Genomic DNA, 141,703 nt, shown 5'->3' with positions numbered 1-141,703 from the left:
ACAGAGGGGGGCCCCAAGGCCAGGCTGGTGTCTCTTGTTCCAATCTTGTTCTCTCCCCCTGGCATGGGGGGGCCAGGGGCGGTGGCTGGAAGCTGTTGTCTAGGCTAGGCAGACAGGCTCGCCGCTTGACATGGCCCCTTCCATTCCACGTGGACTTCCTAGGAATGACTGGGGGCCTCTGTGCAGTTCCTGTTCCCAGCGGCTCTCAGTCGCCAGGCCCAGGGAGACAAAATGTCCCTGAACGTGGTGGGGCAGGGAGGGAACATTATGGGGCGGGTGGAGGAGGGCCACAGGAAGCACGGCAGGGACAGCCAGGGAGCTGGCTGCGGGGCTGGGGGTGACTCAGGAACTTGTGACTTGATAAGGTAAGATGATTCCAAAGGCACACAGCCAGAGTCCAGGGGCTGGTGAATGGCTGACCGGACGGGATTTCTGGCACCTGTTCAGACATTAGTTCTTGACTCCTTGCATATCTCCACACAGCAGAGGACCTTTAAACCCCCACCAGCCAGACGAGTTCTAGTCATTGACCGTGTCACGTAGGTACTATGGCCCCAACTTCACAGAAGAAGAAACCGAGGTTCAGGGAGGTGGGCTAATGTGCCCCCAGGTGACGCAGGAATGGCAGGGGAGCTAGAGGACGCACAGACAGCTCGACTCCAGAGCTTGTGCACAAACCAGGCTTCCCGACAGCACTGCACCCAGGAACCAGGCACGCATGGATCCAGGTCTTCACGTCCTTGCCCACAAAGCCAGTACTCCCAACGCACCCTGAAAAGATCCCCAGCCAGTAGGGCCACTTTGCCATGAGAACACAGAGCTTAAGAAAATGCTTGCAACTAGGAAGAAGAACACTTCTTGGCCCCCCAGTACAGTAAGAACACTGCAAATGAAATGAATAAACACAGTAAAAAATCGTATTCATTCTAGGATCTGTGGGCTCAATGTGCCACATTTTGAGTGGGGCGGGAGCCCCAAAGTAAGAGTGCCCAGGGCTGAGAAAAGGCTGACAAAGGCGCTGCCAAGCAGGGGTCCTCCTGCCTGCGTGTGAACACCCCCAGAGTGGTGGTGGGGGGTGGCTGGGGGAGCTGGCAGCTCCGACCCTCGGGGCAGCCCCGTCACCTTGCTCAGGCTCCGTTTTATTCCTAGCAAAATGGGACCATGATAGTTGCTAGCTCACTCCAGGGTGATGGGAGGGTTAAATCCGATCCTGTGCGCAGAGCGCCTGGCTCTGCTATTGTTCTTGCCTCCTCAGGCCCTGCCCAATTTCAGGAAGTCTTTTTTGGCTGGAAACTTCTTAGGATGAAAGAATGTTGGAGAGAGAAGGCCATTAGAGATAAGGCAGAGCCAGCCTCTCACGTGGGAGGGTGACTTCAGGAACTCGGAAGGCTGGAGTCTTCAGCCCTGTTCCCACCCTCGCTCTGGACCTAAACTCTGCCCTTCCAGCTTCTCCTATCCAGCCTCAGGCTTTGATTAGGTTACAGCCCCCCCCCCCCATGAGGGTTCTAGAAGCGGAGTCCAGGTCAGACTGATCTCTGTGTTTCTTTCTCTCGTGTTTAAAAACAACTCTGTTGAGATGTGGTTGACATACAATAAATTGCACGTACTTAACAGTGTACAACGTGATAAGTTTTGACATATGTTTACACTCATGAAACCATCACCGTAATCAAGAAAACGAACATGTCCGTCACTGCCAAAAGTTTCCTCATGCCACTTTGCAAATCCTTTCCTCTCTCCTTCTCTCCCCACCCCCACCTCAGTCGCCAGGCAACCTCCGAGCTGCTTTAGGTCAATATACATTGATTTCCATTTTCAAGGATTTTATATAAATGGACTCAGACAGTATATATACTCTTGTGTGTGAGGTTCCTTGCACTCAGCGCAATTATTTTGAGACTCATCCATAGCCTGTATACAGCAACCTTTCATTCCCTTTTATTGCGTAGTCGTATGCCATTGAATGCATATCCCATAATTTGTTTATCCATTCACCTGTTAATGGCCATTTGGGATGTTTCCAGTTTCTTACTATTGTCAATAAAGCAGCTATAAAAATTCACGTATGGTCTTTGTCTGAACATAAAGCTTTCATTACTCTTGGGTGAATACCTAGCAAGGAATGGGACACTGAGTCACATGGAAGATGTATGTTTAACTTTTTATAAGAAACTGCCAAACTGTTATCTGACATGGTTGGACCTTTTCATTCCAACCATCAGCACGAGAAAATTCTAGTTGTTCCATATATCAATTCGATATAACTAGTCTTTCTGGTTTTAGACATCTTAATAGGTAATAGGTATGTAATGATATCTTACTGTGGTTTTAGTTTACATTTCCATAATGACTAATGATATTGATTTTTATTGATAAATGATTTTTTCATTTGCTTATTGGCCATCTGTATGTCTTCTTTGGTGAAGTGTCTGTTCTAATCATTTGCCCATTTTAAAATGGGTTATTTATTTTCTTATTACCAGGTTTTGAGAGTTCTATATATGTTCTGGGTACAAGTCCTTTATCAAATATCTGATTTGCAAGTGTTTTCTCCTAGTCTGTGCCTTATCTTCTTATTCTCTGCCTTTCAAAGGGCAGATGTTCTTACGTTGATTGATCAAGTCCATTTTGTCATTTTTTCCCTTGTATCAGTTGTGTTTGGTGTTTATCTAAGAAATCTTTGCTGGGCACCTGGGTGGCTCAGTCAGTTAAGCACCTGCCTTTGGCTCAGGTCATGATCCCAGGGTCCTGGGATCTAGTCCCGCATCAGGCTCCCTGCTCAGCATGGAGTCTGCTTGTCCCTCTCCCTCTGTCCCTCCCCCCGCTGGAGCTCTCTCTCTCAAATAAATAAATAAAATCTTAAAAAAAAGAAAAAGAGATCTTTGCCTAATCTGAGGTCACGAAGATTTTCTCCTGTGTTTTCTTCATAGTATTAGGTTTTACATTTAAGTCTATGATCCTTTTTGAGTTAATTTTTATATTTGGTGCAAAGTATGGATGAAAGATTTTTGTTGTTTTGTTTGGCGTATAGATATCCAATAGTCCCAGCACAATTTGTTGAAAAGACTCTTGTTTCTCCACTCAGTTATCTTGGAACATTTGTCAAAAATCAATTGACCATTTATATGTGGGTCTATTTCTGGACTCTTTCCATTTCCCTGATCTATTTGGCTATCTCGAGGGTGACGCCACACCGTCCTTCTTACTGTAGCCTTATAGTAAGTCTTGAGGGCACGGAGTGTGAGTCCTCCAGCTTTTTTTTTTTTTTTCAAAATTATTCTGGCTATTTTAGATCTTTTGCACTTCCCTATAGATTTTAGAATCAACTTGTCGATTTCAACCAAAAATTGCCTGCTGAGGTTTTAGTTGGGATTGCATGTGAATTTGGAGAGAACTGACATCTTAGCAAAATTGAGTCTTCTGATACATGAAGATGGTGTATCTTTCCATTTATTTATCTATGCTTTCATTTCCTCTTCGCCCTATTTTGTCATTTTCACTAGACAGCTCTTGCATATCTTTTGTTAGCTTTATCTCTATTTTTTAAAATTAGCTTCATGCCCAGTGTGGAGCCCAATGTGGGGCTTAAACTCACAACCCTGAGATCAAGACCTGAGCTGAGATCAAGTGTTGAATACTTCCTAGTTCTTATGTTCCATAGATGAGAGTAATCACATGATAATTGTCTTTCTCTGCTTGACTTATTTCACTTAGCATTATCTGCTCCAGTGCCGTCCATGTTGCCCCAAACGTTGAGAATTCGTTCTTTCTGATAGCTGAGTAATATTCCATAGGAAGATCAGTAGGGGAAAAAAGGGATAAAGAAAGGGGGGGTAATCAGAAGGGGGAATGAAGCATGAGAGACTATGGACTCTGAGAAACAAACTGAGGGCTTCAGAGGGGAGGGGGGTGGGGGAATGGGATAGTCTGGTGATGGGTAGTAAGGAGGGCACGTATTGCATGGTGCACTGGGTGTTATACGCAACTAATGAATCATCGAACTTTGCATCGGAATCCGGGGATGTACTGTATGGTGACTAACATAATATAATAAAAAAACATTAAAAAAAAAAAGAGTTGAATGCTTAGGGGTGCCTGGGTGGGGCAGTCGTTAAGCATCTGCCTTTGGCTAAGGGCATGATCCCGGCATTATGGGATCTAGCCCTACATCAGGTTCCTCCACTGGGAGCCTGCTTCTTCCTCTCCCACTCCCCCTGCTTGTGTTCCCTCTCTCGCTGGCTGTCTCTGTCAAATAAATAAATAAAATCTTTAAAAAAAAAAAAAGAGTTGAACGCTTAACCAACTGAGCCACCCAGGCGCCCAGATTTATCTGTATTGAATATTTTTAAATGCTATTTTAAATAGTAGCATTCTTTGTTTTAAATTTCAATGTCTGATTATTTACACTTTTGCTTTCAGGTAGCAGGAACTGGATTTGTCTTGCCCCCTGAAAATAAGGGGAAAATCAGACAAAATATAAGAAACAATGTCTGTCAAGATGTTGGATATCAGGCAATATAGGACAGTGATGGAAAACAAATGAGATGAGCTATGATTGCCCCAGATTACTGCCTGGAGAGCATTTCTACGCCACAGCAAAGGGACAGTGACCCAGGTAGAGCTCAGCAGTCACCCTGAGTTGAGAAGGTGGATCTGGGAGTCTAAGGAAGCCAGGACAGCTGGAGTTCACAGGAAGGGTGCTGGAGAGGAGGGAGCCACATGGGAAAGGTCAGAGTTCCCTCTAGTAACCAGCTGCAGACTGATCCATACATGTGTGAGAAAGTTACCTATGGCCAGGAGAGAACTCCTAAAAACTAGAAAGAACAGTACCTGGAGCTCTACAGGGCTCAGAATGGTGCCTGTGCCCAAAACATCATAACTCATGGGGCATAGAGTACTATGAAAGCTCTCATCTCAGCAGTGGGGAGACTTACCCCACACCAGATGCTACTCTTGCCTTGCCTAATGAGGCTTAAAATCAAGATCTAAAAGGATAGAACTCTTTCCAAGTAACTTAAATTAAAAAGTTTTTTTTTTAAGATTTTATTTTTTTATTTGAGATAGAGTGCCAGAGAAAGAGCACAAGCTGTGGGGGAGGGGCTGAGGGAGAGGAAGAAGCAGGCCCCCGCTGAGCAGGGAGCCCAATGTGGGGCTGGATACCAGGACCCTGGGATCATGACCCCAGCCGAAGGCAGACATTCAACCAACTGAGCCACCCAGGTGCCCCCTAACCCATGCTATTAAGCTGGCATTACTCTCACAGCAAAACCAACAACATTACAAGGCAAGTATAAACCAATATCCTTTGTAAACATAGATGTTAAAGTTAATAGCAATATTTTAGCAAATTGAATTTAGTAATATATGAAAAAGATAATATTTCAAGTGGGGTTTATCACAGGAATCCAAGGTTGGTATACTATTAAAAAAAAATCAATGTAATTCACCATATTGACACCCTAAAAGTGAAAAACAATATGGTCATTTCAGTAAGTGCAGAAAAAGCATTTGACAAAATCCAACATTCATTCCTAATGAACTCTCAATAAACTAGGAATAGAAGGGAACTTCTCAACCTGATTAAGAGCTATAAAAATCCACACCTAACATCTTCATGATAAAAGATGGAATGCTTTCCCCCCATGATCAGGGACAGGACAGGGCTGTCCACTCTAGTCAACATTTCTATTCAACATTGTACTAGAGTTTGTAGCTAGTGTAGGCAGGCCAGAAAAAGAAACAAAACATCCAGACCAGAAGGGAAGAGTCTGGTGGGCTGCAGCGGACCACAGGTTTTCCTGGACCTCTCAGGAGAATGACAGTATGTGCGCATGTGTGCACGCATGTACATACACGTGCACGCGGTTGTGTTGGTGTATGTGGCACCTTGCTCCTCTGAAAAATCCCTCAACTTTGGGGAATGGAAAAATGTACCTCCAAGATTTGGCAGACAGGACCCATGCAACCCTTCCAGTTTCTCTTCAGTCTCAGGCTTTTTCTGAAAATTTCAGATGGGTTTTGCACTTCACTTCATTATACTTGTGCAATTAATAAAGAAGGAATATTTTAGGTAGCTAATGCCCAGCTAAACATTACAGCGGCGGCAAGGAGGATCGCGTTGATCTGAATTCCAGGACCTGGCCACCTGGATGGCGCAAGTATCTCATCGCGAGACGCAAGGTTGCCAGGGAATGAGCGGACGATTCAGAGCGTGCGCGCGTGGGCGGCATGCAGGACTCTGGGCACGTGACCTCACTCCTCCAAGCCTCGCTCTCCTGCCCTTTGCAATGGGGAGAATAAGCTCTTCACGGCCACCAGCTCAGGGTTGGTGAGCTATTGATAAGAGATGAAAACGCTCTGAGGGGCCACTTTCTTCTTGCCAAGTGGTCAACTGCGAGTCTTTGGCCGGTCCTTCTGTGTTCTCTTCCTTGCAGGTGGCGAGGGGCTGCTCCGAGGGAGGCCCCTGCCTCAGCCCTGGAGGCCTCCATGGTACCGGGGCCCAGGCTGTCCCACTGCCAGGTCTTTGGAGATGCTCCAGTGATCTCCTGGATATTTTGGATGGGGAGGTTTGAGGAACCATCTGAGAAACACCTGTGTGGTTGGCAGAACCAAGCCACCCCTCTCCTCGCACGTCTTCCCCAAAGGTCGACGTCCTAATCCCCAGAACCTGTGAATTGTTGGTTTACATGGAGATGGAGAATTCAGGTTGCAGGTGGAATTAAGGTTACTATCAGCTGATCTTAAGATGGGAAGATTACTTTCAATTATCTGGATGGGCCCAAGGTGATCCCAAGAGTCCTGAAGCACGGAAGACAGAGGCAGCAGGGAGGAGAGAGGTCTGAGTCAGGGAGCAGAGTCGGAGCGGCGCACTGTAAGAAGGACTTGATCTGCTGCTGTTGGCTTTGAAGGTGGAGGAAGAGGTCCTGGACCAGGGAGTGAGGGAGACTGCTGGGAGCTCGGAAAGGCAAGGAAATGAATTTTCCCCTCGCGGGCCCAGGAGGAGCACAGCCTTGCCGACATGTTGAATTTTGAGACCCGGGGCAGACTTCTGACCTCCGGAACTGAAGGTAAGACATTTGTGTTAGGAAGTCTGGGGCCGTTTTTTATAGCAGCCATGGGAAGTGAATATATTCCAGAAGCTGCTGCCTGCCATCTCTCAGCCGGTGCTGGAAACCCCAGCGGATTCAGGGCACGGCCTCCATCTTTGGGCTTCACGTGCACCGATGCTCCAAGAGTGGCCCTGAGGCCCAGCAGGCCTGTGTGTAGGCAGGAAGAGGTGCTGGCCAGCCGGTGAGGAGGCCAGAGCTCCAGCCGGGCCCCAGACCCACCCAGAGTCCCCATGGAGAGCAGCCTTGCCAGCTGCCGGGGGGAAAATGAGCCCTGATTGGAGGGCCCGAATCTAAATCCTGGGCTTGCCCTTTATTAGGCCTATGACTGTGGGCCTGTGTCCCGGTTTCCTTACCTGTGAAATGGGGACAGCAGGACACACCTCACAGGATCGTTAGAAAGGGTAAGTGAGTTCATGTAGAGAGCTTGGAACAATGCCTGACACGTGATGCTCACAAAACGGGTTAGTGGTATTTGTATTAAGACGACGTGACATAGTTGCTGTCTTTAGGTGGTGAATGGTCTAGTGGGGAGACACGTGTGTGTGGGGTGGGATGGGGAACACGAAACGGGAGGGAGGCATCCTTTTTCTCTTGGGGTCCGGCTCAGGCGACGATAGAGGTCCACTGAAGCTTGAGCTGAGCTTCCCCATCGCACACGCATATCCCTGTTCCTTTAGTCATTCAACAAACCTTTACTGAGTCCGTACTTTGTACTGGGCACTGCACTGAGAGCATGGTTATGCGACCGTGAACAAGAGAAAGTCTTGGGGACAGGTGGGTGAAAGGGTTGGGGTAACTGGGTGACAGGCATTGAGGAGGACACGTGATGGAATGAGCACTGGGTGTTACATGCAACGGATAAATCACTAAATTCTACCCTAAAACTAATAATACTATGTATGTTAACTAAATTGAATTTAAATAAAGAATTAAAAAAAAAAGAGAAAGCCCTGCCCGGCACGGGCATGGAGCTCACAATGTGATGGACAACTCTGACAATAGAGACCAACAAAGAAATGCAAAAGATCAGGGGGCACAAATGTTCTGGTGGAAAATTACAGGAGGTAAGAGGGGCGAGGTGTGTATGGGGGACACTCTACACTGGATGATGAAGGGAGCAGCCAGCCATTCAAATGGGATCAGAGTAATCCTAGAGTTTCAAATCCCGGCTCTGCCACTGCCACGAGGCTTTGAACAAGTCCCTTTTCTCTATGCCTCAGTTTGCTCATCTGCACAATGGGGATAATAATAGTATCTACCTATAGGGTTGTGGAGAGGAGGATATGAATTAATATAGGTGAAGTGTTTAGACAGTGCCTTGCACATTAGTAAGTGCTAGAAGGTTCTGCTTATTTGACTTCAACTTTTCTAGCAAAGGGAACAGCAAGGGTGAAGACCATGAGGTGGAAAAGGGCTTAGAACGTGGTAGGAGGAAGAGAAAGTTCAGGAGTAAGCAAGGGGAGTGTGTCGAGGAGTGAAGTGAGGAAGGCAAGGGGTACGGGTAGCTACCCCTCCTTGGCCAGTCATTGTCCAGGTTCAGCTTGGCCTCCTTCTCAGAAGCTTGCCATGGCTCCCCAATGCCTACCCGAGAAATTTCCGCCTCCTGGTGTGGTTTTCAAGGATCTCTACGTTTCACCTTCTTCTCTCCCCTCCAGTCTGATTTGCCTGCCTCCCACCCCACCCTCTGCTCTACTCAGTTGGAGGCTCTTATCTTCTTCCAGAAGTACTTGGTGTCTGCTCATCCAGGCTCTTCCTTTCATAGGGAGACTGGAGCCCAGAAAGGGATGTGACTAAGCCAGGGCCACACAGCAGATTAGGGGCCAGGTCTGGAGCCCAGGTTTTCATGACTGAACCGCAGTTTCTAGTTTCCTAGGTGGGTCATTCTAACAGTTGTTGTGTATATCACAGTGTGACTTGAGGAAAGGGTGAGAGGCAGGGAACGAGGAAGGTGGAATCCGCTAATGGAAATTACTTGTCCTGCAAAAACATTTGTGTCTGGGCCCCGTTAATGCTAAGCATACTGTCCCTGAGAAACAGAAGCCATTTGCGAGGCTGGGACACTGAGGGAGGAGACAGCCTCCGACTGCCTTTGCTTGTGTCTACCTACTGCTTCCCTGGGAGAGCTGGAGAGCCCCACCGGCTAACTGGCTGTTGTTCAGGTCCCAGGGTTATGCGAGGGGGGCCTGAGGGAGGAGTAAGATTTAGAAAGGGGAGACCCCTCAGGAAAAAATGCCATTCACCACTTGAAAACCTGTATTAGTCTGTTGGGGCTGCCATAACACAATACCAGATGATATGACCAGACTTAAATGATAGAAATTAACTTTCTCACAGTTCTGGAGGCTGAAAGTCTAAGTCAAGGTTTCCTCCGTGGCATCTTTCTGTGGTTTAGAGATAGCCTCTTTCTTGCTGCCTCTCAGATGGTCTTTTCTCTGTGAGCACACATACCCTGTCTCTCTGTGTGTCCAAATTTCCTCTTTTATAAGGATACCAATCATATTGGATTAGGGACCCCAGTGACAGCCTCATTTTAAGTGGAGGCTTATTTAAAAGCCCTCTTTTCAAATAGAGTGACATTCTGAGGTGTGGGGCAGGGATTTGGTTTCAGCGTACAAATTTTGGCCGGGGGTGGGATGGCAGGGGGTACAATTTAGCCCATAACAAAATCAAATACCAACCAACGCTTATCTCTGGGCAGGACAGCAAAGACTGAGAGGACTCCCAGGAGGGAGGCATCAAGGATTGGACATTCTGGGAAAGTTTTGGTCAAAAGAAAGAAGGTATTAACGAGGGCCTGGAAATACATGCAGGATGTGTTCTGGGTCGGGGGAGAGGGGGTGCCTGGGTGGCTCAGTCAGATAAGGGTCTGACTCTTCATTTTGGCTCAGGTCGTGGTCTCTGGGTCCTGAGATTGAACCCCATGTCAGGCTCCATGTTCAGCGCTGAGTCTGCTTGTCCCTCTCCCTCTGCTCCTTTCCTCGCTCGCTCACTCTCTCTCTCTCTCTTAAAAAAAAAAATGTGTTCTGGGAACAAGTTGAGTTGTCTCGGAGAGTCCTGGGGCTGGTGGTGGTTCTAGGAGGTGAGTGCAGCGGGGAGGTGAGCTGTGAAAGGCCTGGGATCACAGGAGAAGGGCTTGGGCTTGGTTCTATGGCAGTAGGGAGTCACTGGTGATATTCTGAGCACAAGAAAGATCGTGGCTGTGATTTAAGCCAGAATCAGGGAAATAACAGATTAATGGTTTTCAAATTTGAGCATGCCGCAGAAGCACCTGGAGGGCTGGTTATACCAGATTGCTGGACCCAATCTCCAGAGTTCCTAATTCAGTGGGTCTGGGGTAGGACTTGAGAATTTGCTTTTCTGACAAGTTCTCAGGGGATCCTGCTAATGCCGTCTGTGTATCACAACGTGAAAACCACTGGAAGCTTTGCTAGAGGACAAGAGTGGCGGTGAGGAGTGGGCAGGGAGGGGTCTGTTTCGTCTCCCAACGCCTCTGAGGCACAAGCAGTGGAAAGTCACGCCCCCACAAACTGCCACACTTTACAGACACGGAAACTGAAGCCCACGGCTTTAGTAGGGGGTATTTCCAGGCCCTGAGCCTAGAACTTTGGGCCTGGTTGGCCCTGCCATCTGGCGCTTCATGCAGGGAGGGTACTAGGGGACCCCCTCCTGGGTCCACCGGGCTAGGCCCTTGCGAGGGCACTGCCATTTTGGGTTGGAAAACAGGCCCCAAAGAGCTGGGTCTCCCAGAACGTGCGACTGACAAGCCCGGTAGCGAGCCCCGGTGGCCCTAGCAGGGGGCGGAACTTTCCTGCCGCCCTGTGGGCTCTGCTGCCTCTGCCCGCGTCGGCCCCGCCCCGCCCCAGACCCCACCCCCAGCGTAGCCCCCGCCCCCTCTGGGTAGCGTTCTTTAACCCGGTGCCGGGAGTGCGGTCGCCTGCCTGGCTCCACTGGTCTGGCTGAGTCAGGCTCTGCTGCCAGCATAGTGACCCTGGGAAAGCTGAGCATGGAGACTGGCGACAAACAGGAGAGAGAGGAAGGGGTGTGGCCAGGTTGGGGAAGGAGTGCTGGACCAGGAGCCGGCCAACCAGGCTTCCGTGGGAGCCTCATCTTGAAGGACTGTGTGACCTAAAATAACTTGCTGACCCTCTCTGGGCTGCATTCATTCAACGAAAACTTACAGTAGAGTTGGTGCGCGCCAGGTGCCGGGGATATGGTAGTGAACAGGACCCACGTGGCGAACAAGCCCTGGTTAAGGGCCTGCCACTGAATCCCGGATTTACACCCTGCTGACTGGGTGACCTTGGGCAAGATAATCAATTTCTCTGTACTTCATTATCCTCATGGGTAATTCGGGGTAACACCTACCTCACAGCGCTGCGAGGATTGAATATATGTATACATGTGAAATCCTTGGAGCAGTGCCTGTTAAACACTATTATTAAGTGCATAAGAATCTTCATTATTAGCTGTTGCTCTCTCTACCCTCCTGGAGCTTGTATTCACTGACTTTAATTTTAAAATTTCTTTTTCATTATGAACTGACATATAAAAAAGAACATTAACTCTGTGTTCCCATCATCCTATTTAAGAAATAAGGCATTATAAATACATTCTTTTTGCTCTAACTTTAGTAAAGCCTTGATATTTTCTGCTCCTGAAGCCTCTAAAATCTCCTGCCTCCAACCCATTCTCTACAGTGATCACGGTCGGTGAGAGATCCAGATAAAACACAAATTGGACCTGGTCATAACTCTGCTTGAAAACTTCCACCTCTAGGATAAAGTCAAACACACCCCGTTGACATTCAGACCCTTCCCTTCTGATCCTTAATGGCTCTTCCTGTTTGGTCTCTGCCACCCACTTTGGTAAGCTCCTCTTACCATTTCTTAAACATCCCTGTTCTTCGTATATGTTGGCCCCTCTGCCTGGGGTCCTGTGCATTCCTTCTTTCTCTCTCTCTCATTCCAGGAGAAGCACCATCCTTTGTTTCCGCCCAGGCTCCTGAGCACCTTCCCACTGGTGTGAGTGTGTGTCTGTCCTCCCCTAGACTGTCAGCTCCTGGCAGCAGGCCCCTCGCTGACTCATTTTCATCTGCTCTTGGAAAGGCATGTGCCGTACTCCACAGTTGTGCTTGACTGTGTCTGGGGCACCATGGTAAGGGTGGTCATGCAGTGGTTCCAGCGCCATCCTTTTCATGGGGAATTAGTCCCTCAACAGTAGAAACCCTGGGGAAGAATACAGAGGTCATTAAATGGGGTCCCCATTTTAAAGCCACTCCGGCACAGTGCCACTTTCCTGCTGTGCCCAGTTCCTCCTCCCATGCCTGCTCCTGCGTCTCCTCGCTTCTTGCTCCATCCCCGTGTCCTCTCTCTGAGGACACCGGGTTCCTCATGATTAGATCTTCCCCAGGGACTAGGATGTAGGCCATGCAGTGACTGTGTCATGGATCCAAGAGGCTTGTGGTTTTGGGGAAACCAAGTGGATGCCAAGCCTGGCCCCAGATAGCCTAGGTTCTAGGAGCAGAGAAGAGATGTTTCCAGAACAGGGGCTCTTAGTCTGTTTCCATCCTGTCAGATGTATTTGCAAAGCAGGGTCTCTTCACAGAAAGAGGGGAGTCTAAGTCCCCATTTAAGTAAATTGGGAATAAACTGGTAAGCGCCCTCAAACTCTAGGGAGGGAACCGGGTGGAGGAGGGAGAGAGCAGGAAGGGGAAGGAGAAAAGGGACACTTCTATGCCTCTATGGATATTTTGAATTTTGTACTGTATTCACAACTGACCTATTTTTTAAGAGATGAAATCATATATTGGATGGTAATCAGAAGAGCTAGGTTCCCGTATTGCAAATACCAATTACCAGTCTGCTCACCTTGGTCTCTCTGAGCCTTGCTTTAATAACCACCCAGTTCCCAGCTCAAAGAGTAGGCACAAGGGAGACCTTTGTAAACTTGGCGGGGCTGGGTGCGCTTAATTATTATTTACTCTTCATTCAGTTCCTCTCTGTAGACAATAACCGAGCCCTTCTCTATGGCCGCAGTGTATGGGGCTCTCTGTACAAGTGTGGGTGTGTATGTCCGGGTGTGTGCACATGTCGGGGTGGCGTGTGGGATGACTATGACGGGGTCCCTGCCTGAAGGAGGGACTGCAGGACAGGTGATCAAGTAAACAACTTCCACTAACACCCTTGAATTCCGTTAAAGGCCAAGTAAAGGGAAGAAAAATGTGGGTGCACAGAAGAGGGAACATAAATTCAAGCAGGGGCCGTTGTACTGGCTGTTGGCCCTGCTTGGAATGCTCTTCCCCCAGGATCCTCAAGGCCCAGCCCCTTGCCTCCTTGGACTCTTGGAGCAGATGTCACCTTCTCAGGGAGGCCAACTTGACCGCCCTATTTAAAGAGCAACTCCGCCCTGTACTCCCCAAGCTCATCTCTTTTATTTTTAGCCAAAGCCCTCGTTTTCAATGACAGTAAAGTTACCTATATTAAAAGTAACTTAAAATACTATGTATTTTACTCATTTTAATGGTCTGTGTGCCTCATGTCCTTCATTAGAATGCAAGCTGCATGAGGGAAGGGACCATGTCTGTTTTGTTCACTGCTGTGTACCAGCCCACTCTACCCGGGCCTAGGACAGTACCTGGCATTGAGTAGGACACTCGGTACCTATTTGGGAATATGGTGGTGAGAGGGTGGTGCTCAGAGGTGGGTGGCAGAGCAGCCATGGCCATGCCTGGGGAGGTAGCCAGAGGCCCAAGGCTACAGATGGGGACTAAAGGAGTGCCCTGTGATGTGGCATCTGATGGAGATTTGGATGGTGGGGGCGAGAATGCTCCAGTGGACAGAGAAAGGAAAACATGGCCTGGAAAAATGCCTGAGACACTGTGGGGACCATTCTGTATCCTCCAGATTCTAGCTTTGTGCCCATGCTTTCCCTCTGCTACCCTGAAAAACCAAGCCTGTTGCTATGGGGGAGGGGAGACTCAGGGGCCCCACTGGTTTGTGGGGCAAGGTGATGGTGGACCCATTTATGAAAACCAGAGGCCACTGGCAGGTCCCTTGCCTATGCTAGAGTACCTGTGGGGGGCGGCGGTGTTTAGAAGGGAAGAGGCAGCAGGAGGCTCCGTGCTAGTGATGGTGGTGGCTGGACTGTAGACTCAGAGCAAAGAGGTTTCTGAGAATGTCAAGAACAAAGAGCAGGGCCCAGGTAGAGGGCACTCTTGGGACCAGAGGCCAGAGAAGTAATGAAGCAGACGTTGAGGCCAGGTTGGGAAGGGCCTCTAAGGCCAGGCCAAGGAGTTGGGAGAGAACCCAGGAGGTCGAAGGAACACACGAGCATCTGGAGCTGAGAGTAGGAGGTGGCAAAGGAAGGAAGCTACATTCGGGAAGAATTGCCACTCAGGGGTCTTTACCAATCTTTTCAGAAGGGAAGGAGGAGACGTCTCTCTAGGGCTTGGAGGCAGAGAAGTGGGCAGAGCGGCCATTTCACTTGGGTGGCCCGTTCATTTACTTTATCAGGCACTTAATGTGTCTGGACTCTATGCTGGGGTCTGGGGGTGCCATGAAGAATCAGTCCTAAACTTTGACCCCATGGGACCCCAGGAGAGATGTGGCAGCTTCAGAGAGGCTGTGGTTATGCCAGCTCAGAGATCAGGGAGGGCTTCCTGGTGAGGAGGCATCTGAGCTGGGCACCAAATGGTGGTCAGGGGTTTGAAAGTCAGCTGATCCGTAAGAGAGGACATTTGACTCAGGAGCTCCAAACCAGGGGTTTGGATGTGCACTAACTATTACCCTGAATTCCCCTAGCAACTCTCAGAAGAGGGGAGGGGACTTATCTTATGGATAAGGAAATAAAGGTCTTGGAATCAAATCCAGAAAGGGCCAGTGCCCAGCCCTAGGTCACTAGCCTGAAAATAGCAGTTGGTTGGAACCCAGGGGCCGTTGGACTCGCAGCCAAGTGCTCACCCTGCGAGTCCACAGCCGCCTCTGGCTATTTGGAGTTCGATTCACTGCAGCTTTCCAAAGTGCTATGGAGAAGCTGTCAGCTAGTCTTCAACCCCCAGGATCTTGATCTGCCTCTGCCTGACCCTAGAGAGGATCCAGGACACAGACCAGTGACCCAGTCTTGGCTCCTCAGCGGTTGGCCAAGGGCAGGCAGAGGCCAGGATGGAAAAAGCTCGTCAGCCTTTGAGTCTGAGGGCTTGTGGCTGGCTCCGGCCGTGCCGTGTCCTGCCTGTACAGCCTTCAAAGCACGTCACGTCCCTGGGCCCTTCAAGTCTGTTTCACCGTCAAATGGGGACGCCGTTCACCCCAGCATTCCCCACCTTTGGTGAGGCGAGAAACTGAGGACATGGTGGGCATGACTGTCCCAGAGAAGAGTTAGCCATTATTCCTTTGAGGGACTGGGGGTCGCCTGCAGCACTCGAATGATGAGGAGAATGCACTCTGCCTCCCGCAAGCTGACTTTCTCTGAGACCTTACCGGGCCAGAGCTAAGTGCTTTCCGCACAGTAGTTCACTGACTGGAGCGTGGATTGGAAAACACTGGAAGGAGCACTGTCGTGGGTATGTACAGCCTGTGAAGATGTCGGTGAGGACAAAGTGCCTCCCAAGGCGCTTCTGAACGGATTCCGAAGTCTTGGAGAGCAGCGGGGAGCTTCGCGATGGCGTGCGGCCCCGTGGCACACCTCTGGTCCTTCGCTTCCTTCAGCTAAGTGACTGACATCCTCCCTGCACAGGCAGCCGGCTCCCTACCCTCAGCCCCCAACCCCTGGATGCGGTATTTAGGCCCTGAGCCAGGCCAGCTCTAGGATTCCTATTCCCGGGCAGCCCGGCTGCGGCCCCAGGAGGACAGCCAACAAGGGGCCCAGCAGCTTATCGCTCTGTGGAGAGTCTCCAGCGGGCAGACTGTCTCCGCTGCTGCTGAGCCAAGCTGATAATGAGGACAGACCCTTGTGTTTACTGTGGCTGGGAGAGTGGGGCCTCCTGGGGGCGGCCCCGGCTCCTCTGGGAACAGACTGTCTGTTTGCTGAGATACCATCGCATTCCTGCAGCCTCGGCCACCCCAGGATGGTTGGGGGGGGGGATAGTGTGTGAGGGGAGGGGAGGAGGAAATAGGACAGCTGCTGGCCCTCTGTTCCCCTGGGGCCCACACTGAGCAAGCCACCGCCCTGGGTCCTGCAGGGGTCTATGGTTTTCTGGCCTGCTTGTTGAGTACTTCGTAAAGGTCATTAAGAGCCAACGTGGGTACTCCACTCTACAGTTTACAGAGCGTTTTCTCAACAGTGATCTATTTTGCTCTTCCAGATAACCTTCCGTGTAGGTAGTCTGGGGTGATGAACTTTCCCAGAAGAGAGCTGCCTAGCCAGGCAGGAGCAGAGGCCAACGGCGTGGGTGGACGTAGGGGTGGGAGCCCTTGAATGAGCCCCAGCTGACCAGGCCCACACGCAATGGCAGCTAACACTTGGAGGGCTTACTGTGCGGCCAGGACTGTCAAAAGCACGTTAGATACACTAGCTTGTTTGTTCTTCACCAACAGCCCTTAGGAGGTAGGTGCTATCCATAGATCCATTTACAGATGGGGAAACTGAGGCAGACCCAGGCAGAAAGTACGAGGGCTGGGATTTGAACCCTAGCAGCTTGGCTCCAGAATCTCCCATTTAACCACTGGACTACATACACCTCCAGCTTAAAGCCAGCTAGTGATAGGTCAGTTTCTAAGTGGCTTACGGAGGCCGTGGGCAATTCCCACGGCAGAGGTGGCCTAGCAAAGCAAGAATGGGCTTTGGGATTAGGCCTGGGTTCCATTCCCAGCGCTGACACCAATGAACCCTAAGGCTGACCCTCCCCTGAGTCTCCGTTTCCTCCTCTGGAAAGTGGAAATCATACCTGCCTTTGCAGTGGGTGTGAGAAATGATGGATGAGAAGTTTCTGGCACGTGGCAGATTTTCGTTAAGTAATTACTGTTTTGACTTTGAGAACTGAGCTGGGGAGGTGACCTGCCCCAAACTGAGACTTCAGAAGAGTATCTCTTAGAGGCCCAATCTTCCTTGGCTATGGGTGCACAGAGGAGGAGTGACGTCTAGTTGAAGATTCTGGTGGTTTCAGAGGACGCAGCATGAGTGCATGGTTGGGACTCTGGCTTCAGAGCTCGACAGACTCGAGTTCAAGTTCCAGTATCCAGCATGCACTCTCTGGGTGGCCTTGGGGAGTTGCTTAACTTCTTTGAGTCTGTAAAATGAGAACACTGATAGAACCTTCCTTGTAGGGGTGTGAGAATGGGTGGGATCATTCAGGGAAAGGAACCCTGGGCACACTGGTGGGCACACAGCATGTGCTCCACAAAATGATGCTGCCATCAGCATTCCTGGGAGAGGGTGGTAGGGAGAGGAATGGCCCCCAGCAGAGGCGTCCATGGGCTAGTACCTGGAACCTGCGAATGTGTTAGGTTACATGGAAAGGGGAATTGTGCTTGCTGGTGGACTTGAGGTTGCTAATCAGCTGACCTTGAGATGGGGAGATTATTCTGGCTTGTCAGCAGGGACCCACTTAATCATAAAGGTCCTTATGAGTGGAAGGAGAGAGAGAGAGAACTCGTGTCAGAGTGATGTGAAGGCAAAGACTCCACCAGCCCTTCTTGGTGCCGAAGATGGGTGAAGTGGACTTGAGCCAAGCAATGGGGACTGCTTCTAGAAGCTGGAAAAGCTCCCTCGAGCCCCTAGAAAGGTTTACAGTCCTGCCAGGGCTCTGTTATTAGCCCAGTGACACCCATGCTGGACTCTAGACTTCTTCAATTATAAGGTAGTACAATCTGAGTTGCTTAAAGCCACTAAGTCTGTGGCAGCAAAAGGAAACTAATTCAGGGTATAAGTTGGTCCTTGAAGACTGGCAGGATGACAACAGGCAGAGGCAGGGCTTGGATGTATGAGAAGAAGAAACTGCACCCAATGGCCTTTAGGCTAGAAAGCACAAAGCATGTTTGAGGACTGGTGAGGAAGCCTGTTTGCTTCTTTGCACAAAGGGACACGATTCTCCATCCTTGCCATATCCCCCTTGCAATGTGACCAGGCAGCTCTCCTCAGCAAGAGACGGAGGCTGTCTCCCCCATGCCTTGACTCTGCACTTGGCCCTGTGGCTTGCTTTGGCCAGACTTACACACGTTCTGAGCCTGGGCCACAGGAGGTCTTATGCACTTCTGCACTCACTCCTGTGGTTTTTGAAACCCTGCCACTAGTCTGTGACCAAGCTCAGGTGTGACAGGCAGCCTCTAAAATGGCTCCCAATAATCCCCAACTCCTGAGATGAATGGCCTATGTAATCTGCTCCCATCGAGTGCTGGCTGGACCTAGCGCCTCCCTTCTAGTAAACAAAACGCAGCAAAAGAGATGAGTTGGCGCTTCTGAGATTGGCTTACAAAAAGACTGCATGACTTCCATCTTGCTTTCCCTTTCTTGCTCTCTTGCTGGCTTGCTTTGAGGGAATCCAGCTGCTGTGCTGTACGTGCCTATGGAGGACCCCATCTGGCAAGGAAATGGTGCCTTTGGCCAATAGCTGGCCAGGACCTGAGACCCACCCAAATCCACATCAGTGAGTGAAAAGGAGGTCCACCCCTGGAGTCTTGAGATGACGGAAGTCCTAGTTGATAGCCTGACCGTAGCCCTGTGACAGTCCTTGAGCCAAAGATACCCAGCTAGGTGGCGCTAGGCTTCCTGACCCCCAGGGACTGTGAGAAAAATACCAGTTTGTTGTTTTTATCTGTGTAATTTGTTATGCAGCTGTAGATAACCAGTACACCACCACACTGGTTTGCTGGGTGATGAGTGACATATGGCCCAGTCACTTCCTTTCACCCAGACAACCACTAGACATGAGAGTGAGGCCGTCCTAGACCAGCTAGCCCTTAGCCAACCTGTTAGTGGCTCGCAGACGTGTGAGTGGGCCAAGCCAGGATCAGGGGTGCCTGGCCCAGAGCAGCGGAAGTTCTGGCTGACCTTGGACTTGGTAGCAATAATGTACTTTGTTGTTTAAAGCTACTAAGCCTTGGGGTGACTTTGTACCCAGCAGTAGCTGCCTGATGTGTAGCCAGGGGGTCATGCATGCAATAGGAAATGGGGCTGGGAAGCTGTGTAGGGGCCTAAGTGCGTCAGGCTTTGTGGCCAGGTGAAGGCACTTGGAGTTTAATTAGCAGGCAGTAGGGGTGGGTTTGGAGCAGGAGAATACGGTTATGACCAGAGCTGTGGATGAGGACGTTTCTTGTGGCAGCAGCCTGCATTGGAGGTAGGGGGATCACTTAGGAGGCTGCTGTCATGAGGCAGGTGAGTGGTGATGGAGGCCTGGAATTGGGAAAAGGTGAAGAATGGGAGACCAGTAGAGGTGGGATCAATGAAGACTGTTCTGGATTGGGTTGGGGGCAGGGCAACGGGAGAGTGGAAGTCAACACCCAGGTTTTGTTCCTGGGAGCCTGAATGGTTGGTGGTGCTGTTGACAAAGATGGGGAAGTCGTCATGCGGGATAGGGAGATGCCAGCTACCGGGATGGAATGAGGGTTCAGTGCTGAAGAAACCCTGGGAAGAGGCTCAGGAGACAGTGAGTCAAGGCTTCAAAGGGAGCTTTACCCCTGCTAGTGTACTGTTCGGTCTCAGGGAGAGCAGAGAATGCACCTTCAGTCTGGCAACTGAGACAGGTGGACAAAGGCCTAATTACAAGGGGGTGTGAGGGGTTTGGGCATTGCACAGGGGTGGTGAATGAGCCTGGGGTACTGGGTGGGGCAGCTGTTATCACCCCCTAGGATGGAGAAGTCCTTGAGGACAGGAACCAGAACCAAGAGAGAGCGTGGCTTTTGGTAGAAGATGCAGATGACCTGTGGCCACCCAGCAAGGAGAACCCAGGAATGAGCACCCTGACCGCTCCTTCTTCCTGCTGTCCCCCATTGACCGAGTCCAACCTGAAGGCTGAGGGCAAGGTTGCGTGTTGATGTGGTCCCTGTGCACCAGCCTCTCAGGACACAGGGGAGCCGAGTGGGAGAGGGGTGAGCAGAAGGTACCTAGCCGCCTAATTGATGAGACTCCTGCAGCTTCATCTGTGACCCCTGATCCGGCAAAGAAGACTCGGGGGGTGTCTGCCAGGAGTTTCTGGGCAAAGGGTCTTGACTTTTAGGAAGGAGACTGCAGGAGAGCTGCTCTTCATTGTTTCTGCTGTGATGGCTGGAACTACAACAGCTATCCTGCCACAATGGGGGAGCCGGCTGCAGTCAAGACCAACCCACTGAGGATGAAAAGCAAAGAGATGGAAAGGATTGGGTCCTTGATGACCTCGTGGGACTGCTCTAAGAACTTGAGGTTCTTTTTTTTTTTCATGAAATAATAAAAGTTCTTATCATTAGAACCACTTTGAGTTGGATTTCCTGTTAATTGCAGCTCAAAGCTTCCTAAAGGACAGAGCTGCCCCCCACCATCTCCAGGCCCCTGTGCAAGCCCTCTGGCCACCCACGGCCTGCAGGCCAAGCCCTCCTGTTTCCCTCTGCTGAGCCCGGGCTTGCACCCACCCGCTGCAGCAGATTCAGTGCAGAAATGCAAATGGTTTTTTGGTCTGTGACGCAAGAGTCAGAAGTGGGCAGTGGGCTCCTCTCTGCGGTGCTGCCCTGTAGGTACAGATGGCACCTGCAGCACACAGACGTCCACAGAGGCAGGTGGGGGAGGGTGGCAGGGCGCGGGGGGGGGCTTCCAGTCTGAGTCTACTGCTTTCTAACTGTGTGACTTTGGGCAAGTTAGTTAATGTCTCTGAGCCTTGGTTTTCTCCCTGGAGTTGGTTAAGTGCTGAATTAGATAGCAGAAGAAAAAAACAATCAACGCTGACATGAATCCTAGACCTGAGAGGCCGCCCTCTAAAGACTTCCTCCCCCTCTCTCCCTGTTCCTTTCCACTGCTGGGTTGGATGTGAGGGAGGTTGGGAAGGGTCCAAAGGGATATTGGCAAGAGAAACAACAACCACACAAAAGGCCCCCCTCCACGTGTTTGATGTATGAATGTATGAATGAATGAAAGAATAAATGGAAAAAAAAAAGAATGAGAGGGCTAGAGAGACAGGGAAATTTCACCCACAAGGAGAAAGACTCATGGAGGGCTTTGTAAAATTCCCCAAGATAAAATTTGTCCTGCTGAAAATAAATCCTCCTTCTGCTGTTAAAGGGAAAGAGGGAGAAATGAGGTTGCCATAGGCACCTACGAGTCTCTGTCGGGGGTTTGCAGTCCTGATTGTGTGGACCAGAATAGCAAATGCTTTGCTCACACTGAGCTCTCCAATTTGCCACAGACCCCACCACTCCCTAATGCCCTACCCCCCGTGTCAGTTGCTATTTATCATTGGGCTCGTGCTGGCTTTCTCTTTCTTAGTGGAAGTAATAGGAAAAAGAAATAATTCCTATGTCTCTGTTAAAAATCAAAAGAGTAAAAGATATACCAACAGAGACATGTGTTTCAAGGAAAATGAGAGCGGAAGTATATTTCTTTGGGGAACAGAAAAATATTCGTAGCTGTGTATCACACAAGGTATATTGGAAAAAAGGCATCTGAACGCACTATTAAGAAGCAGCTGACTTGCTTTTACTCACCACTCTGACCTGGTAGGCATTTTACTCATTGTGCAGCTAACTGGGAAGACAGTGGGCCCCAGATCTCCCCAGTTCTGCACAATTCACCCCTCTCCCAGAGAGGAAAACAGCCCCATTTTGTCCAAATCCTCTTACCCCTCATTTGGAATGATGTCGCCCTTCTTTGTATTCGGGGCTTATTTTGAGCAAGTTCAAAACCGTCTTGCAAAGTTCAAGACCATTGTGGCAGGCAAAAATGCAGTGAAATAGCACACCACTGTCAGTTAATTACTAAAAATCCTTTAATAGCTGACATTATTATAAATTATATACCCATTATGACAGGGACAATTGGGCTCTCTGTTTTTCTTGCCCTGCATTGGAACCCCAAACAATGCCGTCTTGTTGGGGAGAATGACCTGGGTGCACTTGGAGGCAAGTTGGGAGTTTACATGGGCTACCTATGCTGACCACAGCAGCCTGTGGGCCTGGGTGAGGCCGCTGCCTCCCAAGGCCCCAGAACCAACCCTGTCTCCATTCCTACCTGCTGCCCCTGCTGCTATGGCAAAAGTTCCTTCCCCATGGGCCTCCCAACTCCCTCTGCGCTGTTCCCTGCTCCTCTCATGTCTAGGCTTAGCTCAAAGAGCTCCTCCTCCAGGCAGCTTCCCCTGATTCCTCTTCCAAAGCTCCAGACACATGGTAGGCTGGTTCTTTTTTGTTTTTTATTTATTTATTTATTTATGATTTTATTTATTTATTAGCAAGTGGGGGGGGGATGCTGGGGCAGAGAGAGAGAGAGAGAGAGAATCTCAAGCAGACTCTGCCCCGTGGGGAGTTTGACACGGGGCTCCATCTCAGGACCCCTGAGATTATGACCTGAACCAAAAACCAAGAGTTGGACACTTAACCAACCGAGCCACCCAGGCACCCCAGTTTTTGTTTTATTTTTGTCAGCTCACCTTAAACGTCAACCTTGATGATTTTTTACAGATGTGTACACAGTGGGACCCCCTCCTAAATCAAGATGTAAAACTAACTCAGAAATGTTCCTGTGGGTGGGTACCCCCTCCCGAGCTTGTAAAAAATGCAGCTTCTGACCTAACCCAAAGATTCTGATTCAGGGGCCCAGGAGGGCGGGGTGACTGCCCCAGACCTTCAGGTGGAGGGGGCCCACAGCCCACCCTTGGGGAAACCCACTCAGTGCTTGCTGGGAAAGTCCTTGGTTCTTAGCTATTCCCCTCCTGTTAGGCGGGAGGCATGCTCTGGTCTTTTTCTGTCAGTGTGTTTGTCCAGCAAGGTTCCGGGCCGGGAGCGGCACCCACTGGGGGTGGGGTGGGAATCTTGGCTGGCTGTAGTCTGAAGATGCTCAAGATGGGGGGGGGGCGTCTTTAAGAAAAGTGACGTTTGCCCCACTGCCTCCAGCAGCCACTGAGCGTTGGTGATCTTGGATGTTGTGGGGGTGAGAAGTCATCTACTGGATAAGACAGAACATTCCCCAGCTCACTCCTTCCATCGCAGGCATTGCCACGGATGCTCAGCCCTGCCCCCTGTTAGCATCCCCTGGGAAGCTTGAAAGAGAAAACAAGCTCTGGCCCCACATCAGAGATTCTGATTTAATGGCTCTGGGGTGGGGACCAGGCTTCCGTAGTGTCTAAAGCTTCCAGGTGATTCTAATGCGTGGTCAGTGCCGAGAACCCCTAAGCAGAGAGGCCTGACTTAGAATTTTAAGCTGTCTTTATCTGGCTGTGGGCAGCGTCCTTGATGCCCACCTGCACAGGTCTCCCTCCATCCTGGGGACGAATCAACCGATAATATCGGGGTATTATCAAGCACCTAATTGTCATGGCGGCACTGCATGTTAGCAGGGGGGGCACTGAACCCAGGAAACCTTAGTGATTGCCTTCAGAGCCCCAGTGGGTGAGGCGGGAGTAGGGCTAAGGCCCATGTGGCTTTCCCTGGCCAGGCTGCCTCTGGAAGCAGTGCTTGCTTATTGACCACCAGCCATGCCCAGGGCACTGGCCCAGGGCCAAATTTATCCTTTACGCACAGCAGACACAGGGCCTAGGGCCCCACGATAATTTCAGGGGACTGATGAAATGTTTTCATTTTGATTTTTGTATGAAATCAGAAAGAAAAAAAAGACTAATAATAAATATATCACAAGGAATCTAGCCTGGATTACATATGTCTTTATACCAGTACACTTCTAAAATATACTTTTTTTTTTTTAATGGAAAAAAAGGGCCCAGGAAGATGGAAGTGTCCAGGGCCCATGGAAGTCACAGTGCAGCCCTGTGCATGGTCCTGGGCTCTGGAAGCCAGGCATTGGCCAAGGTGTCCCTCAGCCCCTTCCCCAACAGAGCATGGCTGGTGCTAGTGGGGATGGAGGCCAGAAATGTTTCTCACTCACCTGCTGGGTGCCTAGCCCTGGGGAGGAAGCGAGAGCATCAGGCGTGTCCTGGTTGGGCTAAGAAGAGATGTACATACGGGAAACCAAGGGCAAGATAAGACAGGACTCACTCTCCAACGGTGTTCAAGTCTTACCTGTATCTCTTCTTGTGTTTGTCATTTAGTCTGTCACTGGGTCAGGCCCTCTTTGGTTATAGAATTGTTTCATGTATTTAATCCTTCAACCAATGATTCTTTTGTTGATTTATTCCTTTCTTCAGCCAATGTTTACTATATTCATAATTCAGGTTTTTAAAAAAGATTATTTGAGAGCGAGAGAGAGCGAGAGAGAGCGAGCAGGCACCTCAGACCTGGGGGTGGGGCAGGGGAAGGAGCAGAGGGAGAGGGAGAGAGAAACTCAGGCAGACTCTGAGCTGAATGTGGAGCCCAACTCTGGGCTCAGTCTCACCACCCTAAGATCACGACCTAAGCCAAAACCAAGAGTCAGACACTTAACTGACTGTGCAACCCAGGTGCCCCAATTCAGTTTTTTTTTTTTTTAATAAAAAATTGGATTTAGGGGCACCTGGGTGGCTCAGACGATTGGGCATCTGCCTTTGGGTCAGGTCATGATCCCAGGGTCCTGAGATCAAGTACTGCCTTGGGCTCCCTGCTCCCTCTGTCTCTCCCCGCTCCCTCTGTCTCTCCCCCTGCTATTGCTGGATTTCTCTCTCTCTCTCTCTCTGTCAAATAAATAAAATCTTTAAAAAATATTGGATTTAATTATTTTTGAGTAGGTAATTCTGCCCACGGTGCAAAGATTCAGTAGGTACCAAAGAGGGCAAACCAAGAGGACTGGAGGCAGGAGAGAGGGAGGCTTCTTTTGGACTGAACTTTGGTCTTGTTTGGATTTTGTACCACGCATAAGTAATACCCATTTAATAGAATGACTTAAAACAAGCAAGCAAACAAAACAACCAAACATTTATGGGTTGAAAAATAATCTCTGTCTTACCTGGCTTCCTCCCCAGCCCCCCTCTCCCACAGACAGCCACATTGATCAGCTTATCCTGCGTCTTCCCAAAGACTTTGTATGTGTCTGCACTTGATACTTTAAACAAAATTTACACAAATTGTAGCATCCTGCCCGCACTGTTGCCAGTCCCTTGGTGTCTTGATCTCCTCACCCCGAAGGCTGCCTCTTTTTAACCGTTGGATGATATTCCATCATTTATTTAACTAGCTCCTCCACCAATGAGGCTAAGGGTGTTCACGATCGCTTTCTTATAAAGTGACGTGGTAGAGCGTAACTCCCCGCTCTTAAAGGGACGCAGACGAAACTGTGTGCACACAGCGTTTCTGTCATGAGCAAGCACATCTGTATGCTGTCTGTAGAAAGTGGAACCCTGGCGTCAACAGCTGTGGCATTGCTACAGGGAGGGGAAGTCGGGACAGCTTCTATGGGGAGGCCAATTTGGCCTATCTATCAAAAATGAAATCCCCATTCCCCCGTTTCTAGCAGCTCCTGGTGTTAGGCAAGGGGTAGAGAGGTAGAGAGCACTCAGGCTGAGCTCTTGAGGGGCTCTCAGATGCAGACAGATCCTTCCCAGCCCCGGGAAGGAGGGATGGAAAAATGCCAGAACAGTGCAAGGAAAATAGCTTAGGGCCTCTTACTGGGGAAAAATAGAGGAAACATTTGTTCAGAGGAAAAGAAGGAAGGGCATTCCAGGCAGAAGGATCAGCATGTGTGAAGACTGGATGTCACAGAGCAGGACACAGGGGAACTGTGGGTCCATGTGGTGGGAGGGGAACGTGAGTTGGGACCTGTGTGGCTCTCCCTGGCCGTGGTGGTATAGAGCAATGGCTGAACGCAGACGTGTCTTTGAATAGATTCCCAGTCCCTGAGGGGCATTATAGAACTGTATGTATCGTCACGAAATGCCTTTGGCCTTTGTCCAGTAGAAACCTGTTGAAGTATAAATGAGCCATATCCCTGGGTGTTGGCTCTTCAGTGAGGGTCCCTGTATTCCCCTGAAGGCTGAGGGAGGGAGCCTCGGACAGGAGGCCCCGGGTCAGGCCTTGTGGGGTACTCTGATGCTGATAATGGTGCCATTCTTTGAAAGTCTCCCTTCTCTGTCAAAAGCTCACGGGAATCTTGCATTCTATTCCTTGATAGATCTGGGTTAGCTTTAATATTAAACGTGGAATACATTACAATATAAGAATAAATTTCTCCTAACATTTTTTAAAAGATTCTATGTATTTATTTGTCAGAGAGAGTGCACAAGCAGGGGAGCAGCAGGTAGAGGGAGAAGCAGGCTGCCTGCTGAGCAAGGAGCCCAACACAGGACTTGATCCTGGGATAGTGAACTGAAGGCAGATGCTCAACCGACCGAGCCATCTACGCGTCCCTACCCAGCGCTGAGCCCAACATGGGGCTTGAGTTCACAACTCTGAGATCAAGGCCTGAGTTGAGATCGAGAGCCAGACGCTAAATGACCCACCAGATGCCCCTTATCCAACATCTTTGAGTCAAATGAACTCTTTGACTTCAAGAAGCACTCCCAGGTGCCCAGCCTGAGAAGGACGTGGGTTACCTATGGGTGCGGTAATGCAGCCGCCCTGTGGTAAATCCACAGTCCTCACCCTGACCTCTGCACAACTGCCTCCAGCCCTCATAACAATCATGAGACTTGCAGCACTTCACTCAGTCATGCCTGCCTTCATTCATTCGTTCGTTCGTTCGTTCGTTCGTTCATTCATTCATTCATTCATTCATTCATTCATTCATTCTGTATTTCTGAAAGCTGATAATGTGCAAGGCGCTGCCCTCTCTCCTGTGTCATCCACACAGAGCCTAATGAGAGTAGCAGCTCTAAATGCTTTGCATAATACTCTCAGTCAATACTCACAATGGCCCGTATGAGGTAGGTGTGATTATTACGGAGGGGGTGCTGAAATTCAGCGAGCATAGGCAAAGTGACCAAGGCCACTCTGTAAGGGGCAGAACCAGAATTAGAACCCACACAGTCTGACCCCGGAGCCTGCCCTCCTACTTCCTGCACCACATCTGCTGTGCACTTGGGTTGAGATGCCGTAAGCACTAGGAAGAGAGGCAAGGAACCCTGGGAGTCAGAAAAACCTTGGCTGGATTCCTGGGTCCCTGCAATTGTGATCTTGGGTAAGTAACCATCCTCACCTGGTACTAGGTAATCTCCCCAGGCACCCCCAGCCCTGCCCCCTCTGCTTAGAAAGTAGAGAATTAGGTGCAGCCCAAGGGGTGTGATCCGTAGCACTGGAAAGGGACGATTCTCTGCGTTCCCTTACACAGCTGACCTTCCTTCTCCAGCTCACTTCTCACGGTGGGCTGCTGAGTCCTACTGTGTGGCAGGACTGAACTCCTCTCACTCCCACCTCGGGCAGGTAGGTCCACTTTATAGATGAGGAAGCTGAGTCTCCCAGAGGCTAGTTTTAACAACCCTGTTTACCCGGGTTTACCCTGGTAGAGACTGACTCCATGCTCATTTCACTAATCACAGCTATTATCATTTACTGAGCACTTATTAGGTACTAGACACCGTGCTGGGCATTTTAATCTTTAAAACAGTCTCCCAATATTTTTATTTCTGATTACGTCTCAGGCTCCCCATCTGGAATCTATCACCTGGGCCTGAGCAGAGCACCTGGTTGTAGGGGTAGGGGTTATCCTAGGAGGCGAAGGAAGCTGCCCAAGGCTGCACAGCTCAGAGGTGGCTGAACAGGATTTGAACCCAGGTCTGCTGGGCTTAACAAAGTAATGGTGAAGAGCCACCACTCTGTACTGCTCGAGCAGAGGTTGCCTGGAGTGACCAGAGTAAAACCAGCATTCAATGCATCGGGGCTATGGTAATGGGTCCCCTGATTATAGACAAGACCTAATTATAGACAGGAGGAAAAAATCATCCTTTCTGCAAGAAAGTAGTAAAAATGCAAGCAAATAAACAAGCAAAAAAGCCTGAAAGTGGGTGAGATTAGCAATCGGTTAAAGCAGTGTCCCCAGCATTGCACATATCCGTGTGGTCCCAGGGCTAATTTTAGGGGATGTGCAAAGTATTTTATGTATTTACTTTAAAGCGATAAATATAACTAGCACATTTGTGACTCCATGGATATTATTCCGTATGACAAGGCCGAGTAAGAGTGAATTGATTTTAAAAATTAAGCAAATAAGTGTCAATAACGTGTTCACTGTAGAGATGTTCTTTCACACTCAGATCTGTAACAGCAAATCATGCTGGTTCTATCTTCACATGTGTCCAGGATCCAACCGTCTGTCCCCAAGCCAGCGTGGTCTCTCCTGGACCACTGCGACAACCTCCCACCAGGTCCCTGCTCCCAGCTCTGTTCCCTGCAGTCTAGTCTCCACATGGCCACTAGAGGGAGCCAGCTAAAATAAGGCAGAACATGTCCCTCCCCTTCTCAGAACCTCCAGGGGTGCTTCCTTTGCTCAGAGGACCAGACAAAGACCCCACAACGGCCTGTGGGACCCTTAGATTTGTCCCCCAGCATTTCTCACCTATTATCACCTCTCTGATGGTCTGGAACATGCCAGGCACATTCCTACCTCCGGAACCTTCTACTTGCTGTTTTCTGTGCCTGGAACATTGTCTTGCCAGTAGTGTCATAGTGGTTCCCCCGCCACCATCAGGGCTTTGTTCAAATGTCACCTTCCCAGGGAAGCGTTTCCTGACCACTTTCTCTGAACCACACCTACCCTCTCCTTACATTCCTCTCTCCTCTTTTCTGCCTTGTTTTTAATCTTGGCAACTTTACCTTCCCAAACACCATAGACCTGATTGTTTTGTTTATGGTCTGTCCTTGCACTAGATTCCTTGAGCTTAGGAATTTTGTGTTTTGTTTATTGCAGGATCCCTAACACTCTAAGCAGTCACCCCTAGAGCTTGCTTCTTCCTACCACCAAGAAGTAAGTGCTTCCTTGTATGATTTCTGCTGTTTCATGCCCTGTGTCTTCCTAGCTAACGTGGAAACTTCCCAAGGGCAAAGGACCACGTTTTTCTTCTCCAGGACCAGGTGTTCAGAAGAGGAACACTCACCTCAAGCAGCCCTGGGTTCAAGTCCTGACTCTGCCACCTGTGGGCTGTGTGACCAGAGACAAATTACTTAAGCTCTTTGTTTCCTTCTCTACAAAACAGGTCTAAGTAAGAATGATAGCTTCCTCACTGTGTCAGTTTTTGGGGGGCGGGGATTTGATGAGATAGTGCACAGAAATGTTTGGTACGGGATGATGATGAGTAAGAAGCTTGGCGAGGTGAGAGATCTGAATTCAACCACCTCACAGATTCTCACGGAGTGCCTACTATGTGACACATGTTGGGTTAGGGACTGGAGAGGAGGAATGGGGCAGGCGCTGTCTTGTGTGAATGACCTTCTTTGATGGCACAGGGTGGTGTCAAATGGCCTGTGTCTGACTCCACTCCTTCAGTGCTGCTGCGGGTGGCCAGTGCCTCATAGCGTCACCATCTCTCCCCATGTGGGGTTTACGTTCCAGAAGCAGAGGAGAATGGACACGGGATTGTGTGGTTATGAATTGTGAGAAGCACTGTAAAGAGAAAGCACAGGGTGATTTGGGAAAATACTGGAATAATGGGGAGGGGTCAGATTTGAATCTTGGGGTTAGGATTTGTTCTTTGTGGGTTACTTTATGAGAAATGTGGCTGCAGAGACCTGAGAAGCAGCAGCTGGGACCCCACTTTCCGCCTCTCCTACATCCCCAGGGAATTGGAGCTTGTTTTCCAGAGGGCGGTCCAGGAGGGTGCCCTTAGGCCCTCATTTATAGGCCCTGCCCTGCTGGGCCCTCACACACCCTCTAGTGGTCACAGCACAGGCCGGTGCTAGGCTGGATGGGCCCTGGGAATCCAAGGACAGTGGAACTGTCACTGCCCTTCCCTTCCTGATGCTGTCTCCACTAAGAGGCATCTTCCTGTAATGAGGGATGACTCTAAGTCCTCATGTCACTAAATTTTGGTGACAGCCTCAAACAGGATTCCTATTCCCATTTTACAGATGAGGACCCAGAGGCTCATAAAGCCGAGGGAGGTTTAGGAAGGTCAGTACTGAGCTCAGGCCTACCAGACTCTGGTTTCAGTACTCCTCACGTGGAATCCAGCAGGAGCCTGATGGCACTCCACCCCTAATGTCACAGCTCTGCATGAGCAAGAGCAGAAGCCAAACTTTGAGTTAATGCCCAGAGAAGAAGGTAGCCCTCCCTAGGAAGGTAGCCCCTCTCCAGTCTCCTGCCCCATTACCTTTCTTTCCCACATACCTGCAATTCCCCCCCAAATTGGTTGGGTTCAAATCCCCCTCTGCAACTATCTAAAAGTTTGTGCAAGTTAAAGCCTCTGCGCCTCAGTGTCTTTATCTGTAAAGTAGTGGTAACAACCATATCCACCCCCAAAGTATAAAGTGGCCTTTGGGCCCTCACCCCTTCATACTTTGATTCTGCAGGTCCAGTGGACCACATTTTGAAAGTCACTGCCCTGGAAGGGTGTGCTCGGGCAACACAGACCCACACCACTTTCTAGCTGTTGAGGGTGAGCATACATACTGATGTATGCTCGTGTGGTTTTGGCATTTTAGCAAGCTCAGCACTATCTTCATGTCAGTGGCAAATTAAATGGCAAGTTCCTGCGCCTCAGTTTCCTCATCTGTAAAGTGGAAATAGTAATAGAACTTATCAGGGTTGTTGCGGGAATTCAGTGACTGAAACAGTGCCTCGCCCGTAGTAAGGAGTCCTTAAGCACCAACTGTTGTTACTGCAATCCACAGCCAAACCAGCAACTACCCTGATAAAAGAAAATACATTGCATTTTCTTTGTATTCTCCCCCCAGGGACGAAAACTGACCGAAAAGGACCACGAAAGGGGCTTCTGGGTGCTGGTTACACAGTGTTGTATTCACTTGAGAAAATTCACCTTGCTGGTTACTTGGATTTGTGCGCTTCCAGTGCACTCTCCCCTAGGATCTTCACGGTCCTGTGAAGAACGCAGGGCAAGCAACGTCATTCCCATTTTTCAAACAAGAAGCTGACAGCTATTTTGATTTTGGCTAAAGCAGAAGGGGATGGGGGTGAGGAAGCTCCTCTGCCCGGTCTTCCTTTGGAAAGAACAACCACTTCTCCCGGAGAGCGCAGCGCGAACAGTACCTGGCTCCAGGTAAAAGCCCAGTAAATGGTTCTGAGTCCTTCCTGAATATACCGCCCTTCCCCCAGCGCTCACGCAGAGTCGGGGCCCTGAGGGGTACCCGCAAGGCCGCACACTCAAAGGGCCAGCCCCACACGTGAGCACCCCCGGGGGAGACCCGCGCGCTGGCGCCCCCGCGGCCGCCGCGGGGGAATGGCGCCCAGCCCCGGGCCAATGAGAGTAGCGGAATTTCTTTCATTCAGTGCGGGGCCGAGCTCCTGCCCGGAAAGGGGCGGGGCGTCGCGCCGGGGGCGGGGCCGCCGCGCGCCGGGGAGAGGGTGGTGCCCGCCCCACGGCCGGACCAATCGGCGCCGCGACCGGGGGGGGAGGGGGGGACCAGGCCTTTTTTCCCTCCGCGCGGGACCAATCCCGACTTTACAAGCTTGAACTTTTGCCACCCTCGGACGAGCGAGCGCGCCCGAGGAGGTACCCCGCCGCGCCGGCTCCAGGGGCTGGAGCGGCGTTAACCCTTCCCGCGCCGGGCTGCCCGCGGCTACCGCCGCGCCCCCCAGGCAGCCCGGGGCCGGGTGGGGCGGGATCCTGCCCCCAGCCCACCCCCATTTCCTTGGGGTAACGTCGCGGGGGAAAGCACGACCCCTACCCACATGCCTCTCGGTGATGCAGAGAATCAACTGGGGAAAGAGGAGGAGGAAGCGCCCGGCCTCGAGGGGGCCCGGGACGGCTGGCGGTCCGCCTAGCTCCTAGGGAGGGCCGTGGCGACCGTGAAGAGCCGGAGAGGAGACACTCCCCGCCTCTACGCCACCCCCTGCAACTCCCTACCTCGGGCAAGCTTGGAGCCCCCTTGCGCCAAGCGTCCCACGTCCCCCCTTTGGCCCAGCAGAGAGACCCCTGACTGCGGCAGGGGGTGCGGAGATCTTGTGCCATCACTGAAGATCCCGCTACCCCAACAAATCAGCCTCCCCCTGCTCCCAAGGGACTCAAGCCGGGAAGGCACACATGCACACCCATTTTTATTAGCCTTCCCTGGGATAGGGGTTTGGACCAACTCTAAAGTGCAGTGTGCGTTTGCAAGTTTGTGCACAAGTCAGGGAGAGGCAAAGCGCCCCGTTTGCATCCAAGTCTCAGTGGGTCCACAGAGTCCTCGCGTGGCTCACCCGTGATTTGCGTAACTTGCGTGTGTGTGTGTGTGCGCTCGCGGGCGTGTGCGTGTGCTCGCTTGTATCCGTGCCCGCGGCGCAACGCGGGCCAGAAAGCGGGCCGTGGGCGCTGTCAGGCTCGGGGCGGGGGGTGCCTGGGTGAGCGTGGGGCGGGAGCCCGGACTCGGCCCGCCCCGGGAGCCGGCCCCTCGGAGCCTCAGGCCCTGCAATGGGACGTGTTCTCCTTTAAGAGTTAAGAAACTTGAAACCTTGTTTGCGCAACAATCAGCGCCGCGGAGCCGCCAAAGTGTCTAGACTGGCATATGATGGGAGGCAGCCAATGACTCCGCGGCGCTCCTCCGGGGGCCCTCAGTGTGCGTTTGAGGAGAACAAAAAAGAGAGAGAGCCGAGCGGGGGAGCGAGCGAGGGAGCCGAAACGAGAGAAAGAGCCGCCGGGCGCTGCCTCGCCAGACCTCGCAGGGACCGCGGGGCCACCGGGAGGCACTTTTTGTGGAGGGGGGAGGGGGACGACCTCTGCAGCCGCGGCGCCCCGGGCGTCCGAGCGCAGCGTGGGGCGGGCTGCGACCTCTGCCTCGGTGGATTGCATTTTTAATTAAGGATTCCCAACAGCTCTTTGGGATTTTTACAGTTTCCACTCATGTGTTGACACCCGCGTTCAGGAGAAACTTGCTCCAAGTGCATCTAGCGCCTGGGACCTGAGACGGAGTTGGCTTTTCGTATGCAATTCCAGGATTTTGGTTTTGTTTGGGGTTTCCTTTTCTTTCTTTCCTTTTTTTTTTTTTTCTTTCTCCTTTCTTTTTGCAGGGAGTAAGAAGGAAGCTGAGGGTATCAACAAGCCTGCCTTTCGGATCCTGCAGGAAAGGCGCATGTAGTTAAGCGCTTGGGTTTTAAAGGCAGGGCTGCCCCGACACATCTGGGGGGTTCGGCGCGAGCGCTTTGTGCTCATGGACCAGCCGCGCAACTTTTGAAGGCTCGCCGGCCCATGCGGGGTCTTTCTGGCGGGGCGCCGCCTGCAGTCCCCCTCCAGCGCTGGGGCTGGAGTTGCTGAGTAGCCCGGCCGCCGGGGTCCATGTAGCCGCTGGCCCCGCGCGGACTGCGGCTCGGCGCGCGCGTGTTCCCCGCCGTCCCGGCCCGGCGAGCTCCCTCATGTTGCAGCCCTGCGGCGCCCCTTCGACGACAGGCTGTGCGCGATCTGCACGGCGCCCGGCGGCGGAGCTTCATGTGGGGCTGCGGCCCGCGCAGCCGGCGCCTCGCTGAGGGAACGGACCCCCGGTAACCGGAGACCGCCTCCCTCCCACCCCCGGCGCCAAAGGATATCGTATGTTCAGGTCCAAACGCTCGGGGCTGGTGCGGCGACTTTGGCGAAGTCGTGTGGTCCCCGACCGGGAGGAAGGCGGCGGCGGCGGCGGCGGCGAAGACGAGGATGGGAGCTTGGGCAGCCGAGCTGAACCGGCCCCGCGGGCACGAGAAGGCGGAGGCTGCGGCCGCTCCGAAGTCCGCCCGGTAGCCCCGCGGCGGCCCCGGGACGCGGTGGGACAGCGAGGCGCCCAGGGCGCGGGGAGGCGCCGGCGCACAGGGGGCCCCCCGAGGCCCATGTCGGAGCCGGGGGCCGGCGCTGGGGGCTCCCCGCTGGACGTGACGGAGCCGAGGCCCGGGCTGGCTGCCCGAAAGTGACTGCGAGACGGTGACTTGCTGTCTCTTCTCAGAGCGGGACGCGGCGGGTGCGCCACGGGACGCCGGCGACCCCCTGGCCGGGGCGGCCCTGGAGGCGGCGGGCGGCGGGCGGAGTCGCGAAGCCCCGCTCGCGGCTGCTGCTCCTCGAGCAGGAACTCAAGACGGTCACGTACTCGCTGCTGAAGCGGCTCAAGGAGCGCTCGCTGGACACGCTGCTGGAGGCGGTGGAGTCCCGCGGCGGCGTGCCGGGCGGCTGCGTGCTGGTGCCGCGCGCCGATCTCCGCCTGGGCGGCCAGCCCGCGCCGCCGCAGCTGCTGCTCGGCCGCCTCTTCCGCTGGCCCGACCTGCAGCACGCCGTGGAGCTGAAGCCCCTCTGCGGCTGCCACAGCTTCGCCGCCGCCGCCGACGGTCCCACTGTGTGCTGCAACCCCTACCACTTCAGCCGGCTCTGCGGGCCAGGTGAGCGCGCGCGCCGGCGGGGGCTGGGGTTCCCCTCCCCGCCCCTTTCCGTGGCCTTTCGGTCCGCGACACCGCGGGCGGGCGGAGCTGCGGCTGCACCCGCGGGTGCCCCTGGAGCGTGGGAGTCCCCGGTGGAGGCGCCTCACCCTGGCAGGACACCCCGGGAAGTGGGTATCAGGGCACACGTGTCAAATGGCACCTTCTTCGGAAGACTCTGGCAAACCTGAGAAAGGGTACGCACTGGAGTTTCCTCTAGCGTCAGGGACCTAACGTAGGCTGCGGCTCCATAGCCAGTGCAAGAGGAGGGCAGGCCTAGGGGAAGCCGAACACCAGGGGCTGTCCAGCCCCCTCTCCCCCTTTTTTACCCCCAGTCTGTGCCCAGGTCTGCAGCCTTTGTGTACATATGCTTATCTGTATACTATACTTGCTTATATCCAGGTAGATACAAGTTGTGAAATGGGGCATAGACAGTTCATGTCTAGAGTCAGAAGTGTTCATAAATTGTCATACTGGTTCCTTTGTATAGTTTGGAGCAAAGCTCTCTCCAAGTGGAGACCACCTTCTTGCCCTGATTGCTCGCAGCATCCCTTGGATGTCAAATATCAGGGCCCCCACCATCCTTATCATTGTCAGTTCTGTGTCCAGTTTTTCTAGAGTTGAGGGTCCTGGGAGAGGTGTCCAGAGGTGGAGGAGGCGAGGAAGCCAGATATTTTATTTACCTCTGAGAACTGCCTCCCTTCTTTGTTCTCTTCCTGGGATTTCCCCGCACACACCCCAACCCCAGCCCTGCTTACCTGAGGAGGCCCCGGGTTCTGGAGCAGAGGTGGGACAGGTAGAGACTTCTGGCAGGCCAGAAGCTTGCAGTTCCCCTGCTCTGATCTCTGCACTGCAGGGCTCACACGTTTCAGCCCATAGCATCTTAAGGGTGTATGCATCTTAGGTGGCATTGGGGGTCCTGTGGGGGTTGGACTGCTGGAAGATTAAAGGCTGGTGGGCCTGGGAGGGTTCTGAGCTCCTCCAGTCTCTGTTCCTTCTGGAGAGGCAGCATCCAGCGTGGGGGCACATAGAGGGTCAGATCACGTATCTCTGGACTCCCAGTGTGGAAGTGGACGGTGGGCCCAGGATTTGTCCCAGGTGTCTTGTTCACATGTCTGGTAGTGGCTGGAGGGGAAAGGCAGGTGGTTTGGTGGTTCCTGAAGAGAGAGCACTGATGGGGTGGAGGTGGGGAGAAGCAGCATTGATCTGGGTGCCCTGGTCCCCACATGGTGACTCCAGGCCTGATTCAAGGGCTTTTGGCAGAACCTGACCTGTGGCCCATGGTAGGCTTTCTGTGCCCCGTGTTCCTCTTCCAGACAGCTTCTCCTGGAAGTGGCTTCCACCTCTCTGCCACCCTGTCTCCTCCCTAACTCTGGGGAGGGGGGCCCTGTTCGTGGTTACCCTGTCCCCAGTCATTTTTGTTGTGTGGGTGATAATTGGTAGGGCCCGCTGTGTGCTTTTAGCAGCCCTGGCAGCTACTTTCTCTCTTACCAGGTCAGTCTGCCCAGAGATGTTTGTTGAGCACTTACTCTGTGCCAGGCATGGTGCTGGATGCTGTAGCAGGGAGAGTGGAAATATGAGTAGGATCCATGCCCTTAAGAAACACAATCTTCCCTGGGGGAGATGGGGCAGAGATGGGGGAAGAAGGGCCAGGTCATTGGGTCTGAACTGTTGGAGGGCTGTGGGCTGTGTAGGTAACAGGATCCCCTCCAGGAGCTCCGTAGTTCTATCCCCAGACAGCCTTGGAGGATCGGTTGGGGAGGTGGGCATAGAGGAGGAGGAGGAGGAGGAGGAGGAGGAGGAGAGGGTGAGCTGAGAGTCCAGGTGCCAGGCAGGCTCAGGTGTGTGAGCCAGAAGGGATGCACAGCCTCCCTCCCCAGATTAGAAGTCCGTTTAGGTGGTGGTTTGAGTTTGGCAGACTGGGTGGGTACAGGTTGAGGGGCAAGGTGTGGAGGAGCAGTTCTTTCCCACAGCCCTGGGCCCAGGGTCTCTAGTAAGCTTGGTCTTGGATGAGTAACCAGTCTCCCCTCACAGTCTCCCTACTGGTTAGTGGGTGTCTCTAGGAACATTCACCACATCTAATTCTAGACTGAGCTTTGGTACTTGACTCCCTTCCTCCTCCCAAAAGGAGGCACTGTTGCAGGGGCTGTGTGTCTGTTCCCTGCCTCTTTTCCAGCCCTCTCCCCACTGCCCTCCCCATTCAGGCCACCCTGGGGGCAGTTGGGAGGACTGATGGTCTGGGAAGAGTTTTCAGTAGGCGCCAGGTTGACCTTCTTGCTTCATCCCCTGCCTGACGGCTTGGGCCGCTGGGACTGAGAACCGGGGAGCCCTCTGCTGCCCACCCCACCCCTGCTGCCTGGCCGCCAGCCTGGCTCCTAGAGCCGGGCGGGTGCATAGCTGGAGCTCAACCGTGCGCATCCTGATAAGGAGACTGCTCCTTCCAGGGCTCTGGGGGAAAAGGGCTGGGGCAGTGGCAGGCAGGCAGACAGATGGACAGACACACTCAGGGAGAGCAGGCACATAGCTGGAGAGTGTACTGGAATATCCAGCAGGCCAACTGACGGGCAGCCACCAGTCACCCCAGTGCCCACCTGACCCCCACAGGGAGCCCAGGTGGCCAGGAGGCCCCTTTCTGGGCAGTGCTGACCCCTGCTGCTCAGAGCAAACCCTGCTCCCGTCCATCAGCTTGCTTGGGGACATTGGGGCCAGTTTTCCTGTTTGGGCCTCTTTTTCCATGTGTAAAGTGAGGCGGTGGACTGAATCCCTGGGATCTAATGGGCAGATTCCAGGTGACCCAGGCCTGCCTCCCCTGCCCTCTCCCCCATGCTTGTCTCAGAAAGTGGGGGGGGTCCTCCATCTGTGCCCGGCTCTGTCCCGCACCTCCACCCCAATGGGAGTCAGGCCCCAGTTCCCCTTCCCCCTGGTGTGTCTTTTTGTCCCGGGAAAAGCCAGTTCGCTGAGCTTGGTGCCTATGTGGACGGAAATGTGGAGAAATACTTTAATCACAGTTCCAACCTGTGTTTATACAGCTCCTTTCTCCTGAAAGTATCCATTAACTTTGGAATAAATCTCCTGCTCTTTGCTCCACCACTTTTTTTTTTCTGTAATTATATTCAGTAAATTACTATTATCCAAATTGCACCAGGGAAAGAGACAGAGCGAGAGCGAACTTCTAAACGACTGGAGGAGGCCGCCTAGGAAAACACAGGGTTCCCAGGCCAGGACTATAGGAATTAGAATGGGCTAAAAAGTTTTCCTTTTATTTGGCCTGGCATTATCCCTTTGAAATGAGATCAATTTCAAGTTGGGCTTCCAAGCCCCTGCCCCGCCCCTCTGGCGGCCCCTCAGCCTGCCCGGCCTGCTCCTCGGAGCTCCTCCTTGGAGGTGAGGAAGGGGTGATAATGTGCAGTTTGCCTCTTGCTGGCGCCAGCCGGCTGTGCTGTTTATCTGGCTGCCGGGGGAATCTGGGCAATTAGGCTCAGCCGGCCTTAAAGCGCCAGGAGCTCCTTTTCTGAGGCTCCCATCCGGGGCTGGAGGTTGAGCCCTCAGGTTCTGGGGGTGGAGAAGAAGGGTGCTTGGGAGGCCCCCTCCCCCACTCACAGCCACCCCTGGGAGGGTGGCGACTGGGAGGCCCAGGGGGGCACGTGGGTCCTTTCCTAAGGGAGATGCTGGGCTGCAGAGATGGGGGTGGAAGGCATTGTCCCAAACCGAAACGTTACCAGGCACTGGGAGAGGCTGAGAACTCTTCTGGCTTTAGAATTAGGGTCTAGATCTCAAAAGGCTAAGTACCCCCTGGGGGCTCACCAGAGGCCTGTCTGGGCTGAGCTGAGCTGAGCACTAACCTTCTGGTACACTCGGCCCCTGGCTGACTGCTCTTACTTCTGAAGGAAGTTGGAGGAGATTCCTGAAGTTGATGCCTGAGGCTGGAGTGTCTGATGTCTCTCTCTCTCGTGTCCATTTCTTTGAGAGGGGCCTGCAGGGTTCTAGAAGCTCTCCCCTTCGAGTTTAGAGCATCTAAGTTATTACTGAGAAATCGATACGACTTCTGTAAGCGCTAAGGTAGCCCCTCAGAGGGGACTGGATAGAGGACAGAGGCAGCCTGCACTTACTCTAATGAACTTCTGTCTCCCACCTGAGCTAATGACCTGGGGCTCCCCTGGCCCAGATCCGTGGGGCCTGGAAGTGTGGGAGTGAAGTGGAGATGCCGGTTCAAGGTCACCCAGGACTGTCCATACCAGCATTATGATTACTCCTAATAGTCAAAAAATGGAAAAAGTCCAAATGTCCATTAGCTGAGGAACGGCTAATGAGATGTCATGTATCCATACAGCGGAATACCATTCAGCCATAAAAAAGTTCCCTAGACGCTGCCGTACTGGCGAGCCTTGATAGCACTAGGCCGAGGCAAAGAAGCCAGACATGGACGGCCACACACGATGGGAACCTGTGTGTGTGAAATGTCCAGCTTATGCAGATCCATAGGGACCGAAAGTAGGTCTGTGGTTGCCTAGGGTTCGGGGGCTGAGGGAATAGGACTGACTGCTAACGGGACAGGAAACTGGCCAGTAATTACATGGTGGTGTTGGTCTCAACTCTCAATATACTAAAAACCACTGAATTATACACTTTAAAAGAGTGAACCTGAGGGTATGTGAATGAGAATTCAGTTATTTGAAAACAGGTAACTCGGTATTGGTCCCCACCTGGCCTCCCGCTTTGTTTCACAGAAGTAAATCTACATCTCCTGCCTTCTTATATGGCTTTGGACGGGTCCTTTACCTGGCTGGACCTCAGGTGCCCCAACCAGTTAAAAGGAGTAGTTGAGCTGGGTGAGCATGTGACATTATAAATCCCTGTGTCTTGGGGTGGAGTCCATAGGCCTTCATACTTTTTTAACTTGCCCAGGATGGAATTTAGCGTTCAGCTTCTAGCCTCTAAAGTTGTTCAACAGTTCCTTGCGAACAATTTTGCTGGAGCAAATGGGGGCTGGTCAAGTCCCTTCTAAGAGCTTTGCAGTTGCTCACGAGCTGGCATGAGGGACATTTCAAATTTATAGATTTGCTTTCTGCTTCATTCACATTAGGACACACCCAGGCCGGGAGTGGCCGTGGGTGGTGGGAGTCTCTGGGGGCTCTTTCAAGAAGGGACTTCGATAGCCCTTCTTCCCCTCCACGTTTTGGCTCCCAGATAAACAACCCCTGGGGGAAATGCTGGGGTTGATGACAGTGGCTTGACTTGAGCCCCCACTGCCCATTGCTGCCAAGTTTCACTTTTGGGGGACAGATCTGGGAGGACAGTTGTCCAGAGCGCCCCACCATGTGTGGCCTGAGCCTCAGCCAATCAGCTTTTTGCAAAAGGAACCCTAACACAGGAATTACAGGCCTTCTGATAAGTGAGCAGGGGGTGGACAGGGCATGAGGCTGGGGGTCAGGAGACCTGGCTTCTGGCTGTGGCTCCGGCTGTATGACCAGTTTGCTGTGTGGCCCTGGGGGAGTCACCTCCCCCTGCCAGGCCTCAGTGGTCATTGTGCGGTGGGAGCGCCCGCCCCAGTTCTCTTTCCCTGGGAGCGGTAGCCCTACTAGCATTTTGCCTCTTGTCCTGAGAGGCTGGTCCTCACTCAAGTCTGGTCTCTAGCCCCTCCAAGGCCTTGAGGACTAGTGGGCCAAGTGGCTCCTACTGAAGGCAAGGAGTTCCCTTCCTGGGGTCTTGTTGGGGGTCTCCTTTGGGTCACCCCTTTCAGCCTCTAGGTCCTTGTTCTCCACACCTTTGTCCGCAGAGGCCCCCACCTCTCCATTATCCTGGTCACCATTGTCTTTGTCCACACACGTTGACTGAGCACTTTCTGTGCATGTGGTGGACTGGGGTGAAGGGGTGTAATACAGGGTGCCTCTTGTTGCGTGTGTCCTTGGGATGTAGAGCAGAGTCAGGCCTGGGCCCAGATTCCAGTCCCACCATGATTGGCTGGGGGACACCGGGCAAGTCAGTCTTCTCATCTGTAAAATGGGAATAATAATGGCCATCTTATTTATTTTTGAGAAAGAACGAAATAAGAATAGGTGCCCAGAAGCGTGATGAACCACGCTGTACCTAAGATCCAAAAGAATGCAATGATTTGCAATAAATGAAGTTGAAAGTGCCCGGCATGGAGAAAGGCACGGGGTAGGCTTTCAGCAAATGTTTGCTTCTCTCCCCGTGCCTGTTCCATGATTCACTTTTCCTTCTCCCAAACTCCTGTCCACAAAAGATTCCCTGTTTCTAGACCTCAGAGCTTTGACTTTGTTGAAGTAATTTCAGGCTGGAAAAGCTGGGTGGGGAAGAAGTGAAGCTGCATTGGCCGTACAGAGCAAAACAAATGCTTCTGCAACTAATTGTGCCTTATTATAATTGTGAAAAACACTTATTACCCCTTGTGTCATTACTGATACCTGCCTAATAATAGTTATTACCGCTTTACTACCACTGAGAGTTTGTTTTAGTTTGCGATTTGATGGTGTTTAGTTTCATTTAGGGAAAATGAAGGGTCATTTCATTCATGCAAATTGTTACTTAGTTTAGCAAATTGTTACTTCCCCTAAAGCAAGAGGCTAAGGAATTCTTCTGAAGGCAAAATATATGTTTTTAAGGAGGAGTATTTTAGGCAAATGAAAGGAAACCAAAAGAAAAACACCATAGACAATAAGGAATCACAGAGGGTCTAAGCTGGGAGGTCATGGAGAGCTTGGGGTCTGCCCCTTCTCTACAAAGGGGGAGACTGAGGCTGAGAGCTAGCTGGAAGTGACTGGCTTAAGGTCTCCCATCTCGGAAGCTGGGTTGCCTTCCTGGGTTCTAGCCTGTCTTGCCCTCCTCCCTGCCCCTGAAGAATGTCATTTGTAATGCAGCTTATTTGGAAAGGAGCTTCTGTACCTCTCACACTCAGTTCTGATTAGAGTTGCCAAATTTAGCCAATAAAAGGACAGAATGCCTAGTTGAATTTGAATTTCCGATAAACACAGCACATAATTTTTTAGTATACGTAGTTGCCAGATAGTGCGAGGGATATACGTATACTAAAAATTATGCCACACATATCCAAACCTCAAATTTAACAGAGCAGCCTGCGTTTTATCAGGCAGCCCTAGCTCTGCCTTTCCTTGCTCCCATGTTTCATTTGTTACAATGACAACAGTTAGTGTTTGTACAGGTCCTTTTCCAGAGTACCGAGAGCTGTTTTACATATATTATCTCCGTTTGCCCTCCTGGCGAACCTGGCAGGTCTTTATGGTTATTATCCCTGTTTTAGAGCTGAGGAGATAGGCTCAGAGAGGGGAAGTAACTTGCCTGAGGTCACACAGCCAAAGGGGGCAGATGAGGGCTTGAGTCTGGGTCTGTACCCCGAGCCTGCAGCCTTACCTGTTGGATAAGAGAGGTGGTGGGAGAAGAGAGTTTCCTGGGGGCCGGGCTTATCATTTGAGGACACCAATAATCAAAAGCAGGTCGAACCCCCAGGTGTGACCTCCCCTGCCCCAGCCGTGACGTGTTGTGTCTCCTGTCTTCCAGAATCACCACCACCCCCCTATTCTCGGCTGTCTCCTCGCGACGAGTACAAGCCACTGGGTAAGTGTGTCCTCCTTCCCACCCAGCTCCCTTTCAGTCCGGGGCCCAGCCTCAGTGCTGAAGGCCTGGAGGGGAGGGGTGGGGAAAGCAGGCCTGGCTGCCTTTGCAATGGGGCGAAGTTTTACAAACACACCTATAGTTGGGCCAAAGCAGACCCAGGCTCTGAGCGGGCTATTTACATCTCGAAATTCCTCGCTCATCATTAACCTCTCTGTGACCTTTAAACATGGGCCTGTGGGAGATGAATGGGTTTTGGCTTAAGCACCTCATTGGAGATGGGGTGGTGTTTCTCTCCCTTTTCCCCTCTCCCTCCCCCAGCCCTCGGCTGCTCTCCTTTTAGCCTGCTCTGCTCTCCTTTTAGCCTGCAGTAATTAGCACTATGACAAACAGGTAGGGCTTGAAGTCTCTGGAGAGGAGGGGTGTGGCCCCCCCCCATGCTAAGCCAAGACGTTCACCTGGGCAGAAACAACGGCTGGACCGTTGAGACAGCCCGTGTATCGGTGTAGAAAGCCCCTGGCATGGTCCGTCCCCTCGGTGCGCTCAGTGGACATAGTCATTGTTTCAGGCAGGTCCCATTCGGAGGCAGAACGTGTTTTCTGGAAAACCTTGGGGCTAGACGAGCAGCTCATATTCGGAGTAGAGGCCTGTGGTTTTGAGCTTGTTTTCTGGCCCTGCTGTACCTTCCAGTGGATGGCCCCAGGGGTGGGGCCAGTTAGTTTGGCTTTACTAGTACTAGGAGAGCAACTTTGTGACCCAGGAAGTTCCTGTGGGATTCAGGCTCTCGAAGTTAGCTGGCACGGCAGTGATGCTAATACATTCCACCAAGTGACCACAAGAAGTGGGTTTTGTTTTGTTTTTTGGTGAAGGCCTCTTCCCAGTAGCCTGTGTCAGCATCGTCTGGGAGGTCACTTCTAAGTGTCACAGACTCTCAGGCATCCAGGCCAGTTTTCTTTCCAGCGCCCCCTGTGGCGTCAGACGTGCCCACCGGCCTGCTCAGGAGTTTGACCTCTTCAGTCGAGGGGGGCAGAGGCTGTCCCATGATGGCGTGTGAGTCAGTGGCTTAATGATGGCCATTTCCTCATTGTTTCTCCCCATGTCTGGTCATCCCGTGGATGGAGGAGCTTTATTTAGTTCTCCGGGGAACCCCAGAGGTCATCTGGTGGGACCCTGTCACTTCACAGATGAGGAAGCTGGCTGAGGGATGGAGAGGGCCCCCTAGCTAATGAGCAGCAGGGCTGAGGCGGAAACCCACGAGCATCCCCTCTATTCAGCTCAGCCATTCCCCATCCCTCCCTCACGGGCTTGTCTCAGCATTTCCCAAGTCAACATAATTGCACTAGTCACTTAGGAGATCCCTAGTTCCATTAGAGGGGAAAAAAAAAATCCGAGCGTTCTTAGTAAACGTAGCCCCTCCGTTTGAATGTCAAGGATCATTGCCCCGAGGAATCGTGGGTCAGCCTGTGATAAAGCAGCAAAAACCAAGACCGCGCCTGGCCCTGCAGAGTGACCATTTGGAAGTCAACAGGTGTCTCGGTTATTTTACAAATGGGACGACTGAGGTCTAGAAAGAGGAAGTGACACTCGCTGGTGGTCACACAGCTCAGGAGTCTGCAAACTGCAGCCCACCAGCTGTTTTCGTACAGCTTGTGAGCTGAGGATGGTTTGTACTGTTGTAGATGGTTAAAAAAAATCAAAAGAACACTATTTCCTGACGTGTGAAGATTATATGAAATTCCAAGTCTAGCACCCATACAGAAAGTCCTGCTGGAACCTGGCCCCATGCCCCGGTTCCCACTTCGTCTCTGCTGCTTCTGCATTGCAGTGATTCACTTGAGTCGCTGTAACAGAGATCGTGTGGCTCACGAGGCTGAAAGCTTTATTTACAGTGGGGCCCTTTGCAGAAAAAGTTGGTGAGCCCTGATTTTTATGACTGATGGCAGAGGTGGGACGCAAACCTGGGGCCCCAGCTTCCAGACAGGGTCTCTCCGTGGGGCTTGAGCAATGATCGAGGTCGGGAGTGTTCTTTTTCTCCACCAGCCACCTGCTTCCGATATCAGGGGTCACTAGAAGCAGTAAATGGTAGGCTTTGGAAGAATGCACGATAGGGCCTCATGAGCCATGAAAGATGGAAACCGTTCCCCCTCCTGGGACCCTGACTCACGAAGCTGTCCACTGGGGCTCTCTAGAGGCTCCCGTAGAAATAAGGTTCAGCCTGCAGTGTTGCTACTTGAGACAAGAAGTGGCAGCAAGACTCGGGGCACTGAACACTTCGGGACTGTTAGATGTGAAAAGCAAAACTCTCTTAAGAAGTTCCCACTTGGGCATTGTGGGTATTATTTTTATCTTAAAGAGATTTTCCATCTGTCCTTATTTCCCTCCTAACACATTTTACCAGCAGATAACTTTTTCGTGCCCTGATAAATAGTCCGAGCTATTTTTTGTATTATTTTCTTTTCCTTGCATTGTTGCTTTTTCATAAACAAAGAGTCAGTTCACTTCTAAGCCTCTGTGATCACATGAGACCAAAAAAAAAAAAAAACCAAAATAAAACCCAGAACACCCAGTCAGCATCTGGCAAGTGGGAAACAACAAAACAAAACAAAACAAAAACCCCAAATTGGTTAATGTTTCATCTTCCTGTTCCCCAAACCTTGTGGTAAAAGGGGAAAAAAAAAATCCTGCAGGACCGAATGGAATTCTAACTAGCCAGGGCCTTGGCTAACGGTTTCTGTCCCAGGAATCCCCAGCTCGGAGTGGCTGTCCTGAGCCAGGTGGGACCAGCTGAGCCAGACCTGGGTTGAGCTGGGTAAGAAGGTGACGAGCTGTCAGCCTCACAGGACATGCCTTGTGACTCCTTCACACGGACAACACCTCGTGGCTGGGAGCAGAGGAAAAATTTTGCGAGTCTGCCTGCCCAAAAAGGCATTGGCTTGTCTGGGTGGCAGCTCAGCGTTCAAAAGAAAACGTGCAAAAGATTTTCCTTTCCCCATCGCACTGCACTGCAGACAGGGGAAAACAAATAACGCGCGTCATATGAAGCACTTAAAATTACTTTTAAAAAAATGAACGTCTTAAAAAAAACCAGTCCAGGCGTTGAAAGTTGTTCCGTGAGCAGGTTTGGATGTTAAGGAGTAGAGGAGGGAAGAGGGAAAAAAAGTTAATCTGGGAGCAAATGCTTGAGCCCTTAATTAGAGGGGTGCAAGTGGGACAGAGTGAGGGTGGCTGGTAACTTGTTTAAACAGAGCTTCCCCAGCTCCAGCAGGAGGAAGGAAGGAAGGAAGGGAGGAAGGAAGCAAGAAGGAACAACTTGAAGAATGTTAATGGTGGTAATTAAGCACGGCAACTATGAGTTGTTTAGGGGCTTAATTTAACCTTACCCACGGAGGCTCCAAGTTGCTACTTGCTCAGTCCCCTGAACTTGGGTTATTTCTGTGGTCAGAGTAGTTGAGACTTTTTCAGGTGCCAAGGCTGCAGGAGTCAGCATTTTCCAGAGGAGTTCCAGGGCTGGCTGGCCTGGTCTCGTGTGATCATGCGACGAGGTTACAGAGTGGCATCAGAAAGCTGGGAGGGACACGGTGCCCTTTGTAAGCACTTGTGTGCACGTACACATGCACACGGGCACACACACACACACAGATGCGCGAGAGAGAAGAGAGGCACGCCCCACAGCCAACTAAGTTGTCTTTCTCTTTCCTCCATAGACCTATCTGATTCCACATTGTCTTACACTGAAACGGAGGCCACCAACTCCCTCATCACCGCCCCGGGTGAATTCTCAGGTTGGCATTTCTGTCCTTGTATGGTGCTGTTGTGTTGAACTTCACAGAAGGGGACAGGTGGGAGGGAGGGAGGGCTTGATGGAGGCCTTTTTGATTCCTTCCCTCCTTTTCTTTTCCCTTTTCCTCCTTCCTCTTAGGGAGGAAGACTCACTGTCTCTGTCACCGGCATCCTTGGGGTTAAGAACAATCGGTATGAATGAGATCTAAAGATGGTCACTTTGAAAGTGGCTGTTGGCCACATGCTCACCAGTTGTCTCCACCTTGTCTCTCGTGGAAGTGGTGAAAGCCCAGCACAGCCCTCCACCCCTCAGTTTAGCAGGGGAGCCTCTTCTCCCAGCTGCCGAGAGGCCACAAAACGCATGTGTTTGTATACATTTATCTTTGTGGCTTTCTCCTCCTGTCCGCACTCTGGGAAGAGATGGACGTGGAGGGACAGAAGACGGGAAATAGAGTGGGTAGAATGAGCTTGGGGGAGGGTCTGGCAAGCGAGGAGTTTGCCAAAGGCTGGTGGTTTCCATGTCTCTTGATGAGCAGTGGATGCTGGGCTAGGAAGCAGAGAGAACCCCAGTTTGGAGTTCCCCAACCCCCTGCGATGAAGAGTTGGCCACAGGGATCCTCCCATTCCCGGGAATACCTAAGCCAAGCTTTCCTTAAGAAATGAGAGGTTGGTGGTGACCTGGGGGTATCGGGGGCCAGGACGGACTCTGGTGCCGAGGTCCATGGGACCATTTGGGAGCATGGCGGATGGGTGTGCTAGGAAGACAGCTGGGGCTTGGGGCCCGTGTCTGTGCTGTGTGGCGGGATAGCCACAGGCTGGAGCTGCTTCCCAAGTGGGCATGGCTGGCTCTCTGGGTGAGGGCTTCTGTGTACATCTGAGCTGTCCTTCCCCTGCCCCATGCCCATGGCGTAATGGCAACAGCAGTGACCATAGCTGTTTATGGAGTGCTTCCTTTTGGCCACGTCCTCTGCTCGGGCCCTGTACGTGCATCCTCTCAGAACAGCAGTAAAGTACTCGCCCCGGGTCACATAGTAGCAGAGCTGTTTCCCACCATGCTGCTGTGCTCCTGACTGCTGTCCCATCCCCCTTTTCTGCAAGGGCGGAATGTACCTCCAGTGCCTCCATTCCCCTATGTGAAGTTCTGGCTGTCATTCTTGCCGTTCCCTCCCCATGACTGTAAGGGGGACATGATGCTGGCTGCTTATGGCTGCCTGGCCATTACCCAGGTCCAGGCCCTTCCCCATTCTTTCTGTATTCCATCACAACTGTGGGAGGTCACACTAGTACACCTGTTTCAAAGATAGGAAAATGAGAAGCTGGAGCAGGAAGTGACTTGCCCAGGCTCCCATAGTGTGGGGCTCATGACACAGCTGGTACTCGCATCCTGGTCTTCTGGGTCCCCCTTGCCTTCTGGTCTCTGGTGGCCCCTCTGATTGGGGTTTTCTTCTGTACCTTTTGGCCCCTACTTGGTTACAGTGTCTTTCCCTGAAAGACCTTATCAGATGAACACAGGAAGTTAATATTTTAATCCATTCTTTTTCTTCTGTGCCTGTGTGGATGGAAGCCACATATGATTTTGAAGCAAGAGGCTTAACAGTATTTCTGAATGCATTATTCTGTGCCCCTGCCAACCCTCAGAATGTATTTAATTTAGGTGGATTGCATTGGCATGGGTCGTCTAGATGGATGGGTAATTTTTTGACATTCTCTGCTCCCCCCACCCCTTAATGGTGGAAACTCCCATTTGCGGAGATGCTTGAGGATTCCACCGTCTGGGTCTATTTGCAGTTATGGTCTCTTTGGATCTCTGTCCTCCCAGAGCTGGCTGGGGGTGTGTGGCTCAGGCAGAAAGAAGCAGACCCCAGAGGACAAACAAGAATCAGGAGAGAGCGCCCTCTAGAGGGACACGTCCAGAGACCCCAGGGCTGTTAGGTTTGGCTGCCTTTGGGACCCTGGGCCTGGCTGGGTGTCTCGGATTACCACCCAGTCATCCCAGAGTGGTGTGTGGTACTGGCCGGTGAACAGAGCCCTGCTGCTGTTTACTGTGGATGAGGCCCACATGGTTCACATGAGAAAATTTGGCGCCCAGTGGCTTGGAATTCTGAGGGGCTAAAGGAACTGAGGAGGAAGTTTGGGGTGTCCGGTGTGGGGGTGGGGGATCAAATGGGGTCTGCTGGGCTTTGGTCTGAGTTCAAGGTTGTCTCAAGAGGTGAGTGGAACGTTCCCTATGTGGTCACACCTTCCGGGGATGTCATGCGTCTCATCCCATTCTGGGGGCTCGCTGGTCAACTTTTCCAGCTTCCTCGCGCTGTGGGACTCGGAGGGCCACTGTGCTGGCACTGCCCTCACCTCCTGGGAGCTCCTAGGCTTGGGGCTGTGGTAGCTGTCACCCTGGAGGACAGGCTCAGGTATGGAGGCTCTGCAGGGTGAGGAGAAGGCCTAGAGGGGTGACAGTCTCCACGGGTGAAGGCAGGAGTTGCTGGGTGAAGGCAGGAGTCGCCTGGGCTAGGCTGGAATGCGGGGCTTGCCTAAGGGCAGGGCGGGAGGTGAGGTCAGAAAGCTGCCAGGGTGTTTGATGTTCAAGGACAGATAGCAAGGCCGCTGCTCACAACAGTTGACAGGACACTCACTACTTAGCGCTTTGCTGAGAGCTAGTCATTCTGCATCTCATTGACTCCTTACTGCAACCCAGTGAGACAGATATGATTCCCCCTATTTTATAGGTGGGGAAACTGAGGCTTACTGCTGGGCCAGCTGCCCAAATTCCTGAATTGTAAGTGGCAGGCTCCAGCTGGGAGCCCAAGTGAGCCGTGTGACTGCCCAGCCTTCGTGCCCTGAGGGTCCTGTCTGGCATTCCACAGCTAGGGTTTCCATCCCCTTCCCGGAGACACACCCTGGTGGGGGATAGGGGCAAGGGAGCATGATCAAAAGAGCCTGGGGAAAGCCTGGCCCTGCGTAAGAACTGGGGATGGGGTGCAAGGGTGGGCACAGGTCTAGAGCTCTGTGCTCATCCTTGTCACCATCGAGCAAGGTGGTACAGACCGCCTGGAGACCACACCGGCCAGCTGCCCCAGCCCCTTCTGTCTCCGTGAGTCCCGAGGGGCTGCCGTTCCTGAGAGCCTGGCCCCTCTCTTGAGCAGCACGTCTGCAGCCCCGGGACGGAGCCCACTCTTGTTTGCATTGCACTGTCTATTTTTATCCAGTTCCAAGGTCTCTACTTCACTTTCCTGTCCTGTTGTTGAGGCCACTTTAGGAAGGTGGGCATTTTGAGGTGCAGTCGTCGCCGGGGCAGGCAAGGACACGTGGGTGGCAGGGTCGGGGGGTGGCAGGACAGGAGAGGGTCTCACTGTAGCTCTCTGCTGAATGGTTGACGGGACACTCCTCTGATCTGGTGAGCAGCTCCTAGGTGCATGACCCCTGCTAAACAGAAGACAAGCTCAGAGGGGATGGATGACTCCACTAAGATTGCTCGGTGAGGGGCAGAACGGAGAGCTTCCACTAGAGCCAAAGACTCTGACGCCCTTTCGGGGAGCCTTCAGAAGCTTGACACTCTGGAATCCTGGCCTAGCTCAGGGCCTGGGGTGCTGCCCTTGACTATCTAAAGCCCCCTCAGGCTGTCTCCACCCCCTCCATGGCAATACCTCTCCCTTTCTCCTGTTCCTTTGATTTCAGTCTAGTTTGGGGAGGACAACAAGGTTAGCTAGTCAACTTCATACTAAGGTGTGAGTGGCTGGCAGACAACCCTTCCTGCTGGTGTGAAGGTAGAATATGCCGTAATTTAGAGAATTATGGGACGAAGGGCCATGTAGGCATGGCTGCTCTGAGGAGGGTTGAGGGAGGAGGACAGGGTTCTCTTCTATTAGAAGAACAGAATGCACATGACAGGAGGAACATTATGGCCTGGGTGAGAAGGAGCAGCCAGATCAGGCCCCGTGCTGGGTGCTGAGTGAGCGTCAGGCCGTTTAATGAGAGCCTGAAGCGCTGTGTTGCTTTAGAAGCCGGGCCTGCTTCACTCCCATGCCGTGGGGTCGGGGTGGTGGGGGGGTGCAGCCCTGGGCCGGCTTCTTCAGGAACCAGTGACTCCCCATGGTATCCTATTCTCGTGCCTATTGGATAACTGTTTGAGTGCTTTATTAAGCACCCACTGTGTGCAAGGTGCGGCGTAAGCTGCCAGTAGGGGACTGAGCTGTCCCTTTGGCTGACCTTGGATGTGTGTCCTGGTATCTCATTCGTCAGAGCATGCTGTTTCCTTAGAGCTGTGCCGGTGAGGGTGAGCCCCTCATTTTTAGAGGGAAAGGTGCAGCGAAGGAAGGGAGCTGGTAGGATTATGTGGGGGGCCAGGAGCTCAGCTGCATGTGGGTGTCTGTCCTCTCCCAACCAGACCGTATGCTTCTCGAGGGCACAGTCCATTCTCTAGGATTCTTGCATTCTGTACATGGACAGAGTTTGGGAACAGAGGCTCAGAGAGGTTAGGAGAGGGGCTGAGGGCCACACAGCAGGCATAAGCAAGTAGAGCCAGGTCACAACCTTGGTGGGTTCACATGCCCAAACACCTGCCTCGTTTCATCTCCGTGGTCTCTGAAGAGGTACCCTTTGGGGTTGCTGCTGTTTGGTGTTCATTGTCCGTGCCTACAGAAGCTGGGAGAGGAGCGGTGGTGCACAGTACTGTTTCCAGCCGCTCCCTCCATCTAGGGCCCAAGATGCTCTCCTCAGGCACTCCCGTCTAACAGACCCTAGAGCTCTTTGTTCTCCATGGTGCTTGCTTCAGTTTAGTCAGTGTGTGCTGGGTTTCTGTAGCGAAATCGGCTGAAGAGCATGGGCTGTGCACCTCGAGGCCCTGGGTTCAGGTCCCAGCTGTGCCCTTTCCTAGTTGTGGGACTTTGGGGCAGGCACTTAACCACTATGAGATGATGCCTGTGAATCAGCCACGGCTTGGCACACAGCATATGGTAGATGTGGCCACGACAGCGTGGCAGCCGCTGGGCTGGCAGCCGGGAGCAGAGATACAAATTACATTCTCTCTATCTTCATGGAACTCACAGACAGGTGAAGACACGGTGATAATGAGAAGTAGTAGAAGAGGCTGTCCTAGAGGAAGAAGAGGTTAGTGACTGACACTAGGTATGGTAGGGAGGCAGCCCAGGAAGACTTCCTGGAAGAGGTGATATCCAAGTTGGGTTTAATGGGATAAATAGGAGCCTACAAAAGAGACAAGGTTTCGGGGTGGGTCAATGTGTTCCAGGTAGAAGAAATAGCAGGTGCCAAGGTCTGGAGGTGTGAAAACAGCCTGAGGCTGAAAAAGCAAAGGAATTTAGAAGGGTTAGGAAACAAAGCACCAGGTGCTGGAGGGAGATGAGGCAGGGGGAGGCCAGGGCCTGGGTAATATTTTTTAAAAACTTTTTATTATAATATAGAGTGTACAGGTAAGTGTCCAGCTCAGTTTTTACAGACTGATCGCACCTGGGTGACTGACAGGCAGAGCCTGGATAACATCGCTGTCACATGACAGCGCTCACTGCCTGTAGGTCTGGGGTGCTGCATGCCCGGTGAGTGGTTTAGGAGGGAGCACGGGAGGGAGCGCGGGGGAGTTTTAGCTGCAAAGAGGGTTTCACTTGGCTTTGGAGAGCAGGAAGGAAGTCTTACCTGGGGTTCAAGGCTGATGGTACCCAGACACAATTAGACTTGAATCCAGATCGTCCCCACAGATTAAAAGATGGCTTTTGCGTGTGGCCCCCACTTGCTCTGCCTACCCCCAGGTCAGGCTGTAGCTTGGAAGTGGTGGGCCCGGACTGACGCTGGGCTCCCGGGTCAGGACCAGCTTGCCATCTCCAATTCAGAAATGGCCCCAGACGCCTTGCCCTTTCTCAGGGTGTGGCCAACCTGGTTTGCAGGAAGCAGTGTAGGATGGCGATCAACATGCTCGAGTGGCTTCCAGGCTTGGCTTGGAGCTTTACCCTGTGGTGTGACCTCGGGCAAGCACCTCACATCCCGTGTCTCAGTTTGTTCAGCTGTATATTGGGCCACTGATCTCAGGGACTCCTTGGCAATGCAGTGTTTTGGGCAGAGGGTGCCAGCTCCTGGGCCTTGGGGTTGTGCATGGAGCTGGGGCTTCTGGCCTGCAGTACCTGAGCTTCCCATCATTGTCCCAAAGTAAAACTGCGCCTGGGACAAGGCCATGCAGAGGGAAGGGCTCAGTGTCCTGCACCCCCCTACCCCGAGAGCACTAAAGCTTGGGGCCTGGAGTAAGGGTACACTTGACTAATGAAGAATCCAAGGCCCAGAGAGGGCAACTGACACGCCTGAGATCACACAGCCTTATACCCTCTGGGGTCCCTGACAGAGGAACCCAGGGCTGGTGTGTTTCCTGATGGTAGGCTTTGGGATGACAAGTCAACGTATTGATCATTTATTAAGAACCTACTGCATGCCAGTGGCAGGTGATATAAAGTGAAGAAAGCCTGGACCTCCTGCTTTAGGAGCTAATGGTCTAGAAGGAAAGGTAGGCAGCAAGCCAAGACTGGTGAATGATTCTTGTGCTAAGTGCTGTGGAGATACGGGTAAGGCTTAGTACCGGCACAGAAGCAGGAGCAGGGGACGCTGTTGGGGTGGGAATGGGCTGTTTAGGTAGGGCAAGCATCAAGGAGAAAGCGATTCTGGGTCGGGTTTTATGGGATGGCTAGGAGTTCACCAAGGAGCTAGAGACAGCCTGTGGGATAGAAGGCACAGCTCGTGCAGAAGCAGGGAAGTGTGCAGTGGCTGTGTGTTCTGAATTTGTTTGTGGCTGGAAGGTGAGTATGTGAGAGATGGGGGAATAGGGGAAGAGGAGAAATCCAGAGAGATTGTCCTCAATCTGGAGGAATGGACTGGAACAGAGGGACTGTGGTCATTGGGGCCAGAGGAACTCCAGGATAAACTTGGCTCCGGACCTTGTCTGGCATTCAGCATGGGGCCTAGCCCATAGCCAGAGGTCACTGTAGAATAAATGAATGAAGGGATAAATGATTTTTTTTTTTTTTTTTTTTTTGCCTGGGACAAAGGGATCCAGAGTGAGAGAGAACACATAAGATCATCACGCATATTTGAGAAGCACAGTTAACGCAGAGCTCCGTGCCAGGCTCCCTCTAAGTGCCATGCCTGTATTCATTCATGGAATCCTCCCAACAGCTCTGTGAGGTCGCTACTTTTAGTAGCCCAATTAAAGGAGAAATAACTGAGGCTCAGAGATGTTGAGTAATGTACCCAAGGTCATTCCGCTAGGAGACAGTAGAAGTGGGATCAGAACTCAGGCCGTTGGGCCCCTGTGGGGTTTCCCATGTCTGGCCCAGTGCCCCCTCCGCCCCCTGGAAGGTACAGGACCGACATGGTTCTGGTTCCTCTTGGTGCTTCTTTGCCCCCGGGGACCCGAGTTCTGGCAGGAACAACTCTCACCAGGTCCCGGAGCAGCTCTGCTCATTGGATGTCTGCTGGCTGGATACATGAATGACCAACGGCATGGCGGGGGGGGGCAGGTCTCCGAGAGGGAGCTGGGGGGCCAAGGGGGGGGTCCTGTTCCTGTCCAGGGTGGTTTGGCTCGAGCTGGAGGCAGCCAGTGCCTACCCCTCACTACACCTCAGGCAGCCTACATCTCCGGGAGAACCAGCAGGTTTTCTGAGGAGACCTGAAATTCCAGAAAATGCACTTGGTTGCATCCAGCTTAATCACAACCATCTGTCTGCCGGGCTCTGTGGCTCGCCCTCCTCCTGTCCCCGCTGGCACGCTTTCCCTGGGCGTCTGTAACAATCGGGAGCCGCACTCGAAAGTTTCCTTGTCGGGGTGGAGTGGCTGTTGCCAAGAGCTCCTTCTTTGATGCAGAAAATATATCCTGAAGGTACTTTGTCAGATGTTTTTATATGAAACATTCTCCCTCCATGGCCCTTGGCTGCCAAGGGAAGTGGAGATGCATCACTTTCCCAGTTGCCCTTTGTGGAAAGAATTCCTGGTGTTTATGGGCCCTTTCCCCACACCACCCCTGTCAGGGCCTGGCACCCTCAGCCGGAGAGGGGAAGGCCTTGCGGGTGGCATCCCTGCAAAGCCGGGGCTGCCGTGGCCCGAGGGAGGGATGCTACCCTCACCCTGTGGTAGAAGCTTCTGGGTTTGGAAAAACAGAGGTCTCATGTCTGGAGCAGACATCAAAGCCACTGCCCCAGACTGCAAGGTGAATCATTGCTGGGACTTTAATTGATCTTTAAAAAGAGAGGTAGGCGCTCAGAGATAGGAGCCTGGAAACCATTTTCATCTCTCTGAGTTGTCCAGGGTTGTGCCAACACAGGACAGAGCTGGGAGCCTCAGGGCTGTTGGGCCTTCCGTGCCAGGTGGGGGAGAAGGTGGGCTCCAGCACACGGCCTGGCATCGGGGGTGGGGGTGGACAGCTGTGGGCGGCAGGGAGTGTCAGGAGGGGGGTGGGGGCCAAGTACACCTGTTCTCACTCTGGTTCTGGCTTCTTGGGCTGAACGGGCTGAAATGGGGCACCCAGAGGCGCACCTCTGTAGACAGGCTGTCCGTATCAGCCCATCAGGATGTGTGTACCCCAGGAAGTCCCAGACTTGTCTCTCCCCGCCCCTCCATCTGTCTCTGCTCACCTTCTCGTCCGCTGCCTTATGTCTGGCACTGAGGAGATACGCTCCCCAGCTGCCGTGTGGGGTCCCAGCCTTACACTCGGTGGCTGTACGGTCTTCTGTAAAGTGCATGTCTGCTCTGGACCTCAGGTTCTGCCCTGCTAGGCTGAGGGATGTGGAGGGTCGCTCCAACCTACCCCCAGGGTGGCAAGAGGAGAGGGGACACTTTACAAAGTAAGGACTCCAGGCTGCTCTCGGGGCAGATGTTGGGAGTGGGGTTTGGGGGGCTTGACTGTGTTGGGGGGGCAGGGCCTGAGTCTTCCCCACCTAGTGCCCAGCTCAGGGCTTGGTGTGTGGTAGGTATTGGGATTGTATCTGTGATTCACAGAACGGTCCCCCGGGAGGGTTTAAAACAAAGCACAACAGATTTCACGGGGATACCATGGCTTCTCCGCACCCCTCCATTCTCTCAGCTCATGTTGTCTGTCTCCGGTTCAAGGAAACCGTGACTTGGGTTGGAGGAACCCTGCGTCTGGGATCCCCAGTGCTGTTTGACCTGAGAGAGGAGCTGAGGATGGCAGAGAGGGCCCATCGCCTCCTACCTGGCTGCCCAGCTGTGTCTTAGCTGCCTGTCCTCTTCCTCACAGGGCAAAGGCCAGAGAGAGCCCCAGAAGCTTCCTTCTGAGTTTAATGATAGTGCTGTTCCTGGCCTGGGGGCCAGGAGACCCAGCTCCCAGTCCTGGCTCTGTCTCACATCTCTTAATGGTCTCAAACTGCTTCTGTTTGGCTTCTCCATCTGTAAAATGGGTCAGTCGGTCTAGCTCATTGGTTCTCCGCCCTCTTTGCACGTTAGAGTTCCCTGAAGAGTTTTTAAAAAGCTCAGACCCTATCCTGGAGTGGCTGGGGAGGGACAGGCCATCAGGATTTTAAAAAATTCCCCAGGTGATTCTCATATGCCACTAGGGCTAAGAACCCAGATCTAGAGGGACCTGGAGCATCCAGGCCATCTTCCCCTCAAGGCAGGAGCCTTTTCTGTAGCTGGACCTCCAGCCTACACTTGATCACTTCTGGGAATGGGTGCACAAGACATCTTGAAACAGGTGTTGTAACTGGCAGTGTAATAACTTAGCCTCCCTTTTGCAGCCTTATTCCACTTCTCACAAGTGGGCCTGGCCACACCTCACGGCCACCGTGGAGGCCCCACATGTATGATGCCTGGTGCGCATTTGATTTTCTGTAAGTGGTAACGAGGTGACTTGGTAACCAAGCATCAGCCTGTGGGACAGGATCGCATGAAGGCCAAGGTACCCAAGGTGGGGCCTTCTCAGGAAACCTACAATCTAACTGGAAAGATTGGGGGGAAAAATCACTTCCTAGAGAGGCAGGGTAAATGCTGTTTCCTCAGGAAACAGTGTAGGCTGGGAGACAGAGGCTGCCCAGGCAGCTGCAGGGAATGCTGGGAGTGGAGCTGGGGCGAAGGTCAGACAGAGGGTTTCACCAGGCCACAGGGAAAAGGGCGCCCCAGGTCTCGGGGCCTGCTGGGCAAAGGCAAGGCCATGGGAAGATGCTCTTCTGGGAATGGGAGTGACCCTGGCAGGGCAGTAAGAAGTGGGGCCCACGCAGGGCATTGAATGCCACTTTGGGGGCAGCGGACTTTTCTCTGTGGTGGGCTGTGGCTGGGTGCCCCAGAAATACTATTGATTGATGGGTGCATTGACTGTATCCTTAGTGGATGGGTTTCCGTATAGAATTTTGTTTGTTTAATGTACACTTTTTATTGATATGTATAATATGTGTGCAGAAAACCACACATGTCACAGGTGAACAGTTTTTCCAAACTGGGCATATTTGTGTTACTATTGCCCAGATCAAGAAACATAATGTGACCTCAGAAGCCCCCTTTCATGTTCCACCCCACCGCCCCCTCCGCATGGGAACTGAGCTCTGTTCTGACTTGGAATACCGTAGGCTCATTTTCCTGTTTCTGACGCTGGTGCAAATGGAAACCTGTGCTCTGGGCTCTTCTTGTTTCCTTTGTTTAATTGGGTTGTAATTGACAGGTGCCATTGTGTTCATTTTAGGCGTACAGCATGGCTTGGTGTGTGTGTATATTACGAAACAATTACCACATACATTTAAACGTTCATAACCACCTCCTGACAATTTTTTTTCTTGTGATGAGAACTTCTAAGGCCTACTCCCTTAGCGACTTTGAAATATACAGTCCAGTACTGTTAACAATGTTGTACATTATATTCCCAGGTCTATTTATCTTATGACTGGAGTCTTGTACCTTTTAACCGCCGTCCTCCACCCCCGTGCTTCTGGCAGTCACCAGCCCAGAGAGCCTGTGGGCTCTTTAATGCACCAGAGTGTTCATGAGTCTCATCCATATTGTCATGAATACCTGTGGGCGCTCATTCCTTGCTGGATAGGCACACACCATGGTTCTCCTAGGCTGACGTATCCATCTGACTACTGATAGGCACCTGGGCAGTTCCCAGTTTGGGGCTCCTACCCATGACGCGACGATACGTATTCTTGGATGGGCCTGTCTGGGGCTAAGGACATCTAGCCAGGAGTGGACTCGCTGGGCTGTGCATTGAATGTGTGGTCAGCTTTATTCCGTGCCCTGCCAGGCTGTTGTACCCTTCTAGGATGAACACTCGGTTCGTCCCACCCATTGTACAGATGTGACTGGAGAGGGGCGGAGCCTCACCTTGGCCCCACAGCTCCCCGTGGATTCACATCCCACACCCCACCCCCCGGCTTCACCCCTAGGGTAGGATTTTTAGCTCCGTGCCCTTTCCAAAGGGCTTGGGTGGTGCACTCTGGGAAAAACAAAAAGGAGAAAAGAGTGAAAGGAAACCAAACATTGGAAAAGAAGTGTGTTTCCAATAAACTGGGCCTTTCACCGGTAGCCAAACTATTACATTCCTGTGCCCCGGGAGCCGCCGGCCGGGTTTGCCGCTCTGGGCTGTAAATCTTGCTGGGCATTGATCTGGGACTCTTGCACTGTCCCCGGGACACACAGACAGGCAGTGTCCTTCGGGGCCTTGGATCCTGGGGCGTCGGGGTGACCTGTCGTTGTTTGGGCGGGCTGGCTGTGCCCCAGAGCGGCCTCTGACAACAGGGCAGCCGAGCCCTCCTGAGGGAGCAGTGTGTGACTTACCGTAAGAGATTTTCTCTGCCCGCCCACACCCTCCCTTTCTTGGGTGCTTTGATGGGTTTGAGGTGTTTATAGGCTTGATTCATGACCGAGTTACCAGGGTTTTCCACGGAAATAACTTATTAAAGGGGCCGTGCACACAGCGACATTGAAGTCTGCAGAGGGGTGCGCATCAAAGGCGGCCCTCCCGAGCCAAGCAGTTTCACTGGCCACTGCTTAGCCACGGCCCAGGAGGGGCAGGAGGGGGCAGGCCTTGGCTGCAGGAAAAACACTTGGGCTTAAGAAAACACTCCCCAGACAAACCCAAATTCAGGTCCACGGAAAAAAAAAAAAAAAGAGGGGAAAGTGAAAGCCCAGCATTCCGGGCCAGCCCTCCGTCGGACCCTCCTGCCCAGATGTGGGGACACATGTGGGTACCCGGCTGACGCATGGTGCCTGGACCTTCTGCTGTCATGCCTGCACCTCCCCTTGGCCCAAGGCTGTTGCTTGGAAGGCAGTGCCAAGGCTGCGGGCTGCCTGCTGCTTTTTGCCAGGGTTTGGGTGGGGGAGACGTGAGGGCTGGAGGGATCTTTTGGTTCTCCCCTTCCTGAGAGCTCCTTTGCTTTGATTTAATGACATCTGATCTGCCCTTTGAAGCAGACTAAAAGCCTTCCTTTTCCAGGAAGCCTTCAGGGATTGGGTAGCCCACAGCGGCTTCTCTTTTTTTTTTTTTTCTCAACGTTCAGTGGTTTTCACCTCCATACTGTTCCCTTGACAGGAGTTGATTTGGCTTTGAGTTTATCCCCCGTCCCCGACCAGACTGTGTGAATGCCTTCTGGACAGGACCTGGGTCTGCCTCTGTCCCTTTGGGGTGTGACTAGGAAACTGGTAGCCCTGGTCCCTGGCATAGCCCACCTCATGCAGGAAGACATGGTTTGGAGCCATTCCCTGAAACTCAGTCCTGGCTCTTTCACAGAAATAACAATTGTCATAGAAATAGTAATAATGCCAAAATTTGGGGGTGAAACATGTGGCAGACATAGTATGTGTTTCTTGTTCCTTATGCCCTTTCAGTAAGGTCGGTTGTGTTACTATGTATCCCATTTTATAGATGAGCAAACTGAGGCTTACAGGGGAGAAGTCATTTGCCCAGGGGCAACGAGCTAATTAGTGGCAGAGGTGGGGTTTGAACCCAGATTTCAGAGCTTGTGTCCTTGGATAAGTTGCTACCCTTCTCCAGGTGGAACCACCCCCTCATTCTGTCCATGAGTTCACAGGCTGGTTGGAGAAACAAGACAGGTCCTCATGGGGCTGCATAGGGTCTAGTGTTTGTTTTGGTTTATGAAGATATAATCTGTATACAGTAAAACTTCTTGAAAGTGTACTGTTCCAGGAATTTTGACAGTTAATGTAACCGCTGCCACACACCAATGTTCTAAGATATAGAACATTTCCATCACCCTGAAAAGTTCCTTGGTGTCCCTTTGTGGTCAGCCCTTACCCCAACCCCCAGCTGCTGGAAACCCCTGATCTGATTTCTGTCTCTGTAGTTTTGCCTTTTCCAGACTATCCTGTGAATTTGATCATATAGCAAGTAGCCTTTTGTACTTTTTCCCCTTAACCCAGAAAAATGCTTTGATATTCAGCCATGTTGTTTCGTGGATGGACATTTGGGTTATTGCCAGTATTTTTGTCTATAAACGTGTGTTCAGGTTTCTATGGGAATGTAAGTTTTCACTTCACTTGGGTAAATACCTAGGAGTGGGGTTGCTGGGTATATGGTTAAAGGAATATTTAACTTTATAAAAAACTGCTCCACTGTTTTCCCAAGGGTTGTACCATTTTGCAACCTCACCAGCAGCATGGGAGAGTTCCAGTTACTCCATGTCCTCACCAGTTCTTGACAGGGTCCATCGATTTTTATTTGAGTTATTCTAATGGATGTGTGGTGGTAGGTCATTGCGGTATCAGTTCACATTTTGCTAATGACTAATGATGTTGAACATCTTTTCATATACTCATATGCAATCTGTATATCGTTGGTGAAGTGTCAGTTTTGATCTTTGCACATTTTTTCCTATTGGGTTGATTGCTTTCTTATTGAATTTTGAGAGTTCTTTATATATTCTGGTTCTCTGTCCTCTCAAAAGATATGTGTTTTGTAAATACTTTCTCCTAGTCTGTGGCTTGTCTTTTCATTTTCATAATGGAATGTTTTGAAGAACAAAAGTTTTTAATTGTGCTAAAGTCCAATTTATTAATTGTTTCTTTTCATGCTTTTTGTGTTGTCTAAACACATGAACCGTGGATTCATGGTCATAAAGATTTTCTCCTATGTTTTCTTCCAAAAGTTTTGTAGTTTTAGGTTTTGTATTTAGGTTTATAATCCATGAGAAGTTAATTTTTGTATAAGGTGTGAGATAAGGTCTTAAGTTCTGTGTGCACGTGTGTGTGTGTGTGTGTGTGTGTGTGTGTATGGAAGTCCAATTGTTCTAGTACCATTTTTTTAAAAGACTACCCTTTCTCTTTTAAGTCATGTTGGCCCCTTCATCAAAAATCCATTGATCTTCTGTGTGTTCTCTTTCTGGCTCCTGTTGTGTTTCATTTTCTACCTGTCGTTCCTTTTACCAATACCCCACTGTCTTGATTAATGTGGCCTCTGGTAATAGTAAGTTTTCAAAGCGGTTAACATGAATCCTCTGACTTCATTCTTTTTCAGAGTTGTTTTGGCTATTTTAAGCATTTGCATTTTTTCTGTTAATTGTACCATCAGTTGTTGACTTCTACAAAAAGGCCTGCTGGGATTTTGATTAGGATTGTATGGACTCTATACGTCAGTTTGGGCAGAATTGACATCTTGACAAAACTGAGTCTTCCCATCAATGAATATGGTATACCTCTACATATATTTAGGTCTTGCGTTTCTCTCATCAGAGAATACAGATCTTGCACATCATTGTTACATTTTTACCAATGTAGTTCATATTTCTTGGTATTTTTGTAAATTGTAAATCATTTTCCAATTATTACTAATATATGAAAACACAAGTAGTTTTTAAATATTGACTTTGTAAGCACAGGATTTCAATGGCTTGAGTGGTTGGTATTGGGTGCCATGTTTTGGAGGAAGAGTTCCAAAATGGAGATTTATTTTTTTCTTCTGGACTCTCAGGAATATCACCTCTGCCCCATGACATTTCCTAAGATGGTCAAGTGTGAATTTGTCTTCCTAAGACATGTGGCATCTTGGGTGAGTTGCCACAGCCTCAGTCTGTGAAATGGAAAGCAGTGCAGAGAACTGGATCAGATGACCTGGTGAAATCCCTTCCAGCTCTGAGCTTGACGTTCACACAAACTACAGGGTGGGAGCTTTGGAAGGGAGCCGAGTCCTGATACGAGGAAACCCTCTCCTTATTGCAGAGGAATGAGAGGGGAGGGTACTTGCCTGGGGTCACACAGGGGCTGACCCTGACGAGAGGATGGGTCTCCTGTTCCCAAATCCAGTCCTTCACCCTTGATTCAGATGGGGAAAGACAGCTCAGTGGGAGGTGACTCCACAGCCGGGAGGGAGGGAGAGGCTGGGGAGGCGGCCATCAGTGCTGGCAGCCACGAGGCTGCCAGGCGCTGTGACCCTCAGAAGTGGCCAGTTCACGTTTGGCTGTTTTCAAAGTATAAAAGCACCGTGCTTGGAAATGCGGGTTTTGGCTGACCTCACCCCAAGTGTGGAGTTTAAAGGCCTTTGTAACTCTTTGGTTTGGAACCGGGTCTGGGCTGGCTGAGGAAAACACTGGAACCCATTAGTGCTCGTTCCAGTTGCTCTGCCTAGAGGAGAGGGAGGCCGCCTCCTCTCCCTTTAGCACTGCAGACAGCCCAGGAACCTGAAGGGTACAAGCAGGGGGGAGAGGGGAAGGGAGACAAGGCAAGTCCTCAGCCATTGAGGACCCAGCCTGGCCTTGGATGGGGCCAGGAGCAGCTCGGCTTTTAATGCCTATTTGCTCTGATTCTCCTGGCACCTCTCTGAGTCATCCCATTTTACAGATGAAGAAACCAAGACTCAGAGAGGTTTCACTTCTCTACCAGAGGCACACACGGAGCAAGTGAGGAGCTGTGACTCGGACCCACGTTTACTCTGAACTCAAAAGCTCATGGGACGGGGAGGAGTTGCTGATGGGCACAGGCTTTTTGTTGGGGTGAGAAAAATGGCCTGGGACTCGATAGTGGTGATGGCTGCATAACGTGGTGAGTGTACTCATTGCTGCTGAACTGTATATTTAAAAATGGTTAAATGGTGGTTAATTTCATATTATGTGTATTTTACCACCATTAAAAAAAAAAAAAGAAGCTGGTGTGCCCTTTCACCTGTCCATGCTGCCTTCCTCCACAGCAGCCTCCTGGGGCTGGGTGAGCGTGGGCCATCGTACCTGGGCCTCCTGGTTGGTGGGACTGCCTGAGCTTCAGGCAGAAGGGCGGGCAGCTTTGGGCAGTGGAGAGCTGCGACTGGGTTGGCTGTTGCACACCGACCTCCTCTTTAAGGATAGAGAGAAACTTAGACCCTGGCAACATCCCCAAGAGGATGCTGGGACACTGTCCCAGAGCTCTTGATCCACACAAAAGAGGTAGGACCTGGGGTGACCATGGCTTGCTGGCCACCAAAGCCGTGCCATAGTCCAGGGCTGGGCTGGAGCCAGAGCGGCTGCCCTGGTGCCCGCCTGGTTGGCCTCTGGTCTCTGTCCCTTGGCACTGCTGGCAGTTAAGGCTCTTTCCCCCACAAGAGCCTTCCCCTTTGGGAGGGTAATCAGGGAAGGAAGTCAAAACCTGCCTGCCCCTATTTTTTACAGATGCATAATGAAGGACGTAGGGGAAATGATATGAGGTACTTCAGCCAAAACAAACAAGCAAATAACTAAATAAAAGGGGCTAAATGAAGCCATCTTGATAATTGTTGAATGAGTGGGAGTTCGCTTAGGTTGGGTTCTTAGAAGCAGAACCCGCGAGGGGGACGTGGACAGATGTGGCTTATTGGGGGACATGTGCTCAGGAGAAGGGGTGAGGGAGGCAGGATAGGGCAGCAAGGATTGTGGCCTCAGCTGGAGGCCAGCCTCAACCTCACCCATCGGGAGCTCTGGAGCTGGAAGTGCACCACCCCGCCCCACCACGCTGGGGGACTATAAACGCCTGACCAGGACAATCTTCCCCAGAAGGGGCATCTGGGAGCCATTAGCGGCCCCGACCTCCCAGGAGCCGGGGGTAACGGAGACCCGGGTGGGACACGCAACGGCACCCACTACGTGGATATAGATGGGACTTTCTTGTTACTTTCAAAATGGGGGAAAAAAATCTCTGCTCAAACAAGCTTCTGAGAAGCAAGGAAGAAAAAGGGAACTCCCACCCATTGCATGCTGGCTGCGTGCCAAGCACCTCACCTGGCGACTTCCTTGTTCCGAACGGGGTGGTCAAGACTCACAGATGTGAAGTAACCCTAGGTCTAGGGGTTGCCCGATCGAGCAATAAAAATGCAGGGTACCCAGTTATAGTTGAATTTCAGATCAACAGCAGCAACCAGTTTTAGTGGAAGCGTGTCCCACGTTGTATTTGGGGCAGAAGTTATTTGTTGTGTACCTGAAATTCAAATTCTAACGGGCATGTTTCATTTCACCTGACCGTGCTGTCCAGGTCATGTATCCTATAAGGCGGGGAGTTAAGATTTACACTCGAGTGGGGCTGACACTAAACGCTTACGTTTTTCAACCCCTATGGGTACAGCACTCACAAAAGGGGTTTGGAGGCAGCATCTTGCCAGGGCCTCGTAAGGATGCTGCCGATAGCAGAGCCCATTAGAATCATGTGGTCAGCTCTGGAAAATTCTGATGCCTGGGTCCCCGCTCCAGACCAATGCTGTCCGAGTCTCTGTCGGACCCCTCCACCCCTGGTATTTTTAAAAACACCCCAGGTGAATGGAAGATGCAACGAGGGCCAAGGCTCATTGGCCTGGGCCCGCAGCTTTCCACGTGCATGGATGTGGAAAGGAGTACACCAGAGACCAAGAGGGGTCTCTACCTACCCCAGAGCCCCTGCCCTGTGCTGAGCCCAGGAATGTGTTTGGGACAGGCAGGGAGCCCGGCCCTGTTCGTTACCTTCCCCAATTTGGCATCCTCCCACGGCTCCCTGCCACCCGCTGGCGGAAGTTCGGCCTGGCACGCAAGCCCTGCCCCAGGCTGCCTGCACGCCAGGCTCTTTCATGGTCCCCTCGCTTTGCCGTTCCCTCTTCTTGGAATGCCCCGCCGGTCTGTTTTTGTCCTCCTGGCCAACTCCTCCTGTTCCTTCCCAAGATCCAGCTCACATGCACCTCCTCTCTGGAGCCTGCTCTGGCCCCCTCAGCAGAGCCGGTCACCCCATCCTCCATCACCTCCTGGCAAGGACTCAGGGATAGCAGTTCATTTCTGCGCAGGAACGAGCGAGGGGTCTGCTTGCTCCTCTCACCGCTAGCTTGGTACTTGTCCATGTCCGATGGTGGTGCTTAGCACAGCGAGGCACTTGGTAAATGGGTATTCAGTTGGAGGAGAAGGAAGGATTTTGTTGTGGGAGTGGGGTCCCATCTTTCCTCTTTACTCTATCGTCCTCAGGAGGCTCCCCTCTTTTCCTGCTGCTTCTCTCCTTGGCTGACACTTAAGATGGTTTGCCTGAGCCTAGGCCCTGTGCAGCCCAAAGGTAAACAGGTTTATAATGACTAGAGGGGAAAAAAAGCAAGTGAGCCAGGAAGTCGGGCAGTGCCAGCTGTGGGCCTGGGTAGGTGGAAAAAGGCCCCTATGGCAGGCCCTGAGCCTTGGAGCTGGGCCCCAGTGGCCTGGGCTGAGCCTCTGCTTCCCAGAACTCCTCTGGATAAACACGGAAGGAAGTGAGGGGGGCAGGCTCCCCCTTTCTGAAACAGGCCATGGCCCAGAAGGAGGTTGAGTGGCTGGGAAGGCGGGAGGGGGCCAGGACCCCACTTAGGAGAGGCCTAGGGCACTTGCTTTTTTGGTATTAAAAGAATGGCTTTAAAAAAATTGTGGTAAAATACACATAACATAAAACTTATCATTTTAGCCATTTTTAAGTGTCCCGTTCAGTGGCATCGAGTACGTTCACAGCGTGTAACCAGCCCCACCACCATCCATCCACAGAACTCCCTTCATCTTGCAAAAGGAGGATTGCTCTCTGAAGCCTCCTATTCAGTTCTGTGGAAAATATAACCGAGAGACGATTTTTTACATCACTGGCTGGGGGCACGGATGAATAAAACAGCCCCCTGCCCCCTGGGAGCTCTCATTCTTGGGGGGCAGAGAGGGCTATGGATCCAGGGGAGGTCAGGCAGGAGAGGTTGGTGAGGACGCAGCTGAGCGTGTGTGGCAGGGGGATGTGGCCAGTCTCAGGCTCCGAATGTGACACCAGGTGATGGCACACGGGCCACTCTTATCAATCTGTTTGTGTGACCCCCGTGAACATTGGGGGTGGTGGTGCATGATGTGAGTGTCACAGCCATCCAGGAAGTTCGGAAGGAGAACAACAGGGCCACCTTGCTTGGCTTCCTCTCGTCCTCGGGTCTCCTGCCTCTTGTGTGTATGTTCTCGCTGTTGTGACGTCAGGCCATAGAAGGTCACATTTTCTTTGCCCCCCTCCTCAAGGACTGTCGGATTAGAATCGCTTTTCCGTGTGGCACCCCCACACGTCCAGATGTTTCCCAGCAACCCTGCTTTGCCCAGGGAGCAGTTCTGTGTGGGGCTTTGGCTGCACGTGGGCGCAGAGGACAGGTCCGATGATGGGCCAAAATGCGGAAGGAGCAGGCCCCTTCGTTTGGAGCAGGGTCATGGACGGTGGCTGCTGGGCATATTCATGTGACGTCTTTGAGGCCATGCAGGTGCTCCTGCAGGGACCGAAGACCCTCACTTGGCTGCAGACGGAACCCAGGTGTGGACCACTTGACCTGGCACCCTTGAGGACACTAGAGGTGGCCAGTGGACATCTGGCATCATGTGTCCATCTTCCCGGGGCCTCAGATGGCCACTCATGGGGCCTCCTGCAGAGACAGCCTTACCCCAGCGCTCCATGCCCCAGTGTGGCTCCCTGGTCCTTCTCCTGGAGGCAGAGGCAGGTGGCGCTGCTCAAGGATGTGGGTGTGCAGCCCGAGAGCCCTTGGTGAGGGAGGAGGCCAGGAAAGGCTGCCAGCAGCGTCATTTTTTAGCTTAAAACACACCTCATGGCTTTTGTTTTTCTGAGAATCATATGGCTCATTATGGAAAATTTGGAAAGCATAGAAAAGTGCAAAGAGACGCAGGGAAGGGACTGTAATCCTACCCTCCAGAGATAATCACTGTTAATAATATTTGGCTTATTCTGTTTAAAGTTTTTTTCTCTTAAAAAAAATACAATTTTATATCCTGCCTTCCCCCCACAGCATTGCATAAATATTTTCCTGTGCCATTAACACTCTTCGTAAACATTGTTTTTCATGGCTGTGTCCTATTCCAGCCTAGGATCTATCAGCGCTGACGTAGCCCCTGGTAAATCAGACACCTGGCTCCCCAGGTGGGAAGATGAACCCCAGTTGTGAGGAGGGCCCTGCCCATGGGGCGGGCTGTGGTTCTGGTTCTTGGTTGCTCTCCAGCCAGTCCTCTAGACTGCATTGCTCCCGGCCCGGGCCTGGCCCAGGGAGGTGTGGACATCCAGCTTGGGTGGCGTGAATCACTGCCTCCTTTGAGCTTCAGAAGCCCTGAGCATGAATGGTGGGGCTCTTCCAGGAAGCCTTCCCTGGTCACCCCAGCCTTGGGTGCCAGGTTGGTGTTTGCCCTCTCCTCTGAACTCCCGGTAAGGAAGAGCCTTCGCATACCCTGCCCAGAATGTGTGTGTGTGTGTGTTTGCCGGATGAGTACCATCCCTGCCATGCTTGACCTCCTCTTGTGTCACACGGTATTGGCTTTAGAGGAAGGCCTTGCCATTCACTAGCTGTGTGACTTTGGGCACGTTCCATAGCCTGAGTCTTGGTTTCTTCGTCTGTAAGATGACAGTGATAATGCCCTGTTTGCTTGGTTGTGTAAATGAAAGAGACAGTCTATCCCAGGTGCCTAGTACTGTCCTAAGGAACACGGTGGGTGCTTGATAAGTGGTGAGGGTTATTCTGAGTGTCAGCAGCGAGACCGTACTGGCCTCTCGTCTCCCCTTTCACCCGCAGGAATGCGCGGCCCTGTGGGGGAACGGTTGACCCGAACTGCAGTTGGCCTAGCTGCAGTTGAATGAACTATCTTTGCTCCCTTTTCTTCTGCCCACACTTTGGTTGGGGAAACTGAGGCCACCCTGAAGTTCTGCCTACACTCCATGACTCTTGGCGGATCCCTTGAGGATGGTTTAGGAACCGTCTTTAGGGGATTCAGGAACACACCGGATACATCAGTTGGTGAGCCAGGGAAATTAGCAGTAACGAGCTCATTTCGATAGCAATGAGCTGAGTCTCCCTCCAGCTGCCAGACATTTATGAGGCTGGCTGGGTGCCGGCGGCCTGAGGCCTCCAACGGCCCTCATCCCTCTACCTTCCGGCTGGAAATAATTCGTATTTAAAAAATAACAATAATAAAAAAAAAATCTCCATCGCCTCTGGCTTTCTGATTCCTTCAGGCCCAGGTGGGGAGATGGTAGATGTCTTTGCTCTGTGAACTCTGTGCGGGGCGGCAGACAGGAAGGGTCCCCCAGCTTCCCCTCCGTTATCTGCCAAAAGGTAGGGCCACTCCACCCATCCGAGAAGAACTGCCAAGGGACTTTGCCTCGCAGCGACCCTCTCTGTAGCGGACCCTGCTCTTAGCGAGGGAAGGATTGTTAGAATTCCAGGAGGATCCTGCAAGGGCTTTGGATCTTTTTCCTGCTCTGGGCCTCAGTTTCCCCATCTATAAAATGAAGAAGAGATTTACAGGAGGATGTGGGACTTTCAGGCCCAGCATTATGTGGAAACCGGGGCTCCCGGGGTTGAGAGTTTCGAGTCTTGTTTTGGAACCATAGTTACCTGGGGCGTGTGTTAAATGCAGATTGCCAGGCCCGCCGAGTCAGAGTCTCCGGGGTAGGGCTCAGCAGTATACATTTCTGGGGTAATTTTAAAAATTGATATTAAATTAACCCAGTCTACAACTCACCATGGTGAAGTGTGCAGTTCATTGGTTCTTGGTATATTTTCAGTGTCATGCAACATCACCCCTATGGAATTCCAGAAGGAATGTACATTTTGAATAAGGGCCCCCAGGAGATTCTCTGTTGCCACCCATCCTTCTGGGGACCTCTGCAAGCCACTGTCCCTGAGGGCTTGATTTGGACTCTTGGGTACCAGGCAGTGAGGCCACTCCCTGCTGAGAGGCAGGTGTTCAGGACCTCCGTGAGCTAAGGTGAGGGGTCTCTGAGAGGAGGAGGCCAGGTTGGGGGAGAGGGGGTCCTGTTCGCCCCCCAGCATCTGAGGGGAGCAGAGGCTCTTCCCCCATCTCTGTCCAGTGCACGTCATACCTGGCAAGCCAGTGAGCGCTCTCACTTATAGATCTGGTGACCCTTTAACTCCCAGCTTGGGATTCTGAGGGTGGCTGGGGCTGCTTTGGGCTAACAGGCAGGACACTTGTACAGTGATGGCCCACGGGGCTCCTCCCACCCCAGGGACACCCTTCTCCTCTTTCTCAGCCCACCTCTGTGGGTGTCAGCCTCCTCTTGCTGCCCTGATTAGGGCATGCCCTGATACTGGGGGTGGAGGCACTGGTCCGTGTGACCCTCCCCCCATGCCACGCCCACCCTCTGCAAATTCACCTCCAAACAAGGGGGGGCCCCTGGGAACTTCACCCCTAGCAGACAGGACTTTTCACAGGGGTCACAGAACCTGGGGTAGGGCCAAGTTACTGTCGTTCCCACCTCGTCAGTGAAAGAGACAAGCTCTTTCCCTGGGTGCCCTCAGCTTCCCGTCCATGGCACAGGAGACCCCGCCCTGGCTGATGCTGTGTCTGCTGGTCTCCGGCGGGCCACTCCCTGTCAGGCAGCGAGATCCTGCCCTGATGTTTGTGGCCTCGAGGCTCCATGGGGTGTCCAGCTAGCCCCTCGGACAGAATGGCACTCAGCCCCTAGCACTCTTGCTCCGTGACCCTTCCCCTGGGACAGGGGTAGCTGGGTGGCTCCATGCCCCTTGCCTGATGTACCTCACGGCTCTCAGGGTCATCGTGGGTGTTTCTGACCTTGTCTACAATCAGCACCTCTTCCTGAGCCCCAAGCCTGACTTAAGGCAGCCCTGTGGATCAGTAGACATGGCCCTTGCCTCTGACTGCCCAGGGGGCTCGTTGGCCCAAGACCTGGCTTTGCCTCTGGGCTTGGGTGCTTTTACGGAGTTCTTGCCTCACTTGTGTGCTCTGAAATTCTTCTCCTCGGAGCTCTGGCGGGTCTGGCAGTCCCTTGTGGCCGCCCCTCCATGGTTAGCATGTGGTGGGCCACACTCCTGCGTGACCTTTCTCTCCGTGGGCCTCAGTTTCTACATAGGACATCACTGTTCCTTTCTAGCCCTGCCCTTCGATGAGTCACCCTGCCCTGGATATGGCAGCTCCCCAGGGAAGGCTGAGTGGATGAATGGACCCACCAGCCAGAGACCCTGCAGAGCCTTATTCCCGTGGGATTCCCAGAGTCCCCTGCAGTTTGCAGTGAGAATGGAGCTGCTGAGAGTTTGCTTTCTCAGAAGGGTTGGAGGCTCTATGGTGGGGTAGTTTTCTCCCGGGGTCCCGCCCAAACCCCCACTCCCAGCCAATCCCACAAGGTTGACTTGGGGGACATTCTCTTGGGGTGGCTGGTGGTAGGGCTTGGATGGCGCACAGAGGCCTCTGGGCTGGCATGGAGTCAGTTTCCGCATCTGTAAAATGGGTCTCTACCTGAAAGGGCTTTTTTGAGTGTGAAATGAGATGATGCGTGTGAAGACCTGAGCGGGTACTGTCTTCCTGGCCAGCCGCAGCACTGATGTCATTATACAGACGAGTGAGGGAGGCCCCCAAAGACATCCCGTGGCTTGTTCATACAGCCCGTTAACGAAGGAGCCAGGCCCAAGGTTTGCCCATTGCGATAGCACTTCCTCTTTCTTGCCTTTTTTTTTTTTTAAAGTAACACATGATCAATGCAGAACGTTTAGAAAACAAACACGAAGGAAACACAAGTTATCCTTAACTCTACCACCCTGAAAGGAAATCATTATTATTTTTTAATTAGCTTGGAATGTAATTTTTTTGTTCTCTCTTTTTTTTTTAAATTTATTTATTTGACACAGAGAGAGAGAGAGCACAAGCAGGGGAAACAGCAGACGGAGAGGAAGAAGCAGGCTTCCCACTGAGCAGGGAGCCCGATGCGGGGCTTGATCCCAAGACTCTGGGATCATGGCCTGAGCCGAAGGCAGACACTTAACCAACTGAGCCACCCGGCTGCCGCTCTTGTTCTCTTTCTTAGCAAAAGACAGGCAGCAGAAATCTGCTCTATATGTGTCTGTTGCCAAATGAAAAGAAGGTAGCCACACAGAGTGCATAGAGCTGGACGCCTGGCCACCTCGAGAACATTGCCTTAATTCAGCAAATATTCTGTGTGACTTTTAATGGGTGTTTAGTATTCCATCTCACGGCTGTGCAATATTTACTCACCAGTCCCTCGGGCCTGGACATGGAAGTTGTCACAGCGGTTTTTTTTTTCTTTTTTTAACGATCATGAATACTGCAGCTTGGCGAGCATCCTTGTGCATATGTCTGTGTGCATCGCTGATTGCTTCCTTAGGATAAGTTCCTAGAAGTGGGACTGCTAGGTCAAAGGCCATGCACATTTAAGGTCAGAGTGGCCTCCGGAAAGGCCATATCCGTTTTCTCCCCCAGCAGCCGTGGAAGAGAGAGGGCCCGGATCTTGGAACTCACAGCCCTTTGCTATTTCCAAACAGTGAGCCCAGAAAGAGTTGGGAAAAAAAAAAAAGGGAAAAAAAAAAAACAAAAAACCACTGCTCTGGGAGCGACTTCCTGCCAGAGGAAGGGAGGCATTTGGTAAATAGTCCACTCCCAGTTTTTGAGTGGATGCTCTGAGGCCTGCCTTCAGGCCAGGCCACTTGGGAACATGCAGAAAGGTCGAGAGCTGGTCCGTGGTCCCATCCTCCGCGACAGGGAGGGCAGTGAACACCTGAAAGGCCATAGGAGCGTGAGCCCCAGGCAGGGGACAAGTTCAGGCTGAGGGCAGGGCCACGGCCGCCTGGGCTACCTCCATCCCTAGCATCTGGTTCAGTGCTTGGAAGGACAAGACGTGCGGTGAATATTTGTCGAATAACAAAAGCAGCTTGTTACCAACGGAAGCCTGCGTGAGCTCTTTGAAGTAGGGTTTGAGTCTTGTTCACAGCTGGCTCTACCCCGAGCCTAGAACAGCATCCGTTGTCCATAAATACTGGCCGGGCAAACCAGGGCTCCGCGGGACAGACAAGTCCAAGGTGGTGAAGGGGCGGTGCAGATCTCCACAAGGAGGTGGGATGAGCTGTCATCGGGCTGCCGCTCATCCATCCCCCAGGCCCCCCCTCGGTGCCAGCAAGCACTGGACAGGGAGTCTGGGTGCTGATTTTGTGCCCCCACTTCTGTGTGAGCAGGGCAGTTGCTCCCCTGTCTGAGCCTCAGTTTTCTTTAGGGCCTGGACTTTGTTCTCAGAGCCCCCTCTGTCTCTCGGGCCAAGAATCTGGGTGTCTGTGGACAGGATGGAGGCAGGGAAGGGTGTCAGTTGGCAAGATGTTCACCCCATACATGCAGTAAGATGGGGGTCCCACAGGTGACCTCTGCGCAGCCCTGGTCCTGCTCCAGCCCTCAGCAGGGCCCTCTCAGGTGGCTGGTGGCACTCCCCTAAGGAGGGGATCTGGAAATAAGGTGATCCAGCCCTTTTCCAGCGGTGTCCTTCTGATTTGAGTAAGGTGGATTGTTTGAGAGAGGAGGGGCTCCAGCTAAACATCCTGTTTTTAAAGTCCTGAGTGCCAGCCCCCACCCCTGCCCTCCATCCCTCGGCCCCCAACCCGGGAGGCTCCTCCGGCAGCCCTCGGGACTGGCATGCCTCTGCCCCGCAGCTTGACTCCCCTCCAGTGCCCCACAGTAAAACTGCTCTTGGTGGCTCCCTTCTCCCTCTTGTCCTGTTCCCCTCCACTTGATTCCCCACACTTCCCCTCTGCTTAGGCTAAGAGAAGCTCTTCCTACTGGAGGAAGGCACTTTTTGGCAAAACATCTTTGCCATCTTGGACTTGTAGCCTCAAGATCTGAGTGCGGCGCCCATTCAGTCGGTGAGGACACTAAGCACCAGAGAAGCGAAGCTCCGTGCTCAGAGCCCCTGGCGCAGCCACAGCCTCAGACAGGACAGAGAAGCAGCCTGAGGGAGCTGGGGCTGCAGCCCAGCCTCTGCCTGTCACTTGCCATGGGACCTTGGACGAGTCCCGTTTCCTCTCTGGGCCTCAGCTTGCTTACCCCCAGAGTGAGTGGGTAGATGATGTCTCGAGGTCCTTTCCTCCCCTGCTTCTCTGTCTCTAGGTGAGGATCACGCGGCATCTGGTTGGGAGGCCCCTCGCCTCCGGGGCCTCGTGGCACCCCCACCCCTCCCTTGCGCCCCACTTCCTGCAGCCAGTTTGGAGCCAGAGACAAAGGGCTGCTCTGGGTGGGAGGTGCGGCCAGTGGGGATGTGTGCTGGTGCCTGGCTGGCGGGCCCTGATAAGAGGCCGAGGCTCACTGTGAATCGGCGGGAGGTGCTGGGAGCGAGGGGAAGATAGGGTGCACTGGCGTCTGTCTCACCAGCCTCTGCCCCCGCCCCCAGGACCTCCCCAAGCCCCCTCATACAGTGAGAGGTTCGTGGCAAATGTTAGACCTGCAGAGGGAAAGGGACACAGCAGCTATGTAACCTTGGCGACTCCTGTCCTATTACATGTTTGCAAAGCTGGGGGTTCTCTGGCCCCAGCAAACCTGGGATTCAGAAGGCCCCATGACCCTGGGCTTCTCTCCTGGCCTATGGGACAATGCGTAGGATGGGACGTGTGTGGTTCCTGGAAGTTAAAGGTCTCCCTTCCTGGTGAGCTGTTTGTTCCGCATCTTCAAGGACCCTGACTTCACCCTATTGTTCGTGCAGCTGACACCGAGCCTCCGAGCTCCTCTCTGGGTTTGCGCTGGGGTGGGGGGCTCCTAGGGTTGGCAGTAGGGGGCTGGGGGTTGGGATTGGTGTATGCCTGCTGATGAAGAGGCATCCGCTCGTTCGCTCGTTCGGGGACGATGTTGTTTTGGGACACCCTCTTGCTACACGCGATCCTGAGATAGTGACAGCCTGTGCTTTTGTATCTTGGGTTTTGTCAAACCGAGGCTCGGCCATTTCTGGCTGCGGCCGACTTCCTGCCCTTGGTGGGCATGGTGATTAAGCTGACGCGTCAGTGATGGGCTTCGATCCGACAGCATATGAGGGAGGAAGTTCATGGGGGCCTGGCCTCCAGACGTGAACCATGACGGTGACCTGCTAGGGAATCCAGCGTCTCCCCACTCGGGATTCATGAGACCATTGAGTCAGAGTTAAGTGTGAAGAATTGAATTCCCCAGAGTTGAGGGGGGTGATCCCAGAATTCGAAGGCACTGGCTCTGAAGGGTTAATCTTGTTTTAAAGCATAAATAAGGGAAGGCTACTTTCTGGGAGATGCAAATGCATTTGGATGTTTTGTATGTCAGTTACTGGTGTGACAATAATAAGAGGAACGTGAAATTCCTCTGGCCTGGTTTTCAGTTTACAAAGAACAATTCAAGGATCCAGTTGATCTTCTGTGAGAGGCTCTGGCCGGGAAGACAAAAGTCTTAGCTCCACTTGGCAAGTGGGGAGACTGAGGCTTGGCAAAGGGCGCACAGTTTGCTGAGGTCAGTGGGGTGTAGATGGGCCTTGGGCCTCTGGCTTCCAAGGCCTGGCCCCTTGCCGTCACCCTCCCTGCCCCCCCCAGAGCCTCATCTGCCCCTGTTAGCGAGCCCATCCTTATTTTCAGCCCCGTTGGTGAGCCGAAGCTCTGACCAGACTCCTCATTAACCCCGTGGAGGGCCCAGCCTGCCCATCCCAGCAGACCTGGCCCCGTCCTGTAGAGCATTGCCCAATGGTGGAGGGACTTCATGGCCATGCAGCTGGAGATGCTGTTTACAGAGCCCACTGGCACCCTCCCATCCGTCCGCTAGCTTTGCTTCGTTACCTGAAGATTATTCATAGAAGGCTCTTCATTCCGGGGTCATTTCTTCCTGACACCTGGTTTTCCCCCTTAGTCACATATATTTATTAAATAGTTGAAAAGTGAGGGGTGTGAATTTGATAGAGGTTGAACTGAACAGAACAGCCCACCTTGGAATCCAGGGCAAACACAGGTAATTTGGGGGGGTCATCAGACAGTGGCATTTCCCCGGTGGTCACCTCTGCCCCAGCCACCATTCCTCAGAGCGTTGACTGCAGCCATCTGTCCTGTGTGGGAGCCACTCACCCAGCCTTCTCACCCCTGCAGACATGGCCGAAAGTTTTCCGTGAGAGCCTTTTGGGTCCCCCATCCCCTTTGCCCCAGCACTAGGCCGTGTTTGGAGGGCACACACAGCCACCCCCATACCCTAACTTGCCCCCCTGCATCCAGACCTCTCCCCAAATCATGGATCCTGCCCGGGTTCCATAAATCATCCTAAGAGCACATTCCTTGGGGGATTTGTAAAATAATCAAAATATTTGGGGAAAAGACCTTAAGATTACTTATGGCTATTAGTGGGATCCATATATTTTGGCACCAAGCATGGCTTAATTGAAAAAATATGTGTGCTTGGTCATTTCTTTCTTTCCTTTTTTTTTTTTCCCTTCTTTTTTTTTTTTTTTTTTTAAAGGAGNTTTTTTTTATAAGGAGTAAGCCCAGAGAGAAGGGTGGTTAGGGAAAAAACCAGGGAGGAATTGAATATCAAAAGGGTTTGTGTGGAGGAGCTGTTTACAGAATTGTGGAAAATATAATGCTAAATGGAAAGTAAGCCCTGCCTATATAGTCCGGGATTATTAATAGAACTGAATTAGCACGCACATAATGAACCTTTTAAGAGACCTGGACAGCTTTCCCCGTTGCAAAACTAGTTTCCTTCGAATAGCACCATTCACGATGCTAAGGGCATTGGGTTACAACAATAAATAAAAATGAACAGTGCCCTGAGAAATTCAAGGAATGCACAAACGTTTCAGTGATTTAGTATGAGAAAACACTACTTAAACATTTAATTGAATTGCGTACTTTCATCTTCAAAATTCGAGCCTTTGAACTGCCACCTGAATCTTTCTCTCCACTTCATTAGATTGCCGCCCCCTCCCCCGGGGGTCTCGCTCCCACCCCTCCCCAGGCTTTTCCCCTTCCCTGCTGCATCCCAACTCACTTTTGCCCGAGATCATCAGGAAGAGGAGACGGGACTGGGCATTTCCTTGCAAAGCTGTAGAGAGAGCTGTAGAGATGAGGTGGGCTTTTCCAGATGCCCTGACTTGGTGTTCACTCTGGAAGCCCGGGTCAGTCACCACCCCTCCCTGAGACTCAGTTTCTCCTCTGTTAAAAGAGAGGCTTGGATTACATAGAGCCTCTGGATCTTTGTCACAGGACACATGCTTGGTGCCCAGGTTCCCCAGGTGCGAATGTGATGCCTTCCTGGTGAAGAATGATTGGAGGAGGAGCTCCTCAAGGCCATCTGGGGTGGAGGCAACTGGAGGTCACGGACACCCGGGGCTGGGCTGTGTGCCTAGTGCTTGCGACAAGTTGCCTCATTGAATCCCCTTGGATTAGGGACTTCATGACTCTGGTCCCGGGAGGTGGCCTGGGCTGACACCTGCCGAAGGAGGCCTGGCCCCACGCCGTGTGCTGGGGTTGAGTCTGCGTGTGTGCGCAGTGGTTCCAAGTGGCGGGGACAGCGGAGCCGGCGAGGGCCTGCTGACACGTTGGGCTTGGCGTCTAAGAGAGACAGGGACGATCCTGGGTCTGCAGCACACGTGCCACACTTGGCCAGGTGCTGTGCTTGGTGGTTGATGTGTATACTTGAGGAGTGCACACAGGCACGCCCCTGGATGTGTTCACTGCAGGCGGGGCTGCGGGTGGCTCCTCAGAGATTAACCTGCGGCCCCTCCCGGGTGCCTGGCCCATCCGGAGCATGCCCTGAGCTGCTGTGGGGGACACAGAGAGGCTCTGCTCAACCCTGCCCTTGAGGGGCTCCTCACAGTCTGTTTTCACAATAAGGCAGAGGAGCCGTGTGACCTTGGCCAAGTCATCTGTCGGTGAGACTCATAACCTTTCTCTAGGTGCCTAGGAATGCCCCTGGGTCCAAATACCTCTTTTTTTGTGAGCATCTTCATGAACTGTTTAATGCCTCACCTCCCAGCTAGACCGGGGGCTCCTCAGGACAAGGCCGAGTCTTCCATGTGGCCAGTGACTACTCGGCAAACGGGCATTTAGGGGCACCTCTCAGGAGCTTGGCCTGTGCCTGGCACGGGGGTGCAAAGCAGAGAAGACCCTGACCCTGACCCTGACCCTCCGGGAGCTTGGGCTTGGAAATGGCTCCTGCAAACTGCGAGATGTGTGGTGCCCGCGTATGGTTTTGTGAGCTTGGCTGTTCCCAGAAGCAGACCCTGAGACAAAAATCCGAGTGCACAGTTCATGGGGGTGAGGGCTGGACTCAGGAAGCGGCAGTCGGATAGGCAGTGCTGGGAGCACGAGGAAGCCAGGTACTGTGAGCCCTTGTAGCTGAAACCTGCCACGAGCTTGGGAAACAGTGTAGAGCTCCCATCACAGTTATCCCACCCGAGGGGCAGGGGAGCTGGGGCATTCATCCTCCAGGCCTGGGGTGTTCGTTTCTAGCACTTCTCAGGCGCCTGGCAAAGCAAGCCCCTGGTGGCCAGGGTATGGCTTCGGACAGAGCAGGAGTTGGCATTAGGACGCTAGGCCGGGCCCTGGCTCCCTGAAGGCTGAGGGGGTGTGGGCAGAGCACCAGCAGAAGCTCAGCTCCTTCACCAGTGTTTCTGGAGCTCAGGCTATGCAGTGGCAGGTGGGATGGGGTCTGTCACCACCTCTTTTGCAAGAGGACACTGAGGTTCATAGAAACTAACACTGAAACCCAGGTTTCAGTCCCGAGTGCCTGGACCAAGTTGCCTTCCTGACACGACAGGTGTGTGTCAAGGTCAGAGCAGATTGCAAAGCCAGCCTGGGGGTGGGGTTGGGGGCGCCCTACCCGGGTGGAGGTGGAACGACTTGTTCTTTGGCTGTGGCACGCACCTGTCTTAGGCAGGTTGTTGCATCAAGATATGTAGCTTGCTCAGGGCCTTATGCACTCAGCTCGAGCTCCTGGTTTGTGCAGTCTGTATCCTCAGTGCCTGAACCGTGCAGGCCATGGAGTGGGATAGCCATGCTGGAGGGGCTTTGGCCGTCAGCCAGCACAAACCTTTGTTTTGTTGAGAAGAGGAAACGGTCCCAGAGACACCAGTGACTTCCCCGAGTCACACAGTGACTTATTGACAGCTAGAAGTTTAGCCAGGCCCTGGACGGCCAGCTTTTCTTCCTACTCCTTCCGTAGGAAGCTGCTATGTAAAGTATGTTTTATTGTAGTTGATAATAAACAAAAAAATCTCTTGCATTTAATGGTGGCTTTTTTCTCTTTTTTTCTTTTTCGTTTTCCTTCCTTCCTCCCTTCCTCCCTTCCCTTCCCTTCCGTTCCCTTCCCTTCCCTTTCTCTTTTTTTTCTCTTTTTTCTTTTCTTTTTTCTTTTTTGATGGTCCTTTTTTAAAAAAGCAATCTACAACCCAGCTTTTCATTTGCTCCTTAGGAAAACTTGAGGGGCAAATCAGCATCACCCATTTTCAACCTGGAGTAATTGAGGCCCAGGAAGCTCGCCTGGGTCGTGGGACTCCCAGGGTGGTGATCTCTCTGCCATACACAGGACTCGAGTGGGTCAGGTTGGCCGGGGTCGGTGCCGGAAGCTTTTCCTGTGAGGTTCCCTCCCTGCTGCCTGACAGACACAGACTTGTTGCAGGGAGGCTCTGGGGAGAAAGCTGTGGGCCGGTGCTCAGAAGACTGGGGTTCAAGGCCCCTGCTGGCATTGGCTTGCTGTGTCACTGTTGGGTGTCACATCACCTCTATGCTCTGAGTTCTTTGCCTAGGCTGGATGGTCTCACATCACTCCCCTCTCCCTGCCGCAGCTCTAGCCTCTTCTCTCAAAAGGCTCACAGTGAATGGAAGCAGATACCTAATTAAAGATTACGTCCAGCAATGTGTAATAAAGGTCTGAACGGATTGCTGCGGGATCCCAGCAGGGATTGCCTAGGCAAGCATGCAAAGGCTTCGTGGAGGAGGTGACATTTCGCTCTGGGCAGGGGCAAGTGAGGGACACTCCAGGGAGAAGGTGTCAGGGGATGACGGTAGCATTTGCCAGACATGGAGCACATGTACCATACTTTGTGCATGTTGTCTTACTGAATTCTTACAGCAGACAACCCAGGAAGGTTGTTTAATTACTACCATTTTGCAGATGAGTTCATTGGCCCCAGAGAAGGAGCTGGCTTGTTCAGCGTCTCAGGATCAGGTTTTCAAGCCCCTTGGCTCCCTCCCACCTCTCCCAGCCTTCTGTGCCACTGCCACAAAGGTCCTGAGGCCTGATCAGACCTTCCTGGCACTTTTAGGGCCTGGTATCTGCAAGAGGTGGTCAGGCTGTGAGTGGTCCTGTAATAGGGCATGCCCAGGGTAGAAGGGGATGGTCCCAGTGCCCACCTTGGTACCAGCCACCTCGTCCCCCATCCTAGCTGTGGGATCTGGACAGAGTTGGGCATCTCCAAGGAGCCCCAAGACCCTCAGCAGCACCCCTCGGGCACCATCTCTCCATCTCCCTACTCCTCCTGCCTTGGCTCCTTTGGGACACTGACACACGCCAGGGGCAAGCAGGTGTGGCCAGCATGGCCTTGGGACGCCTCCTCCTCTCCTCAGTCCCTGGGCAGCCTTTCCTAAGGGGTGCTTCACGGGCCTGCGATGTCAGGCATCATTCAGCTCAAGACACCATCCCACAGACGGGGTACCTGAGGCTCTAAGAAGGGAAGTGACTTGCTCGAAGTCCCACTGTACTGGGGACTGGGCGGAAACTGCCATGATCCCTGGCCAGGAGCGACCGGGGTGGGCCTCTAGCCCCGTCACCGTGGTAGGATGGTTAAGGGGATCTGGTACTTGCCCCCGCCTTGCACAGCTCAGGCACCCCCATTCCAAAGGTCCTCACAGACTCGAGGAGGAAACTTCCAGAATGTTTCTCTCCTCTTCCTGCAAGGGCTTCATCTCTCTTTTGGAGATTTGTGGGGACAGGGTTTTGCTGAGGGAGAGAGCCCCAGCTGGGTGACACGAGACTTCCATTTCCTCACCCAGCTCCCTGGCCCTCTCCGCCTTCATCCTCAGGGGTCCCAGAAGGCAGCATGTGGGGTACTTGGGAGCTTGTGCTCTGGGGTCACGCGTCAACGTTGCCCCTCCCCATGGCTGGTCACAGGCTCCTCTGGCCTATAAAAGTCGGAATAATGGTAGTCTGACCTCAGGGGAATGAGTTAATAACATCCGAATATAGTAGATATATATCCGAATATAGTGATACTGTTATCTGGTCTCCCAGACACCCCTCGCCTCTCTCCGTCTCGCTCTGTTGTGTGCTGCAGACTCCCTCAGCCACTGCCACTCTCACCCAGCCTGCTGCCTCCTGCTTGTGCTCTCCTGAAATCAAAGGCAGGGGTTGAGCTAAAACTCCTACTTGCAAAAAGGTCAAAGTTTGCCAGGCTGCAGGTGACACTACCTGGGGAGCGGGCGGGCCCTCACCGCCCTGCAGGAAGACTTGACTGCGTTTCGCAGGAGATGGGGGTTCACACTTACTTCGTCCCTGACCACCTTCGGCGTGCCCACAAACACACGCAGTGCACCCCGATTCCTCACGGGAAGTACAACGGGCAGGACTTGGCAGGAGCTCGGTAAAGGCATGTGTCTCCTTTATTTTCTGTCCCTCGGCTACGATGTTATCGGGTGGGTACCTTCTGTGCCAGGCACTGTAGGGTGGTATGGGCTAAGTGCCTACTGGGTGTTGAGCACAGACTCGGGCATTTTGTACAGAGCGTCTCCCTTAATCCTTACCACCATGGGTTGGGGGGAGGAGTGTAGTTAATTATAATCCCCATTTTACAGGGGAGTTCACTGAGGTCCAGAGAAAAGACCCATGTCATTGCACACTCATGAGGTCACAGCGCCAGGGTTAAAGGTCTATTTGAGACAACAGTACAGAGGACAAGGGGCTTCCTGCAGAGGCAGCAGTGAGGAGCTGGGGGGCAGAGGAACTTGTATGGTTTGGGGGTACAGTGTATCATGTTACCAAAGACATAAGACTTGGGGCTAGCGATGGGCTGCTTTGTTCTTATGCCTAATCCCCCCTCTGCCACTCCCATGCTGTGTGACCTCAGGCAAGCCCCTTTCCCTGTCTGGGCCTCTAAGGATTACATACTCATTCAGTCCATCTCTGGATTTTCTGGAAGCTCTGGCAGCAGACCAGCTGTGTGCAGAAAGGAACTGTCTCTTTATTAGTTCCAGTACTGTCCTTACTCTTCAAAAGCTCCTTAAGGGTGTGGGGGTCATGGCCCAGCCCTGAGGGTCACTTTCCTGTGCAGCAGTCACCACCAGGCCGCGGATCCAACAGAAATTCCTGTTTGCTCACAGGAAGGTGCCCTGGAGGCCCTCATGGATTTTCGGGCTCTGTCAGCCCAAGTGCAGGGCCACGCCCGCCCCGAAACCCACAAACCACGGTCACCCTTCCTGGCGAGGCCTCAGTTTCCTCTTTTGTCCCAGGAGAGGAGAGGAGACACGTTGGATCTGTGGTTCTTAAACGTTTGGGCCCTGCTACACACATGAGGCGTGGAGGAGCTGTACGCTTAAAAGCACCTTGGATCCTGGGCTTCACCGTGAGATCTGGTGTGGGGGAGCCGGGTGGGCAGTATTCCACTGCTAAATGAGAAAACACATTTGAGGAACCAAGTGGATGATCCCTTCCCGATCCAGTCTCTCTTGATGATGAACATATTATTCTGCTAAGCTCATCCTTGGATGTCCCCCCACAGGGAACTCTAGAGCAGGGGTGCTGGGTGGAGGGTGGAGGGCAGGATCCAGGATTGCTTACCAGTCTGCGAAATGGCCATGGCAGCCGTCTGCTTCCCTGCAGAAAGGGTCTTTGGGCTCCAGGTGGAAGAGCCCGCAGCACATCCCTGGGCTTTGTGGGTGCTCCGGGCTTTATCAGGTGCTCACCACCGGCCTGGGCAAGCAGCCACCCCCACCCCTCCCCATTTGAGGGATGAGGGGCTGAGGCCCAGGGAAGGAGGAGCCCTGGCCCAGGTGAAGGGCTGGGTGAGTGGCAGCAGCTCAGGATGGGTAATCCCTCCTCCCTGGGTGCACGGGGCTTGGCCCCCACCTCCGTATGGGGCTTCAAGCCAGGGGAACCCACAGTGAGGTTAAACAGAAAGGCCTCCGGGAGGAAGGAAAAGATTCCCAGAGTTCTGTGCTTCAAGCCATTTTGGTAAAAAAAAAACCTAATTAGAGGTGACAATGGTGACTTTGTCAGTGTGCTCACTTTTTCCTCCCTCTTCCCCACACCTCCCCCTTCTCTCTGTCCTCATTTGTTACATCCATGGGAAAACTAGGTAACGTTATAATTACTGAAAATATTGTGGGTCCCTGGAAGCTACGGGGGGAGGGGCGTGCCTGGGAGTCCAGGAGGCCCTTTTAAAAAAAAATTTTTTTTTTAGGTTTTATTTTATTTTTTTTCCTTTTGTTTGGAAACGGAGCCCTTTGCAGTCATGCTGTCACAGTTAAAATAAGGTTTAAATTACAGGCCAGCCCGTGGCTTTTCCCCTTTCTTTCAGAATTTTTGCCAACTTGCAATTTACTTAATGAAATCCTGCTATTCCGTTTAACGGGGATATTTTTTGCAGATGTTGATTTAACTTAGCTTTGCAAAATATGTGAACTGTACCGTTTCTTTTCCTATTTTTAACGGTTTCAGGATTCTAGTTCAGCAACTCCGCAGGCTCTGCCATGCGAACAGCGGTGTTTACTCCCATCCCTTGAAAATATTTGTTTTCCATTTCTCTGTCCGCCCTCCCCTCCGTCCCACATATCCACAAACGGGAGGGGTCCCATACCGCGGCAGAATCTTCCAGTGGAGACTCAATCAGGTTTAGGAACGGGTGGAATTGGACTGATGGAGCAGGAAGGAACATCAGAGTTTCCTGTAGTCCGAACCCCTTGTTTTCAAGAAATGGACACTCAGAGTGGGGAAGCGACTTACCTCAAGTCACACAGCAATTAGGAGCAGAGTGGCTTGAGGCATAAGCCAGCTCCTCTGGATAGAGGTGAGAGTAGGGGACCGGGGGTTCTTGCCTTGTGGCTATTTTGGCTGCTTCTTCTCCTTAGGAAGAAACTCTTCTCCTTCTCCTAGGGAGCTTTGGGCTTGACCCTCCCGAATTGGGAGGAAAGTTCTACTTCATGTCTATCTGAGGCAGCTGTGCGTAGTGGAAAAATCCCCCACCAAGAGTCCTGAGACTCTAGGGCTTTGGGGCAGGGCTTCTGCTGCCAACTAGCTTCTGTGACCTGGGAACTTTGCTTAATCGCTCCGAGCCTCAGTTTCCCCATCTGTACCGTGTGGACAGTAGTCCTTGTCTCCCAGACTTTGTGATGATCTCCCGGAGGAAGAGGACGTGAGAAGGTCTAGCATATAGCCCAGCAGGTGTCCAGGGAATGCTTTTGTAAAATCCTCACCCACTTCCAACTTGGATACCCAGAGTAGGACACGGGAGGAGAGGGGTCTTTGGGCGTCCAGCAGCTGAGTCAGAGATGGCAGGAAATGTCCCTTCCCTTTCCACTGGGGGCCTCCTCTAGCCACCCTTTCCTTGGGGAGGAGTCACCCAGAATGACAGGCACTCACGTGGAGTCAGGAGACAGTGGACAAATGATTTAGCACGGTGGGGCAGAGGCTCACAGCCTGAAGCCAGAGTATCACCCCTGATGGCTCCTGAGGGGGGCGTCCCACCCCTCAGGATGGGCCTGTCCCTGACTCCCCAAGCAGAGGGGTGGGGGATGGGGGCTGGTCCCTCTGGACTCTGACCCTCTCAGGGCCTCCCGCACAGTCTCTTGGAGGTCTCGCCTGGCCCCTGCTGCTGGAGGGAGCCGAAGGCCGTTCTGGGGGTGGGGCTGGCAGGAGAGCAGCTCGGGGCTGGGGGCGCCGGGCTGGGCCTGCCCGGAGCACGCATTCTGCACACACGCCCTGGATGCCGGAATGTCCGCCGAGCTGAAGGAAGTGCTGGCAAGACAACAGAGCCGTGGGGAGCGCGGCGGGCCAGGCACTGGGGACCGGGCCCTCTGGAAACGTGGAGAGGGCCTGTCTGGGGCCAGGGCGGGAGGGACGGCCGCGCCGGGGCCGCTGGTGACCTCAGGGAGCCATTGCCCAGTTTCTGGTCAGTCTGACAGAGAGGGCCGGGACCCTCCCTGAAGCAAACTGCGCATTATAGAAACTCCATTTATATAAAGTTGTTGTTGTCTTTGTGTCTGCGGGTGGAGGTGGTGGGAAGGAAAGTGTGACTGGAACTTTTGTTGACCGAAGAATTCATCATACGGATCCTTGTAGGTTCATGACTCTTGGTTCTTTCAAACTCCTTTTTGTTGTTAAATATAAAATCATGTGTCATTGCACAAGTCATGTAGTCATATTCTCCTTATATAAAATTCAAAATATACTGATATAGCAGAAGTCCTCCCCCCCCTTTCCTCCTGGGAATTAACTACTCTAAACAACAAAACAGGGTAGATATAAAAAAACAAAAACAGATGCCCATATGGCAAGTCTGGACGCTAGTGACTGTAAATGTGACGAAAGCTGTCTCAACTATATGCTGCATTTCTAGCAGAGACACACCTAAACAAAATTATGTAAGCAGGTCAAAACTACAGAAAATGGAAAAGGAAAGGTAAACGCCAAAAGAAAGCAGGTACGACGATGTTAATATGAGATGATAGAATTCCAGGCCAAGAGCATTAAAAGGAACCAAGAGGCAAAATTTTGCATAGATCAAAGGTTGGCAGACTCTTCTGCGAAGGGCCAGATAATAAACATTTTCAGCTTTGCGGGCTCTGCAGTCTCTGTCCTACTCTCCACTCTGCCATTGTGGTGTCCACAGACAATGTGTGAAACAATGAGCATATCTGTGTTCCAATAAAACTTTATTTATGAGAACAAGTGGTGGGCCACATTTGGCTTTTACCGACCCCTGACTTAGATCCAAGCTAAAATGGTCAGTGAGATATAATAATCAAGAACTGTTATATACCTAACAGCATAGCTTTGAAATCTCTAAATCAAAGACAAATAAAAATAGAATTGGACAAGCTCTCAGAAGATTAGGACTTGATGACACAGTGCTTTCAGAAGTTGACAGGTCCAGTAGCCAGAGACCCAGAGAATCATGAACAACACTATAAACCGGTTGATAAATATATATTTACAGATGCTTGTCTCACTGTATTGTACCAGGTCTTTGCTCATGCCTTGCATTTTTTAAACTAGAGTAGTCTGTCTTATCTCTAAATGGGCTTGACAAATAAAGATCAGGAGAAAAAGCTCCGTATCTTCAGCGCTGAGTGCCTTGTATGGTCCTAGAGTTCCCACTTACGAAATCCACCTGTCTTCTCGTATTAATCACACCCAGTTGTAGCCAGCGTTCCTGTCCTTAATGAGCTAATGGTTTTTTGGGGTGTAGAGTGTGCACCCATGAAACAGTAGGGGACTGTTAGTGCCCTGACCCTCCTCGCCCACCACCTTTCCATGGCTCCCTGTGCCCACACCACAACACAGTGCTCAACCCCAGTCGGATGTTGAAGGTCTTGTACAGTCTGGCCCTAGCCAACCTCTTATGCTCTTTTTTCTCCACGAGCCCTTCCGTGGTGTGTGATCCGGCCACGGGAGACTGTTTTTGCCTTATCTTCTGCCCTAGTGCCTTGGCCCAGGCCATTGCTCACCCCTGGAGTACTGCTTTCTTTCCCCATCCCTTCCACCCCCTCCCACTCAGCTGTCCTTCTCCTCTAGATGGATTTGGGGGTCTGGCCTTATTTGCATCATGCCCCTCATTTATAAATGAGCGTTATGATACACTTTTGTAGCAGGGTCCTCTCTTCCCTGGACTTGGAGCTCTGAGGGAGAGGTGTGACTGGCCACCTGACACCCCAGGAGAAAGTATTGTGCATAGCATAGGTTCTAGAAGGTGCCCGTGGGAGGAATGCCACGTCTGTGGAGAGCCTCGCTGCCTGCCGCACACCCACTGGGAGCAGAGAGGTCAGACTGAATGTTTATGAATCCTGCCACCACCTTGGATTGACCAAAAGGCCTCAGTTCTCTTGTCTGTAAAATGGGGCACTAAATAACATTACCTCCTAGGGTTGTGGTGGGAACTAGGTGTGCCTGGCACACGGTCAGCTTGCAGGACATGTCGGCTATTAGTTTGGAAGTCTCCATCCAATCATTCTTTGTTGTGGGTGCTCTTGATCCCATTTCCCAGATGTGGAACCCGAGGCCCAGAGAGGCTAAGGCTGTTTGTCCCAGACACACAGCTAGGAAGCGGCAGAGCTGGGATTTGAACTGAGGTCCTTTGATTCCAAGTCTCACGTGGAGGTGCACGCTGACCCGAGGCTGTGTCCTCACACACACCCAGACACACTGAGTCAGGGCCGTCCGCGGTGGCTCCAGAGTGTCGCCTTTCCTGCCGGTCTCCCGGCCTGGCGCTGGGACCGCCACGTCCGTCTGGTGCTAGGAAGTCCCTTTGGTTTGGTCTCCTTCCTGCCCCTGTCATTCCTCCCTCGAGGAAGCCAGCTCTCTCACTACCATGCCACGCTGTTGAACCCTCCACTCTTGGGATCATGACATATCAGCCAGAAAAGGGGCCTCTTAAATCTTGTTAAAAAGCATAGGTTCCCTGGCTCCACCCAGGACCCATGAATCAGAAACTCCAGGGGCGGGGCCTGGGAATCTGGACACAAGGGCCCAAAGTAGGAGGAACACGGGCTCTTTTAACCCTTTTAGTTTTCAGGGTAGGAAGTTGGGGTTTGGAATGGGGTCCATGTTGCCTGGAGACCCAGTGAGCCTGGGGAACTAGAAAGCCCTCTCTGGACCCTTACCTGGGCAGTGGCTGCTGCCCCTTCCCAGTCCTGTCCCCACGCCTCCTTCCCCATCCCCCAGCCTCGAATCTCTAGAAGCCCTGTACAATGGAAGTGGTTGCGAATGGGTGTGCAGAGACCTTTCTGGAAACACAGGCTCTGCTCGCAGACTTCCTGTGTCTTACAATGTTATCTTCAGAATAGGAAACTTTGCCCCATTTTTGCAACGCACATCCTTTGCCTGAGAGTCTGGTGGTGCCGGCCAGCCGGGGCGGGTCACTTCTCAGGCCGAGGCGGGGGTTGCTCCGACAGCGACACGAGGAAGGACTCTCTCCCTGTTACCCACAAGAACAAACAAACAGACCCTTTTGCAAAAATAATTCGTGTTGGCTGGCCTCATCAGGATTATTTGTTCCTTGAGCCCAGTGGTATCGAGGACCGAGTCTTTCCTCAGAGACGGGGAGCCCTGGCTGTGAGGCCTGCCCCGCTGCCTGACCTCTGGCAAATGATTTCTGTTCTCTGAGCCTCAGTTTCCTCTTCTGTAAAGGGAGGGCATTGGGCCGAATGGTCTGTAGCCCTGACATGCAGCAATTCCCCAAGAATCCTTTGATTCCCCCTCACTTCCTCCAAGTTTCTCTTTGAAATGAGCATGATGTTGCTGTTAGACAGCGTGTTCCCCAGCACTCTATAATTTTCAGAGTTTCCACCAATCCAAGAATGGCATGCCCCCCTCACCCTCAACTCCCAGACATTCACGGGACCCGTTCGGCTGGTGGGTGGCTTCCCCAGGTGACAGAGTCCATCCTGAGTTGGGAGTAGGAACGCGACCCTCAGAACTCAGGGGGTGGGGCCTTGCACGGGCTTGCAGTTAGCTACAGGCCCAGGCTGGTGCTCCCCTCCTATAGGCCAGCTGCAAAGATTGTTGATGCTGTTTCTTTTACTCCTCTCAGAGTGGAAGTCTTAGGGAGGGCTATTTTGGTTTGAGGGAAGAAATATGTGTGTAGCGCCCGCTGAATAACTTGGAACTGACCAGAAGGAATGATGTTTACAAAAACAAGAGTCTCTCTGATTTCCTTTGCCATCTCCATCATCTTGCCCTCGCTTCAGCCTCCAGCACTTCCCTCGCCACGGAAGGACTGGTCCTCCAGGGAGCCTGTGTTGTTGTACCCTTGCACACAGTAGGCGCTTAGTGAGCACGAGGGAGGAGCCAGCCGCCTCAGCAAGGGCTCTTCTCACATCTCCGCGGTACTTCTGTTGGCTGGACCCCAAACCCACAATGAGTGGTTCCTGAAAACATCCGACCCGCTCTCTCCCCTCAGGGAATTTGCTTTCAGGGTTTTGGGGTGGAGCTGCACATGTCGGGGGCCCCGGGCAGGGCTGCTCTCGCGGCTGGGTGGGAGCAGTCGGGAGGGGGCGCTTTGAGATGGTAGAGAGGCTCAGACTGGTGGGAATGACTTGCTGGGATGTGGTTCTTGGTGGGTCTTCATAAGTAGGTGGGTCTATCTGCTGGTTTTACGGTAAAGGCCAAGAGGGCAAGGGTTGAACCAAGTCATGCTCCGATTCCAAACGTCTGGACGAAGATCCTTTGTCTGTGGGTCCATGACAGAGCCCGGCGGTGTCTGTGGCAGAACGTCCATCTGGTTTCAGGATATGTGGACGGACCAGCCCCTGCCTCAGTGTTTTTGTCGGTCTTAATGGAGAGCAAATTTTGAAGCCCACGAGGGAGGTGCAGAGGGGTTGGGGCAGCGGATAAAAAGTGCCCGCCAGTATGCCTGGCTTCCCAGCCGCACAAGATGAGTCCTCCCCAAGGGACACGGCAGAGAGAAGCCCCTGCTGGCCTCGGGAGCCCATTCTCGGCTGGTTCCATCACCCAGCGGATGCTCTCAGCATCTTGGTAGTCCAGAAGACGTCTGAAATGCTCACAAGGCCAGAAGCCGTAGGCCCTCTGTGGGCGGTGGTCTCAGGGCGCTCTGTGGAGCCCCTCCAGAACTTGGAGGCAGAAGAAAAATCTTCTGGCCTGGAGGCCGGGCCTGACTCCCTGCCCAAGGTCGGTGCCACTCGCAGGGGCTCTGCATTCCTCAGGGGTCCTTAGGCTGACGGGCTGCGGGGTAGCGCCAGGACAGAGGCACCCCAGGGAGACTGGCGGCTCCGGGTCTCCCTGGCACGGCTCGAGCCCCCACGTGCCCGGAGACAGAGGCGGTTGCTCCTGACTCGGTGGCCTTGGGGACCCGCCCGGCCGGAACCTGCCATTCCCCCGTCAGTGCCGCCTCCCCGACTTGGCAGGGCCGACCGCTGGAGCTGGAGCGGCCCTCGGTATTTCCAGCTTGGCCCCCTGCCCGCCTCTCTGGGGCCTTGCAGTCTGTCCCTCGCGGGCCAGGACCAACACACCCTCTCAGCTTGATGGCTTCCCAGCCTCACCCGGGGCCTCTTCCTGCCACCCCACACTCCCGGGCCCCTCACCTTGCCTGCTCCCCAGAAAACAGTGTCGATGCCCCGGAGGTGAAAATGCAGCTGCCTCCCGGGAAGGAAGCCGGAGGCTGGCCTGGGTGTAAATCACCAAGGAGGCCACGACTGACCTTGGTTCGCCTACTGCCATGGACGCCTGAGGGGTTTCCACATGGGGCGGGCCCCTCCCCACCTGCTCTCACGTGAAAGTGCAGTTGCCCCAGTTGGCTGGGTCCCGGTGCCCAACGCCCTAGGAAACGCTGCCGCTTTAAGATAGGCACGGAGATAACTGGCTGGCGGGCTAGAGCCGAGGGCCACCACTCCTTCCTGGGCGGTGGCTTGCCGGGGGTGCCGGGGGCTCGGCCATCCAAATGGCTTCCTTTCTAGATACCTAGAGAGGGAACAGTGACAACTCAGGGACTCCTCACCAGCACAGGCAGATTGGATGGTGGGCAATTGGAAAGGCTGCTGTCTAAGAAACCGAGTTTTGTGATTTTCAAATAGCACAGACTGTGATGCTAACCGGATAATGTTTCCTGTTGGAGGTCATTTGGAGATGTGCTTGAGTGAACAGATAAGAGCGATTTGTAATTGGTATGCCAGTTGTTTATACAGTCCTCGTAGGATAAACAGTTCTCCTGAACCTTATTTATATTTTGCATTTGTTTATCAAAACTTTTTTTTTTTTTTAACTTCAACCCAGCTGCTTTTGGAATTATTACAAACTCTGGATTTACGAGTCCTAATTAATGGTACTTTATTGTATGTGCACAATAATTTATCTTGGCAGCATGCGCGCTCTGTGCAAAAGCCTCCACGCTTAGGGTAAGGGAAGCCCGAAGTATCCCTTCCTCCTCAGAGTGTCAACGTTATGCGAAGACTCCGGAGACAGATCGTGTCTTTATCAGATCAAAAGCAGACATGGAGTAGATGAAGCCTGAGATTTCAAAGGTCTTTCCTAGACCGTACCCTCCAGCGTTGTCCCCGGAGCTTCACTGGCCTGTGGACACTCGGGGTGAAGTTGGCATATGGTGGGGTGTGAATGGGTCCAGCGGGGGAAGGAGAAAAGGAGGCAGATGACCAAGGGATACTTGATGGCACTTTCCAGCAACAATGGATGTTCATTCTTTTTTTATGATCTGACGTGTTCTCTCTACCGTTTTTGTCCTTCACTAGTCTCATGGCTCACCGTTGACGTTCCGCCAGCCAGCACTGGCGTGAGCCTTTTCACCTTACTTCTACTCAGGAATTAAAGATCCTGCTTGGTCCAAGGATGCGGCACTGATCTTAGGAGACTGGTGCTCTGATTTCACAGCCGGATCTCCCTATCATGGGAGGCTACAAGTTCACACCAAGGGTGGTCACCTTGTTCTGTGGATGCCCGGATTTCTTGGGGCGTTTACCCATGCAAAGTCCTCCCAAAGATTTGACCCAGACAAAGAGGGGCCCACACTTCCATCCTCTTCCTCATCGTCTCTCTAGACGCCTGAATGACTTTAATAAGCCTGGGCTCGACTGTAGCGTCCCTGGCCTTCTGTCACCCAGCTGTCTGTCACTCTTCCTCCAGTGAGGAAAGAGCAAGCCAGCAGATGAAATTAGAGGCAGCACCGGCCCCAGCCCAGCCTCTGATGGCCTCTCAGCTTCAAGTCTTGGGGTCCCCCTTTCTGGCTAGCGAGAATTATCAGGGGAGGGCTCACCAGTTACCCGCTTCCTGCACACGCGTGCACACACACACACACACACACACACACACACACACACACACAAACAGCAGCCTTGTGTGTTGGGGGGAATGTCTCCCCATGGCACAGACGAGAAACTGAGGCATGTCATGGTTTTATAGTGATGGCGGCACCCAGCTTGGGATGGAGCTGGAAAAGGAGACTTCTGGGCGTTTGATTTGGGCGGTGTTATTTTTAACTCTGGTTTTAAGCGTCCCTTCTTGCAGCTATGGCCACAAGATAGGGCTGGGATGTTGTATGAGGCTTGATACCACTCAGTGGGCCTGGCCTGCGAGCTCTGACTGACCGAGGAGGAAGTGGTTAGGTGGCCAGGAATGTAACCTGCGCCTCCCAGATTAATTAATAATTGAGAGCTGGCCCCCAGCCAGGCGGAGCTGGGAGAGATACAGTGAACAAAGAGTGGTTAACAACAGTGGGGGAAGGAAAAGTTTGACTTTGCCTGTGGCTAAAAGGGAAATTCACAATGGCCATGATTTATGGGCTGAATTACTTCGGATCCTCCTTAGTGGGCCCAACGTGGGCATGTGCTCCAGGAATGCAGACGCTGGCGGCCTGCAGGGCCAGTCGTGCCCACTGGAAGGGAGGAGGAAAGGGTGGGGGCCGTGTGGCCGGCGTCAGCCTCAATGGAGGAGGTACGAGGCACACCCGTGGGAGACAGCGGGGAGAGGGATTGCCCTGGCCGCGTGGCTGAGCGGGGTCTAGGCTAGAAGTTGAGTGCCCGCTGGGACACGCTCCTTGAGGAGGAATGGAAGGAACAGTGGGTGTGGAGTCTGGCTGCCCGGAGTTCAGATTGACAGTAATTGGCCGTGTGACCTTGGGCAGGGGGCTTCACCTCCCTGAGCCTCCATTTCCTCGTCTGTAAGGTTATACCTGGGATTGTTCTCGGGGTTCAATGAGATGCGGCTCGTAGACAGGAGATGCTCACTGGCTGCTGGATTCCCAGGGAATGACTAGCGATGAGGCCCCAGGGACGACCCAGCCATGGCAGAGGGTGCTTGCGGCAGCTGTAGGCAGGGTCGGTACTTAGCAGAGCTCTGCTAATGTTTGCTGGGCCCATGCGCGCCAGGTGTGTGCTGCTTGCCAGGGTATAGACACGATTATCCACCCTCCTTCCCCAAGAGTCCCTTTGTGGCTGCCCCTGACTCAGGAAAGACACTCCTTTCTCCCACTAGCACTCAGGTGCCCATGGCTGCAAACAGCGCTCCACAGGGAGAGGCAGTTCCAGAAGGCACGGGGCATTGCCATCAGTTGGGTCCAGCCTAGATGTCTAGGGCTTCTTGTCTTTTCTAGAAGAAATCAAGGATTATGAACTGGATTATGGCAAACAAGCCCTATGTCCCTCTGAGCTGAAAAGTTAGCCGTGGGCGACCAGACAGAAGCACAGTTGACAGGACCATTGCTCTCGTCACTTGAGTCCTGCCGTGTGTGACCGTGTGTATTCAGACAGAGGCTGGGGAATTACTTTGAGAAGCACAAAACTGTTGGAGGTGATGGCTCACCTTCCCAAGATGCCTGGCGGAAGGCAGTGACAGTAGAAGGAGCGCCTTTGGCCTCAGAAGATGCGGACAAGCCCTGATCCTGCTTCCTTGTTCACCCTTGAGGACTGGGGGGCAGTCACTCCACCCCTCTGAGCTTTAGATTTCATAACCCAAAACAGGGGTCACTTATGAATGGGCTTGGAGAATTGGAAAACTCTCCACATTTCAAAACAGCATCCCACCGCCACCCCTGACGGGGGGATAGAGCCACCTTTCTTGGCTTGGGCTGTCGGGCTGCGGGAACCAAGCTTGGCCTCCTGCTGCTGTGGAAACCAGCATTGGACTGGAAGCGTGGGGCCAGGTCTGTGGGACTGTGTCCATCTGCTAGCCTGACGCGATAGACAGACTGACTGGCTCCTTCCGTCCCCTGCACCTCGTGCCCCAGATCTGACAAGCCAGCCCTTGACAGGCAGCTCAAAGCCTGGGCCGAGACGCATGGGGCAGCCTCAGCGGCTTCAAGCCGCACACAGTAGCACAGCCACAAACGGGAGACCTGGTCACAGGGGCGAGCTGCTGCCAGGCCCGTGGGTCCTTTTGCAACATTTCTACAGGGAACATTTAAATCTCATGTTACTTCGTTCTTTACAGCAAATATTAGTATTTAATTGTGGTTTAATGTTCTCTCCGGTCAATATTAGTTTTTTGCTTATTACAAAGCCCTCCTGTTTGTTCTAGAAATATACAAGAGCGATCCAGGCAACCCTCACTTTAAGAAAACCCAGCAGGTCGGACTCCGCATTCACTGAAGAGGTGTGGTTTATGTACCTTTGTGTCGCAAAAGGATATTTTAAAAGAAAAGGATTTAATGCGGGGATTATTTTTGACTCGAATGCCCCTGCCTCTGGTACTTTAATTTGGGGGTGCTTATCCTAACCTGCATCTTTAGTGTAAAATCAAGGCAGGTGTGTTTGACCTGCAGAGGTCACATGACACTGTCTTGTTGGTAAATAGTAACAGGCTGGTGTTAGATGAGGCTTATTTTTGAGAGCTTTGCAAACAAGAAAACCAACCTGCCACCCTGTTCTTTGGCTCTTCCATTCAGAGCCATGCCCTCTGTTCCCTTCACCCTTATCGACTTAGCAAGCCAGGGGAGTGCAGTCCATCCCATTACCAGAGAGATGACCGTAGGCTGTAGGCGGATTTTGGAGGGTGGGTGGGGGAGCACCGAAACAAGCCTTGCACGCAGGGAGCTCATCCGGGATTCCATCGGCCAGGCTGCTTCATGAGGATGAGCAAGTGGGAGCGATGCCTCGCCCTCCCTGCCTCAGTGTCCTGGCCCCTGAGCATCAGTGTCGTGCGTCACCCGTCAACTGGGAACAGGTGTGGCTGCTGACCTTTTTCAAACCCGGGGAAGACCCATGGATTTCCCAGTTATCCTCCCAGCTCTCGGCTGTAAAATCCATTTGGCATCCCACTGTCGAGAGCACCCTGTCGGGCTCACGGTGCCAGGGCCCAGGGGAGGAGAGGCAGACCCGGGGGCAGCCTCGTCCCAGGCTGGCCCGCGCACAGGGGAGTGCCCTCCTGCAGGCAGCATCAAACAGGATGTGCCACCCCCAGGGACTGAGGAAGGCTTTTCAAAGGAGGAGACGTCATCGGGGTCTTGGGGTCTTGGCGTTTGAGCAGGAGTCTGACAAATGTTGGGGATTAGGGGAGGAAGCTGTCCTGAAGACCTTCATGGGCCTCCGCTCAGTTTAATGCACTGACTTCACCACTGAAATTCCGAATCATTTTTTAAAAAAATAGGCTCCACACCCAGCGCGGAGCCCAGCGAGGGGCTCGAACTCCCGACCCTGAGATCAAGACCTGAGCCGAGATCAAGAGTCTGACAGACGCTTAAGTGACTGAGCCACCCAGGTGCTCCCTGGATAATTTTTGAACAAGGAACCGTGCGTTTTAATTTTGTATGGACCCCCAAAAGTAGGGAGGCAGTCCTGGCTCTCAGAGATGTAGGCATCTGCCCAGCGACACAGAGCTGTTTGGATTTGCACCAGGTCACCCCTCACTGCCTGTGGTCTCAGGAGCCTGCCAGATCCAGCGAGAGTAGGATGGACAAAGGACATGCAGACTAAGGCGTCCAAGGCACAGGGAGCTAAGGGACTCCAATGGCAGGAGCTGGTGGGGCCAGGGATTGGAGGGGTGCAGGCTGTGGGGGGCCTCACCTGGTTATCCCTTGGGCTGTTTCTGTACCAATATTGGGCTCCTGCTCCCGAGAGCTGAGACAGGCTGATGGAGGGCGATTTTGAGGTCTTTTGCTTTTATGGTTTTACGTTGGGTCCAAGTAGAAGTCTGGGGCGGGACGTCTGCCAGGAAAACTCCGGTTGTATTTGGGAAGGAAAAGAAAAGCAGAGGTGCCCCAAATTCTCCTGGCTCCGGGAGCCTGCAAGGCAGGAATGTGCCCAGAGATGGGCTTCCCTGAACACCCCGCCGTCTGCCACAGACCGCATCCCTGCACCTCTGCCGCATGCCCACGCTGTCCCCATCTGAACCCCCAAAGGGCCGATTTTGTTCTCTGTGGTCTCGGATTCAACAGGGAAGTCAGGGTTGGGTTGGATCAGCGAATGTTGGCACCTAAAGCCTGAAGATGAAAACCCGGCTCATGGGGGCGCCTGGGTGGCTCAGTCCCTGAAGCGTCGTCTCCCTGCGGCTCAGGTCATGGTCCCCCAGTCCAGGGATCGAGTCCTGCGTCTGGTGTGCTCTCTTTCTCTGACAAATAAATAAAATCTTAAAAAAAAAAAAAAGAAAAGAAAACCCGGTTCAGCTGACCGAGAACCCTGAAGGCCTGGGAGGGGCCCGGTTTGTGTGTGAATTTGGGAATTGGGCCACCAGCAGGGCCCACCTACAGGCAGGGAACATTTGGGGACCCCTTCTCTTCTCATAATTGCCACCTCTTTCCTGGGGACCCAGGAGGTACCCAGCTTCATGATCTTGTAGAAACAGTGTTATTTTAGAATCTTTCCGGGGCAATATGAAAAGCAAGGCTTTCCCACCCCAGTAGGTCTCTGGGTAAGAAAACAAACACACGGATTCAGAGTCTGACTTGGTGATAAGACAAAAGAGGACTTGGAATGGGAGCAAAGTTCAGAGCCTTTTGTTGCAGAAACTGGTTCCTTCTTGAAAATGTGGGCTGATTTTATAAGCTGCTTATCGATGTCTCTCCGCTCACAGACACTTCTCCGCTTCTCGGTTCTTCCCTCACAGGGCCCAGGGCACTAGAATTCTCCCCGCTGGGACTCGGTCCCAGCCTCGCTTCCTTGGGGTCTTCTGTCTCTGCCTTAGGTGCCTGGGTTTCCTCTAGGAGGGCCAGGCTGGTCCAGGCAGGTGCACGGTGTTTCTGGTGTCGTCTGGTCCCCCAGGTGGCTCTCAGAGGCTGTACCTGCCTGCAGAGCGCTGTTAAGAAGGGAGTCTGGGCCACAGGGCACTGAGACCCAGGGAGAAGCCACTGCTCCCTCAGTGCAGGGAGCCTGGAACAGTCTTGCTGGGGTGGCAGGGCGAGACGGATGCTGATGGCAGCAGGGCCCCAGCTTTGCTCCCCTGGTGGGTCTCCCTGCCCCTCTTGGAGCAGTAGGTCCTGGGGAAGGTGGGGTGGGGGTGGGGGGACGCTGTGCAGGCCTGTGTGTTAGGGCCCTGGTGGGAACTTGTTTTCTGTCAGGGATGCATGAGGAGTTCACTTTTCAGGACTTGTTTGAATACCGCATGGGATAAAGGAATGGAAACCTTACCCATCTCAGCCCAGGCTGCCACTTTGTTCCCCCAGAGATGTGGGGCCGGGCAGGCCAGGGTCAGGGTGCCAAGGCTGGAAGAAAGGCCTCCTGCAGGGCCCCCTAGGCCTTCCCTAGTGAAGGCCGGTCACGGCCTGTGGCCACCTACTATCCTTGCACCCCCCCAAACCCATCCAGGGTGGAGGCTCTGGGGAACCACCTCAAAGAGCAGAGGGAGCAGGTGAGGCAGCATGAAGGGCCTAGCAGAGTGTCAGGCCAGCCGGTCAGGATTCCCACCCTGCATTGCCGTGTGGCCTCTCCACCCTGGGGTCCGCCCTCTGAGAGGGGGATGATTCTATCTCTTGGACTTGGGAGTTCCTAAAGAGAGAATGAATGAAGAGCCTGAGCGCCCACCCCCCGGGACTCAGCTGGGGTTAGCAGCCCTTTCCCAAGACCACCATTCCGCCCTACAGCATCTAGAAAACGCTCACCGGGTTTTGGAGGGGTGGTGGGAGTGTGTGTGTGGGAGAAACTGTACTAAAAAACTAATGAAGTATATGTGCTCACAGGACTGTAGCGGCCACTGGGAGCTGTTAGAAGGCAGGCTCTTTGAAAACCCCCGGCCCTCCTGGTAACGCTAAGGTGGGCAGCGTGTAGTGGGGTGGCCCCAACATTGCCACATCCAAGGACTCCCCCCCCTTTTTTTTAAAAGATCTTATTTATAAGAGAGCGAGCTCACTTGTGCACACGATGAGTGGGGGGAGGGGCAGAGAGGGAGAGGGACAAACAGACTCCCCACTGAGCCAGGAGCCTGACGCGGGGCTCCCTCCCAGGACCCTGGGATCATGACCTGAGTCCAAGTCAGACGCTTAACCGACTGAGCCACCCAGGTGCCCCCAAGGACCCCTTTTAACGTCCAGCCTTTATAAAGCCTTCCCATGGCAGCGCGGAGTGGACCTGGCTGCGCGGTCATTGTGCCGTCCCTGTGGCACTACCCTGCTCTCCTCTAGGCTGCAACCACAGCAGTAACACTGAGTCCCCTATCTCCAAGCCTCGATGGCCGAGCTCAAATCCCAGCTTTTTGCCTTCCTAGCTGAGGGCTGTGGACACGTTACCTGACATTCGGGCCTCAGTTCCTTCATCTTGAAATGGGAATGACTGAGAGGGGTGGTGGGAGTATAAAGTGACTGGCCAGTATGTCGAAATAGTGCATTTGATGTGCTGCACATTCTGCCCGGCATTTGGTAAAGGTTCGTTAAATGGTGGCTGCTATATTGGTATTATTAGTATTACTGGCTGGTTTATTTTTATTATTATTATTATTACTACTATTACTACTACTATTCCCCTTGATTCTCAACTGCATGGGCATGTCTTATCTTTGTAGATATTATTACCTAATGTGGATACCTTTATAAACCAAAGAGCTGACTCAGTCTATTAAATACTGTATACAAATAATATAGAGAGATAAGATTGCACGGTGGTTAAGAATATTAGTAAAAATAAGAATAGCTGTTATTTATGGAGTGCTTATTTGGAACCAGGCATTATTTTGATGCCCTTGAAATGAATCCCAACAGCCGGGTGAAGTAAGCAATGATTGCATCCCCATTTCACAGATTAGGAAACTGAGGCCCGGGGAGGTAAAGTTATGTGCCAAAGATGTCACAGCTGGTGAGTGGCAGAGCTGAGATTCACATGCAGGAAGCTGTGCTCCCGAGCCCACGCGCTTAAATCCATCCCTGTGCAGGAGACACCTGATGGGGCCCAGACGTGTGCGAATTTCCACTGTGCCTTTGGCAAGTCACCTTACCTCTTCGGGCCTCAGTTTTTGCCTCTGCAAAGTTGTCAGTTTGGGCCACATGGCCCGTGTGTTTCCTGGCCTCCCTCCTCCCCTGCTGTCCTTCCCCCTTGGCACTCCCATCTCATCCCTGTCTTGGGGGGGAAAATCGCCCAGCAGAGCAGCCGGCTGGCCTCCTGTCTGCAGGGGGGTGGCCGGCACAGTCCTTGGCCCGGGAGCTCAGCAGCCGAGAGAGCCCCTGAGGTGGACCCTGGGCAGGCGGCAGCGGTGGCCAGACCGCCCGTGATGTAATGACCGATTAGGAACTTCCTCTTGGAAGCCTGGCTTCCTCTAGGAGCCAAAGGTGCTGGAGCTGAGGTGGGGGGTGGGGAGGGGCCAGCGGGAGCGAATAAGAGGAAACTCCTGTCAGCTGGGCCCTGCTTTTGGAAAGAGTTCAGCAGAGAGGCTGTTCTAAGCTGTTGACCATTAACATGACACAGCCCCGTGCGCATTCCTTCTCTGCTTTTACTGCCAGAGCCCAGCGGATAAAGGACTGGTCTCCCCCTCCCTTAACAAAGGAAAAAAAAAAAGAGCCTTTAATTAATCCTGCATCTCTGGACTTGCTGCAAAACCCAAAGCCATTTCTGCAGCTTAAAATGACAAAGGAAGGTTAAGTGGAAACTCCTTTTCCCCCCTTAAGTTTGATTACAAAAACTACTTATCTAATGGGCAAACAGGGCTTTTAAAGGGGTGTTAGGTTAACCAGATGCAGGGCCACATAATTACTCCCAGGCCTGGGAGCCGCAGATGAAAAAGCTGCCGATTGGACGGGAACTTGAAGCCACAGGCATGACATGGGACAGAAGAAAAAAGCTTTCCAGGAGGGCAGGAGGCCCCAGTGCGGCCCGTGAAAAGGGGACTGGAAAAGCCAGCCCCCCGCCTGGGCGCTCCTCTCTGGCCCTGCCACCAACTTACTGGGTGACCCTGGGCAAGTCACTTCACCTCTCTGGGCCTCTGAGTCTCCCTTCCCAGCCCTCAGTGGGGTCTGGCTCTGTCTGCCCTGGCTCTGTGCTCATGTGAGGTGTGGCTGGGTCAGCCCTTTCCATCCAGCCCCGGGAGAGACGGGGGCTGCTGTGGCCCCAAGTGGGTGTGAAGCAGCTACAGAGGCTTTGAACACGGAGGAGTTGCCCCCCCCCGCCCCCCGCCGGCAAGCCGCTGGAGACTAGGAGGACGCCGGGCCCAGCCCGCCAATGCTCTGAGCCTTCCAGTCTTCGCTGAGGGACCAGAGACCTGCATTAGGGCACATCTCTGGTTCCCTTCACGGGATGGCTAGGTCTGAGGCAGTTTGGCCAAACGGCAAGGGGGGGGGATCACGAGGAAAACAAGCTGCATTGCGTATGCTTAGGCTTTTGGAGCGTGCAGCCCACGGGGGAGCACACAGGAACGTTCCTGCCCTTTGTTTTGACAGAAAACTGCTGATTCAAAGAAGCTAAAGGCTTTTCTTGGGATTTCAGCTCTTCCCGCCTCCCCCAGGCTGCAGTCGGCCTCTTTGGTGCCCCAGCAAGCCCCCCCCACAATTACACGTTGGACTCACAGCGCACTCCCTGGGCAGAGAGGCTGAGGGGAAGGAATGCCAACCATTGGGGGGGGCTGGCTCCGTCTAGGGGAGAGCACCTATTGTAGGCCAGTCTCCTCCTGCCCACCGCAGGCGTCCACCACCCTCTGGTGGCAGGAATGTGGGCACCACCAGGAGGCTGGGCCACCCCTGCCTGGTCTGGAAACACAGGGGCTGTCCCCTGGGCCACCGCAGAGCCCTGCTGAGGCCACTCCAGGACAGCCACAGGGAGCAGCACATTTTTGTTCTTTCCAGGCATCAGAGCTACGCTGAAATGCACCACTCTTCCGAGTATAGGTGGGGCGTTGGGACACTGTGTACACCCCAGTCCCATGGTACCGATCCAGGTATCAAACATGTCCATCATTCCAGAACGTTCCCTCACGCCCCCTCCGAGTCAGTCCCGCTCCCCAGAGGTAATCCCTGTTCTGATTTCTATCACTGTAGGTTAGTTTCGTGTACTCAAGAATGTTGTATAAATAGAAACAAACAGCCTCTCTTCTGTGTCTGGCTTCTTTCACTTAGCACAATACATTTGAGATTCGTCCACAGTGTGTGTGTTTCACTAGTTCATTCCTTTTCATTGGTGAGTCGCGTTCCATCGTACGGATGTCCGGTATTTCTGTGTTTCCATGATCTTAGTCTGTTCAGGCTGCTATCACAAAAATGCCATAGCCTGGGTGACTCAAGCAACACGTCTTTATTTCTTACCACTCCTGAGGCTGGGGAGTCCAAGATCGAGGTGCTGACAAGTGTTGGTGTCTAGTGAGGGCTCGGCTCCTGGTTCGTAGGTGGCCCTGTTCTACTGTTCTCGCTGTGTCCTCAGGAGGGCAGAAGGGGTGAGGGAACTCTCCTGGGTCTCTTTTCGAAGGGCTCTAATCCCATTCACGACGGTGCTACCCTCATGGCTGAATCACCCCCCAAAGGCCCACCTTCAAAGGCTGTCACACTGGGGGTTAGGATTTCAGTATCTGAATTTCAGGGGTGCGCAAATATTTAGTCCGTGATACCCGTCCTCCCGTTGATGGACATCTGAGCTGTCGGCCAAGTTTGGGTGCTTGCAGGTCGAGCTGCTGTGGACATCCACTAAATCACAGAGCTCTCGAGCTCATTATTCAGATGGGAAGCCCGAGGCCTGGCCAAGGAAGATGAACTGCCCGGCGCAGGCCCAGAGGCAGGACCCCCGCCCCGGCCCGCGGCCACTCTGCCAGGACTGCCCCAGACACAGCGCCAGACCGCGCCTCTCCTCTCCTCCCCGCCTCCCCCAGAGCCCTCCCAGCCCGGGACCCAGAGTCTGGCTGGGAACCAGGCCAGGCCGGAGCAGGGGTAGCGAGCAGGAGTTTCGGTCAGAGCGCGGTCATCTTTGATGTCGCTCCCTCGGGTCTGACTCCCTGGTATTTATTTGCAATTAAGAAGCTGGTTCCTAATTAGGTTGATGGCGGGACTGCAGCCTTGGAGCCACGAGGAGAAAAAGATCTTCTGCAAACGATGTCCCCTCGCACCCTGAGCGGCAGCCAGGCTGAGGAGCACGGCGGTGCAATGGGGCTCTGCCACTGTGGGGAGGGCAGGGGTTTGGGGGTCCGGCCTGCTCACTCGAAGAGAGCTGGTCAGCTTGTATGGGCCACACTGCATGAGAGCCGAATCCATGCGTGTCTGTGCACAACAGAGCCACAGCAGCCCTCAACTTGGTTCTAGACGTTCAGCTGTTCCTTGCTCGGTTCCTCATTCCTGTGCTAATGAGCCCCTCTCTTTAACTTCGGGTCCCAGGCTAGAAGAAAGCCTGCCCATCAGTACAGTGTTTTACAGTTCGTGGGTGGGGGGGGGCGCTGCCATCCGCTATCCTGTCGTAACCTCCCACGGTGGTGATCCGGGGCCGTGACTCCCCGGCACCCCTAAGGAGCCCTGGCCTTTGAAGGGTTAGGGCCAGCTCTGGGGCCAGTAGGGAGGCAGCTACTTCTTTCTGCACCCGACTGATCTGCTGCTGCAGTTCCCAGAAAATTCAGAGAAGGACTGTATAAATGAGGCACTGGACTATGAATAAGTCCATTTTACAGGTGGGGAGACTGAGGCTTAGGGACACTTGGTGGCTGGTCCCTGGCCACACACCCAGTCAGTGGTGAGAGCCTTAGGTCCGTCTCACTCTGAAACCCTTTGGCTCTTGTGACAAGCATTAGATGAGAGTTCTAGGCTCCCAAGTGCTGGTCCCAGCTCTGCTGTCTGCTGCTGTGCGGGCTTGGGTGAGGCCCCTGTAGCCCAGGGCTGTCATCCTTGGGGCATAAGGACATTGGATTCAGGTAGTGGTTCCCACAGGCCGGTCTCTGCACTACATTTTCACTGGTCCACAATGAATGAGATAAGAAAATTTCTTACAATCTAATTGTGTTAACTTTTAGATTTCTGATTTAGGTCCTACCTGTTTTATTAGTATAAATTATACTTTCTTTTGTGCTAGTGGTAGTCGATGGTCTTGGGTTTTTAATAAGTCTGTACATGACAAAATAAAACAGTAGTAACCCTGTTATGTTCACCATCGCTCTGTTAAACAATGTATTGGTTTGTGAAAGCCCAAAGTGTTGGGGCTCCCCGGACAAGATGATGTCAGTGGGTCCCTCAAGCTCTGGAGCCCCAGGACCCCAAGAGCTGGGCGGGGACAGGGAGGCCCCGAGCATGGTGATGTGCTCACTTGCTGGCTTGCTCTCGGGAGACCTCAGACCTAAGTCCTTTCCCACCATCCCTTGGGGCCTGAGACCAGCGGCCCCAGCTGCTGGGCAGGATCCAGTGGGAGCTGGGGGTGAGGGCAGTGGGCTGACCCGTAGGATGTATTTTATTTCCTTCCTCCTTCCCTTTTAGCATGTTCTGCGAGCACCCTAGGGATACATGCAGTCTTGGGACAGAGGTAGAGAGGATTGAGGCCCACTCCCTCCTACTGGAAAGTCTAGACCAGCCAGGGGCACTGACCAACAGCACAGATACCTGCTCAGGCCTAGGGAGTGACTGCACTGAAGGCCGCAGGTGCATGGGAGGGAGCGATCAGAGAAGGCTTCTCGGAGGCAGCAGTCCATCTCCTGGAATTTGGAAGGTTTGGCCAGGCGCCCGGGTGTGATGAAGTGTTACCCAGTCTGCTTACACGGAGAGGCTGCAGGAGGTGAGGCTGGGCCCAGGCAGTGTCCCTAAGCCAGACGGTTGGGGCAGGCTGGGCCCTAGGGCACCTCTGTGGGGTCCATCTCCCAAGCACAGGGTCCGATCCCCGTGAGGAGTGCTGGAGCAACGGGTACATGGGTATTGATAAGGTGGGGGCAGATGATGGGGGACATTTGCTTGGCTGGGGTGGGAGGAGCTAAGAGGAGGGGGACAGGAAGTACCCCCCACCGCGCGCCCTCAGTTCCATTACTCTCAACCTCCCCACCCCCCATTCTGACTGCCAAAGTGCTTCTTGCCTTTTATGATGGAGTGACTCCACCCTGGGGCAGAGCTGCCACTTTATGACTGGGTGGCCCTCTGAGCCTTATCTGGGGGGGGTAGCAGTACGCCTCACTCAGCGATGCTGCAGTGCGCCCTTGGGGAGCGAAGGCCTTCCAGTGGGGGGGACTTTCCAGGGCAGGGGGTGCGGGGAGTGACTCACCAGCTTGTGGGCGAGCACCTGTAGGATTCAGGCCATGAGAGAACAGTCTGGTTACACACAGGACCACTGAGGCCTAGAGAAGGGAGGGGACTTGTTCAGTGCAGGGACTTCAGGGGGGAGTCTTACCCGGAGTGTGGAGAGGAGCGCCCCCCCCAGTGTGGCCTGCCACTCACTCATGTGTACCCTCGACCAGCTCACGGCAGCTCCCTGGGTTTCAGTTTCCTCACCTGTGGAATGGGCTGGTAATAGAAGTGAATCAAGGCTGTTGGGAAGAAGATGCCTAACTGATGCAAGGCTTTCAGTGATGCGTGTTGCCCCTCCTGTCACCGAACATTCTCCAGGCACAGGTGTTTGCTTCCCTACCTCTCTGTGTCTCGTGCACCAAAGGAACTCTCGCTGCTGATGAGAAGACTGGTGCTGGAGTTTCGCAGCCAGGCTGGGATGGCACTGCTTTCGTGCCTCTTGGAAACTCCCCGACCTGTACTGGATGGATGGATGGACGGACGGATGGATGGATGGATGGGAGAGAGGGGCTGTGGCTTGGAGTGTTCCTGGCTGTCCACCTGCTGGGACTGGCCTAGTTGTCTGCCTCTTGGTCACCCACCCCACGCTTGAGCTGTTTCTCTACCTGCTGGCCGAGGGGCGAGTCAGCTGAGGGCAAGGACCTCAGGGCAGTGTCTTTTCTCCCCCCATCGCCCCCCACTGGCCAGAATCAGGACCTGGAGGGGACTAGGAGGCAAGTTAATATGTTCACGGGGAGTGGCCCGGGGACCTATGTCTGGGACCTCAACACCAGGCAGAGGGTGAGGGGCACGCCCTTTGGGGCTCTGCCCAGTCCAAGGCCTCAGCAGAGCTGGCAGCCTACAGGATGCACTTCGAGAAGACAGCTTCCTGCTGGGTGACTAGGCGGGCCTGCCAGCGCACAGGAGAATCGGAGGGGCCCTGCCACCCTGCTGCCCTGGGGCTACTAGGCGGGGCTGGGCTGAAGGCAGAGAGTTGACCTCGCCCAGGCTCCTGATGAAGTTGTTAGCGGTGTTTTCTTCCTTGGGTTCGGTTGGACTTTGGTCACAGTTTCTCTTGGAGAAGCCACACGGTAAAGTGCCTTGCTTTGCTCCCACCCCGTTCTTGGGAAAACCTCTCCCTCTGTGCATGAGCCCCAAACAAGGGCTATGTGGGAACAGGTCCCCTCACGGGGCAGTCACGGATGCCCACCTGCTTCTCAGCTCTCCGAGCTCAAAGGGAAGACCTGATGTCTGAGAAGCTGGCCACACATGGGAGCGGCAAAGATGGGGCTGCCTCCAACTGCCCTTGTGGCCTTCGGCCTGGTGTCAGAGAATTGCTCATCCAGACATGCAGACATGCCTCATGCTGGAGGGGAAAGGGATTCCAGTCATCCAGGCCACCCCTTTGTCGTCCATGGGGAAACTGAGGCAGCACACACCTTTGGGAGCTGGCGATCTCTGGAGGCCCTGCGGGGCAATTTGCTTTAACGCTTAGAGCCCCTCAGCTTCCCCGTCTCACGGACGGGGCTGCAGTTCCGGGGAACATCTGCACTTCGTGCCAAGAGAGCCACCTTGAGGGCTGAGGAGTGGGGGTTACTGGGAAACTAGGCATTATACTCAAGGCCAAGGCTGGAAGGGATTCTGGGGGCCAACTCCCCCACCCCACGGTGGCTTCCTGTGCCCGAGCCCCCTTCAAGTGTGATTTATGCCCCCTAATAGCTGTTCAGGTTGAGGCTTGGACTGGTGGGGTTCAGAGCGTGGCCTTCGGTGGGCTGCTGGTGTCTGCCGAGTCTGGGTCCTCGTCTGTACAATGAGGAGAAGGTGGCCTTGTCACAGAGTGCTGGGAGGACCCAGTGAGTCCAGCATAGTCAGAAGTGCAGTGTGCAGCTCCAGGAACATTGTAGGTGCTGGGTGTTCAGCCCCTCCTTTGGGCGTGTGTGTGGGCGCAGGGCAGGGTTGGCCCTCTCCTGCCAGCTTGAGCTTGGAAGATTCTAGGGGCAGGAGCCAGGTGCGGTTCATGTTTGCGTGCCCGGAGCACACAGTGGGTGACTTGCCTTCTCTGTGGGCTCCCAACCTTGCTCTCCCGTTTGCGTGTGTTTGGGGCTGTTCTGCGAGGTACATTTCTTGAGGACAACCCGGCATGCATCCGTGCCTGCATGTCTGCTGAACGCCGGAAACCCCACCCACCTGCCTCCGCCGCTCTCCCTCCCTATTAACCGCGCCCCGTGCCCTGTGCTTGCCCCGCAGACGCCAGCATGTCTCCGGATGCCACCAAGCCGAGCCACTGGTGCAGCGTGGCCTACTGGGAGCACCGGACACGTGTGGGCCGCCTCTACGCGGTGTACGACCAGGCCGTGAGCATCTTCTACGACCTACCTCAGGGCAGCGGCTTCTGCCTGGGCCAGCTCAACCTGGAGCAGCGCAGCGAGTCGGTGCGGCGCACGCGCAGCAAGATCGGCTTCGGCATCTTGCTCAGCAAGGAGCCCGACGGCGTGTGGGCCTACAACCGCGGCGAGCACCCCATCTTCGTCAACTCGCCCACGCTCGACGCGCCCGGCGGCCGCGCCCTCGTCGTGCGCAAGGTGCCGCCCGGCTACTCCATCAAGGTGTTCGACTTCGAGCGCTCGGGCCTGCTCCAGCACGGGCCCGAGCCCGACGCCGCCGACGGCCCCTATGACCCCAACAGCGTCCGCATCAGCTTCGCCAAGGGCTGGGGGCCGTGCTACTCACGGCAGTTTATCACCTCCTGCCCCTGCTGGCTCGAGGTCCTCCTCAACAACCACAGATAGCCGCGGCCGCCCCCTGCCCCGCGCCCGGAGACGCAGCCCCCGCGGACGACACCCCCCCAAATATCATCTACCTAGATTTAATATAAAGTTTTATATATTATATGGAAATATATATTATACTTGTAATTATGGAGTCATTTTTACAATGTAATTATTTATGTATGGTGCAATGTGTGTATATGGACAAACCAAGAAAGACGCACTTTGGCTTATAATTCTTTCAATACAAATATATTTTCTTTCTTTTCCTCCTTCCTCCTCTTCTTTATTATTATTATTTTTGTTTTGTTTTTGTTTTGTTTTGTTTTTTAAGAAAATGATACAGCAGAGCTAGGTGGAAAAACCTGGGTTTGGTGTATGGTTTTTGAACTATTAATGCCCAGACAAAAAGCTAATACCAGTCACTCATTGATAATAAAGTATTCGCATTATGGTTTTTTTTTTTTTTTTAATGTCTTCTTTTTACAAAGAGGGACATGCAGGGCTTCCGTGGGTTTCTGACCCATCCAGCATCCTCAAACTTGATCTCAGTCTTTTACCAGGGAAAGAGTAGGGGGGATAAACTGAGAAGGGAGGAAGGGCGTATGTTTCCTGTTGAGGCCAGAGAAGGTTCTGATGTTCCCTCCTGCCCATGGCTGCACTGTGTCCACAGGAGAGGGGTGTGTAGGAGGGAAGGAAGCTCTCCCAGTCTAATGGGGGAGGCTCAGGTCCATGCCTCCCATCTCTGACCTGTGCACAAGCTGGAAGAAAACACTAATTCTCACCACTCTGGGGAAATGCCCTGAGGAAGAAAGACAGATAACGGCCCTCCCGTCCACCTGTCCACCTGCCACCTTCGAAAACCCACCTGAGCCCCAGGGTGAAGCTCCCTTTAGGACCTCGACAAGCCACTCTCCCACCCCTCACCAAAGGGCTCAAACTAGGCCATCCGGGGTTGTATTTATGATTTATGCAAAGGCAGGTTGTTTCTTTCTACTCTATAAAAGGGAAGAGTTGAGATTCTGGAAGAGCAAATGACTAGCTCATCACAGATCAGGGTTAGAAGTCACGTTTAATTGTAGGACCAGAGCCATAATAAATCAGTTTTCTCTCTTGAGAAAACTCAAAAAAAAGAAGGCCTCCTTGGCCAGGTAACTAAGGGGAACGTTACATTGTCGATCTTGCTTGGAGATTTACATTAGCATAGAAAGTGCTCGGAGAAGTCACGTGTATTATCCATCGCTGAGTAATAAATTATCCTAAAACATAGCAGCCTGAAACTAACACCGCTCATCTCTCTCAGCTTCTGTGCTCAAGAATGCAGGAGCAGCTCGGCTGAGTGGTTCTGCTTCAGGGTCTCTTGAGGTTGTAGTCAAGCTGCCGGCCAGGGCTGCAGTCATCTGAGGCTCGTCTGGAGCTGGACGACCCGCTTCCAAGCTCACTCACGTGGCTGTTGGCTTGAGGCCTCAGTCCCTCACCACACGGGCCTCTCCACCAGGCTACTCACGACGTGGCTTCCCCCAGAGCAAGGGATCCACATGAGAGAGACCAAGAGGGAAGCTGCCACCCTTTACCACCTTAGCTCAAAAGTGACATGCATCTCTTCGCCACGTTCCGTGGAGCCCTCAAACCGTTCTTGCTGACGATGAGGGAGGGACTAGACGAGAATGTGAATGTCAGGAGGTGGGGAACGCGGCCACCACATCCTCTGAGAAATACACCATTTTACTTTGTTTTCCGAAGTTATTTACCGATGGACTCTTTTCCCCACCCCTGCTCACCCTGGCCCCACACCAAGGCGTACTAGTGCCTCTGACATTGCCAAGCCCTGGACACGCCAGGGCGCTCCAGGCTGGGGCCCTGTCCTGAAGGCGCCCATCGGGGATGCCGGCCTTCCTGGGGTATTCTTGGTGTGGGGTCAGTGTGGGGGGCACTTGGGGCTCAGGCAGTTAGCAGAGTGCAAGATGGAACAAGGAGACAGTTCTGTGGGAGTGTTAGGGCTCTGGTCCTCCCGGGCAAGTGACAGGCTAAGGGTGGCAGGGGGATGGGAGCAAAGGGGTGACACCGTGGGACTGGAAGAGACCAGGAGGCATCCGTTGCATGGAACCCCAGGAGGCAGGAGAAGGTAGTCTGGTCTGAAGGTCTGGAGCCAGGTTGCCTGCGTTCAAATCTGGCATCTGCCACTAGAGTGATTCTGGAGACTTCTCAACGTAAGGTGGTGTAAGATAGGGATAAAACTGCTCCTGCCTGAGAAGTAGGTTCGAATCCGGAGAAGTAAAGACCTGGCATAGTTCCTGGTGCATCACCAGTGTGTATCAGATGTTAGGCATACAGGGCCGGGCTGGAAAGGGAGGCTGGGGCTCTCAGATGTCAGGATCAGGGGCTGGGGTGACAGTCACGTGGGGGGGGGCTGGTTTCTGAGTGGGCCAGGGAGGTGATCCGTGTGGGCCTTTAGAAAGCTCTTTGTAGGGGCTTCCTAGCAGGAGGGCTAGGCTGCAGGCGGGAATGAGTGGGCCGAGCCCTGCACCTACCCGGCTCCCCAGCGCTGACTGATGCCAGTCTCTCAAGAGGGACTCTGCTCTCAGAGGAAGCAGCCAGTCACCCCATGATGTCTGGGTGTGGAAGTAATGATCACATTCCCCCTTTATCAGGGAGCAAGAGGGACAGGGATTGACACTCCCTCCCATTTCGTAGATGAGGAAACTGAGGCCCAGAGCAGGGACGTGCTTACCTCCATCCTGTAATCGTGGGTAGGACCCGGATTGCCCGCTTCCCATCACACAGTCAACTCTGTGCAGACCAGATAGTAACGTCCTTTTGCCATGTTCTGGATTTTCAGGGTGCCCCCTCAACCAGATGACATCGATTCTAGAATGAAGCCCCACGGGCCATGCTGTCCTTCAAGGAAAACTTTCTCCTGACTCCCCTGCCAGGCCAGACCCTTTCACTCCCTGCTGCCACCCAGCCTGAGCCTCCAGGGGCCCAACCCTCGCTCTGCTGTCCCGTACTGTCCAGGCCTTGGTCCCCCTCTGGAGCACTGAGCAGAGCTGAGCTGTTCCACGGGAGGGTGGGCGAGGAGTCCCTGGGTTTTTCTTCTTTTTGAGGCAATAACTAGTAACAGGCCCTGTTTGTGAGCCCTTTCTACACGCTGAGAACAGTTCATGCCCCAGGGCACGGTCTCAGTCATGCTCCCTTTCAGATGGGGACACTGAGGCTTACACGAATGTTGTCATTTGCCCTAGCTCCCTGGGGGAAGGAACAAGCCCTCTGTGTCAGAGGCCAGCTGGGGGCTCCTCCTGGGTGGACAGTCTCCCAGCATGGAGCATAGAGCGCTGAGTTCTGGGGCCCTGGATTCTGGGGCCCCAGGGCCGTCGACCTCACAGCTCTTTTGCTCCCAGGCCTGCCCCCTCCCCAGGCTGAGGACCTCCCTGAGGTCCTTGGGAGGCCACGAGTGTCAGGGAGAGGTGGTGGGTCTGAGACTCCACTTCCAGCCCCTCAGTTTATGGGTGGGTAAACCAAGTCCCAGACACAAGAGGCTGAGTGGCCGAGGTCACAGAGGGGCGGCAGGACTTGCCCCGCCTGCCCCTTCTCCCAGTCACGGTAAGGTACTCGCAGTAACTCTGCGGTTTCCCCCAGACCACCCAGAGATCCAGTGACTCAGGCTCCAAAGGAGACACTTTCTAAACAAGGCCTGGTCTCTGGAGAGTGCGGTGGGAGCCTGGTCCCTGCAGGCCCTGGGAAGTGGGTGGGGCTCAGTGCCTCTGACCCAAGCTCAGGCCTGGAAGGGGGAGGGAGGGATTTCCTGCTCTTACTAGACTTTTAAGAGAAGGGAGAGTCCCTCCACTGCCCCCTCGCTCCATTCCACAGCCCACCCCCATCTCCAGTCCCTCCCCTGCCTTAGTGCCTGGGGGGTGGGAGTAGGGGTAGAGGGGTTGATCTAGGAGTGAGAGAAACAGAACTAGGAAAGAGGGGGGCAGGCCTGGAGATCTTGGTTCAGGCTCCAGGTGACAAAACCCAAGGCCCAGAGAAGAGTGTGAGTAGCCTAAGGTCACCCAGCAAGTTCAGGGCAGAGCTGAGCCTAAACCTCAGGTCTCAGGACACCTGGTCGGGCTGCTTCCTGTGCGTTCGGGCAGATTCCATCAGTGCTCTGGAGGGCAGGCGCACGCCTCTGTTCCCCTCCGAGAACTCCCCTCATGCCCTCCTACCCCCATCCTGGAAGCGCTCATACCCACCCCTCCCCCACGGTTCAGGGGTCTTCTGGGCTGCAGCCGCCCGGTTCCAATCCTGACTCTGCTGCTTAGCAGTTATATGATTTGAGGCAAGTTATTTCACCTTTCTGTGCCTCAGTTTCCCCATATGAATCCTAATAAGAGCACTCACCTCCTAGGATTGTCGGGAGGACAAGTGAATGAAGGCACGTCAGGCGCTCCGAACTGGCACGTACGAAGCTCTCAGCACATCACGTACGCGTACAAATTACACTCACTAGGATCACCTGGGGCCTGGAAGGTGGCACGGGTTGGCAAGGAGAGCTTTGGCTGGGGGTGAGCAAGTATTAACTCAAATCCAGGTCCCTTAACTTGCTGTTGGCCTCGGGCAATCCCAACCTACCTGAGCCTCTGCTTCTCAGCGGGAAAGGACATCTGTGACCCACTGGGACATCTGTCGGCGGCCGCACCAGGGGTTCCCCCCAGACAGCTGCTGCGGCCTCTTCACTGGGCCTCCTGTCCCTCTCCTGTCTCTTCCAACCTACGCTCCAACCAGAGTGATGCTGTGCGCCCAAATCTGGCCCCCCCAAGGGAATCTGGCCCTGTCCCATCTCTACCTGGCCAACCACCTGCAGACGGAGATCTCGTGTTCTATTTGCTGCCACAGCCCTGGGTCAGCCCCACGCCGGGCACAGAGGATGGACTCCCTAGATGTTCGTGGAATAGAAGAGTCACAGAGGCAATGGATGTGGGCATGTCTGATAAATGCTAAAGGACCCAGTGGGCAGCTAGAGGCGTGTGTGTTTATTATTCTCCTGTGTCTCCATGACAACTCCAGTGGGCTTCTCCGTGCAGACCCCTGAGAACCCTCACTTATCCTCAGGCTCTAGGTTCTGGGAGCTCACGTCCTACAGCTTTATTCTACCCTCTCAGCAGTGTGGTAGTAAGAATTCCTGGTTTTGGGGGTTATTCCTTTGATGGCCTAGAATATAGACTCAAAGAACATCCAAGCTGGAAAGGCCCTCAGAGTGCCTCTAGTTCCATCACTGTCACGGAACTGAGGTCCAGAGAGGGGCAGTGTGCCAACCGGGGTCACACAGCAAGACAGTGGTCAATGCGGGCCAAGCCCACGACTTGGAGCTCCTTCCAGAGCTGGTCTCTCAGTGAGGCTGCAAAGGTTGCTGTGAAGCCAACATTGGCCTGAGCAAAGCTGTTGAGAGGTAAGAAGGGAAGAAGAGCAGATCATTTTTGGTTTTGTTGGTTTTTATTTGTGGTAAAATAGATTTGGCATAAAATTGGCTAGTTAAGCCATTTTTAAGTATACAGTTCAGTGGCATTAAGCACATTTGCATTCTTATACAGCTGTCACCACCATCCACTTCTAGAATGTTTTCATCTTCCCCGTGCTCTTTTTTTTTTTATGTTACTGTGGTAAAGTGAGCAGAACATAAAATTTGCCATTTCAATCATTTGTTAAGTGTACAGATCGTGGCACTAAGGGCATTCTCGTCGTTGGGTTTCTGTATAAAAGGGAAATGAAGATAAAGTTTTAAAATTCTCCACCCTGGGGTTTCGAGGCTTTGGCTGACTTCCGGCAGCCGGATAACCCAGGGGAAGCTGTGTGTCACCGTGGCCCGCTCAGGGGCGTGGGTGGGGTGGTTGGCTGCAGGTGCTGGGGAGGGACTGTCCAGCCCGGGCTGACCATCACCTGGGCTATAGGCTAGAACAGCCTCACAGCCTGGCTGACTGTTTGCAGAGCAGCTCACGGTGAAGCTAGTGGAGTGGAGATGAAACGCCTAGAATCTCCGCATGTGCGACTGGGGGCTTACGGGCCAAGCGGAAGACATAGATGGCTTTTAACATGACCTCCCTGGACTGGAGGAGACCTGGCTGAGTGATGCTGTGAGGGACCCCCTGTCTCCTTGGGCCTCAGTTTCCCCTCGAAAACAAAAGGCCTAAACTAGATGGCTCCATGGTGCCTCCAGAGAGCCCCTGCTGTGCATTGCAGAATCTGATGACCCAAGAGGGGCAGCTGGGACCGACTTTCAGATTGGACCTCCTGAGAGGTTCTGGGACATTCGCTGGTAACAGAATACTTACTTGGTTTGGCAATAGCAATAATCATATTATCATTTACTGAGGGACGTGCTATGTGCTATGCACTTTGTATCATCTCATCTAGTCCTTCTCTCTGATGTATAGATGAGGCTCAGAGAAGTTAAGTAAGTTGCCCAAGCTCACACAGCTAGTAAGCATCAGAGCTAGGATTCCCACCTTGGTCTCTCTGGTTGCGGAGCTGGTGTTCCTACCCCCTGCCCTGGGGATGGCAGACCTCAGTTTGACTTTCCACAGCTGCTAAGAATGCAGACTTTGAAGGCAACTCCCCGGGCTCCAGGCCCAGCTGTGTCTCCAGCTAAGTGACCTTGGGCAAGTCACCTCAAGTCTCTGAGCCTCAGTTTTGTCATTTGTTAGAATGGACATAAAAATACTACGCACCTCGCGGAGTGGTTAGGAAGATTAAATTAAATGTGTTTATACGTGTGAAGCAATTAGAATAGAGCAAGCTGGTAGTAACATTTAGCATTTGTTGAATTTTTTAAATATTATGTTTGCTGCCAGCATATTTTTTCTTTTTTGGTCAGTTTTGTTTGAACCAGCAAATTGGAAATGTTTATTTTTAATAGTTTCTCTTTCTATTTCTCATCCTCAAGCAATGAACAAAATGTAGCTTTAGGAATGCTGGAAGAACACGCACACAAACAGCAGTGCTCGTGTGCACACAGCCCTGCACGCGCTTTCCTTAGTGCTGGAACAAAAACATATCCATGCGTGATCTTTTGTGGAGGAGAGAAGAAGTCTCTTTGTAGACGAGAGAAAAGGTCATTCAGTGTTGGCCACGTTCCTTAAATTGTCTAAGATGAGGGGCACCTGGGTGGCTCAGCCGGTTAACTATCCAACTCTTGCTTTTGGCTCAGGTCGTGATCTCGGGGCTGTGGAATCGAGCCCCTCGTGACGGGCTCTGTTGTCAGCGTGGAGCCCGCTGGAGATTCTGTCCCTCTGCCCCTCCCTGCGTGCGCTCCCGCTTTCTGTCTCTCAAATAAATAAATAAATAAAATCTTTTTAAAAAATTGTCTAAGATGGGCAGTATTTTGGTGTTTTTTTAAAAGATTTTATTTATTTTTTTACTTATTTGAGAGAGAGAGCATGCAGGAGTAGGGGGAGGGCAAGGGGGGAGGGAGAGGGACAAGCAGACTCCCCTCTGAGCACAGAGCCCGGAGCGGGGCTCAATCTCAGGACCCTGAGATCAGGACCCTGAGATCATGCCTGACCGATTGAGCCCCCCAGGTGCCCCATTTTGGTGTTCTCCAAGTATGTGCGTAAGAAACAGAGCCTTTGAAATGGGGATCCCACCCACTCCTTGTTTCCTGTCCTCCTCTACCCATGCAGTGGGGGTGGTTCCATTCCTGGCCCTGACAGCGGCTATTCTGACTCTCGAAGAATCTTCTGCTTTGTGCTGCCCCAAATATAATGTCAACGAGCGTCAAAAACCACATCAGATCCCCAGAAAGCCGAGTGGCGCCGGTTCTGCCTCGGTTACAGGCCTTGGCTGGCTCCTGGGCTCTCCTCGCTCTGGGGCTCCAGGGGGCTGAGGTCTGACCCCTGGGGCCACTTGGCTTCATCTGGGACCATGGTCAGGATCTCTGCCATGCCCTGGCCATGCTAAAGGGTGTCCCCGCCATGGTTTGCAGGGCAGAAGCAGCAGCTGGAGGGTTTTTAAATTGAGGAATTGTCAGTTCACATATTTGGGACCCCATTCTGTCTGAGTCCGAGCCGGGAGAGTCCCAGGGGTGCTCCGCGAGGGGAGGGCTCTGGCCGGCCTGGCTCCAGCCCAAGCCGGCAGTGTCATCGCACATCTTCTGGGACAGTTTCTAGGCCTTGGGGGTGGGCTCCCAAGGGACCAGAAGAAGCCACAGGTCTTTGAAGTAAGCCTGCTCTTGAATTTGCCAGGGTTGGGGAGGAGATACTTGGAATCCGAAGTCCGCAGAGCCGCTGAAGACCATTTTTAAACAGAGATCTTTCCACTTTCTCCGTCAAGCCTTAGGCCAGAGCGGCTGCCGCTGGGGATGGAGGGCCAGCTTTGGAGAGGAGTGAAAGCCTGTGGACGAAGGTTTGAATCCTGCCTCCGCCATTTCCCAGTCTCCGTGCACTTGGGCATGCCACGTGCTTCTTCTGGGCTTCGGCCTTCTCACACGTGACATGGCAAGGATATCCTCTACTACGTAGGGACCAAATGAGAAAGCATGTAGCGTTGGGAGACAATTCTCCATGGGTCTCTCTGGAAATCTTGCAAGCAAAGGCACTGACCACCTTTGTTCTAGATTATCTCTTCAAGGAGGCATGGCAGCCAACAGCCATAGAAGGTTTCCCTTTGTGCGAAAGGGCGGGCATGTTGACCGCCCACTGTCATCAAAGTTTTGGGTTCCCAAAGCTCAGGCTTCCTCCCCTCAAAAGCACCCCACCGAGTGTGCCGATGTCACCTTCTCTCTTCACACAAGGAAACCAAGGCAAGCGAGGTGCTCATGCTACTAGCTGTGTGATGACCAATAGAGACCTGTTGTCTCTGACTCAAGAATCTGGGGTCTTCTGCCAGCATCCGGGAAAGGGGTCAAGCAAACCGTTATGTTGCAAATAGGGTACAATCTCAGATCCTCACAGTTCTTGGCAGTGTGGAGGATGGGGCGCTGGAAGAGGAAAGAGGAGGGCGTCCCAAGACAATGAGTGGGATTTTGGGGGAAGTCCATGAAAATCAGTAGCAAATATGTTGACCAAATTGTATGGCCAAGTGGACAGTCAACGACCCTCTGTTTTACTGCCTTTGGATGAAGAGGAGCTGGGGGGGGCAGGTGCAGGCTGAACACCGGGAAGAGGCGCAGAATGGCCCAAACCGTACCTTGGTGCCTCTCCTCTGGGGGGTGGGACGCTCACCAGTCTAAGGCCAGTCTCACCTCCTCCCGTGCCAACGGCTCCTACTAGGACTGCCCCGGGGGCAGGGGCGGCGCTGCCTCTCACACAGCAGTTTCGGGGGGCCCTCACACTGGGAGACGGGAGGGAAACTCATGACTGCTGTGGGCAGAAACCAAAGGGGTTCTTAGAACCTTGGCTGGTTCACTTGAAGACGAGAGGGTGGGCGCATCACAGTGGCTAAGGACGAAGGACGGCCCGGCCCCACTTGCCGTCCGCCGTGCCAACTTCGGATCCACTCAGAGACAAGAAAGGTCTATCGGTGGGTCCTGCCACCATGAAGGAATGTTGACCTTCTTGGGGAAATTAGCCCAAGACAGACAGACTCCCAGAGGAAGCCCAAGGCTCTGAGGTCGGGTTTGTCCCGATGGTGTCCACTGACTGCTGTGGCTGTTCGACCTTGGTGCCAGCTCGGCAGAGCTGAAAATGGGCACCATCACTCTGCTCCGTGGGCAGAAGTCTAGGCTGTTCTCACAGCTCCAGCCAACACTCCCCTTGCTGAAGCTCCATGTGCTTTTCCTGGCCTCTGGGCAGAGCCAATGAGCTGGCTGCTTCCTCTACCACTTGGGAAGCTACAGGCCGGTAGATGGAAGACACCCCTCCACCGGGTCACAAACTGCGGGAAGAGGTGGAAGCTGCTGATGGGACTGTGGGGGTCAATCCTGCCGATGCCCGTGGTAAGGGCGTGTTGTCTGATGAGACCACCCTGACCGTGGCTGCCCGGACCTGTCATCCTACCAGATGTGGTCAGACCCCGACCCTCGGAGACCCCTGCGAGTAAGGGACTCTGAGCTTCCACACCGCACGCCGTGCTTGGAGCTCTGGCCAAAGCCGACCCGGCGGTCCAGCGGTGGGCGTGGTCCCTGCGTCCCCGGAACTTTGACCCCATCTTGTGACTATGGGCGGATGCCTCTGTGCTGTTGACACTTGTCCAGGTTAGGGTGGGAGTGTTCCTGTCCGATCAGCCGGCCGAGTCCAGCCACAACATTGTGGCCCTTGAAACCAATCACATCAGGTTTTCGTTCTCTGGGACATTTATAGGGTGACAGCGGCGGTGTGCGTTTTACGCCAGTAGGCCACTCCACAAAGAGCTGACAGTCGCGGTGTTTGGTGAACTTTCCCACTCCCTCCCATTCACAGGGATGGCCTTGGCGAGTTCCCCACTCAATTTCCCACACCTCCTTGTGGTGCAAACTCCTGACAAAGGCAGGTTGGTCATCGGTTGTGACTGTCCCCACAAAGGGGACATCTGCTGGGCCAGCTCCTGGGGAATGACCAGGAGGAGAAGGGTGCGGGGTTTAGAGACCTAGTCTGAGAACGTGCCATTCCGCCTACCCATTGCTAGACAGGCTGCTTCTTACGTTCCCACACAGCCAGGCTCGCTGGTGTAACTTCATGCTTGGGAGTCTGGCCGAAGGAGGACTCAAGCTGAATTCTGGTTCAGTTTTATAAAAATGCCCTGTCACTCTTGCACCTGGGCCTTCTGAGAGAAAGGTCTGGGTGCAAATAGGTGTGTTTGGAAAAGAGGTGGACTGTAGGGGCGCCTGGGTGGCTCAGTTAAGTGTCTGACTCTTGGTTTTGGCTCAGGTAATGATGTCAGGGTTGTGAGCTCGGGCCCCACGTCCGGCTCCCTGCCCGGTGAGGAGTCTGCTAAAGTTTCTCTCTCTCCCTCTGCCCCTCCTTGCGCTCGCTCCAGCTCTCTCTCTCTCTCTGTCTCAAATAAATAAATAAACAAATCTTTAAAAAACAACAAAAAAGGAGAGGTGTAGGCACTAGAATAGAACTCCCTCCCTCCCAGCGGATGGTGCCCTGTGCGGCCCTCCCATCTCCTGACTGCGGGGTTAGCTCCAACTCTGGTTTCCTGAACCCTCCTCCCCAACCATGGTGTTGGGAGAAACAGCAAAAGACAGCCCCCCCAGACCTTTGCCCCGGCCCTCCCCCCACCATGCCGGCATCTGGTGGGGCTGATGGATGGCACCTGACACCTAGTGTTGACAGGACACACGGGGCTGACTAGTCCTGGGAGGAAGTCTCTCTAAAACCAAGGTGATTTGTTACACAGCAATATGTAACGGATACACTCTCCGTGTTCCTGTTTCACACTCACCACAATGCTTCAGCATCTGTGGGTTGATGCTGGCCTTACTGGTGAGAAGCGAAAGCCCAGAGAAGTCAAGCTGTTGCCTAAGGTCACACAGCCAAGTGGTGGTGCAGGTTGTAACCAGGTCTTCCTGCCTCTTGTTTCTGTGCTTTCCGGATTGCACCTCACTAGTTTTCCCTCCTCGGAGGTGCTGGGATTTTTCCTGTGACTTGCAGACACTGGTCCATAGAATTTCATGCTTCTCAGCCTGGGCTCTGGCTCTGGACGCTGTGGTTGGGAGGCTTAGCAAGCTGGGGGGCATGGAGTAGCCAGTGAGCTCCCTAATACCGCCTCCCCATATGGGGAGGCTGGCCTCGGTTTCTTCATCTGTGAAATGGGTCTAAGACTCCAGACAGGTTGCAAAGAACAAATGAACTCAGGAGCAGAAAGTGCTTTGGAAAACTAGAGGTACAGATGTGCACATTGATGTGGTCTGAGACATGGCCCAAGAGAGAATGAAGGGCTTGGCGGAGGACCTGGGATGGATAGCAAGCAGAAAAGGCCAATCAGACACAGGGTCTGGGCTGGGATTCCCTTATGAACTGTTGTCAGCTGTGATGCCACCTGACTTTTTGTGTCTGAAATCCTGGACAGTCCTCTGGGGTAACCGGTGCCTTTTCTAGACTCTCCCTCTAAAACCCTCATCTCCTTTTGAGCAGTGGGATTTTACCTACATAGCCTGAGCCCCTTCCACGTGTGGGAAGCTTACATATATGACCTAATGGAATACTCACACCGAACACTCACTAACCCTCTGTATATATCTGTCTGTCCCATTTTACAGATATGGACAAATGAGGCTCAGAGGAACTCAGTCATTTGCCTAAAGTCTCATGGGAGGTAAGGGACTGAGCCAGGGTTTGGATTGAGATTGTTCTTGATTCAGAGTCTGGTTGCCTTTGGGCTCCTTGGTTTTTTATACACTTGGCTTTCACCCCCCGAGAAGCCAAGCTCTGTGAGATTGGGGTCTGGGCACAGGGGGCCCAGAATCCTCCCCTGTGGGTGGGATTCCAAAGTGACTGGCAGCCAGGTGCCCACAGGCTGGACTTCTCTTCAAGGAGGGGCTGAGAGGAGCTGTCCCAGAGCACCATGGCTCTGTGTACGTGATAACACTTCTGTGACGTCGCTACAACTGTCTCATAATGGGTCCCCCCACAGGCCTCCAGGAGCTCCCTTTGTTCCCCTCTACGCCTCAGCCAGAGGGATCTTCTTAGAATGCAGCCCTGGCCAAGTCCTTCCCCTGCATAAAGCTATCTGTTGGCTGCCCACTGAAGTCCAAGCTCCTTCCGGGACATAAAAGGCCCTCCTTGGTCTGCAGCCCCCCATCCCTTCTAGGCGGAACCTGTTCCCTAAATAAGAATGTTCCCTAAATGGGCCGGACTGATATGTGACTCCAAGCCTCTGCCCGTGCTGTTCCCTCTTCCTAGATGCCCTTCACCCACTCCATTGCCTTGATTGTCATACTCCCTTCTATTCATTAAAAGTAGTAATCCCTAGTCACATTTCCTGTGTTTATCAGGAGGCACATGCACATGGTACAAAATGGCATATAGAGAGGATTGTCTCCTCCCTCTCCCCCCTCCCGGGCCCCGCCACCCAGACCCCTTTGGGTTCGCTGGTTGTTGGCTGACTTTGTGTCCCTTAATATCTTCACTCCTCAATGCTTCAGCTCACCTGTCCTTTCCTGTGGGACCCGTCTCCTGACGGCTACCCCCTCACCTGGCCCAGGCCGACCCTGACAGCTGAATCTCACACAGCACCCAGACCTCCCTCCCATTCGAGCCTTCTATCGCGATTGTCTGTTGCTTGGCTGGCTTGGGAGCTGCTTGAGGGTGTGAGTGTGTCGGATAGGGTTCTGGGCAGAGGGCCCTGGGGCACAGTGAATGCAAGTTGAGGGTATCGTGCAAGTGCGTGTCTTCAGGTGGTGACAGCGGAATGCCTGGGGCTGCTGCACTTCCCAAGGTCCCCTTGTGCTAAGGAAGGATGAGCAGTGCTAGGGACAGGCAGGAGAGGGCAGGGGGCGGAGACACAAGAGAAAGCTACATCTTCACCTCTCGCTGTAGAGCAGAACAAATTCCAGATGCGTGATGAGACTGCAAAATGTGAAAACAATGAAACCATGAAATAACTAGAATAAAATGTTGATGATTTTGATCTCTGGCTGCTAAGGGCTGCTCTAAGCAACAGTGGTAATGGAAGAAATTATCATGGAAAAGATGTATTTATTTGCTTACTTAAAATTAGGAACTTCTGTACATCCAAACATACCATAGATGAAATTCAAATAAAAACAAATATGTAAAGAGCACTTGCAAATCAAAAAGAAAGAAAAGCTAAAAACCTCAATAGAAAGAACATAGGCAGTGGACCTGCAAAGAAAATTAACAAAAGGAAAAATGTAAGTGACTAAGTTTATGTTTGTTTCAAAGTAAGTAACTAAGAATAGGTGTGACCTTGTTAGAAAACAAAAGATTCATTTGAAATAGTGAGATGGTATTTTTCGCTTATTGCTTTACCCAAACTATATATGGGTAAAAAAATAGTGCTCCATGGGGCTGAGATAAAGTGAGACAGACGAGCAGGATGAATGTTCTCTACCGATGGCACTCGAAACGGGACAGCGCTCAGGAAATCAGTTTCTCAATACAGCTCAAAAGCCTTAAAGATGTTTATGCCCTTTGTTCTAGCAATTCTGCCTCTGGGGATCTTTCCTGAGAAATACTCTTTTTTTTTTTTTAATAACAGCAAAACTCTATAATGGTCTAAATATCCAATAACAGCAAAACTCTATAATGGTCTAAATATCCAATATCCTTCCAATAAGAAGGAATTACAGAAATGATGGCCCATCTATGTGACAAAACATCATACAGCCTTTAAAACTCATGCTTAACCAAGGCACCTGGCTGGCTCAGTCAGTTGAGCATCTGACTCTTGGTTTCGGCTCAGGTCACGATCTTCAGGGTCATGGGATCGAGCCCCATGGCAGTGGAGAATCTTGTGGATTCTTTCTCTCCCTTCCCCAGCTCTCTTTCTCTCACATAAATAAAAAAATAAATATTAGAAAACAAACAAACAAGCTGATGTTTAACCACTAATGGCAATTGCACCTGGGAGGATAGGAGGGGAGTTCAAGGTGCAACTAGGTTGGTTTTCCATGCACTTTGTATTTCTTGGAATTATTTACCATAAGTGTGTGTTTTTTTTAATGAAAAATATGTTTTAGAATTATTTTTAATTATTTGGAAGAGTTATCATGTTATAAGGCCGGATGGAAAAAAAGCAGGTGATAAACCTACATAGAGAGAAGACGATACTTCATTTACTCACATACGTAGGTGTTCTGCAAGCGCTGAATTCAGCCCCCGCCCTTACGAAGCCCCGGATGTACGCATGCACATTGCTGTTAGGTGTCCATGCGTATATACACACACACACACACACTCACTCACTCACTCACACACACATGTCTGCTGGACCTTGAGCAAAGCCACGGTGCCGGAGGGCTCCCATCTTGCATAAGCACCACGTCGTGGTTTTAGATGAGTGGGCCACAGCTCGACTTTCTAACTGGGCTTCCTGCCCTCCCTATGGCTCAGTAGGCAGCAGTGGGAGTGGGCAGGGTGGGGGCGGGGGGAGGAGAGGAGGATGCCCCCGGTCCTCAGGAGGTGATGGGGTGCATCTCAGCCTCATTCGGCTTTCAGAGAGGACCCCACCCTGACTAATGAGGCTCCTACCGTTCCAGATGCCCCGCAGACACATCCGTGTCAGCCCAGCAGCAGGTTTGGCGAAGAGGTGACATGTTCTAAGAACAGAAGACCACGTCCTACAGATGCTTCCAGGTAACTGGTTTCCACTCGTTCAGTCATTGGATTCATGTGTGATTTGTTTTGGGGGTTCTTGGGATGCAGAGGGTTCTCTGAGCCTCAGCATGGAAACCCTGATTCACAGATAGGCTCACCACTCCTTGGGGGCCTGGAGGGACAGCACAGGCAAGATGATGGGGCAATGCTACGCCAGACATGTCGGTCATACACCCTGGCAATCAGACCACGGAAGAGCATTTAGAAGAGAGGAATAATGATGATAAGAAATAATAAAGCAATGATCATTTATTGAGTATCTATTATATGCCATGAATTATCTCATTAAATTATTCCACCGTCCTTGTCGAGTAGGTAGTGTTCTGCCCACTTCATAGGTGGGGAAACTGAGCCTCAGGTGAAATGACCTGGCTGGATACCTGGCAAGTGAACGTCAGAGTTCAAATCCAGGCGGTTCTCTCTCCCAAACTGACGTCCAGAGCACACCTGGCATGTGTTGTTCTCGGGGTGAATTGTTTTGAAACAGGTGGACTCGAAGAGTATCAACTGAACGCCAAGCCCCGGCTTAGATGCTTCTATATGGTATCTCGTTTAATCCCCAGAACAGCCTCTGTGGGGTACGTGTCATTACTGTCACTTTACAAAGGAGAACACTGGGGCTCAGAGGTGTGTCCAAGATCACATGGGGCCAAATAAAGGTCTTGTACCGAAGCTTTATGGGAAGAATGAGTCAGGAGCAACCTGGACCCAGGATCAGAGCCCCCAGAGCCAGAAAAGACTGGAGAATGGGTGGGGCTACTCCTGGGACACCGTCTCCACCCACAGGAGGCCTCAGAAGGTCCAGAGTAACTATGACTTTGGACAAGCCACCACCCCAGCCACTAATACTATCGAAAAGTATCATGAGGGTTAAATGAGGTCATGCACATGACAGGTGTGGAGAGACACCGGGCTCCAGGAGACGCTGGCACAGGTGAGGTCCTACCTCTCCTGCCCACTTTCCCTTCCCTACTGGCCTTAATCAGTGGGTCAGTGCCCCTGGTGGGCTAGAAGACCAGACTGGCAGCCCTACCCTAGCTCTCCCTGTCCCTGACCCACACAAGTAGGTTGTAAGGATTCATAGAATGAGAGCCCACTGAGCCGCTTCCTAGGCTCTTGACCTTGTCCTCGGTCTGGACTACCAGGGCAGGCTGGGGTCAGGGGGTGCTGACTGGAGGGTCTCTGGGAGCCTCCCCAGAGCCAAGTGAGCCCCCCACCCAGCCTTACTCCCCCAGTCTGTGCCGCCATCATGCTGAGCCTGGGGATAGGCAGCTGAATGCAAAGACTCTGGGGGCCAAGGTAGTCCCTGCCCCAGGGACTGTCCCTGAAGGCTTTCTCAGAGGGACAGCCCCCAAGCACATTCCAGGTGACATACCATCTTCCTTTCTCGCACAGCCCCTGGCAGGGGCCCTCCCGCTCCAGCAGGGGACAGGAAATTGACTCAGCTCCCCAGCCCCCTCCTCAGACTCACAAGCTCGCTCGCAACCTTACTTTGGAAAAAGGGTGGTTTTCATTTCTTTCCTTTCCCCCGCCCCCCCGCCCCTTCAAACACTCTTCCTTGTCTGTCTCTGGGTTCTTTCTCCCACAGGCCTCCCTGGTCTGGGCCAGGAGACTGTGGGCAGCCCTTCTCCATCCTCTCCCGGTGGAGGGTCCTGCCGTCAGGGCGGGCTGTGCGGCCCTACTGTGCGTGGTGGGAAAGAGGCCTGACTCTGGAGGCCCCAGCTGGCCCCCTATTATATTGGCTTCTATTAAATTGAAACACATAGCACATCTATTACACAATAAACCACAGCTATTTCATGGATCAAATTAAGTTTTATTTGGGCAAATTACAACCTTTCCTACAGTCGTGCCTTTGTGAGGCCAGTCCTTTTTAATAAAAGCAAGCATTTCTGGGGCTGGCCCGGCTGGACCAAAGCTCCATGGTGGGTTGGGGGCTCAGGCCAGGGCTGGCAAGAGGGGTGGGAGTGTGTGTGTGTGTGTGGGGGGAGAGATGGGAATTCTTGGGGCCCTTCTGGGGAATGGATTTGTCCATCTTCCCCCCGCTGCTTCCCCATCCTGAGGTTACCATGGAAGCCTGCAGAGAAGTTCTCATTTAACAAGAAAAAGGCGGCAGCAGTAGCAGTGGGAAAGCATTTCCCGGAATCCAGGAGGAAGCATGAGTCACCAGGCCTGCTCAGTGAGCCCCGCGTGGCCACCGCGGACCCAGCCCAGGAGGCCTGGAGCACAGGGCCAGCCACCAGGACTGCACCAGGCTGCCCGCATAGACATGCCCACTGTCCAGGCTGACGCAGACTCCAGGAATGCAAACAAAGCTGGGTGGAGGGGCCTTCTGAGGGTCGGGGCACTGGGCCAGACCAGAGGGGGCAGGTTTGGAGGAGAGGCCTGTGGAGGGGCCTCGGGCCTCAGAAGAGCCCCTCGCTGGTATGCCTGGAGCCCAGGCCGGTGGGAAGTCTCCTGCCTCCCCGTGTGACCCGGTCTGGCCCTGCCAGCTCTGGCTTCTGGGCTCCTCCTCCTAGGGCGAGGGCAGGAGCTCCCCCAGATCAGACAATCTCAGCATGGGTCCTGGACCAGCAGCATCCGCATCACCTGAGAACTGGTCAGCAATGCAGATTCTCAGGCCCCACCCCAGGCCTACTAAGTCAGAAACTCTGGGGGTTGGGTCCAGAGACCTGAGTTTTACCAAAGCCTGCAGGCCGTTCTGAAGCGCGGCGGGTTTGCGGACTACCGCTCTTGGGGATCCGTAAGTCACCTTCAAGCCCACATTGGCTGGTTATTCATTCAAAAATGGAGAGGTAATGCTTACTGGGTGCCGGATCCCGGGCTAACTGCTTTGCACATTTACTTCCCACAACTACCCTGTGAGGGTAGGTTCTGTGATCGTGTCTCCGTTTGACAGGTGACCTAAGTGCTGCTTTGCAGCCAGTGTTCTGGGATCTAGCAGTGATGGAAGGTGCTGGGCCCAACACGCAGACTTGGCCTGGGCTGGGTAACTGCTTTATGTGGCTGACCTTTCCCTATGTAGCTGGGCAGCTTTTCCTAAGTGCCCCCCAGAGGCTGCCCTGGCACCCCAGGGGTGGTGGTGGGGAGAACTCTTACCCAGAACTAGGGAACACAGACGGAGCCAGGCAGGTGAAGTGAGGGAAAGAGGAAGAGCCAGGAGGAAGCTGGGCTGCACAGATGTGAGGCCTCGTGAAATCTTGTTCTTCAAGTGTGGTCCCTAGACCTGCAGCAGCAACATGGCCCAGGAGCCTGTTCAGAATCTTGAGCCCCACCCCAAACCTACTAAATCTGAATCTGCATTTTAACCAGATCCCTGGGGGTTCCTGTGCATATGCAAGCTTGAGAAGCACTGGGTGGGGCGCCGAGGCACGTCCCCAAGCCCCTAACTGCCACAGAGGGGGACAGGAGGATAGGATCTGGGATCCCCACCAGGCTGAGCCCAGCTCCCTTGGGGGCTTCTGCTACTCTGTCAGTCAGGACTAACAGCCCCTCGGCAAATTCTGGAGCTCAAGGGCACGGGGAGGGGGGTGGGGAGACATCAGTCCTTAAAACTCAAATCAGGATAGTGGGAGGGACTCTGCCCCTGCCAAGTGTCCCCCTCCCAAGGTCAGGGATCTTCGCTTCCTCTACCGTCTCTTCCTGGGTTCAAACCCAGGCTCTGCCATTTACCGATGGTGATCCTTGCTGTAGACTTCGTGGAGCTTCACCTTTCCTTTTCTGTAAAATAAGAATGGCACTATTTCCTAGATGATACGTTTTGTGTGTGTGTAGATTAAATCAGCGGATACACATAAGGGACTTAGAGCAGAACTTGGCACGTAACTCCATTAACACAAGCTCTTTGCTTTCAGCCTTCCTTTGTCCCCTCGTCTGCGTGGCCCTTGGGCTGGGGGGGGGGCTGGAAGAAAGGGGTTGCCGATGGAGGAACGCTCAGCGCCAAGGCGACTGGCTTGGATTCTGGAGGTGACAGGGGCTCCTGCGGGGACAGAAGGAAATGTGTTTGTAGGATACAGGTGATGTGCCAGGCTCAGTGCCGGGCATTTCCCTCCCCCCACAGTTGGAAAGTACTCTTCCTTTCTGAGCTTACAAAGGACGGAGGCCCTAGAAGTGTGGTGAGCAGCCCAAGGTCAGTCAGGGAAGTGTGGAGCCAGCTCTTGGGGGATCTGACCGGCCAGCCTGACCTCAGTCTTACCCCCACTTCACATGACCCCACGCTTTTACCTCCACTGCAGCCCTGTCTGGTCCCTCAAAGAGGTAAGGGGATCCAGAAGACTAGAACTGGCAGAGGAGTGGGGAGGCGGACTGGACCTGCAGACATGGTTCGCAGCTCTTTCCCTAGGGCCTCAGTTTCCCCAGGGTGTTAGCTTCGTCTTGCAGGAGCAGGGCAAGTGTGCTGAATGGACCTGTAGTGGGTTGAGCTGCTCCTGGATTTACTCTACCAGCACAGTTTGCCTGTCCCTCTGTCCCATGGCCGGATGGCAGGCATTTGGCGCATGTGTTAAAAATGCCAGCAAGTGGTGGGGGGTGGCGGGGTGGGGGGCACTTTTGGTTTCAGCTCTGATGCATGAAGAGCTTGGAAATTGTCACTCCCATCCTCACACAAGGGAAAGCTGAAGAAGCTCCAAGTCAACAGCTTTTAGACGCATCAAGGGATGAGGGTCAACGGGCCAGCTGCCCCTCGGAAACCTGGCGAGATGGGTGAACACGGAGAATCAACCATGATCAACTTCTCTGAAGCAGGCCCACCAGAGCCAGTAGCTCTTCAGACACTTAAGTGGTAGCTCTCTCTCCTCCCTCCCTGCAGTGATAATTTTAAAAACACGCTTTTGAGGTGCGGTTGACACATTATGATTGACATACAGAAAGCTGTAGTATTTAGTATGCAATGCGATGAGTTTGCACGTAAGTATGCATCCATGAAACTGTCAGCGCCATCTGTGCCATAAACAGCCCCATCATTTCCAAAAGTTTCCTCCCATTCTCTTTATTAAGGTGGTATTATTATTGTGTTGTTGCTATTCAATGGTAATTTCGATGACCTGCTGGAAGCTGAGTACGGACTGGGTAGAAAGTTACAAACTTGGCCCATTCCTAGGCACGCCCATACTTTCATGGGCTTTACCCCCAGGAGTCCTACCCAGTTCACATGGTGAAGATCAGAGAAAAACCCCTTCTGTTTTGGGCAGAAGAAATAAACACTTTGAAATATGCCCAGAACTTTTTCCATAACAAAGACCTACCCTTCAGAAGAAACTGCTTTCCCAGAGCCTTGTCTGATCGGGGAAGGACAATTAGACAATCCCAGCCCTTTCTAGCCTTCCCATGTCATTTAAGGAGGAAAAAAAAAGGGCTAAATATGCTTCTGAAGGTCACAGCCCAGGGACACAGGCCAACAAAAAAAGCTGAGATTTAATGATAAAAGAGTACAGAATGCTTCTCCCCAACATTTACCACCAACGCAGCAGGACTTCAGTGTACTAACGGTGGATTACAAGGGAAAGAGCTGCAAGATGCAGATTCGCTTTCAGAAGAAGTTCTTAGGGAAACCCAAAGACAACAGCGCAGGAAGCAAACGAGCGAGGAAATTCTAGGACGCCGAAGCCCCGGCACCCCGGCTACAGCAAATCTGAAACATAGTTCAGCTCCTAGCCAAATTAACATAAAGCCTCATACTAAAAGGCTAATTGCCTTGGTTTCTATAACCTGATATATCACATCTAGCTTTCCACAAAAAATTGTAAGGTGTGCAAACTAAAAGGTGAGGAAAAACACTCTGGAGAGTTGAAGGAAGTAATGGAATCAGACTCAGATATGACAAAGATTTTTGGAATGAAACAGATAGGAGGTTTAAAATAACCATGATTAATATTCCAGTGGAAAAATGAAGTAACATGCAAGAACACATGGGTAATGTAAGCAGAGAGATGGAAACTTTAAGAAAGAATCAAAAGGGAATGTGAAAATCAAAAACACTAACAAAAATGAAGAATGTCTTTGATGGGCCCATGAGCAGAGTGGATTGGCCAAGGAAAGAATCCGTGAGCATGAAGATATGTCAGTAGAAACTTCCCAAACTGAAATGCAAAGAGAAAAAAGAATGGGGGGGGGGCGGGAAAGAAAAGAAACAGAAGGTCCAAGAACAGTGGGACAATTATAACAGGTGTAACCTGCACATGATGGGAACACCCCGTCACCAAAACTAAGGGAATCTGTCACCAGTAGGCCTGCCTTCCAAGCAATGTTAAAAGAAGTTCTTTGGAGAGAAGGAAAATACGTAGGTCAGAAACCCAGATCTACGGGGAGAAAGAAGAGTATCAGAGAAGAGATAATGAAGATCAAATAAAATCTTTTATTTTTTTTACTCTTTTTTTTTAAAGATTTTATTTATTTATTTCTTTATTTTAGAGAGAGAGTGTGTGTGAGTGGAAGGAGGGGCAGAGGGGGAGGCAGAGGCAGAAGAAGAGAGTCTTAAGCAGACTCCCTGCTGAGTGCAGAGCCCAACACAGGGCTGCCTCTCACGACCCTGAGATGATGACCTGAGCCAAACACCAAGAGTCAGATGCTTAACCGACTGAGCCACCCAGGTGCCCCTGATTTTTCTTATTCTTAATTGATCTAATGGATAAATGTTTGTAGTAAAAATAGCAAAAATAGTAGCAAAAAAAGAAGTATTGGGTGATTATAATCACACCTTTGGATAATGAAATGAATACCAGCAATGTTACGAGGGATGGGGGGGGGTGGACTGGGATCATATTGCTATTAGATACCATGAAGCAGTGCTGTGCTATTGGAAGTGAACTTAGATTCATAGTAAAGGTATGTTGCAAACACTAGGGCAACAACTAAAAAAATGTTTAAAGGAATTTAATTGATATAATAAGAGGGGGAAGGAAATGAAACCACATAAAACCAGGTAAGGCAGAAATAGAGGGGAAGGGGCGCCTGGGTGGCACAGCGGTTAAGCGTCTGCCTTCGGCTCAGGGCGTGATCCCGGCATTCTGGGATCGAGCCCCACATCAGGCTCTTCCTCTGTGAGCCTGCTTCTTCCTCTCCCACTCCCCCTGCTTGTGTTCCCTCTCTTCGCTGGCTGTCTCTATCTCTGTCGAATAAAGAAATTAAAAAATCTTAAAAAAAAAAAAAAAGAAATAGAGGGGAAGATTGAGAAAAGAAACAAGTGTAGCAAACAAAAAAAACAGTTACAAATATGGTTGATATTAATCCAATTCTATTAGTATCAACTTAAATATGAATGGTGTAAATATACCAATTAAAAAACAGACACTGATTATCAGAGGGATTAAAAAAAACAAACAAGACTCAACTAGTTGTTGTCTCTAAGCCCACCTTATTATTTATTTGTTTATCTACTTATTTTTTAAAGATTTATTTATTTGAGAGAGAGAGAGAGAGAGCAAGCAAGCAAGCATGGGCGAGGGGCAGTGGGAGAGGAAGGGAGAGGCTCAAGCAGACTCCACGCTGAGTGCAGAACCGGATGTGGGTTTCGGCCTCATGACCTTGAGATCATGATCTGAGCTGAAACCAAGAGTTGGATGAAGCCCACTTTAAAAAGAGAGACACAGGGGGCGCCTGGGTGGCACAGCGGTTGGGCGTCTGCCTTTGGCTCAGGGCGTGATCCCGGCGTTATGGGATCGAGCCCCACATCAGGCTCCTCTGCTGGGAGCCTGCTTCTTCCTCTCCCACTCCCCCTGCTTGTGTTCCCTCTCTCGCTGGCTGTCTCTATCTCTGTCGAATAAATAAAAATAAAATCTTTAAAAAAAAAAAAAGAGACACAGATACATGAAAAGAAAAGGAGTGGAGAAAGATACACCATGCTAACACCAATCAGAGGAAGCTGGAGCAGCTACGGTAATTTCAGACTAAGCAGACTTCAAAACAAGGAAATCGATCAGGGATAAATGGGCATTGCATCATGACAAAGGGATGAATTCTTCAAGGAGATAAAATAATCCTTAATGTGCACGTACCTAATAAGAGAACATCAAAGTCCATGAGGCTAAACACTGCAAGAACTGCAAGGAGAAATAGACAAACCACCAGTATACTTAGGGATTCACACCCCACTGTCGGTAACAGACAGATCCAGTGTGGAAGAACGTCAGCAAGGACATAGTTGAACTAAACAGCACCATCAGGGGTGCCTGGGTGGCTCCGTCATTAAGCGTCTGCCTTTGGCTCAGGGCGTGATCCCAGAGTCCTGGGATCGAGCCCCGCATCGGGCTCCTCTGCTGGGAGCCTGCTTCTTCCTCTCCCACTCCCCCTGCCTGTGTTCCCTCTCTCTCTGGCTGTCTCTCTCTCTGTCAAATAAATAAATAAAATCTTAAAAAAAAAACAAAAAACAAAACACAGCACCATCAATCAACTGGGTTTAACTTACAGAAAACATCATCCCACAATGGCAGAATGGACATTCTTCTCAAGTGCACATGGAACATTCACCAAGATAGACCACAGACTGGACCATATAACCCATCCTAACAAATTGAAAAGAACAACATCTGGGTAACATCTAGGGGATGGACATTTGGTTCCATTTCCTTATAGACCAAGTCATTGTTTAAGGAACAGGGCCTCTGAAGCCCGACAGGCCCGGGGTGCAATTCTGGCTCCGTTGCTCACTTGCTGTGTGACCTTGGGCCAGTCACTTAACCTCTCTGAGCCCCAGGTCCTTCATCTGTAGTGTGGGGATGATAATAGTAACTACCTCGTGGGTCAGATGTTACATGCATGAAATAAGACATTCCATGGAGGGTGATTGAAGCATTTCTCAGATCACGGTAAGGCCTCAATAAATATTTCCTGCTCACTCATGGTGTTAGTAAGAGGGAAGGAACACCGTACAGAGGCCTTGTTGTGCACTACCCCCTGCTGGTCACTGGGAGCCCCAGACCTCAAGCACGGGCTTCCCTCCAGGGCTCCCACCAGGAGATGCGTCACACTTCCAAACTTGGGGAGCAGGTGCCCCCAGGGCAGTGTGAGGCAGGCTCAGCTGAATTCAGGGGTGCAGGGTGGGAAGGGTTTCTGACATGGGCATTTGAGGTGTCCTTTCTCAACCGAGAGCGCAGCCTGAGCAAGCTGAGCATGGTCGGTTCCAGTAGGAGTGAGCAGTCTGGTGTGGCTCGTGGTCCCCACAAAGGGTTATGGCTAAAAGGTCAGGGTACAGAGGTTACTTGGCCCAATCACCTCATTGTGGAAATGAGCAACCTGAGGCCCAGAGAGGGAAGAAGGGACCCCCGCCCTCCCGGCCATTGTCATACTGCTCCCTGTGTTTCTATCCGGGACCTAGCTGAACTTAGAGAATGAGAGTTTGGATCAGGCAGAAGGATAATTGAGTGATGACTGGTATTGATGACAGATTAATATGTGTTCAGAACTCCTGCAAGGGCTTTCCAGGAGATACGTGATTTTATTCTCAAAAGCAACCCTGTGAGGCAGAAACCGTTATTCCCATTTTGTCATTGAGGAAATGGAGGCTCCAGCACTTTCAGGATTTTACCAGACACTGTGGATGCCTCTTCCGCACCCACTCCTGAATGTCCGTCTCCCTTGCTGGCAGAGCAGCAATGCTGTTCCTCTGTCTTCCTAATCCCACACCCGGAGGTTCCCAGGGGCGGCTCTGGTCTCAGCCCACCATGGAGATTGGTTCAAGGACAGAACGGGATGCGATGCCTCCTGGCCCTCCTATAAGTGGAAGGAAGCTAGAGGAATTCTGGAAGGAGTTCCTTGATTGTTTGAGAGAGTTGGGGTTTGGTAGGGGAGCGCCATGGAGCACCTCTGAACATTGTGGGGTTTGCATGTGATGTTGGAACCAAGGCAGCCACCTTAGGTGCATGAGGGGACACGTCTCAGAACAGTGTGACCCTACAGAAGATGGCGGAGCAGAGGCAGCAATTAATGGGGTCCTGGGAGGTGTGGCTGAGCTGCTTGAATTAACTAAACCCAGATGCCACTCCTCTCACCCCCTTGACACATGAGCTCTTAAATCTCCTTTTCACCAAGCTGGAAGCGTCAGGGTTTTCTGCTCCTGGCCACTGAAAGTGGTCTTGTTGGTGTAAGCATGAACCCCAAACCTCTCCCCATGTCATGCAAGGCTCAGACCCCTGCACCGTGTTTCTCATCAATACCCGCTGTCTAGCCAGAGTTGGTGACTTGCTAATCCCAGGCTGGGCTGTGTTCTCTGGGGCCTCTGGGCCTTTGCACATGCTGTTTTCTCTGCCTGAAGTGCCCTGCCAGGTGTCAGTGCTACACATGTGCCCTCTTCTCTTGAGAGCTGGCTGCTCTGTCACCTTCTGCACAGATCCCGCAGCACCTGTCTGCATGGCTGTCACTGTCATCACCCCTGTCCTCATCTGCCGGTGTATATATCTGCCCCCTCTCCTGGACTGAGCTCTGGACTGAGGACAAGTCCTGTCACATTCATTTCTGTGCCCTGTCACCCAGCACAGGGCCTGGCCTACAGCACCCCTCTACATGGCTGTGGAATGAATACGGGTGTGGGGGCCCTCTGGGTGCCCTGGCTCTCACGGGAGTGCCTGGGGGGGGGCAGCTTCCAGCTCAGCAGCCACAGTAACAGCAACTGTCATAGAGCCGCTCACGGACTGGGGCAAGACGCTCCCCACACCCCCTCTCTCCTGTGCTCTCCATCCTAGCGCCCGTCGCCTGCTTTTACAGTTGAGAAAACCGTGCTGCAGAGGGCTGAAGTGACTTGTCCAGAGCTGGGATTTCAATGCAGGTCTGTTGGTCTTTCGTAAAGTTAAAAAAGCAATGTACCAAACTGTGTGTCTGCATATGATTGTGTGTGTGTGTGTGTGTGTGTGTGTGTGTGTGTGCACGCGGGCGTTTGCAAGAGGATGGTAGGAATACCGGCACTTTACTTTTCCAATTTTGTTGATATTTCTAATTTTGGTTCAGAAGCATAATGGGGGAAAACAGAACATATATAACCCAAGGTTTAGAGAATTAGTGCTAGACTGAGCTGTGTGCCCTGAGGCTGTCACTTTCTTAAAGATGCTTTGGCGCAGCAGGGAGCCCACGTAACTCTACTCCCAGGACGCAGTCTGAACTGTGCAATGTCAAGGTTTCCTGATGCCCTTACTTCTTCTTTTTTTTCAAATTTTTATTTATTTTATTTTATTTTTTATAATAATTTTTTATCATGTTAGTCACCATACAGTACATCCTTAGTTTTTGATGTAATGTTCCATGATTCATTGTTTGCATATAACACCCAGTGCTCCATGCAATACATGCCCTCCTTAATACCCATCACCAGGCTAGCCTATCCCCCACCCCCCTCCCCTCTGAAACCCTCAGTTTGTTTCCGAGTCCATAGTCTCTCGTGGTTCACTCCCCCTTCTGTTTACCCCTTCATTCTTCCCTTCCTTCTCCTACCGATCTTCCTGCTATTTCTTGTGTTCCATAAATGAGTGAAACCATATAATTGTCCTTCTCTGCTTAACTTATTTCACTTAGTATAATCTCCTCCAGTCCCGTCCATGTTGCTGCAAATGTTCGGTAATCGTTCTTTCTGATAGCTGAGTAATATTCCATTGTGTATATGGACCACATCTTATTAATCCAGTCATCTGTTGAAGGGCATCTCGGCTCCTTCCACAGTTTGGCTATTGTGGACAATGCTGCTATGAACAGGGGTGCATATGGCCCTTCTTTTCACTACATCTGTATCTTTGGGGTAAACACCCAGTAGTGCAATGGCTGGGTCATAGGGTAGCTCTATTTTTAACTTTTTAAGGGACCGCCACACTGTTTTCCAAAGTGGCTGTACCAACTTGCATTCCCACCAACAGTGTAAGAGGCTTCCCCTTTCTCCACATCCTCTCCAACATTTGTTGTTTCTTGCCTTGTCCATTTTTGCCATTCTAACTGGTGTAAGGTGGTATCTCAATGTGATTGTGATTTGAATTTCCCTGATGGCTAATGATTTTGAACATTTTTTCATGTGTCTGTTAGCCGTTTCTATGTCTTCATTGGAAAAGTCTCTGTTCATATCTTCTGCCCATTTTATGATTTGTTTATTTGTTTCTCGCATATTGAATTTGAGAAGTTCTTTGTAGATCTTGGATACCAGTCTTTTATCTGTAGGGTCATTTGCAAATATCTTCTCCCATTCCGTGGGCTGCCTCTTAGTTTTTTTGACTGTTTCCTTGGCTGTGCAGAAGCTTTTTATCCTGATGAAGTCCCATAAGTTCATTTTATCTTTTGTTTCTCTTGCCTTTGGAGATGTGTCATGAAAAAGGTTGCTTTGGCTGATGTCGTAGAGGTTGCTGCCTATGTTCTCCTCTAGGATTTTGATGGATTCCTGTCTCGCATCGAGGTCTTTCATCAATTTGGAGTTTATATTTGTGTATGGTGTGAGAGAGTGGTCAAGTTTCATTCTTTTGCCTGTAGCATGTAGCTGTCCAATTTTCCCAGCACCATTTTTTGAAGAGACTGCCCTTTTTCCACTGGATGTTTTTTCCTGCTTTGTCAAAGATTAGTTGCCCAAAGAGCCGAGGGTCCATTTCTGGGTTCTCTGTTCTGTTCCATTGGCGTGTGTGTCTGTTTTTGGGCCGGTACCGCGCTGTCTCAGTAGATGTGTAGATGCCTTTACTTCTAATCTGTGCTTTCCTGAGTTTGGAGACATTTTCAGTTTTATTCACCCCCTTCCTTTCCCTCCTTCCTTCCCTTCCTCCTTTTTTCTTCTTTCCTTCCTTTCTCTCTCTCTTTTTCTCTTTTTAAGATTTTTAAAAAATCTTTAAGTATCGCTACACCCGATGTGGGTCTTGAACTTACAACTCCGAGATCCAGAGTCTCACCATGCTCCTCTGAGTGAGCCAGCCAGGCTCACTCTTCCTTCCTTCCTTCCTTCCTTCCTTCCTTCCTTCCTTCCTTCCTTCCTCTTACTTTCTTTCTTTCTTTTTTGCCAAACAGGGCAGATAAAGAGCGAGGCTTGTTTACATTTCTTCCGGACCTATTTAAACTTACTGTACTTTAAAAAGGTCAAATCATTAGGTTGGTGGGGTGTGGATGGGGGAGGTGGGAGAAAACTCAGCTCCAAAAACACACCCCTTCTCTTTCTTATTTATATAAAACTTTGTTCTGAAGGCTTCTTCGGGGCCAGAGAACAAGCACAGAAACAAAGTCGGGTCACGACCATTGTGCTCTCTGCCCCTTGCCCAGTTGGACCCCCGGTGGAGCAAAAGACAAAGGTCTGGGAGCTCCGGGGAGCAGAGCCAGCGCGTCCCAGGAGGGGGACCCCACGTGCCCCGGCTCAGGCTCAGAAGTGGAGAGAAGCAATTGGAGGGAGTAGCCGGACTCCCCCCAACCCAGTATCCCCATGCTCAGAGAGGGAGCCCCCAGGTCCCTCCTCTTTGAAATGAGGCCACCTTGAGAACCCGCTGGGGCACACAGGGGCCCGACCGGAGGGAGGACCAGGACAGGCCAGGAGCTCAGACAGCGTGGGCCCGACTGGCCTGTGAAGACGGGCCTGGGGTGCGCAGGCCGAGAAGCGCGTGTCTGGAGAAACCCTTGTTCTGTTGGCGGCTTGGGACCCTCATGCCTTCCTTGAATCACTTCTTACGGCGTCGGTGTTTCTCCCACCTCCTGTTGAAGTCATGTGAACCCCTAACGCCAGCTTCTGCTTCCTCCCGGGCTGGCCGCCAACAGCCACCTGCCTGTCCGTGCCTATTCGAGGCTGTGGGAGGGACAGATGAGGAGGCTCGGGGTCCCGCTTCTGGGAGAAGGCCCTGCCCTGGACCTGCCAGGGTTTGAGCGTCTGGCATGAGGCAGTGGACAGAACTCTCGACTCGTCGCAGAAGCCCTGAGTGCCCCTCGGACCTGCCACCAAGCGGCCTGAGCCGCCTCAGCCCTCAGCTTCTACCCTAAGAAGCGGGACATCTGGCCTACACGTCACCAAGGGCCTTCTGAGCTTCGCGGTCCTGGGGGAAGGGCCGCGATGGCCCGGGGGAGGCTAGCGGGGAGCTGCGCTCTGTCCCGCCGGGTCCTCCCCCGTGGTCTCCCCACTTTCGGGCCCTGCTCCTCGACAGGGTTCGAGGCAGTGGCAGCTACTGGTTAACGTGGACCAGATGCAGCCCTCTCCCCGGACACGCTCAGCGGCCTTCCTCCTCGGAGGCCTGGGGGATATTTGAGACTCCATGAAGTTTGGCTTCGGAGCCCGGAGTGGAAACCACAGCCCCATTATGCGAACACATCTGATCTCCCTGGGAGGAGAGAGGCGACTGGCCTCAGAAAAGGAGGCCGCTGGCTCTGTGGGGAACAGTTTTGCCTCCCCGCTGAGGACAGGGTCCGGGAGCCCCAGGGAGGGTGAACCCAGCATGCTTAGCCAGAATGGAGGCCTGACTTCAGAGGTGCTGGGTCCCTAATCCCCGGGGATGGTGGCAAGGGCCAGAGGCCTCCAGAGAGGAACTCGGGTCCCCTGTGAGAGCTGGAGATGCACCGAGCAGGATTCTCCCTCCCGCCACCCCGCCACGCGAGCGCGTGTATTGAAAGCTTTTACGTGTGCCACACTCATCGTGAAAGAAGGAAAATTCCATCGAAAGGGAATGACTGCCTCTCCCTCTTCCTCCCTGGGTCAGACAAGCAGCTGAGTTTGCACAAATGATTCCAAAGGCCCTGCCTGTTAAGATACCCCAGCTTCTATCACTGCCTCGTTGGGTAACTTTGGGCCGATAACTTATGATCTCCAGCCTCAGATTCCCCTTTGCCCAGTGGAAATAACGAGCCTCAGGGACACCTGGGTGATGCAGTCGGTTGATTGACCAACTCTTGGTTTTGGCTCAGGTCATGCTCTCAGGGTTGTGAGATCGAGCCCCGCGCTGGGCTCCGTGCTCAGCACAGAGTCTGCTCGGGACTCTCTCTCCCTCTTCTTCTGCCCCTTCCCCCAATTCATGCCCTCTCTCAAATATATAAATACATCTAAAAAAAAGAAAAGAAATAATGAGCCTCACTTGCGGGGTAGGAGAGCCTCAGTGGAGGCAAGTTGGTGTTACTCCCAAATGACATGAATTAAATCCTCCTTCCCCGTTTCTAAATAATCCAAGACCATCACAATGGCCCATCAGCACTGTGGTCGGCAGAAGTAGCTGAGACACCCCCGGGGGTGGCTGGGGTCCGGGCCGAGGCAGCCGGTCAGCTGGCTTCACGAGCGGAGCATCTCTGGGCTTGAGTGATGCCTGGGGTAGACACTTTGAAACTGCCTACACTCGACCCTATCGTGACTCTTCAGGGCAGGAACCGGGGCAGAGACCATCTGTGTCAGCCCTTCCCGCCTGAGGGTCTTTCTCTCCAGGGGTGAAGGCTCAGGCAGGGCAGCAGGCCCTCAAGCTTCTGCTCAGCGCCCACTCACCTGGGTGCTCTGGGACAGTTGCTGGGCTATTTCTGTGGGGTGTAGAACTGACCAATGGGCTTGGTCACTTAGCAACCTCAGTTTCCTCCTCTGTGAAATGGGGATAGCAGCTGCGTTAGCTCCCTGGGTTGGGGGTGTTGTGAGGGGTAGGGAGAGTGATCAGTGGTTTGCTCATGAGATCGCTCCTACCGTTGTGGGGAGAGACCTCAGGCTCAGGGCGTCAAGGGATGGGAATGCAGAGCGGGTCGTTGCCCCCAGAGATCAGCTCCTAGGAGAAGGGTATATTCCCACGTGTGGGATCTAGGAGTGGGTGAAGCAGGCTCCCGATACATTTAGATTTGTGGAAGGAAAGAGATTGTTCTTGGTAACGGACCTTGAAATGGTCAGGCATAACGAAACCTTTCCTAGTCTCACCAAACCCTCCAATGGGTCTCCATCCACGCCCCCCTTCATTCTCCCTCTCATTTGTCCATGTGTTCACGCAGCCACTCATTCCATGAATACTCCACGAGCGCCCTCTTTGTGTCTGACGCTAGGGAAACCTCACTGGGCACGGGGGGCTGCCCTCACGGAGCTTTTGTTTTACGTGGGGGAGAAAGACTTGACAACGAGTCGCACACATCAGTACAGATTCTCATTTAACAGGTGCCAGGAAGGGAAGGGACGGGGCATTGGGGGGTCTCTAGCAAGGGCCACCTTCCTCCCGAAGGTCAGTACTTGCTGGGTGTCCGGCAGTGACGTAAGTCCTCGATGCTGACTCACTGGGTCCTTGCTGTGTTCCTGTGGGCCATTGTCATCTCCATTTTACAGATGAGGAAACCAGGTGGACCCAATATCTCAATTGTTTACCCTAATTCTGTATCATAGGAGGTGGGGGTGGGGGGACTTCCCTCATCCCTGTTCCACTGCTGAGACTTTAGTGGAAGTCAAATGTTTTTCTCAAGGTCACAGAGCTGGAATGGCTGAGTTTCCTGGCTTATCTCCTCCAACCAAACTCCAACGAACTTGGGACAGAATTTTTAGCCCAGTGAAGATAAATCAGCCAGTTAGAGTTGGAAGATTGATTATATTTATGGCCTCGCCATTTTTCACCCCTCCTTGTGACCACATGCTTTGCTCAGTGACTCTGCAATGCTCTGCTCTGGGGAAGACGGTTCTGCAGTCCTTGGCTCTGGACTCTGCCCTGGGATTTGCTGTGGCCGATGGGCTGTTGGCCAACTCGGTGCAACCAGGGGCTTCACAAAGTGCGTGCACATTTCCCCTTCTGCCCGTCTCCTCCAACACTGTCACGAGAACATGCCGACCATCTTGCTGAGTCCTGGAAACAAGTTACCCGTGTCGTCCCAGCCCAGGCCATGGTAGGGCAGCCAGCAGACCCACCTGCGAAAGACCCCAGATAAGATCAGCCGGACTCCACAAACTAGGGAGCTAAACAAATGGCTTGCCACGGAGACTCGGCTTGTTTGCTATGCAGCCTTATTTTGGCCGTTGATGACAGAGACTGGCGTGTACATGAAGCCAATACGACTGTCGATTGCAGGGCATGAGGGCAAGGCTGGAGGTCTAGCCAAGGCAGGGGAGGAACGATGAGTTCAGAGCTGAGAGGTTTGGGAATGAGGCATTGAACAATAACGCAGAGCTGAATCTTGAAGGGGGGGTGAGAAGGTGTCCTAGCGGACGACGCAGCCACCAGCCCGAGGCGTGCCACTGCAAGGCGAGCCCCAGGAGCGGGGAGTCACCTGGTGCAACTGGTGCTTGGCAGGCAACGTGCGAGAGAGATTGCGCTCTCCCAAAGGCGGCTGCCAACAATTTCTCCTTGCCTGAAACTGTACGATACTCCTCCCAGAAAGCGGAGGGCCTGGGTCCCCTCCCCTGGACTTGCGACTGGCCTCGCGGCTTTCCTTGATGCAGAGAACATGGTGGAAATGACTCTGTGCCCATTCCAGGCGTAGCCTTAAATGGCCTGGGGCCTTTTGCTTTCTGTCTTTTGGAAGTCAGCCACCATGGAAAGAGAAACTTGGGCAGACAGGACAGGGACAAGGAACCATGTGGAAGGAGAGCAGAGAAACCCCAGTGTAGGGGAGTGAGGGAGGACTCTTGGATGTTTGGGGCCAGCCGAGCTCCCGGCTGAAGGCAGCCACGCCGATCCCACTGGGAGCCGGGCTTCCACGTAGCCCACCCGCGGAACCGGGACAGGGACTAGAGCGCTGTCATTTTAAGCACTGAGTACTGGGGTGTTTTGTTACGTGGCAGAGGTGACCGAGACAGGTGGCCGGGCAGATGCCTGGTTCCTGGGAGTCTCTGGGACTTTTCACCTCCTCTAGAGCCCTGAGCTCTGTTCCCATGGTTCCCAGTCAACTGGCAAGGGCTTTTCTCCTGCTTTATTCTTCTGGGGAAGGTGAGGGGAGTTGTGGGGTTTCCTCACACCCCGTTTTGAAGAAGCTCCTATGACAAGCTAATGGAGCTCCTATGACCAGAAAGACGGACTATGAGCTCAGACTCTGGGGTCAGCCAGACTCCTGGGATTTAAGTCCCAGCTCTGCCCATTTCTAGCTGTGTGACCTTGGGCAAGTTACTCAACCTCTCTGTGCCTCAGTTTCCACATCTGTAAAATATGGTTATTGCTCATACCTATCTCATCGAGTTCCTACGAGGATTAAATGAGGTAATATATACCAACTCTTAAAATAGTGTCTGACTCATCGTAAGCCCTCGACAAATATTATCTATTGTTTTCCTACGACTATTACAGCTACGACCACCATGACTCCCATTGCTGCTGCTGCTAGGAGTAGTAGGTAGCAGGTTCCAAGGATTCTGAGCCGGATATTTCAGTGTTGTTGACCTGAAGGAACTCACAGCCTCACCAACTAGAAGCAGAGCTGACTCCTGAACAGGCACATTGCAATACAGAGGGACAAGATAAAAATGGGAGAAGGATCAGGTCTGGGAGTGGATGATCCGACCCAGGGATTGAGAAGGCTTCCTAAGGCAGCTAATCATTGAGCTGGGTTTTGGAGACCGACAAGGAGTTTGCTGGCTTTATCAGTTCAGTTTATGCTTGGCTCTGAGTAAAAGCAACCACCAGCACCACCACCAAAACACAAACACAAACACAAACATAACAGAAGCTTAAATAAGATAGAAGCTTATGTGTGACCTGAGTAGAAAGCTGGTGGTGGAGGCCCAGGGCTCCTAGGTTACACCGAGCAGCGGGCACCCAGGCTTCTTCTATCTTGTTCCAACATGCAGAGCTTCCACTCCATGCTCTCCTCCTGGTGCAAGGTGGCTGCGAGAGCTCCAGCAACCTGGCTTCTTAGGGAACTCCCTAAAGAGTGCACTTCCAAGCTATTGTCAAAGCTTCATCCCATGGCCGATCTAACTGCAAGGGAGACTGAGAACATGTTCTTTATCCTGGGCGGCCTTGTGCCCAGCTGGCTAAGAAGCTGGCTAAGAAGCGGGTCTTCCGTTACTGAGGGGGACGTGGGGACCCGACATTGGAGAGCTAGGCTCCCACGAGAAGGAATGGCACGTCCAGAGGCCTGTGTACGTGGAGCACATGGCTGGTTCTGTCCTCACCAGGCCTTCAGAGATCCTCGCTCCTTCTCTGCGGAGGCCATCACTGGTTCATCATGGCCGGTTCTGTGAACCTGAATTCCCACCAGCCTCCTGCTGGGCAAGCACACCCCTTCCCGGCTCTCCTGTTGCTTCAGAGGCTCCTTCCCAGTGCCTCCTGGGAGAAACAAATGCCCCTGAGGAGCTCGTGCTCGCTGAGGACACGGCGCTGCTGAGTGGAGGGGCCGCAGAGAGCGGGTCCCCGGGCCAGGGCAAGGCTGTAAACTAAGGCCGGGAGGTGGCTGTTAGGGCACTTGGGTGGCCCTCGAGGACAGCCGTCCTGCTCGTTCTGGGGGTCTGAGGCCTGACGGGCCACATGCTTGAGGGATGAGAGCCCTGGTCCCTACAGACGACATCACACATATGCTGGTCGTGCCAGGCTGGGACCATGGAGCCAGTGCTCTGGGAGAAGAGAGGGAGCCACAGAGCATGGCGTCTTGGCGCGGGCAGGAGGAGGGGCAGCCCGGGCTTGGGGCTCGGAGGTCAAGAGCGGGACACTCGTGTGGCACAAGGTCTAGTTCTGCCTTGGACATGCTGGGCGACTCGAAGCCTCAGTTTTCGCATCTGCCAAGTGGCGATCCACTTCTCAAGGGCAAAATGAGGGTTCTGGAAGGTGGCTGGGAAAGGCCTTGGCAAGAGCTCAGGTGCTGTTTACACACACGTGTCAAAGGAGATTTTGAACGAAGGGCCTTCCACAGGGCACCATCTCAGGCCTGCGCTGCGGCCTTGGCTTCCCGGGCATCCGCCCCTGGCCACCTGCGCACCCCTTCCTCACCTCCCAGCCTCTCCCATCCCCTTGGTCAGAGCTCCGGATGCAGACTCTGGCCGGGCGAAGATTTCATGCACCTGGGATGTGGGCGGAGGTGGCCTGGAGAGCTGGGGAGCCCAAGTGCTAGGGGACTACTCAGGTAGGACTCCTCACTCACCCACCCACAGGGACCAGGCAGGCAACCAGGGTGCAAAGGGGCTCAGCGGAGGCAGGCTCCGGGCGTGCAACCCCTGTCAAGCTGGGAAGCGCGTGCCCACCCGATGCAAAGGCCGAGTTTTCAGACACTCTACTACAAAGCAGAATGGCAGGCCGAGGCTTTGTGACCTGGATTCGCCATGGCGGTCTGTGCTCTGCGCGGGTCAGCAGGGAGGGCGGGTGTGTGTTTCACAAGCCGCTAACAGCAGCCAGCCTGGCAGAAATGGCCATCTGCTTTGCTTCTGAGACGGAAGGCGGGCTGGGGGTCCAGGGTCTGACTGGGTGGGTGGACTCTGGAACATGCAAGAGACACCGAGCTTGTTTGTTCGTTGGCCGAGCATCGTCCCTTTGCTGGAACGCCTCCACACCCTCATGAACAGCACGTTTCGCGTGGGATCTGCCGCGCTGACTCTCCCAGGTGGGGAGCCCCTGACCCACGCTGAGCCAATCAGCGTCTTCCGCAGGGAATTTGGAATCAGAACCAAAAGACTTCAACGAGGGCCGGCTGTCTTCACATCTAGAGGCCCTGTCAGGCCGGGAGCTGTGGACAGCCCTGCTTTCCACCACTGAGCGGAGGAGTGGGGAGAGCCGGCAGACAGCCGCAAGGTAGGAGAAGGAGGGGGCCCGGCTGGGCACCCCCGGGGCTCTCAGTCCTGACAGCACCCCTTCCCGAGGCCCACTGTGTCCTGCGCGGGGATTCCGGGAGACACCCCCGGCTCCTTTCAGGACCTTCCTGCCCCTTCCCCAACATTTTCGTGTTCTGGCTCTAGCTAGTGTAGCTGAGTTTCCTTGCAACGAAGATAATCCCACCTGCTACAAGGAGGGGCACAGAGAGATCCCTTTTTTATATGACGGCCGCTCCCTGAGCCAGCAGCTTCACCGGCATGATTTCGTTAGCTCCTTATGAGGACTGTGAGGTGGGTCTTGTTTCCAGTGACAGATGAGAACACTGAGGCCCAGAGAGGCTAGGTGACTTACCTAGAGTCACATAGCTGACAGGAACTTGAGTCCGGGCTGGCTGACCCTAGAGCCAAGTAGACACCCACCCCCTGTGCACTTAACCCAGCTGCTGTTCGGGGTTGCATTTGGAAGTCACGGCCCGGGAGTTCTGCTGGGCCTCCTGCACAGCCCGTGATTCTCTGGGCTTACTGGACTCTGTTTGTACAGTAGAAAATAAGTTGGTACATCTGGAGAAAGAGCCTGCTGGTCGGGCTTTAAGTTTTCAGTACTGGGCTGGCCGTGACCTCCTGGGGGAGCCCAAGCGGAGCCCAGCCGAGCCCCTAGACCAGGCTGGCTGGGAGAGGAGGCTGATACCATCTCCTGCCACAGCCCTGAGGCCTGCCTGTGAG

At 52.9% G+C, this 141,703-nt stretch overlaps 1 protein-coding gene across 1 annotated transcript; it reads left to right on the top strand.

Moving 5' to 3' along the window:
- Positions 1-32,722: 32,722 nt before the first annotated feature.
- SMAD6 (SMAD family member 6) lies at positions 32,723-105,595 on the top strand. The gene is given in 6 exon segments (XM_034660783.1): positions 32,723-34,078; positions 34,080-34,230; positions 34,232-34,565; positions 42,138-42,194; positions 45,896-45,973; positions 104,634-105,595. Coding segments are annotated over 6 exon segments (1,488 nt in total). The 5' UTR covers positions 32,723-33,752; the 3' UTR covers positions 105,176-105,595.
- Positions 105,596-141,703: the final 36,108 nt, after the last annotated feature.

Source organism: Ailuropoda melanoleuca, chromosome 5 (assembly GCF_002007445.2).
Source record: "Ailuropoda melanoleuca isolate Jingjing chromosome 5, ASM200744v2, whole genome shotgun sequence".
In the NCBI taxonomy this organism is placed as follows: domain Eukaryota; kingdom Metazoa; phylum Chordata; class Mammalia; order Carnivora; family Ursidae; genus Ailuropoda; species Ailuropoda melanoleuca.
Note: the sequence above shows the minus strand (reverse complement) of the source record. Positions and strands in the feature narration are given on the sequence as shown.